Source organism: Ipomoea nil, unplaced genomic scaffold (genome assembly GCF_001879475.1).
Source record: "Ipomoea nil cultivar Tokyo-kokei standard unplaced genomic scaffold, Asagao_1.1 scaffold1031, whole genome shotgun sequence".
NCBI lineage: Eukaryota > Viridiplantae > Streptophyta > Magnoliopsida > Solanales > Convolvulaceae > Ipomoea > Ipomoea nil.
The window spans coordinates 389,233-502,467 of NW_017617459.1; the positions used below are offsets into that span (position 1 = coordinate 389,233).

The window sequence follows — 113,235 nt, forward strand, 5'->3', positions numbered from 1 at the left end:
TTGTTATTGTAATTAATTACAATCACAACCAGAAGAAGGGCGGCGAGTATGAAGAACATGAGGGAAAATATTATGAACAACATGAAAAACACGACGAGGAAGAAATGATGCTTGTTGTTGAGATGGAGTGGGTAACTCAATTGATGCCATTTCAACATATAATAATATAAAGAAACCCTTGATACTCGATCGTTGGGTGTTCCTTCCTTTTTATGGGCGAAATACTTGTTCACATTCCCTGACTTGACACATTTAATTTTGACATTTCATAAACATTGAAATGAAATGGAGTTCACACATTTAATGTGCTTCAGATTGTTTTATAAAGTGTGCGAAATACTAGTACTGCGTGCGTGAAATACGAATGCCTTAGATTTATCAATAAATACTTAATATAATAGATACGTTTTTTTATTACCAAATAAAAAAATGATGTTCGTTTTTTTAGTCGCTTAAAGCATTGAATGACCACTAAAAATACTGTCCGTTTCGCCAGCTACACATGCATAGTTAATAGTCTTGAATGACAATTCAATGTTGAAAGATTCCCTTTATGGGAAATAGATAAATTACTGACAACGATTAGTCTTGTCACCTACCTTGCCCATACGACTGGTAATTAAATAGTGACGGTGTTCAACAATTTTTAATGTGCTTTATTTCCCTCTGTAATATGCGCGATTAAACACTACAATGTGCGTGTTGATAATAATTTATAATGTGAGATGATATCAAAAACGTTAGATTTTCCAAGATTTCCTTTTTGAATGACCATTAAAGTGCTGTCCGTTTCCCCAACTACACATGCATAGTTAATAGTTTTGAATGACAATTCAATTTTGAAAAGATTTCCTTTATGGGAAATAGATAAATTGCTGACAACGATTAGTCTTGTCACCTGACCACGCAACCCCACCGTATGGGTGTGTGGTGGGGGAGGATTTATAGGGGTGAGGTGGTTAATTTGCCTATACATGACAATTTTATATCTAAATCGCCTTATGGCTTTAGGGTGCGGTGGATTCACGCTTAATGTGCGTGACCAAATACTTTAAAATGCGTTTGTTTTTTACTTAATATCGGCTCATGAATACAATAATATGCGTATAGTCTAATTATTCGTTGACGCACGCTGTATTATTTAGAAACGCACATAAGCAACTGAGTAAGCGCATATTAAAAGATGATCTATAACCACGAAAGTAAATGTCCCCCCTCCCCACCCACACCCCGTACCATGTTATTATTAGCCTATAAAAGGGAGGTAAGATGCTGCAATCGAACATCAAATTTTATTACCTGTTGTCTAATTGTCTAATACTCGTACTTGGTTTCTTTGCAATATATGGATAGAACAATGCCGTCAGGTGACTTTTTCACACCCACGCTGGATCCCTCATCTTTTCTTCATCTCCTTCTTATTCTTCAAAATCTTTATCCTGCTCATATTCCCCCTCTCTCTTGTTGTTTTCAACATAATTAATTACTAAAGCAACACATTCTAAACCTGAAACAACTGACCTGGACAAAGAAGCCCAGGTGACGGTTTTTGACCTTTGATGAAGTCTTAAACCGTTTCCAAATGCTTTGTCCTCGTCTGATGCAATTTCCAAATATCATAAAACCAATGGCAAGGAGGCATTTGGCTTGCTTTTTGCTTCTTGGTGCATGGTTTGATGATATTTGAAAATTGTGGCCTGTTCTGAAGGAATAAACCTGGGAACAGGCCGTCCGCCCTCCAACCTGTTTTAGCAACATAAGCCCCTAATCACCACTGCCTGAACGTGATTTTAAAAAAGAAGGCTTAGCTACAAAACATGTTTCTGTTGGTGTGTGAAGAAAAAGATGAAGACAGTGGCTATGAGATGAAGGACGACTGGAAATATGGTCATTATGAGGGAACCAGTGCACATTATTATTGTTATTGTTATTATTATTAATATTGTTGTTATTGTTATATCTTAGTATTTGCTTAAATAGGAATTTAAATTGAATTATCGGTGGTTTTGATTATGAAATGAATTCACACATTTGAATGCGTCATTATTCTACTTTATATGCGTCTTGATACTTTGACAAATTGAAAAGAAAACAATATGCCTGCATTTAATTGTTTATGTGCGTTAGATTATTCAATCAATGTCTTTTAACAAAATCATTAAAAAATTCAGTTACTTTCATTTATGTTCGTCCAATTATCTCAATCGTAAAATGTGCGCTTATGTATAACTTAATGACCGTATCCACATGGATTAACATGCGTAACGAATTTGCATGAATTTAGTCTCTAACATGAGCTACGGAATACTTTAATTTGCGTATATCTAATACTTAGTGTGCTTCGGATATTAGTGACATGTCCTAATTAACAACAAGCGGTCAAAACCAATTTGTTAATTAATACTCCGCCATTATTTATTCAAATAAAATAATTAAAGTCTTTAGACGGCGATTCTGTCCTTGACTGGGGGTGAAAATGTACAAATAGTTCTACCATTTGCAAAGTCACCACATCAGTCTATTAATCATATACCCAAAATACACAACCTTGGTTAACAACTAATAAGTAATAACAAATTAATAAAAAAAAAACAGAATATGCCTTTAGTATAGCCTTTATGTGCGTTAAATTCCATAATCAACAACTTTTAACAAGATCATTACAATGTGAATTTTGTTAATTTAAATTTATAAAATTCATCCAATTTTGTTAATTAAACGAGGATATACTGATTTGAATCAATAATATAATAATTTGTTTAATTGTATATATTATGTGTGTGTGCCTAGTTAATAAAGGTACACTGCGCGTGTCCAAATAGCTTAATGTGCGTGTCCATATGGATTACATGCGCAAGTACACACACCATTGCACGTGCGCGAGTACTTTAAAGAATGTGCGTGAATTTTATCTTTAAACGGCTAAAATTTTTTTATGTCTTTTAGGGGGATTCGATCCTAGGCAGAATCAATGTGTTCAAAAACTTCTACCATTTCGCCAGTGGGCTCATCCATTTATTCCTTGTATACCGAAATATATGTTACCTACCAACTGTTCACAAATCTAAAAGAAAACAATATGCCTGTATTTAGTTGTTTATGTGCGTTAGATTATTCATTCATTTCCTTTTAACAAAATCATTAAAAAATGAATTCCTTTCATTTAAATTCGTCCAATTATCTCAACCGTCGATTTGAATTCCGGTCATTTGAATTCAATTTCGTGCAATGACAACGGAAATTAACTAAAATACCACCCCGGGTATTAAAAAAAGAAAGAAAGAAAAGGAAACAAAATACGCAAACCTTTCTTCTTCACCACGACCAGTTAGAAAATCATTTTCAGAGCTTTTTACCTTTACCACCGCCATTTCCAGTTTGTTTCAGTGTTAGGCAGCTACCTTTTCAAGCTTTTAGTACTTCGACAGTGCTTAACTACCAACACCTTGCGTCGCGAACAGTTTTATTATCAACTCCTTTGAGTTACTAAAATCATATATGGCGTCTGAAGAACATGCAATCCACACGGCCGAATCCAGTGCCACCTTCTAGAAAAGGTAAATTTCATACATTCATTTCACATGAGCAGTTTACAGATTAATTTCACGCACGTTAGCTTTTGTATATATAATTTTAAGGTTTTAGTTTCTCACGCATTGTGATTTTAGTTGACAATCCCTAATAAATTCGAATTCACGAATATTATTTTGTTGTATGTATACTTCACATGGATTCATCTTAAAGGTTTATTTTGCCGCACATTGTTTACTATTTATACGCATATTCTATTTCTATGTTTTATAATTAACCCAAAAATTATGAAATTGTTGTACACATTTTGTTTTCATGCTTTAACGCACTCTAACTTGTAGACTGACGCACATAAATTATAAACTCACATACCTTCGACCAATGCACACACATTCTGCACTTAATCTCTTTTGCAGTTTAAAAGAGCAAAAGTTTGTATTTGTTTGCAAATATAGGTTCCAAACGCAAGAGGGAATGTAATATGCAGATTGTTGTAGCTGAAGTGGATGATGGGCATATTCAGTCTTCAAAAAAGACTCGATCCCGAAAGCCTAAATCCGATGACATTCTTGCAAAGTTTAAAGAAGTTCAGAACAAGGGGTCATCCTCAATGTTGGTTAAGGCCATTGCAAAATTTAGTCCACAACAACGATCTGCAGTTCAGGAGATGGGATTTGGAAGTCTTTTAAATCTGACAATCACAGAGTTCCCGAACCACCTATGCTTCTAGATTCTGAAACACTACGACGGGATGGCAGGCGAGCTGACACTACGTTCAAAAAAAACTTTGGACGTAACTGAAGATGATGTGGAAGCTGTTTTAGGCTTCCATAGAGGACCCCTTGAGATTAAATACAAGGGAGAGAGGATCTCCTCTACTAATGCATTGTTCAATGAGTGGAAGACTAACATTGTGGCAAAAAATTTGTCGTCTGTGAAGTATTTGGAGGTTGTTACAGCAATGCTTGCTTGCACTGATGGGGGGAAATGGTTCAGATTCCATTTTATTCTTCTCTTCAACTCCATGTACATTGAAAGTACAAAAAATGGGTATATTAAGCCACATATTCTAGAAATTGTGGACAATGTAGACAAAATTCCCCATTTCAATTGGTGCAGATTCCTCCTCCAAACCTTGAGTGTTGCAGCTGTCAATTGGCAGAAAAAATATACTGGATATTTTCCCAGTTGCATGTTGTTTATGCTTGTAAGTTTTGAGGCATATTGAATTTCTGTAAAATAAAAATAAAAAGAAGGCAAAATGTGGCAGTTATTGATGTTAATGATCTTTTCATTTGTATTCAGGTACATTATGTTGATAGGGTGATTCTCCGCTTCCACCGACCTGTCAAAAGGTCTATTTCGGCATTAGTAGGATGGAGAACTGCACTTCTAAAGGAACGGCAGAAGACTGAAGCAGAGGCTGGTGGTTTTGGACGTGAAAGAGTCGAGCCACGCAATCCAGAATATATACCAACCCAACCAGCTTCTCACATTCCTGCTGTTAATTCTCAGAGTCACCCTGAGATAGAGCATGTTACGATTGATGCTGAGGAGGTATGTTCGTTTTTTATTTTTTTTTAAACGCATATTATGTTATAATCATATGCACATTTAGTATTTTTATCACGCACGTTAGGATTTACTTTGACGCACACTAGTTGATAATCCTTTGCATATTACCACGGTTATATACATATTAGTTGAACGCACATTAACACAATACAGGACACACATTAAGGTCTGTTAGATGTAGTTAACATTGATACACATCATGTACTAATCATACAAACGTTCATTCCCCACACAGGAATATTGCACTGCATATGAACAGAGTTTAAAAAACTTCTGTGATGAGATGAACAATCTTATTCAATACAACAGCAGATCATCCTCCGTCATCCACAACAAAGATAGGGTGACGAATATGAAATCCCTTGCTCACAAAGCACTTGCTGCTGGAATTCCAGGGGTGGAATCGACTCTCTCCCAAGATGAAAGAAGTGCATTTAACCATGAAACATGTATTGCAATTGAACTTGCAATACAGAATAAACTAAAATATATTAAGGAATCTTGTGATATCCCTGCTTCTGACTCTGGAATTAGCCCCCTTCAAACAACCCCCATTCCAACACAACCACATATAAATACTCTGGATGATATTGCACATGTTGCCTCTCTCTACCTTACTTAAGAACAAAAAGACTACGTTTCAGAAGAGGACCATGAGGATTCAGATCAACTGCCAAAGTATGCTGAAAAAGAGGGTGAGCAGGTTGAGGCTGTTGCCAGAGAAGCTCTTGCAGACGTTATAGAACAAACTAGAGTTGAGCAGGTTGTGAGTGAGCAGGTTACGGCTGTTGCCAGAGAATCTAATGCAGGCGTTGAAGAACGAACTAGAGTTGATGAGGTTGAGAGTGAGCACCCGTTAATGCTGTTGCCAGTGAAGCTCTTGCAAACGTTGCACAACAAACTAGAGTTGAGGAGGTTGATAGTGAGCACATTAAGGCTGTTGCCAGTGAAGCTTGTGCAGACGTTGCAGAAAACACTAGACTTAAGGAGGTTGAGCAAGCTGAGCTTCCAAAACAAGTTTCACTGATAGACAGTGTTAGACATGCTGATGATGAGTGTGAGAAAACTATGACTGCTGGAAATGAAGAGCACCTAAGAGTCACACAAGACATTACAGTATACGACATAGAGCAAGGTGAGATCGAAATAAATCTTCAAGTGTTACCTGTTGATGCAAGGGGGAATGCGACAGATGCTGAGCATGCAGTATGTTTTTCAGAAGTTGAGAAACAACAACATGAAAGCATACCAGAGCCGTGTCCTAGTGTTCAAGCAGCTCATCTTTCTCTCGATGGAGTGTCTCCTAGTGTTCAAGCAGACATAGTCCTAGTAGCAGCATCTTCGAAGAAAGATGGAAAGGCTATACCAGAGCCTACTGAAGAGCATCAGCAGAAAGGACGGAGAACACGAAAACGGTCAGAATCATTTAAATCTCCGTTCTTTTTAAGACAAGTGCAACTCACATCAACAATCACTCCTGCTGAGAATGCATTTAAAGTTTGGATTTAAGAGGCAGATGAATCGAATTAGTAAGTGTTAGGAATATATTGTATGAGTTTTGATGAGCCAAATGTATTTTGTAGACCCCAATTTTATTTTATTTGAGTCAGTTCTGGTTCACAAAGTATAGTGCACCACTGCCATGAAGTCTACGTGAAAGCAGCTTTGAAGGAAGAATAAATGAAAGTGGGATCATAGCTTAAAACATTTATTAAGAATCAAGTCATCAAAGGTTGAGATGGATGAGATGGCAGAAGACTTATTGAAGCATGCTTGATGTGAGATGATCGAATCCAATGAAGTAGTGATATCAGGAAGTGATATCGGGTAGAACTATAACAGGAAGCGATTATCGGGTAGAACTATAACATGATAGTAAGATATTGACATCACAGTGTGGTACGGATTGTGAAACCCACGTGAAGAGATAAGACAAAAGAATTTAAGTCTTAAGATGTATCAATTGGTTACCTAGTTGAGATGGAAGAAACCTTGTAAAGCAAACCAAGTGATCCATAATTCAACTCCCACTCGAAGCAATTTTATGAACACATGATATGAAGATCATGATACTAGTCTAACATGATACTAGTTCATGATATAAGGTGGAACATGTTATACTATTGGGACATGACATCATCATGACAAAATAGTTAGACAGAAACATTCTTGATATACGAAGGAAATCTTTTTAATACTCAAGCAAGAATCAGTAGATAAATTATTTGATCAACTTGGCACATCAGATCAATAATTCAACAAAAGTCATGCCAGAGAAATTCAAATTTGAAGGCTACCCATTCCAAAGAAAAGCTTTGTCAGATTAAAGGAGAGCAACGACAAGATTACTTAAAATCTTCTGACAGACGGCGAAATGACTTTGCAGACCAAGTTGGCAAAATTATTTGATCAACTACAATTCAAATTGGACGATCAAGATCAAAAGTTGATCAACGGGCTAATAGCTTTCATTGGCTATAAAATGCCCAAGCAGACTTGAAGACAAACAGAGATTTAAAAACACTTGAACAACGAAGAAAATTATCCAATCAATCATCAAGTGATATATTGAGCAATACACGATTAAATTCAAGTCTGAGTGAGAGAAAAATTTTATCTCTATTGAAAATCTTCTACTGAGTGTAGAAAAGGGGTAGAGTAACTGGAGAGAGTGAAAAACCCAGTTGGAGTGTAGCTTTGTGCGTAGCACTCGGTTGTAAAGGGTAGAGTAACAAGGGGAGCTTGTGAAAACCCGGTGAGAGCGTAGCTTGGTGCGTAGTTCTCGTGGTGTAGGAGTACAGCTTGGTGCGAAGTACTCGGGAAGGCGGAGTAACAAGAGGAGCTTGCGAAAAACCTTGGTGGAGTGTAGCTTTGTGCGAAGCACTCGGAGAAGTGTCGCTGGGCACTTATTCACTATTGTATCTGGGTGATCGAAAAATAGTGAATTTCCTCCTTGGAGTGAAAGGAGAAGAGTGGACTAGGAGGATTACACGACCTCTGAACCACTATAAATCTCTCTCTCTATTTACTTACTGCTCATTTAATTTCGTGCATGCTTATATCATCTGTGAACTAACCCGTTACGATTTATCGCGTATCTTTATCTGTCTGGGTTTGATAGTTCCCTCGTTTGCATGCAAGTGAAATTTTACATACATCATCCTTAATCTATATCAAGTATTTCTAACGTGATGCATGTATAGAATCTCTCTTTGAGCACGACACAATTAAAGCATAACACTTTGCCGTTACATTTCCGCTGTGCACACTCTAAGTTGTTATACTTGTTTGTGCTTGTTACTTAGAGTTGGAGTTACCAAAGTGTTGTTTGCTAAAAAAGTTGAAAAAGTTAGAGATGTCTATTCACCCCCCCCCCCCTCTAGACTTCTCGCCACCCTTTCGGGACCAACAAGTGGTATCAGAGCAGTTGTCTATTTGAGTCATTTCTTGACTGCTAGGCAGATCTCGAAAACTTCAAGATGAAGAGAGATATGGTTCTTGCTCAAAATTTGCTTTTCTCACTTGATAAATTTGATGATTTGAAAATACGTATGCATGTGCACTTATCTGTTTTAAATGATGAAATGTGGGAAGTCATCACAAATGGTCCTATTTCGATCATGCAAGTTAACACCGCCGCCGCATTAACTCCAAATGCTCCACGATATATTCCAAAGCCAAAAATGGAGTAGACAAGCGAAGATAGAGGGCGAAATAACTTGGACAACATTGCCAAGGATATTTTGTTCAAAGCGGTCGATGACACCATATTTCCAAAGATTCGAAAGTGCACTACGGCAAAAGAAATATGGGATACTCTCATAAGTATCGGTGAAGGCGACGAACAAGAAAAGGACAACAAGCTAACCATCGCCATGAAAAAATTCGAAGATTTCAAAATGCTTTCTAACGAAAGTATTACCGATATGGAAACACTCATAGTCAAGATTCTTGGTGAAATAAGTGATCTTGGCAAAACCATCTCCCAGAAGGAAATATCATTCAAAGTCTTGCGTGGACTACCTTCTAATTGGGATATGAAAGTAACCGCGATGCGTGATCATAGAGATCTAAGAACTTTATCTACGGATAAACTCTTTAGTGATCTCAAGGCATATGAGTTCGAGATGAAGACACAAATTGAAGAAGAACGCGATGAACGAAAATCCACACTAATGGCCGAACAACCATCTACATCAAGGTCAGTAGGAAATAATGATTTTTTATCTGACGAACAATTCTCCTTATTTGTTAGGAAATTCAAAAAATTCATGCGAAAGAACAAGTTCAAGAATTCACCACAAGGAAGCTTGTTTAGAAGACCAAGAAAAGAACCGGTCGAAGATAACACAAATGTGTGTTATAATTGTAGAAAGCCTAGACACTTTATGGCAGAATGTCCACACCCCAAGGTAAGCAAAAATTCGGATGCTACTAACCCTTCGCAGGAAGAATACAAGTCGAAAGAAAAGAGATTAAAAAAGGATAAACGAATAGCTTTGATAAGTGATCCGCTAGAAGCAAGTGAATCCGAAGAATCATCCAGTGACGAGAGTGATTCATCACAAGAAGATACGGCGCTTCTATGTTTAGTCGGCAAGACACCCGAACATGAGGAATGTTTAATGGCGTGAGAAACCGACGAAGAGGTATCTTCTAGTTCCTTTGGTTCCTTTAGTTCCGTTGACACTTCTTTCGAGACTCAAGAATCATTTCAAAGTCTTATGGAAGATTGTCAAAAGGTCATGGCCACTCATACTCAAATCAAAGAGCGCAATAATACATTAATCCTTGAAAAGGAAGAAATGACACAAAAATTGCAAAATGCTCTAAATGAAATGAGTAACTTGAAAATCGAAAATATTCGACTTCAAGAAGAGTGCAAAGCTAGAGAGGTTAGAGAACATAACGTTTGGGAAGTTATCGCATCATTTACGCATTCATCCAAAATAATGGATAAAATGGTAAACATGCAAAAACCCGCTGGAGATAAAGCCGGACTAGGCTACGATCCATCATGTTCTAAAACCCCTCAAAAGTTGACTAATTCTACTACTACTTTAATTAATAAAGTTCCAGTGGTAAAATTTATAAAAAGTCAACACAGCACAATGAGACAAGGAGTTGGAAACAAAATCAATGCCCAGAAAATTGTTGCAAGGCCGAATCAACACAGTGATATCTTGGCAAGACAACAAAATTTTAAAAGGCAAAAATTTGTATCTCAAAGGAGAACCAACGAGTCTAGTGCAATAAAACCTCATAGGAATATGGGAAGATTTATGAGAATTGGGGCTGGGAGATTATATCCCTCAGAAGAAGATTGGTCGCTTGAAAACAAACCATGGACCAAGTCCAGATTTGCTCTATTTCATAGAATCAAGCAACTAACAGCTTCCCAACCCGCACCGAATCATTATTCGAAGGTGCGTTATAATTATAAAGTTTTTAATGGTTACAAATCACCTACTCTTGGATCAGTGGGATCTAGGTGGATTTGGATGCCAAAAATTACTAACACAAAAGGACCCAAACAAGTATGGGTACCTAAAAGAAATTAATCTTTTTTTGCAGGAAGTTTGGTATTTCGATAGCGGATGCTCTCGACACATGACCGACAATAAAGCTAGTCTAGTTGAGTTCAAAAGTAGTTTTCGGTCGAAACGATCGATATGGAATGACAAAAGGCACCGGCACAATTATAAAGAATGGCCTACGAATTGAAGATGTTTCATTTGTCGAAGGATTAAAATTGAATTTGTTTAGCACAAGCCAATTCTGCGACAAAGGCTACCTCGTAGAATTTTTCAAAGATAAATGTCAAGTCAAAGACGAATCTACGAAGGAAGTTGTACTAGCCGGATCGAGAAAGAAAAATATGTATGTTGTTGATTGGAGTACAACGAAAGACTCTGTGTGTTTGATGGTAAGCAATTCAAATGAAGCAAGTTGGGAATGGCACAGGAGGCTAAATCATCTAAATTTTAAAACCATCAATAAGCTTGCACAAAATAAGCTAGTCGATGGATTGCCCAACATTGCATTCAAAAAGGATCAAATATGCGATGCATGCCAGAAAGGAAAACAGATCAGAACATCATTCAAACCCAAAGCTCAAGAGTCAACATCAAGACCTCTAAGTCTACTGCACGTGGATTTATTTGGTCCAGTAGACCCAGTAAATATAAGTGGTAAGAAATACACTTTGGTTGTTGTTGATGATTTTTCCAGGTACACATGGACGTTATTCATAAAGAAAAAGAGTGAAGTTGAATCAAAGTTGCCGGAGCTGCTAAAGCAACTACAAGTCGAAAAAGATATGAAGATTGCAACAATTCGAACCGATCGAGGAACCGAATTTGTGAATGGCGTGATTCAATCCTATTGCAATTCACAAGGGATTCTACACCAACTATCTGCCGCATGAACGCCGCAACAAAATGGAGTAGCTGAAAGAAGAAACAGGACACTCAAAGAAGCTGGACGTGTCATGATATCAGCCGCCGATCTACCAAAGAGATTTTGGGCAGAAGCTATCAACACGACATGTTATACTCAAAATCGAAGTCTAATCCACAAGTCATATAACAAAACACCATACGAATTATGGAAAGGGAGGAAACCCAACCTCACCTATTTTCATACATTTGGGTGTAAATGTTTTGTACTTGTTAATAGAAAGTCTTATTTAAAGACTTTTGACGAACGTGCGAACGAAGAAATATTCTTGGGATATTCATCCACCAGCAAGGCGTACATAATATTCAACAAATCAACAATGATGGTAGAAGAATCAATTCATGTTGTGTTCGACGAAAGCAACAACAAAGAAATCAAAGATAAGGGAAGTAATTCTAAATTAAATTATTCTAACAATATTTTTGAGGAAAATATGTTGCAGGATTTCGAAGAAACAAATAACATGGGTACTCATCAATTTGAGTCAATGCCCACTGTGGCACGTGATGTACCAATCGTGACCACACCTGAAGTTGCACCCGAAATGGAAGAAATCCCAGTAGATGAACCCGAAGAAATACCCGTCAACAATTTACAACAAGATGAAATTCAACAAGTGGCACAACAAGTGGAATTTCAACAAGAAGGAAACTCTGAGAATCCAATGAGTTTTCAACCAAATCGAAAATGGCTAAGAAGTCACCCACATGACTTAGTCATTGGAAACCCGAGAGACGGAGTTAGAACATGATCATCTACAAGGGACCAACAAGATGCAATGTTCTCATGCTTTCTATCGCAATTGGAACCGAAAGAAATTGATGAAGCTCTAGCCGACCCAAGTTGGATAGATGCAATGCAAGAAGAATTAGATCAATTCAAGCGCAACGACGTATGGGAACTTGTTCCAAGACCAATGCACCAAAATGTAATCGACACCAAATGGGTCTTTAGGAACAAAGCAAACGAAGATGGCGTTATTGTTAGGAATAAAGCAAGACTAGTCGCAAAGGGGTATTCACAAGAAGAAGGCATAGATTTTGATGAGACATTTGCCCCCATCGCACGACTCGAAGCAATCCGGATATTCCTAGCATATGCAGCCTACACGAACTTCACAGTATATCAAATGGACGTAAAGAGCGCATTTCTTAATGGCTTACTTGAAGAAGAAATTTACGTAGAACAACCACCCGGATTTGAGGTAAAAGGCACTGGTGATCAAGTCTACAAACTCAAGAAGGCATTGTATGGGTTGAAACAAGCTCCGCGAGCTTGGTACGATACCTTGTTGATGTTCCTAATTGGTTGTGGATTCACCAAGGGCCTAGTCGATAAAACCCTTTTTAGAATTCAAGAAAATGGTCATATTTTATTAGTGCAAATTTATGTTGATGATATTATTTTTGGAAGTACTAATATTTCTTTGTGTGAGAAATTCTCTAAGCTTATGCAGAAAAGATTCGAAATGAGCATGATGGGAGAATTAAACTACTTTTTTGGGACTACAAGTCAAACAGCTCAAAGAAGGAATTTTCATGAATCAAGCCAAATATACAAAAGATCTTATAAAGAAATTTGGGCTAGATGGAAAATCCTCAGTCAAAATTCCCATGAGTACTTCTCAAAAATTAGACAAAGATGACGAAGGCAAAGACGTTGATCAAACGATGTATCGAGGAATAATTGGATCGCTGCTATATCTAACCGCAAGCAGACCAGACATATCTTACTCAGTTGGAGTATGTGCGAGATTTCAATCGAAGCCTAAAGAGAGTCATCTGATTGCAAAAAAGAAGACAATTCGATACTTAAAGGGAACAATCAATGTGGGATTATGGTATCCCAAAGAAGGTGATTTTACACTAACTGGTTATTCAGATGCAGATTTTGCAGGATATAAAATAGACCGGAAAAGTACCTCAGGGACATGCCAGTTCTTAGGGGGAAAATTGATCTCTTGGTTCAGCAAGAAACAAAACTCCATAGCTACGAGCACTGCCGAGGCCAAATATATTGCAGCTGGGAGTTGTTGTGCACAAATTTTGTGGATGAAGCAACAATTGTTGGACTATGGGATTAAATGCAAAAATGTTAGTATTTTATGTGATAATACTAGCGCAATTGCAATAACCCAAAATCCAGTGCTCCACTCGCGAACCAAACACATTGACGTCCGACATCACTTCATACGAGACCACGTCGAGAAGAAAGATTTGAAGATCGATCATGTTCCCTCATAAAATCAAATTGCCGATATCCTCACAAAACCTTTGTATGAATCTCGTTTTGCAACTCTAAGGCACGAAATGAGAATGATCGAAATGAGCTAAGTATTTCGAAACTATTAAATTCGAAAATGTGTGTACGTGTTTTGCATGAAATTGCATGAAATTTGTTACCTATGTGTTCTACGTGATTTAATTTAATTAATATGTTACAATTTATTTGTGTACATGTTAGTAATTTTATCTTACGAACTTAGGTACGTAGAAATTGGTTATTTGCTCTTAAAATGATATAAGGGATATAAAAGTTAGGGGGAATGCATCATAATAGTGGAGGGATTATATGATTTAGGGGGAATGTACTGATGCTAAGCTATGCTAAAGTTGATAACAGTGCATGCAAGTTGATTTGTCAGTCTGAATGATCATCAACTTTATTTTAATTTTCACCTGCTTAAGTCAATTTGATGTGATTCTTTTTAAAAATTAAGAAATGTATCTGGCATCAATTTTGGTCTTATCTGTTTAAATTAAATTTATTAATTGCTCAATTTTAATTCTCAGATTTATCAGATGTTGAAATTAAATTGTTAGCATGAATAGATTTATTGCACTAACAATTTTATGTCGAAGAAATTTTTGCTCCATGAACATCTACAGGTGGCAGCTAATTGAAGCTTAATTTTTGGCGCCATGTACCCACAAATGGAGTATTAAAATCTTAGTTGGCAAATTTAAATCAGTAAAAGTTTGAAGTTGCCCTCAACTGTTCTACAACCTCTCTCTATCCACTAAAGGGCAAGATGGTAATTTTGCTAGGCAATTTACTTTGTCTCCAACGAAGAGAGAAGAGGAAGAAAGAAGATCAACTTCTTCTCCCTAATTCTCACCGCCGGCCACATGCAAGAGAAGGAAGAAGCTTGAATATCTCCCAAATCTAACCAACCCATCCCAAATCTCCCACAAAAATCTCTTCTAAACACAAATACCCATTACCCACCCTCACCATTAACCTTGAAACCTCTCAAAACCAAAAACCCATTCCCTTCAACCCAAATTTCGGACTGCCGAAATCCCACCCGAAAAACCCACCTCAAATTTATCCCAATTTGTGTTCTATCAAGATGAAAGGAGCTCTCAATCAAATTGGAGCTGAAGGATCGAGGAAAATCACACGGGTGATTCGCGGGATGATCTTGGACATTGAAGATTACAACAAGTTCGTCCAAACCAAAGACTTGGGGGTAAAAATCTTAACCTCTCTTGAATCTAGTGGGTACGGATGTGACAAATTCGGTGAATGAAAATTTGGAGAATACTCAAGGCACAATTAATCTTACAACTTTGGAAATTGAAGAAAATATTGGTGATTTTAGGGAGCATGAAAGCCGAATGGATGCACAAGAGAATGTGTTGCAAATTGAAGTGTCACCTTTGCCTTTAAGTTGTGCCGAGCCGATTAATGTTGCCACTGCCGAACCAATGGACCCTACTCTTGATGAGCCCTTGTGTCTTGAGGATACACCATACGTGGAAGCACCTGAGCGGGTTGATTCGTCCATGCCGAGATATCCACATGAGTCACACAAGGAGGTACATTCTCATTCCATTGATATTAATGCTATAAAAGATAGTATCATTGGAGATGTACGTAGGGAAATTCAATAATTGAGAGGAGATGTCTTTCAAGAATTTGAGAAAGTCCACAATTAATTTGGTAATGTTGATACCAAATTAGGTGACTTTCACAAGGAAATTTATGAAAGGGCCGAATCCTTGTTACTTAGACAAGGATCAATGCAAGGCGATATGGCCACAATGCAAGAACATAATAGGTAAGTCTTGAAGATGTTCCTTGACTTAGGAAAGAAAGGAACGGATTGTGAATCGAGGCTACGATTGGTGGAAAATCAATTGAAAGCTCTTCTAGTCCAAATTGGCGTGAACAATGATCTTTTAATTGGAGTCCAAAAGAGCCAAGACAAAGCTTCGGCGAGTTTTCAAAGCTATATTGATGCTGCCGAAAAGGGGGAAAGAGCTAGAGGAGCCCCAAGCCATTTGGTAAATCATTTGATTGGACCGTCTTCACAACGGCCACTAGTTGAGCTTGTTCGACCTCTAGGAGCACCGAGAGGAGTCTCACCCACACCGAATGTTCAAAGCCGAGGAAGAGGAAGAGGGAGGATTATGGATTATCTTGTGACCGTGCAAAGTTCGGATTTTCCTAGTCAACAAGAATGCCCAAGGCCATCACCTTCAAGATCAATCTATAATGAGAACAAGATGAAGCTTGTACGTGAGTTGGAGACCTTTTTCGGACACTCAAGCAACGAGATGGTAAGATGGAAGATCATTTGAAGAATGCGTTGCTTGGTACCAAGCTGGAGTGTTGCGGGGTGACAATATTCAAGAAGCATATGGAAATTATGTAACCGAGCAAGTCTGTAACACCCCAAAATTTGACTTCCAAAACTTTCGTTAAATGACATTAGAATTCAAAACTTACTATAAATAGAATTACTAAAAATGATATTTATTATAAAATGCACTTCAGTTCAAGTCTTAAATAATTCGTAATTCAAATTCTAACACTTAGAGGGTGCTACCGCCACATTTAATCTATCAAGACTAGATGCAAGGCTAATCACAAACAATCTAATATTTCAATCACTAACTATTACATTTATTCCTTTCTTCTTCTAACGCGCTCTTTCACTTCAAGCTTTCATCAATTCCTGTTAAATATTTTTGAAACACATAACAAACAGTGGGGATTAGCAAAATATGCTAAGTAAGGGTTACTTTGCCCGGAAACAAAATTTAAAATGAAATAGGTACATTACTTTCAAAAATAACTTTTCTTTCAAAATCACTTACTAATCCTTCTTCATTTCATCAACAATCAATTACCACATCAAAATGTACCTTTAAATATTTAATTCTTTTTTTTTTTTTTTACGTACAAATAATCATTTTGGAAGAACATCACCACAACAATAATTAGCCACAAGGCTTAAAAACAGATATGTGCTTTTAAAATATTTGATTCGATTTCTCTTTTTTTTTTAGTAAATACAAGTTTTTATGAAAAATCACCAATCATATAAATGGGCAGGAAATCCCATATCCGGTAACATAAATGGGCATAAGATCCCATAGCCAATATAAATGGGCATAAAATCCCATAGCAAATATAAATGGGTATCAAATCCCATAGCCAATATAAATGGGCATCAAATCCCATAGCCAAAATAAATGGGTATACAATCCCATAGCAAATATAAATGGGTATAAAATCCCATAGCCAATATAAATGGGAATCAAATCCCATAGCCAAAATAAATGGGTATACAATCCCATAGCGAATATAAATGGGTATAAAATCGCCTAAGTGTGCCGGTAACACCCATTTTCTTTTGGTTAGTTAATGCTTCCGCTATAGTATTAATGAATTTTGAATTGAGAAAACGAGTTATTGTAAAGAAAATTTAGTAGTGAAAATTGGGGTGTTACAAAGTCACCGCACCATACCAACTCAAGGATGGAGAACAAGACTTCAAGAAGTTAAGGGCACAAGTGAATGCCTTAATTGGCAAGAGGTAAAAATTTGAAGCCTCATTTTTTTTGGTGTACATAATATTAGCTAGCTTGTTCGAATTATGCCTTTTTGGTACAAAATATAGAAATTGCTAGCATATGGTTTATCTCTTTATTTTTGTCTAGTATGTTTACTTAATTGCTTTAAAGTCTCAAGATTTTAATTGGACTTAGTAATTGCATGTGAAGCGTATAATTGAGAAAATAAAATTGAAAGGGGGAAGAAAAATTAAAAGATAAAAATTAATACGCAACCCCGCGTCTTAATCTCAATATACGTTTAGGATCGTCCAAAATTAAAATCTCTAGGTCTTAAATGTGTTAAACTCGTCAAATGGCTAGTCGCAATAAAATTGGACAAAAAGATTATTTTTCAAAATTTGACATAGCCAAATGATTTGGGTATAAGTTTCGGCATCATCAAAAAGGGGGAAATTGTTAGGAATATATTGTATGAGTTTTGATGAGCCAAATGTATTTTGTAGACCCCAATTTTATTTTATTTGAGTCAGTTCTGGTTCACAAAGTATAGTGCACCACTGCCATGAAGTCTACGTGAAAGCAGCTTTGAAGGAAGAATAAATGAAAGCGGGATCATAGCTTAACACATTTATTAAGCATTAAGTTATCAAAGGTTGAGATGGATGAGATGTCAATAAGACTTATTGAAGAATGCTTGATGTGAGATGATCCATAGTTCAAATCCCATTGGAAGTATTTTTGGTGTAAAGTAAAATGCTATCATGAAGTAGCGATATCGGGAAGTAATATCACAAAGAAGATATCAGGAAGTGATATCGAGTAGAATTATCATGAAGAAACATTTTTATAACATGATAGTAAGATATATCGGATGATGACGTCACTACTATCGGATGATGACATCACAGTGTGGTATGGATTGTGAAACCCACGTGAAGAGATAAGACAAAAGAATTTAATTCTTGAGATGTATCAATTGGTTACCTAGTTGAGATGGAAGAATCCTTGCAAAGCAAATTAAATGATCCATAGTCTGATTCCGACCTAAAGCAATTTTATGAACACATGGTATGAAGATCATAATACTAGTCTAACATGATACTAGTTCATGATATAAGGTGGAACATATTATACTATTGGGACATGACATCATCAAAGGAGCTATGACATCATCATGACAAAATAGTTAGACAGAAACATTCTTATGAAGCTCTGTTTCTGCGAAGGAAGTCTAAGGAGAAGAAGAAGCTGATATACGAAGGAAATCTTTTTAATACTCAAGCAAGAATCAGCAGATAAATTATTTGATCAACTTGGCACATCAGATCAATAATTCAACAAAAGTTATGTTAGAGAAATTCAAATTTGAAGGCTACCCATTCCAAAGAAAAGCTTTGTCAGATTAAAGGAGAGCAACGACAAGATTACTCAAAATCTTCTGACATACGGCGAAATGACTTTGCAGACCAAGTTGGCAAAATTATTTGATCAACTACAATTCAAATTGGACGATCAAGATCGAAAGTTGATCAACGGGCAAATAGCTTTCATTGGCTATAAAATGCCCAAGCAGACTTGAAGACAAACAGAGATTTAAAAACACTTGAACAACGAAGAAAATTATCCAATCAATCATCAAGTGATATATTGAGCAATACACGATTAAATTCAAGTCTGAGTGAGAGAAAAATTTTATCTCTATTGAAAATCTTCTACTGAGTGTAGAAAAGGGGTAGAGTAACTGGAGAGAGTGAAAAACCCAGTTGGAGTGTAGCTTTGTGCGTAGCACTCGGTTGTAAAGGGTAGAGTAACAAGGGGAGCTTGTGAAAACCCGGTGAGAGCGTAGCTTGGTGCGTAGTTCTTGTGGTGTAGGAGTACAGCTTGATGCGAAGTACTCGGGAAGGCGGAGTAACAAGAGGAGCTTGCGAAAAACCTTGGTGGAGTGTAGCTTTGTGCGAAGCACTCGGAGAAGTGTCGCTGGGCACTTATTCACTATTGTATCTGGGTGATCGAAGAATAGTGAATTTCCTCCTTGGAGTGAAAGGAGAAGAGTGGACTTGGAGGATTACACCACCTCTGAACCACTATAAATCCCTCTCTCTATTTACTTACTGCTCATTTAATTTCGTGCATGCTTATATCATCTGTGAACTAACCCGTTACAATTTATCGCGTATCTTTATCTGTCTGGGTTTGATAGTTCCCTCGTTTGCATGCAAGTGAAATTTTACATACATCATCCTTAATCTATATCAAGTATTTCTAACGTGATGCATGTATAGAATCTCTCTTTGAGCACGACACAATTAAAGCATAACACTTTGCCGTTACATTTCCGCTGTGCAAACTCTAAGTTGTTATACTTGTTTATGCTTGTTACTTAGAGTTGAAGTTACCAAAGTGTTGCTTGCTAAAGAAGTTGAAAAAGTTAGAGAAGTCTATTCACCCCACCCCCCCCCCCTCTAGACTTCTCGCCACCCTTTCGGGACCAACAGTAAGTTATACCTAAAATCCCTATTTTGGTTTTTGTTAATTGAACCTGCTAATATCTTAATTTTTTTTTTTTTTGGTTTTTTCTAATCTTTATATTAAATATTTTTATCTGCATATTTGTAGCTTTCAAGAAGTGTTTAAGAATGATGATAAACTCCTATTCTTGGCGAATTTGAGATCATTGCTAAAGCATGAGCATGTCGAATCTGCAGTGTTGGACACTTGGAGTCTATTTCTCAATTACCTGGAGTATAACTGCAGTTCTAAAGATTCGGTTAAGAGATTCTTTTTTACAACAAATCCAGTGGTAAGTTATTCTTTGAACCAGTTATAGTTTCATGCACATTTAATAACATATTGAAACATATATATGATCGAAACTGTAATTATAAACTTTTTCATTTAGAAATGCACACGATACCATATGGTTTCACACACTTTAATTCAAAAAAAACAAAAAAGATAACATCACTTATTAATGAAATGTATAATTAATATCTAAAATTCATGATTTTATAGACACATTGTATTGTGAATGCACCAACACAAGAGGGCACTGATGAATTCTACCGTAAGTTTGAAGAAGATGTTGATACCGAGCTTGACGTTTATGACCATCCTTTGAAACGACGATTGGTACATTATATTCCAAATTCTTTACATAAGATTTGTATTTATTATTTCTCTGTGCTAACACATTTAAAACAAATTCCAACTTGCAGTTCTTTTTTTCCAGTCATCCAATTTGATCACATATATGTAATATGCATTGATATGATACCTGGGTATACACGGGTTGATATACTTGACAATTCCTTCGTCTGTGGTACTGACACAAACAAATATGGCAATCTACCCCGTACATTGGTAAGTATTGACTCACACATTTTAAGACATTATACAAACTTTAACATTTTATTATAATTTTTTTTTAAAATAATTTTCTGTTTTATTGCAGCAAGACTATTTTGCGCGATATTTGCAAAGGAAGATGATGTACACTACTGCATAAACACTTAAAAAAGTTCTAACATTAAGACTGGATATGAAATGTAGAGATCAAAAAAACAAGGATGGTTGTGGTGTATTTACAATGCGCCACATGGAAACATACATGGGCACTGGATCGTCTGATTGGGACTGTGGCATCAAGAAAGGAAAGAAAAAAGATCTTGAACATCTCAGGATCAAGTACATTGCAGCGATTTTAAATGCTGAAAATAACGAATTGTCCATTCAGAACAACAAAAATGCTGGTCTTGTAAACAAATAGCCCACTTAGTATTAGTTTATGTAATTAGCAAACATTAATATATTTTTGTTATATAAAAACCTTTTGTTACATTAAGCAAATTAAGTTATATTTTGACGCACAGTACAACTTGCGTGAGTGCATATCTTAATGTGTGTTCATTTGCATACTAAAAATATCATGGAAAATAATAATTATTAAAAACAAAAACAAAAACTCAAATAAATTAATGTGCGTTCATATTCACCATTATGTGCGAGTTACTAAAATACAACGTGCGGGACCTCAGGTCTTGATTTGCGTTCGTTTGAGAACCAATTAACAAACCATTTCTCTAATATCTCTTTAATATGCGTCTCATATCTCTTTAATATGCGTCTCATGTTTCTTTACTGTGCGTTTCATATCTCTTTAATGTGCGTTCGTCCGACTAATACTTCAGTGTGCTTTTGTGTTCATTTATTTCGCGCATTGAACTTAAAATATCACTGTTCTTTCATTTCAAACAAATTTCGCGCACTCCGGTTCTAAGACAACTGAATTAATACTCCACAAATAAAAACAGAAATCGTCCTACCTTCACGTTGTTCAGTTTCCAAAAGCATTTTTCAAAAATTTTACCGATTACAGTCGTCGTTCTTCATTCCAGGCTTTTTTTTAACAACACCGCAGACATGGCGTCGCCGGGAAATGCTCCATAGTCTCAAAAATCTACTCAACTATCAACTACTGTACAAGGTAAATTCGACCCCCTATTTATTCCAATAATATCGTTTATTGATTAATTTCTCGCACAGTATGATTTGCATGTTTATTTCAGAATTATACAAAATAAGGTCTAAATGCAAAAACAATGTCATACTAGTTCACGCACACTATGAGTTAAATTACTGCAATATATATACATATATATACTCATTGACGCACACTGGTATCTAACTGTACAAACATCTTATTCTTGCGAATTGATTTTCAAATTGATACATTAAGTTTTAATTAAACACACACCTTAAGTAATGCTTGTATGCAATTTACTTTACGTCTTAACGCACATTAAGTAATAATATAACGCATAAACTGTACTCACCTAACGCACATTAAATTTCAAACTCACTGAATAAGTTATAGTTACATGCATATACTGTACTATCCTAACGCACATTAACTTGCAAAACTCTCATATCTTTATGTTTCATGAATTATGTTGTTTTCCTTGTGCAAACTATATTCAACTTAATGCAGATTGATTATGCATTTAACCATTCTTGCATTTTGCAATCAATTTATATATATTTTTTATTCATTTATTAAATTTTTTAAAAAAAAAAACAATAGGTAAAAAACGCAAAAGCCAACAGAAATTAGATATGGTTATTGCTACATCATCTGGGGGGGGGGGGGGGGGGGGGCTGTACAGGTTGGAAAACAAAGACAGAGATCAAAAAATAGAAACCATGGAATTTATGACGGTGTGCCTAAAGTTAAGAACAGGGGATCATCAGCTAGGTTGATTTATGCAATCAAAGATTTTAGCCCTGAACAACGAGCTGCAGTCAAGGATATTGGTTTTGGGAGTATCCTTAGCCTACAGATTACAGAATTCCCAATATGGCTGAGCTACTGGATACTCCAAAATTATGATCCAATGGATGGTACCTTGACATTGCACTCTGGTTTTAAGCTTGACGTGACAGAAGATGATGTTGAATCTGCCTTAGGCTTCCCAAGGGGACCATTTGAAATTGCATATGAGAAAGACAGGTTATCTCCTACTCTCCCACTGTTCTTGGATTGGAAAGCCAAAATTCAACTAAAAATCCCAACCTCAGTGTTGTATGGTGAGGTTATTAAAGCAATGATGGACTCCACTAATGGGGGAGAATGGTTCAAGATCCACTTCATGGTCATACTAAGCTCTATGTACATTGATGGCCCTAAAAGTGGATATGTTGGTCAACGCATCTTGGAGGCGTTGAATGATGTCACCAAAATCCATGATTTCAATTGGTGTCGCTTCCTATTGCAGAGATTGAATACTGCAGTACTTGCTTGGCAACCGAACCCAACTGGTTATTTCCCTGGGTCCCTCCTGTTCATGCTTGTAAGTCTTAAATATGTATTTGTTCTATTTAAAATACAAAACATAGTAAGTTATGTTGCTAACATTTGTCATTTGTATTTAGGTACATTATGTTGATCGTGTTCTGTTACAATTCCATAGACCTATTAAAAGAGCTATTCCAGCTTTAATAGGATGGACAACTAAACATTTAAAAGACCGAGAGTTGGAAGAGTTTAAGTCTGGGGCTTTTGGACGAGGCCGAATTCATAGACGTAATCCCCAGTTTGTGCCCACTCAAACAGATTCAGAAGAATTCGATTGTAATGATCAACCAGAAATGGAAGTATTGACATGTAGTAATCAACGAGCATTGCCACCTTTTCCTACTGTCATAGGTCAAAAACAGACTGAAGTCCAACATGTGCCACTCGAAGGAGTGAAGGTGTGTTCTTCATTCTATGATGTTTTTGTTTATTTTTATTCAAACTACTTTCACTTATATTACTGTATAATTGTAAAGCACATTATGTTTTACCATCACACACACAATAATTCATGTGCATGCAAGTTAAAGATTCTATTCCACGCACATTATGTCATAATCGTAAGCACATTAATTCTTACAACAGGAATTCTGCACTGGTTATGCACAGTCTCTGCAAAGGTTTTCTGATGAGATGGTAAACCTGATTGACTACTCAAAAAATTCACCAGCCATGTTTCAAAATAATGAGAAAGTAAAAAACCTGCATTCAATGGCTATAAAGACACTCAGTCCTGTTGTTCAAGGCATGCAATCATGTCTCTCCCAAGAAGAGCGAGAAACATTTAGTAGTCAAGACTCCTTTTGGGGCGATCCACAAACATATATTGCAATTGACCTTGCAATACAAAAAAGGAAAGAGTATTTGGAAGAACAGCTGTTTGAATTTCCAAGTTTCAACCTTTTAAAAACACCAATACCAAGCCCCACTTACAGCAATGCCGATAGTGCTACAGTGACCCCCGTTGTCAATTTCAATCCAAAGGAAGCACAGACAGCAACAAGTATTTCAGATGAGGTTTTAAATATTGTTGCTTGCTACGTTGTTGATGATCTTCAGCAGACTACTTTGAATAGGGAACAATAATGACAAGGTTAAGTCTCATGACGAAGATCACCATGCTGACAGTACTCTTGCCACAGAATTTGAAACACGTAAGATTCAAAATACAAACAAGACAAGTGTTAACGAAGCTGCAAAGGAAACAACAACACCTGCTGAGGGGAGACTACAGAGACACTGTGTGGAAAGCAAAATGATATATGCAATGGACTCTCCATGCTTTACAATGAAACTGAACTTTACTGCACCACACACTCCTAATGAAATCATGCTCAACAACTGGGTTTATACCGTCAATTATACAAATAGGTAAGTTACAGTTGAAATTCGTATGTATGAAATGAGTTTCATAACATGTTAGTGTTTCCCGTGTGCTATAAGATGTTAATAATGTGTGTGAGTCTTATACTTAATGTGCCTGAGATTTCTGATTAATATGCGTTTGTGTAATTCTTAATGTGCGTTTTTTTAATGCCTAATGTGCATGAGATTTATGCTTAATGTGCGTCAGTGTCTACTTAGCGCGGGTTGTTGTGTGAGTTGTTAAAACTTTAAATTGCATGATTTGTGTGTTTAATGTGGGTGACTTTTGTGATTAAGGTGTGTGAGTCCTGTTCCTAAGATGTGTGAGTCTTATACTTAATGTGCCTGAGATTTCTGATTAATGTGCGTTTGTGTAATGTTTAATGTGCATTTGTGTAATGCCTAGTGTGCGTGAGTTTTATACATAATGTGCGTCAGTGTCTACTTAGTGCAAGTTTTTGTGTGAAATGTTAAAACTTTAAATTGAATGATTTGTGTGCTTAATGTGCGTGAGTTTTCTGCTTAATGTCTGTGAGTCTTGTTCCTAAGATGTGTGAGTTTTGTTCTTAATTTACTTGATTGTTTATTTAATGTAAATTGTTGTTAAAACTTAAGGTACATGTATTTTTGTAGAAAGACACACCTATATTAATTGGTAAATTAAATTCTACATACTTACATTACATTTGAATTTATAACTTCTCCGAACTAACATGAACAAAATGCAGTTCTTTTTCCCAGTCATTGCAACTGATCAAATATATGTCATATGCATTAATTTGGATGTTTATCACACATCCATACATATACTTGACAACTCTTCTGCTAATGGTGCTGGTATTGCCAAATATGGTGATATATCATTTCTTTTGGTGAGTACTAAGTCACACATTTTAAAACATTTTATGAAGTGTAGTTTTTTCTGATTTTAATGCTTTTCTATTTATCTACAGAAAGACTACTTTGTGAGATATTTGAACCAAAGGGATTCATACAGTGCTGCAAACAGATTTAAAAAGATTACATCTGAGTGAATGCTAATGCAATGGAGTGATACCGAGAAGAAAGACGATTGTGGTGTATTTACAATGTGCATCATGCAAACATACATGGGAGATATAGTGACTGGTTTTCAAAGTGACAGCAGTAAAAATAAACAATCAGATCTTGCAGACCTCAGGGTCAAATACATAACATCAATTTTAACTGCTGAATTCAATGAACTGTCTCGAAAAAATATGGAAAAGGCTGGTATTAAAGACGAAAAATAGTGAATATTTTTTAGTGTTAAAGGTTTTATTACATTACAGTAGTTCAGCATTTTGATATAAACTCCTTTGGTTTTCAAACACATTAATATATATTTTCACGCAACTTATATGTGGCATGGACGCATATTAAAAATCACCTTATTAATTAATACAGTTGATAATCATAATATGCGTCCACTTAGCATTGAATGTGCTTTTTAAAAAATTTAATGTGCGTTCATTTTCGTCATAAATAAGTATTTGAAATAAAATAAATAAAAAAAAAATAAACATGAAAAATCTTAACATGTTTATAAACCAACGTTAATATGTGTTGATATTCGGTATTAAAAATTACATTACAACTTGCGTAAGTTCATATCTTACTGTGCGTTCATTTGCATACTAAAATAACATGGAAAATAATAATTATTAAAAACAAATAATAAAAAAAAAAGAATACAAATTCAAATAAATTAATGTGCATTCAAATTCACCATTAAATGCGAGTTATTAAAGTACAACATGCGGGACCTCAAATCTTGATGTGCGTTCGGTTGAGTACTAATTAAGATAAATCATTTCTCTCATAACTCTTTAATATGCGTCTCATATCTCGTTAATATGCGTGTCGGATCTCTTTAATATGCGTCTCATATATGTTTAATATGCGCCTCATATATCTTTAATGAGCGTCGGTCCGTCTAACACTTACTATGCGTGCACGTAATACACAGTTTGCTTCAAAAATATAACTTAGCATGCTCCATTTTCATAACCAAATAAACTAGATCAGTTTTCTGAGATGAAAAAGAACAAATGTAGATCCACGACAAATAAATACTATATAGTGACAGAGAATGGAAAAAGATTTGGAAACAACAACAATCGACACTGCAATGCTAAACGACCGAGAGAAGATATACAACTGAACGATTCTTTGAAAAACAAAAACAAAGTCGACGGCAATGTGAACGACGATAGAGAACAGCGATGAAAGTTAATTTATTCAAAATTACTAATTTGTCACTCAGTACGCGAATACAAGAAAAATATGCGAATTTAGATCTTTGAGATCAACGGTGAAGATATTTTAACTCATTATAAACGAACGGCAGCCTTACAACCGCACATCCGCACCAAATAGTGCCAAGCGCACCAGAACCCGAACATATATATATATATATATATATATATATATATATATATATATATATATATATTGAATCCGGTGCAGCCCCCTAGTTAAATGAGCCCGTGAGCTTTAATCTTGTTCGTTGGTTTTAATAATTCAATGGTGCGGATGGTGTCAAATTAATAGTCTTCTGTCTGATTTTATTATTAAGTTAGGGGTAGTTTTGTCTTTGTTGCCGCGTCTCTTTATGTCAAAGTCCTTAATTCGCGGGCTTTGTGCCCTGTCAATAGTTAATGTAGACGTCTATCTGCAGTCTCTCTCTTTGCAGCCGTTTCAAATTCTAGCTTCATTGTTTGTCTCTCCGGACGCGAACGACTCTTCTCGGTGCTTCAGGTTAGAGTGTTTGAGTTTGCGGCGGTTGTATCGGTGGTGATCATGGCAGTGTCGAGTTCGAGGAGATCTAAGCGGCTTAGGGGGTCTGCGCCTGATCCCATTCCAGGTTATTAGTTTTTTTTTGCAATTTTTTTTTATTTGATCGGGTTTTTTTTTTTAAAAGTCTGGCCGCTTATCTTCTGTTTTGCTGGGTGTGGGGGATGTCGGTCATTGATTAGGGTTTTGTGTAGGGTTCCGGGTTGGGGGTTAGGGTTGCCCGTTTTTTTTTCTTTGTTATTTTCTGATGTGGGCGTGGTGTTTTTCTGATTTGGATATTGTATCTTGTTATTCTGTTGGTGTTTTTTCTGCCGATATGGGAGGTGGTGGAGTTGGGGATGAGGGCCGATGATCTGTATGGTTAATGGAGGTAGTGGGTGTGTGATTTGTTGGGGTTTCAGTCCACCCATCAATAATGGTTTATGGTTTATTTTGTTGTCTGTGGTGGTGATTTATGGTGGTGCTGGTGCCCGGAATTTTGATCCTCATGGCTGGGGGGGGGTGGGGGTTGCGGTGCTGAGTTATGTATATAAACCGTGAGATTTATTTATTTATTTATTTTTATGTTCTTGTTGGCAGTTTTGGTTTGTTATTTGGTGTTGGATGGTGTGTGCAAATTACTGGGCGATGTGTGCATTATTGTGCAATAATATTTGTAATGTACTGGAAATATTGTTTGGGTATTTGTTGGTATTACTGTGTATATCTTCTTCTTTTTTTCCCAATTTTGCTATGTGCGTAGGGGGTTAGAGGTGAATGCAGTATAGTATACCGTTGTTGTAGCTTTATTTACTATGGGTTTGTGCGTACATAGTCTGTGATTAGTGTATTTTTTTTTGTGGGGGGTAGGGGGTTGGTGGTCATGCTAATGGTGTTGTAACTGGTATGTGTGTGTTTTGTTTCATATTGGGTTTTTTTTTTTTTTATTATGCTGAGGTTAGATTTTTGCCGGTAAAATAGTTCAAGTTGTTTTTTCAAGTATGCTATGTGCGTAGGGGTTAGGTGGTGAATGCAGTACAATGTAAACATAGTGTAGCTTTAATTAGTATGGGTTGGTGCGTAATGGGGCTCGGTTTGTGTTTGTTTCGTAATGGTTTTTTTTTTTTTTTTTTTTTTTTTTTTTTTTTTTTTTGCAATGAGGTTGGATTTTTGCTGGTAATGTAGCTTGCTGTTTTTTATTTTATTTTATTTTATATTTTTTTTACAAGTATGCTATGTGCGTATGGGGTAGGAGGTTAATGCATTATAGTATTTGTAATGTACTGGAAATATTATTTGGATATTTGTTGGTATTACTGTGTATATCTTTTTTTTTTTTCCAATTTCGCTATGTGCGTAGGGGGTTAGAGGTGAATGCAATATAGTATAACCTTGTTGTAGCTTTATTTACTATGCATTTGTGTGTACATAGTCTGTGATTAGTACATATTTTTTTTGTGGGGGGTAGGGGGTTGGTGGTCATGCTAATGGTGTTGTAACTGGTCTATGTGTGTTTTTTTTCGTATTGGGTTTTTTTTTTATTATGATGATGTTAGATTTTTGCCGGTAAAATAGTTCAAGTTGTTTTTTCAAGTATGCTATGTGCGTAGGGGTTAGGCAGTGAATGCAGTACAGTGTAAACATAGTGTAGCTTTAATTAGTATGGGTTGGTGCGTAATGGGGCTCGGTTTGTGTTTGTTTCGTAATGGGGTTTTTTTTTTTTTTTTCAATGAGGTTGGATTTTTGCTGGTAATGTAGCTTTCTTTTTTTTTTTTTTTTTTTTTTTTTTTTTTTTTTTTTTTTTTTTTTTTTTTTTTTACAAGTATGCTATGTGCGTATGGGGTAGGAGGTTAATGCATTATAGTATTTGTAATGTACTGGAAATATTGTTTGGGTATTTGTTGGTATTACAGTGTATATCTTTTTTTTTTTTCCCAATTTCGCTATGTGCGTAGGGGGTTAGAGGTGAATGCAATATAGTATACCCTTGTTATAGCTTTATTTACTATGCGTTTGTGCATACATAGTCTGTGATTAGTGCATATTTTTTTGTGGGGGGTAGGGGGTTGGTGGTCATGCTAATGGTGTTGTAACTGGTCTATGTGTGTTGTAATTGGTCTAGCGGATCCCCTTGCCTCCATCACAAGGGCCCAGTGCCGAAAATTTATGTGGAAGAATATCTTCATGAGATTTGGGTTACCCCAGCAAGTCTTATCCGACAACGAAAAGCAGTTTGACAACCAGGATTTTGCTCATTTCTGCGCTTATTATGGGGTGGAGCACATCAAGGCAGCCGTGGCGTACCCCCAAGCCAACGGTCAGGTAGAGAACGCCAATCGTACCATCCTCGGCGGAATTAAGAAGAGAGTCGAAGCGACAGGGTCATCCTGGTACGAGGAATTGCCGTCCATACTATGGGCCTACAGAACAACCCCCCGAAAGGCAACGGGAGAAACCCCTTTCGCCCTCACATACGGGTGCGAAGCACGGATACAAGTAGAAGTGACAACCCCGCAAGTAGAAGCACGCGATTCCAACCTCGCCGGAACGATGAGGACTTGCGGGTTGAACTAAATTTCCTACAGGAAAGGAGGGATGAAGCCGGACGAAATATTACTATCTATCAACAAGCGATAAAATGCTACCACGACGCAAGGACATGCCCCCGCAGTTTTCAGGTCGGCGACCTAGTCCTACGACGACGGGAAGCCAGCAAACCGCTTCAGGGAGGCAAGCTGGCAAAAAAACTAGGAGGGGCCATAGGAAGTGACGAAATTGGTGCACAAAAACACTTAAAACTCAAAACAATGCAGGGCAGGACTGTGGGCCGCGTATGGAACGCCCATCATTTGCGGAGGTTCTTTCAGTAAATAGAGTAGCTCTCGAGGAATGACAAATAACGCGACTCCCATGGCATTACCGTGGCATGTTTCCCCGTAAGTGATTAATATTTCCCTTGTAGACGACATTGTGTCGCATGTTAATAATATTCGTGATTTTCACACATTGCATTGAGTATTACAGACATCAAACGGATGGGGCATGTGGGTTATCGCAACCCACATGCGCGGACTTGCCCCCGGCAAGCCGCATGGAGTTGGCGGATGGGGCATGTGGGTTATCGCAACCCACATGCGCGGACTTGCCCCCGGCAAGCCGCCTGGCATTAGCAGATGGAGGATGCAGGTTATCGCAACTCACATGCGCGGACTTGCCCCCGGCAAGTTGCATGAAAATAAAAATAAAAATAAAATAAAATACAATAAAATAAAATAAAAATTAATAAATAAATAAATAAATAAAATAGCACTAAATAGATGATCAAGGTTGGCGAAATATCCAAAAAAAAAAAAAAAGATCTATGCCTAAATCTATGGGGCTGCAGAGGCGGCATCCGAGCTAGAAAATCATGAGCCTGAATTGATAGTGAGATGGAGATCAGAGGGGTCTACGCTCCCGATAATACCATATCCGGCCACAGGTTCCGAGGGAGCTTCAACAGACGACGTCACACCGAGTTGGGCCGCTTCGGGAGTCATAAGCACATCCCCGCCGGCAGGTGTCGTAGAAGAAGGCGTAGCCTAAGCTCGAGTAGGTCGAAGAGGAAGGACATCTGGCAGTTTCCACCCTTCAATACTGAAGAAGTGAACCGGCGCTCCAGCTTCTCGTAAAGCTTGTCTTGCATATCTCGTTGCCCCATGTAAAACGCCGCATTGCATTCCGGCACCAACCTGGTCTAACCTTCTAGCGTTTCGCGCAACCACACCTCCGCTACAGGCCCCATGGCCACCCTGCCTCCGAGGGTAGTTGCCCATTCTTGGAGGACATGTACAAGCGGAGGGCCCGTATAATCCTGGTACTCTTGCACAGACTGCCACCCTAGCATGGCCTCGACCATACCTTCGCTAGAACGATCCGAATGCCCCAACCACCAGCGGATCAGCCCGGGCATATGCGTGCACGAATATTCACTTGGAGCACGGGCGAAATCTTCAGTCCTTTGCCAGTCTTCCACGGCACCTTCAAGGGCCTTGTCATGATCTTGTTGCTGTTTTTTATGCTCCTCCAGCAAAGTTTTGTGTTCCCCCTGAAGGGCCTGGTGCTCCTCCCCCAGAGTTTTGTGCTTTTCCTGGAGGACCTGGTGCTCCTTCCCGAAGGTTTTATGTTCCTCCTGGAGGGCCTGGTGCTCCTCCCCCAAAATCCTATGATCCTCCTGAAGGGCCTGTTGCTTATCTCCCAATGCCCGGTACTCTTGCTGCAGGGTTTGGTGCGCCTCCTTCAGGGTTTTTAATTCTCTCATGATGCGCCTACGAGCATCCTCTTCTTCCCGGAGAGTATGCTCTAAACCCCGTTGCGTCTTCTCCAACTCGGTATACTCTCGAGAGGCCTCCTGCAGGCGCTGGTGAAGCCCGATGGATTGCATAACCATCTGCACAAAATAGGGAGACACCAGGTACACACAATAAAAAAAAGGGGGGTGGGGGAGGGACCACTTACGTTCATGGAATCTCCAACTTGGCAGGAACTCAAGGTTTCCATCGGACTACTATCAATCCAGAAGCGCCGATGGGCCGGTACCATATCTCGCACTCCACGAAGAATAAAGTCCACATGCTCAGGATCATAGGGACGAAGACGAGGGCTGCCCGGACCAGTCAAAATCTGAGCAGCCAGAGGATCCCGAGCATCATACTCACCGGTAGGGCTTGGCGTAGCTTGCGGTACGGCCAAAGAAGGCCCACGAGAAGGGGAGTCCACAGCATGGAAAGGAGTGACTGGGGAGAACTGGGCAGGCGAAAACTGTATGTTGGAATCCACCCCGTCCATGATAGGGTCATCCATAAGCCCAACCGATGATGCCCCGTCATCATCATCCTCAGCATCATCACCAGAAGTGGCCTCGGAACTAGGAGCCCGCTGTCGTTTACGAGTCTGGTAGGCCTTGAGCATTTGGGGAGTACTCTCCACAGGAGCTAGGAACATCGAATATAACCATCAGTGCAATAAAAAAAAAACAGATATATACATATACGTACAAAAAAAAAGACAGTATATACATATACATACAAAACAAAGATATATATATATATATATATATATATATATATATATATATATATATATATATATATATATATATATATATATATATATATATATATATATACGTACCTAGAGGCGGACCGGTACTAAGTTGGTGGAGTCGAGAGGGCTCATGGTACCTACAGTGGTCATGGGGACCATCGGCGCACAGTCGCGCCCTGTCATCATCCAGACCTGAATAGCCGGGAGGCGTATAGAGAGGAGGGCGCTGCACCCACACGTTACTAAAACCCAGCTTAGAATCATCAGTGGGATAACGAAGGTATACAAACTTCTCCTTCCAATTTTTTGGGAGAGAGGGCAGGGAGGTCACGAAGGGGTGATTAGAGACGGGCTGAAGGTGGAGGAAAGACGACCCACTTTGGCTCACGTTGAAAACATGTAAAAGTAAAGACAGGGAAGGTGCTACCTGAAAACAGTCGCACCCTGTCATCATCCAGACCTGAATAGCCGGGAGGCGTATAGAGAGGAGGGCGCTGCACCCACACGTTACTAAAACCCAGCCTAGAATCATCAGTGGGATAACGAAGGTATACAAACTTCTCCTTCCAATTTTTTGGGAGAGAGGGCAGGGAGGTCACGAAGGGGTGATTAAAGACGGGCTGGAGGTAGAGGAAAGACGACCCACTTTGGCTCACGTTGAAAACATGTAAAAGTAAAGACAGGGAAGGTGCTACCTGGATTTCTCGGCACCGGGTGATAAAACAGGTGATAAAGCGATAACCGTTCGGAGTCATTTGACAGGGCGCTATCCCATGGCACTCAAGGAACGTCCGAATAAGCGGATGGGGAGGAAATTGAAAGCCTGCCTGGACTGAGTGATAATGAACGGCCACCTTATCAGCCGATGGGGGGTCTGTCATGGTCCGGTCCTCCCTGGGCACGGTAATCTCAACGTTTGGGCCCAGCCATCCGTCCAAACAATCAAGTTCGGCCTTAGAGATTTTAGCACGTATGCCGCGGGGAGTAGAAGGATCAAGATGGCGGACGGGAATACCGGCAGTAGGAGGAGCACGAGGCGTCATGTGCTACATAGGGAGCGACCTCTGAGCAGGACGAGAAGATGGATTAGAGAGGGCTGGAGAGCTGGCGGCGGTGATTGGCGAACGGGTGATACCAAAGACCCCCAAGCCCCGGTTAGGGGGCAAAGTGGTTGCAAGACCGGGGACAGGAGCGACGGGGTGATTAGTAGGAGATGGCGGCGCTGATTGGGGGGAGCTCATGGTTTGAATAGCACGGGGGCCGAGGCCGGGTCTAGAGCGGTAAGCAATTTGGGTGAGGGGAGCTGGTTCTAGCAGAAGATTAGATGATGTGGAGGTGACACGGGAAAAAGTTAGCTTTAATAAGGGGGATGGGAGTAGTTGAGATTGTTGACTCAAAGATTTTGTCAAAGTTATGTGCAAAAAGGATTCCAGTTCTATGAAGAAATATCAGTCATAAAAGGAATAGATATTGAAGAATACTAGTCCTAAGAGGAATTGTTATTGAAGATTTTCTAGTTCTAGTGTGATTAGGAATAACATTATTATTCACAAATCTATTAGAAGTAGCTACTATAAATAGGGGTTGTCCTTTATCGCAGAGATTAAGCATTTAACATTAATCTTGTGAGGTACGAGAGTCTTTGAGAATAGGATACTAAATTCCCCTAGAAAGTAGTACATGTGTTTAGGTTTCAATAGTTTGGTAGGAAAGATCATTCTATTGTGTAATCTCAGGTTCCAAACAGTGTACTTTAAATATTGAGCTTTTAGTGGATTTAGGCAAGTTCTCAAATTGAGAAGTGCCTCGCAGATTAGGGTTGTTTGCCCGAACTGCGTTACAGATCATTTGTGTTACAACTTACGTTTCAACATCACTGTGTGTGTCGATCCTTAAAATTCTACAATTGGTATCAGAGCAAGCTGTTAAAATTACTAGAAGGATCCTACACCATCCAAAGGAACGACACAATGGATTTTCCAAGAGAAGGTTTATCGAATAGCAGACCACCAGATCTAGATAGTGCAAACTATTCCTATTGGAAGACTAGAATGAGAGTTTACATCATATCCCAAGGTGAGAGAGTGCGGAGAGCAGTAGAAGAAGGCTGGGAACCACCTACTAATGAAAAAGGAGAAAAGAAACTAAAAAAGGAATGGTCTGAGGATGAAATCAGAGAAGCTAACTACAATTCAAAAGCCATGAACTCTATATATGGGGCAGTGAGTGAAGAAACTTTTAAATTGATTTCTAACACTGAAATTGCCAAAACAGCGTGGGAAATTTTATGCAATCATCACGAAGGCAACACCATTGTCAAACAATCAAAAATACAGATGATTCAAACACAATTCGAAACTCTAAAGATGGAAGAAGACGAAAACATCACACAATTCAATGCAAAAATCCTAGATATAGCTGGAGCTGCATACAATCTAGGAGAACCTTTTCCCGAACCAAAATTGGTTAAAAAGGTACTCAGATCACTACCTGAAAGATTTCTCATGAAAGTCACAGCCATTCAGGAAAGCACAAATCTGGACACATACAAACTAAGTGACCTAATGGGAAATCTCCAGACATACGAACTGGAGATGCTTCAAAGAAAACCAAATGCTTCATACAAAAGTTTGGCTTTTCAATCCAAGCAAAGTGCAGATTCAGATGAGGAAAGCATGGAAGAGTCTATTGTCTTGCTCACCAAGAAGTTCAACAAATTCAGAAATAAAAACAAGAACTTCTCAAATAACAATCTCAAATAACAATGGAAACAACAGAAGTTCGCAGTCACGCACATTCGAAAACACAAAAAAAAAAAAAGGAAAAACCTCAAAATACCGAGGGGATACAGTGCTTCGAATGCAAAGGGTACGGACATATCCAATCAGAATGTCCAACGTACTTGAAAAGGAAGAATAAAACCTATGTCACAAAACTTAGTGACGATTCCGATAGTGAAGATGAAAATTTCAACATTGTTGCTTTCACTACAAGGCACGAAGAAGAAAATACATCTCAAGAGGACACACAAGAGCTATTCGAAGCATACACACTGCTGCAATCAAAATGGCACGAACTCATCAGAGTTAATACAGAACTCATGCAAAAGAATCGTGACTTACAAATTGAAAAAGAGAGAATTCCGGGAACATTTGGAAACAAAGGAAGAACTAAAAAGATTCCAGAAAAAGGAAGAGGAATTAACAAGGAAAATACAGTCCCTTGAAGAAAATCTGCAGAAAACAGAAAACACTTACAACAGACATACAGAAAACCCAGAGATGTCACAACATCACTTTCAACAACGAAGGAGAATCAGATGCTATTACTGCCACAGATTGGGACATATAAAGGCATATTGCTTCAAAATACAAAATGATCTCTATTATAGACAAAACAACAGAGATTGGGCAGTACAAAGCAAAAAAAAAAACAGTAAGAAAATCTGGGTAAGAAAAGATCAGAATATTGCCTACACCTCAAAAACTAGGAAAGAACATAACATATGGTATTTTTACAGCGGGTGTTCAAGGCATATGACTGGAAATCCAGAAAACCTGGAAAACATTCAGTATAAGAATGAAGGACATGTTACCTTTGGAGATGGAGGAAAAGGCCAGATCATTGCAAGCGGCATCTTGAATGTCCATGGGCTGCCTAGGTTGCCAAAAGTCCTCCTAGTACAAAGTCTAAAAGCAAATCTAATCAACATAATTCAGCTTTGTGAAGACAAACTCAAAGTAGAATTCTATAAAGACAATTGCATTGTGTTTAATCAGAATCACAAGTGTGTCATGAGGGAAAAAAGGTCCGCAAACAAATGCTATACATGGGATGATGACCTATCTGGTTTACAGACAACTATCAAGCAAAAACAATCACGGCACCAACATATGGGACACATAAATTCTCATGACATCAAAGGGGACCAAGGAATATTCCTAGATTATTCAGATTATTCATCAACAGTAGGTCTTTCAGTGTAGACAGTACAATGGAATCCATGAATGAGGTTATTGATGACACAATTTCAACAATAACCACTAATGATGACGAAAGTCCCAGAGTTGTTAAAACAACTGTTCCAACACCTCTGGCTACTGTCACACAGGAACACATAACAGAAACAGAATCTGAAAAGGCAAAGGAGACAGAAATCAAAAGGGAACAGGAAAAAGTACATTCAACTGGGATCTTGAAAATTCAGAAAAATCATCCTTTAAAAAACATCATAGGGGATCTCAATCGAGGAATCAAAACTAGAGGAAAGAAACGAGATTACCTCAAAATGACCAAAGAAGACTATTGTTTCACCTCCAAGTTTGAACCAAAGAATATTGATGAAGCACTAAGAGATGAATTTTGGATAGAAGCCATGCAAAACGAACTACAACAGTTTGAAATTAACAAAGTCTGGGTGTTAGTATCTAAACCCAAAGATGCTAATATTATTAGAACAAAATGGTTAAGTGTTAACAAAACACTACTTGTTAAGCACTATGGTCAGGACATTATAATAGCACAGATCTATGATGATGACAGAGTATTCGAATCAAACGTGGTTGGTCAGCTAAATTATCTCCTAGGTCGACAAATCAAACAACAACTCAATGGAAAATTAAGGTCTGAAATTGGTTTGTGTAATTTGTGAAAGAAATAGGGAGATTGGGCCATATTTACAATGACTAATCAAGAAAAGGCCCAAAATCAAGAAAATAGTTCTTCGGCTCAGCCAAATAGTGAAAGGCAGAATAAAATAAAAAATAATAATACTACAGGGAACGTGGCCCTTTTTTGTTCCAGAAGCTACCTTCCTCCCATCATTTCATCTTCTAATCTCAACTCCAGTCAATAACAATGGTGAAAACACAAAATCAGTTCAAATCAAAATTACCTCGTAGGAGAACCTCAACTCAGCATGTTGGCACTTGGGTTTTCTCAAACCCAGTACAAATTGATGACCGACGACCCATCAACGATCGCCATGGACCCTACTTTGATTTCTCAGGTTCGGTTTTGAGATGTTCAACAGAACAGAGACGCCTCACCAGGTAATCCGAATCTCCCTTTAATAGTCTCTGAAGAAACGCCCAATTGTATGCCACTCACGGTTGATTTGGGAGATAACCGTATTGTTGACCCGAATGGTCTCGTGGGTCAATCAGTGTTTGCCCTAAACCATGGAGAGGCAACCGATCCTCCTTCATCTGATTTTTTTTGAGCAATACCTCCATAAATTATTTGAGGAGGAGAAAGATGCAGAAGAGACAGAGGTTCAGGAACATGCGGAACCACAAAACCGCGAATCTGAAGAAAATTTTCGGATCAGCTCCTTGGACTATGAACATCTTATAGCCGGGGTTGATGAACCCACCATTCCAACTCTCAATTCAGACAAGGATCAAAGGAAAGGGAGGAGAATCGATCCTTTAAAAGGGATTGATCCTAAGGCTAAAAGACCAAATGAAGAAGAGACAAGTTAGGTTCCGAAAAAATCAAGTGAAAACTCTGGGTATGAAAAGTCAAGAACACGTGCCAATATTCAAAGAAAAAGGAAGAAAACTCTCAGCATAAAAGGGGGAGAGAAAAAGGTTCAACAGTCGCAGAAAAATTTTAGCAAAAGGGGGAGAGAAAAGGAACTCAAATTTTTTTGCTCTCCTTGTGAAACTTGAACAGATGACATTTTCTGATTCTTCTTATAGCTATCAAGAAAACAAGAAAAAGAAAAGAAGCCAGTGTGCTCTTTGTTTATGTAACTTGAATAGATGATATTCTATGTTCATTTCGCTCATAAACAGTGATGAAGTCACAAACAGAGATTCAAGACAACACTCATTAGATGACAGAGATACATGGAATCAGCTAAGGGGGAGATGAGTCAAAAGCCAAGCCTTTTATGGAATCAAGGATTTTGCCAAAAATTTGACAAAGGGGGAGAGTGTTGACTCAAAGATTTTGTCAAAGTTATGTGCAAAAAGGATTCCAGTTCTATGAAGAAATATCAGTCATAAAAGGAATAGATATTGAAGAATACTAGTCCTAAGAGGAATTGTTATTGAAGATTTTCTAGTTCTAGAGTGATTAGGAATAGCATTATTATTCACAAATCTATTAGAAGTAGCTACTATAAATAGGGGTTGTCCTTTATCACAGAGATTAAGCATTCAACATTAATCTTGTGAGGTACGAGAGTCTTTGAGACTAGGATACTAAATTCCCCTAGAAAGTAGTACATGTGTTTAGGTTTCAATAGTTTGGTAGGAAAGATCATTCTATTGTGTAATCTCAGGTTCCAAGCAGTGTACTTTAAATATTGAGCTTTTAGTGGATTTAGGCAAGTTCACAAATTGATAAGTGCCTCGCAGATTAGGGTTGTTTGCCCGAACTGCGTTACAGATCGTTTGTGTTACAACTTACGTTTCAACATACTGTGTGTGTCGATCCTTAAAATTCTACAGAGATTTTATGGGGGAAACATTTATCTAATTTGAGTGGAGAAAGGACTGAGTAAAAATCCTACTTCCACTCCAGTTAGGTATCAAGATACCTAAATGGAGTGGGGGACTTGTGATGGGGATATTGGAGGTGGGCCATAGACGCAGAGGGCCTACGTTATTGGGCCGATAGGGGGAGGCAAGGAGATTGGGCAGGAAGTCAGGAGGGGCCGCCGGACGAGGGCGCCGGCCGGGGCGCTGGCCCCGGCCGGGGGTCGTGACCCCAGCGCGGCCCTAGCACCCCGGCGCGCATGGGTGGCCATAGCCGGCCCCAGGCGGGGGCCGGCGCTGGTGGCGGGACAAAGGCGCCGACCGGGGCGTTGGCCCCGGCCGGGGGTCGTGACCCCAGCGCGGCTGGAGCGCGGCCCAGCATAGCCCTAGCGCCCCGGCGCGCTGCGGTGGCTATAGCCGGCCCCGGGCGGGGGCCGGCGCTGGTGGCCGGACAAGGGCGCTGGCCACGGCACACCCAGCGCGCGGCCCAACGCGGCCGCGGCGCTATGGTGCGCCGGGGTGTCGGGCGGCACCCGCACGCAGGGGTGGCGGGCAGATGCGCCGAGCATGGTGGGTCGGGGGTGGTGTGAGCAAGGTGGCGATGGCGAGGGAAACCTGGAAGGATGGAGAACGTGACGTAGAGGGCGACAAACAAGCGGAGTGGGGAGTGGCAACGTGGGACACGTGGACGTCAAAAGGGGATAGGGGCCTACTATAAATAGGGGCCCTGGATCTGTGGCTATGGGGCAACTCAGACAGAACAGGCACTACGGTAAAGTGGTCTTGATCTCATACTCTCAATTCAGTCATCTGTTAAATTTTATCTTTTCCGTTAATTTCTATTAGTTCACCGTTAACTTATTCATTGATTTCAATAAGAAAGGTCTTAGGTTTGAACCCCATCCCAATCAAAGTTATCATAATTAGTACTCTATTTTACTCTTATTAAATTAAAATAATAATTTAGTAGCTACAACAAAAAATAATACATATACATTTCTTTAATTTAGAATTATGTGTCTACAATGTCTTTATTCAAAAAAAAAATTATTCATTATCAATAAATTAAATAAGAGAAATAATTAATTTCATTAGTTATATTGTATTTATTTTTCTCCAATATAAAAATTCTTTACATTCAAATTTATCAATTGATTATATTTGCTACATTGTCCCTACAATGTCTTTAATAAAAAAAATTATTCATTATCAATAAATTAATTAAGAGAAATAATTTTATTAGTTATATTGTCTTTATATTTCTCCAATGTAAAAATTCTTTACATTCAAATTCATCAATTGATTATATTCACTACATTGTCTATTATCTTTTTATGTGCACTATTTTAATTAAATATCAAAGTTATAATACAAAATAATGCTATATATTTATTTACCAAGTATTTTATTAATACCATGAAAAAATTAAAAAAAATATAATTAATAAAGCCAATCATATTAACTACTTGAGGGATTTGTTGACAAAGAGAGTATACAAATCACACAACAAATTGAAGTGAGAACTATATTACAATGTCCTTGTTTGACAATCAGCAGTTAACGGTTAGCGTTAGCGGATTATATTAGCGAATTTGACCAGCGAATTATATCAACGGTTGGTAAAAAGATATTTGAAAAAAGTTGTTTAGATTAACATGTAAAATGACCTAAGGGTATACATATATTTAATAATAATAATAATGATAATAATAATAATAATAATAATAATAATTGTTTTTAAAAAATAAAAAATAAAATTAAGCCAATCATATTAACTACTTTGGGATTTATTGACAAAAAGAGTATTCAAATCACACAACAAATTGAAGTGGGAAACTATCTCACAATGTCATTGTTTGGCAATTAGCAGTTAGCTCTTCAATATTAGTATATATTTAATATTTTATGCCCTAATTTTTATTTTCTCTCCCTTATGTCCCTATTTGATTTCAACCATACCTATATAATTATTTTATTGACAATTATAATCAATCTTGACTATATTATCTTGCATTTATAAATTTAGAATTGCCTATTTAAATACGCAAATTTAACATTCAATTATCTATGCACGAACAATTTCAATATAATCTTGCATTAATATACTTTAAAGTACTTATTAAAAAAAAAAATATTTTGCATTATCCCAACCGCCCAATCTGCATAAAAAATTAGTAATAAAATATAGAGATAAGACTCAAATAGACCCTTGAACTATTAATGAAAGTGCAATTAGCACCCTCAACTACAAAAAGCTTCAATTAGGCACTTCAACTTGTTAAAAAATTGCAATTAGATCTTTTTATAGGTTATCATCAAGTAATATGTTAAAATTAAGTGACTTGGCATCCACATATATCCTAAATGCTGACATGTAATATATTTAAATAATTAATTTTTTTTAATTATTGGAATCAAGCTGCCATGGCAGCGTTATGCTCCGAGCTATCTCCTCCGGCTCAGTCCTGCCCTCCATTACTATGCTGAACTTATTACTTGATGGTAACCTATAAAAAGATCTAATTGCAATTTTTTAACAAATTGAAGTGTCTAATTGAAGCTTTTTGTAGTTGAGGGAGCTAATTGTACTTTCATTAATAGTTCAAGGGTCTATTTGACCCTTATCCCTAAAATATAAAAGTAGTTAACGCGGTGCAGTCGGTTAATTGGATGATCTTCGATTCTTCAACTTATTACATTTCCAATTATTACGTATTTCATGAAAAAAAAAATGATATTTTACCCATATAAATTTCCATTCCCTAATATTTTCTTTCCATTATATAATTTATATTCATTATTGTGTGGTATAAATCAACTGATCTTGATCTGAAATACTTTTAATTAAATATTAAACAAGCCAAATATATATATATATACACACACACACACATAAGCATGTGTATTTATATGTATTATGGAGTATATATTTCTATTTATTTATTTTTCAACTCCTATTAATTACCAAACAAATTATATATTTATATGAAATTTTTCATATACATTTCTATAGAGCTCGAGCTTTGAATATTTAGTGAGATTTTAAGTGTATGAGTTTTTTGGTAGAGTTCGTGGATGAAGAGGTATATATGTAATATGTTGTCTTTGACCAAGGCCATTGATAGGTAAAGAGAATGTAGTGTGTACGATAATATAATCATGCCTCTTTATATAGTAATATAATTGAGCATGAGAGTTAAAGACTTGTGGTCCACTGATACCAAGTTACTCTTCTATGTGGGAGATTGTGGGTTCGAACATTGTAAAAGAGTCAGTCGTACTCAAAAAATATAAGAATTGAGAGGGACTCTTTAGTTACATAATAATTACTATTTAATACCTTCATTTATTTTATAAATGTCTTAATTAACCTCCAATGCTACTTTAACTAGTTTTCTTTTTCTTTTTTTTTTTTTAAGGTACTACTTTAACTAGTTAACTACTCCATATGTCTCCTTGCCTGGCCTCCATGGGTTAGGTGTTACAAGGCCTTCATGTCACCGAGTCTGTTGGGTCTATGTTGTCAATAGGTGTTTTGTAAAAGTGTTGGCAATAACTAAATCCGCGTTATTTTCATACAAAAATAAGGAATAAGGGTCAAATAGGTCATTTAACTGCATACCAAAGTGCAATTAGGCCATCGAACTTAAAAACAATGCAATTGAGTCCCTGAACAACACAAAATCATGCAATTAGGTCCAAAATGACATGTTTTACCTGAAAGACCGGTTATTGATTTTAACCAATTTTAAATAAAAATTAATTAAAAAGAAAACCCTTACCGTCTTCGTCTCCAATGGCCGCAGATGAAATAGAGACAATTCCGGCCACCCTCCGGCCATGGAGACGAAGGTCTTCGTCTCTATAGAGGGAGGCGAAGGTTCCGGGTTTTTTTTTTTTATTATTTTTTGAATTGGTAACCGGTCTTTTAGGTAAAACAGGTCATTTTAGACCCGATTGCATGATTTTGTGTTATTCAGGGAGCCAATTGCATTGTTTTTGAATTCGATGGCCTAATTGCACTATGGTGTGCAGTTAAGTGTCCTATTTGACCCTTATTCCTAAAAGTAATGATAGTTTACTTACCCGATCACCCCTTACAAGACAAAAATAATTTTTTAAGTATCATACAATATTTATACTCTTTATTTATACTCCGTACATAACAATTAACATGGATGCATGCATAAGCTGCAGAAACATGTATGTAGGTGTGTTAATTACATTCAAACTCATGATCTATACCATGATTTATTAATATAGCATGCATGATGCATGCATGTATGACAACTTATTTCAATAAATTCTCAGATTTCACATACATAGGGATAGGGTTACAGATAAGTTGGATCAGTATGGGATCTGGCCAATATAATTCCCCGGAGGAGAATAGTTGCAGATAACAAAGTGTCCGGCACCGTTGGTGCACTCAACCCTAGCGCATCCCAGCTTCACCGACTTCCTCCAAACCACCTGCGTGTAGTGCCCGCACGACTCCCCCGCCGGCGCGTTGCAAGAATTGGTGGCGTAGTCATAGTACTTCTGCTCGGCAACCCACATGTCCACCGCCGATTTCCCCGTCAAGGGGCCGCCACCCGCGGCTATGTTTTCGCCGAAGCCGTACGTGAAGCTTCCGGAGTGGGTGAGGCTGCAGTCGGCGGACCGAATGTTGGCGTAGTTCTGAGCGTACGCTTCCGCCGCCGCATCCCACACCATGGGCCCCACGCCCACGGCGGCGCGAGCGGCGTTGTGGGCGTCCAGGAAGTCTTGTGGTGAGTTCTGAGCATTACAACACAGAGCCATCGAAAACACAAGCATGCATGCAATGGAAACTGGAATTTTCAAAAACCCCATTTTTGTTTTTTAAATCTTTCTCTGAATTGAATGATATGAAGGAATTACCGATATAAAACTATAAAAGAGATGAAGCGATGAAGTATGGCATCAAGGGTTAAGGGTATATATAGGACTATAGCAGCCTAAAATGTCATTATTATTATAGTTCTTGTTGTGTGGTTGTTACAGTATTATATAATTTGTAGTAACAAGTTGGACATCTATCGTGTAATCACAAACTTTTCAAACCTCTTGGGTTTTTAAAAGTTAGTTTCCCTCGTTTTATTTCTGTGGATGGAATGTTCAAACGGTATTCAACAATTCACTTTTATTTTTTTGACCAAGGTTTTTCTTGATTAGTTACTTAGAACCAAGACAAATCATATTTGTCCAAGGAACTCGAGGTGTATCACTGATATCTATAATTACGCCAATTTAAACTTTCATCATCTTATCAACATCTCATGAATTTGAAAAATTCTTTTATGCCCTGAAATGGGTGGGCCGTAGATCAATTATAGTAACAAAAGATTACGAGTTCGATTTTTGTCAACACTTTTTCAATTGAACTTGTTACACAAAATTCTTAATACAATTTATCACTTCTATATCATTTTTGGACTATTTGTACGTGGTTACGGATTTCGTATGCCATCCAAAAAAAAAATCTCTTTTATCGTGATTTTCATAGAAGGATTTGTAGGCGTTGAGATAGTCCCATGATTTTTCATAAACCTCCCAAATGGGTAGAGTACAATTATCATACCAGAAGATCACATCAATATTCTTTCGGTCAAACTTAGCGCACATGATTTTTTTAGTATGGTTTTCCTCTCTATGTGATTTAATTTGTAAGCTATTACACTGAAACAGACAAGAATTTAGTCTACGCATATACTCGAATAGTGAAGGTGAATTTCTCTTGTGTGACAAAAAAAAAAAAAAAAAAAAAAAAAAAAAAAAAAAAAAAAAAAAAAAAAGATCTATTTTTACAATTAGTTGTGATAAAAGCAAGCCTATAAATCAATTTACACGCATCCCGGCCCGCATGTGATAAAATTACTTTTTGTATGACACATTAATGCATAATCCATATTAGTAAATAAATTAACAAATTTTTAAAAAAAAATTATAACACCTATATAACATATCAAGAATAAGTTAATTGTTTGGGGTAAGAATAATTTAATTGTACTAGTTGCGTAGTTGGTTTCTCACGTCACTATAAATTTTTATTTTTATTTTTAAAAGTAACAAGAGATGAAAAAGATTTATTCCATGCATACCATTCAGTGGTGGCTATGAATTTCTATTGTCACCCAAAAAAGCATAACAAATGTAAATTTTATATACCAAATAATAAATTATCAAACCATAAGATTATATAAAAAACTCTTTAATTTACCCGAAAGCTCGCATCCGCTATCGAAATGTGCTCAATGAAGGCAGCCTTGTGACCTTAGTTGACCAATGACTACAAGGACCTAATTAACTCAGACCGAAAAAAAGCCAATAAGTTCCCACAAAGATTTAAAACGCGATCACAAAAATGTTGGATTATATATATTTACGCATCAAATTTGATCTTAGCTTTGTGCCATCTTCAACTATATTGATCATTGACTTGGATGGTGCATGCATTGCAATCAACACACAACAACAACAATACAACTAACCTCTCTGTCATCATAGTTTTAACAATTCCCAGTTGCATATCTGCCTATGTTAGCAAGATTTGCAAGTCAAATATATACAACTCAAATTTTATTTACATGTTTTTTCACACAAAATATAGACACTATGGACCGGGGCCATTTAATTTGGTTCTAATATATGGATAGCTCCGATTATAAAAATATAATAGTGGAAAGAAAGGATAAACTTTAAACAAAAAACATAAGTCAATAACGGCCAAATTATTAATTTTTAGTTTGTTGTCTTAAAATATACATCAAGTGATCATTTAATTTGATTCTCTTATTAGTAAGAATATTACCATGTCATTTAGATTTTATTAACTTAATACTAATGATCATGCTAAAAAACTCAACAGGGTAGCTCAAGTGGCAAATGAGCTCTTTTTGTGGGGGAGAATTTTGAGATAACCCGGATTCGATTTCCACAAGTGACGATTCCCTCTGGACCAGCTTTTGTGCCTCTACGAGCTAGCTAACCGGGTGAACCCGAAACCGTTAAATGGACAGAGAAAGAACCGGACCATATTGTGGTTTACATAAAAAAAATGATCATGCCAAAACAGGGGTGCAAAAAATAAACAACCAATGAGAAACAATGTAATATAAAGATATATAACATGATAAACAAAGAATAAATGTAATAGAATTAAATCTTGAAATCTAGGTATGAATACTTTGAATACAAGCTTCAATAATATATGTTAAAAGAAAGCTAAATTTAAGTCTATTTTAATTAGAAAATAAGTAAAGAAAGGTTCAACATTGACTAGAGACATTCAAAAGAGGCCCAAACCTGCCAAAAAAACAATGCTTCAATTTGTGCTTAAATATTTAAGACAAAGTACAAAGCAACAATCACAAGAACAATCATGCAAACCACCATTCATAATTAAAGGCCGATGGAGATATTGGAAATTGTCCAAAAATAAGAATCGGGATTCAAGATAGGCGACCCATGCAGTTCAAGAAGGCGATATATAAAAAAGTCTCGAAAATTAAGGTAGAACAGCTTGATGAATGGTCGTTCTATGTCCAATATAATTCAAACTTTCTAGCAAAAGATCAACTGTGGGGAGACAATTAGAATAGGCTTGCCAAAAGAAGTTTTTAATTCTCGCAGGTAGCCATAAATTCCACATTGAGCTCCAATCTTCCTCTATATTAGCCTCTCCAAAGGGTTATTTGGTTCTGACGCGCACAAAGTTTTATACATAATTATGTGAACTCATTTGATTATTTATAATAGAGTACAGTTAACCAATTCATAAATGTCCAATAATAAATAAAATAAGTTGTGATTTGTGAAGCCACAATATCGAGTGACTACATACACTCCCAAATTATACTCCTTGAGGTGGCAAATCAGGATTGATTATTTTCATCATGTGGTTAATCTACAGAAAAGTGTCTACATGAAGAGCATGTGGGAGGGAGTAAAAGTTGGGAGTATAAAATGAGAGTACACCAAGTATTTTCCCACAATATCACATGCAAACATGTTTGTAAATAATGAACTAAAATTTTCTTTTTAGACTTATATTAACTCTAGTTTTTTTTTTTTCTCAATATTAAAAATAGATGTCCAATATTAATATCTAATGTTCAAATTATTTGTTTGCTCCTATATATTTTCTATTGACTTGACCACTCACACTTCATGTAGAGACGTAGTGTTTTTATTTTTCTTTTATTTGTGTATATTTGCTATGTTTTGTTGGAAAAAATAGAGTAAAAGACATTTTTGGTCCTAGACTTATAATGGCACGGACAATTTTAGTCCTTTATAAAAAAATCAGACAATTTTTGGACACACTTATTGTGACGAGGACAATTTTAGTCCTCCGTCAATATTTATGTTAGATGACCGTTTGAGAGGAAGGTATTTGCGTCATTTTATGTTATCTTCTTCTTGCGTGAATGCCTGCCAAACCAAAGAATAGTTCCATCAAAGCAGAAACTGTAAAGTAGAACACAACCTGGCTACTAAATGATGACTTTAATCACTTGGAAACTTTGCCAACGTTCAACATCAAGTAAATCAAAGATTTAAGAGCACATATATAAGGATGCCTCAACAACATGGAATTAATCTAGTAGTGTGGAAATCTGCTTTCACCAAATCAACCCTAACAAAGACAATAAAAATCAAGGAATTGAAAAAAAAAAAAAAACTATAATTTAACAGAATCACACTACAAAGCCATTCCATTCACAACCCAAAATCCCATCCCACAATCAACAGGAAGGGGAGTTTCTGTTTACTGATTTAGGTGCTGGGCCAGGGGGCGAGTTCGACTCGGATGAGTGGATGGAGAGTTTGATTGGCGGTGGGGATTTCACAGGGAGTTCCAAGCTCTGGCAGAGTAGCACGACAGTTCTCCGATCGAGCGTATTAGGTTAATCGCAATCAGAGTGGCGGAGAGGGAGAAGACATAAGCATATTAGGTTAACCGATCGATCGAGCATATGATCACACAGCCAGCCGATTGCCTCTCTCCACCCTTCTCACCCCTTCCTCTGGATGACCAACTCTGTGACGGCCGCCGCTACCACCACTCTCGTCCCGCCTCCTCTACCCAAAAAACTTGGCGAAGAAAATAGGATTGAGTTTGGGGAAGAAATCTAATCGTAACAAACATAACTAGATTGGAAGAAAATTAGGGTGATTTTGTTGAATTGACAGAAATACCCCTTATTTGACGGTCAACTAACGAAAATGTAGATAGAGGACTAAAATTGTCTTCGTCACAATAAGAGTGTCTACAAATTGTCTGATTTTTTTTTATAGAGGACCAAAATTGTCCGTGCCACTATAAGTCTAGGACCAAAAATGTCTTTTACTCGAAAAAATAGCTTAAAATGGCATGTTAAGTAGCTATTTTGTGGTACAATTATCAGTGGGATCCACTTCTGATTTGGGTCGGGTCAAAGTGGATTCGGGTTCTTCGTAGTGAGACAAAGAGATTGATATATTGTACGCTCAAAACGGATAATGGGTGAATGAGATATTGATTCTCAAAGTAGACCCATTTGAGTTGGAAAATGAAGGGAAAAAGTGAGCTTTTGTCCCACATTGGTTTGGAAAGAGGATTTGACCCCCCTTTTATACAAGAGCTCTTTTGGAGCTTATAGAATTGTATAGCATAAAGGCTCTCTCGCGCGGGGGAAATCAAATTCCAACTATAAACAAGATTGAAAAGGCAAGTTTTATCTTGGGAAGCCTAGGTCACTTGTATATTATAAGGTCATTTGGGAGGTGGCAAATAAGGTACACCAAACACTAGCCAAATTCTCCATCTTTCCTTCCCTTATTTTTTCCAGAAAATAATAATCTGATTTTTATTCGATTATTATTTGTTTTTCTACCAACGGATCTAACATGTTTTCCATAGACAGATGGCGATTGACATGATATGAAAAACCTGCATAATCAAGAAAGTAAATTACAGATTGGAGTAATTTGCATGTTAGAAATAAGTTTTGATAAATTGGGATAGTTATGCATGCTAAAATTATTGGAACTATGATTTAAAACTCTTTTAACACCTACATGTTTTTGTTACACTCGAACTTTTAATCTTGTAAGTGCATATTGTTATAAATAATATATTTAGTGTGGTCATTATTAGTATTGATTATGTAACGGTTAGGAGATTAATAATGATTATATTATGTCTTTCATTACACTTGTATATTATATATGTGTGTTGTGGTTGTATGGATATACTGGTGAGCTGTCATAGGCTCCCAAATTAAAACCTTACAAACGTAGTAGCGGGAGTAAGGATCGATCCCACGAGGAGTAACCAGTTTAACTTTTGTGCTCAAATTAAAGGTAGGGGGGTTTAGAGTATATCGAGAATAAAGATAAAATAAAAGAGAATTTAAATAAACAAGAAATTTAATTGAACGAATAGAGCAATGAAAATAATATATCGAAAACACTTATAATAGGAGACCTTGGTTAGTAAAGATCCACCACCGGAATTCAACACTGATTATTGATTAATAAAGTAATTAATATGCAATTGAATATTTGTTGTGAAATTATTTCGTTTCTGTTTTTCCTTAGTTGTAGGTAAATAAAGCACAAGCGGTTTAATTACCCCTAACTACTAAATAATCTAAGACAAGCGCTATAGATTTAATTTAATAGCAGCAATAGGAACTAGGAAAATCGACAAACTAAATAACACAAGCACAAGCGGTTGCATTTAATTTAGGAAAATATTCTACCCGAGACCAATTATCACTAAGCCGTCAATAATTAACCTCAGTTGCTACTGAATATTAGAATAATTTGTAGCACAACATTATCTAATATAGCAAATAATTATATCAATTATATAACTAGTAGGCCTCCCTAGCAATTAAATGATACAACTATTCAAATAATTTAGAAGAATATTTAATACTCAAATGCATAAAAATATATATAATAAAAATAAATAAATAACCTTACAGCGTAATGAACTCCGGGGCTTCAATTCACTAAACCAAACTAGAAATTAGCCGCGAATGGACATTGATAACAACTTTAAAGAATATTCGAGAGGGGAAGAATGAACATTTTACAATAGGAAACTCCTACTATTTATAGCATTCTAAAAATAGGCCAAACTATTCTATACCACACGTTCCCTATTTTTGTGCCTCACTACCAAGTCTAGCTGCTTGGTCTTGCCATGATTGGCGCACCACATTTGACCTGCACAAAACAACATCTAAAGATTAGATTTATAATATATATATATATATATATATATATATATATATATATATATATATATATATATAATATTATATATATATTATATTATATTATATATTACTTTTAGTAGGACGCAATATATATAGATTAGTATGTAATCTTATATATATTAAATATTATATATATATATATATATATATATATATATATATATATATATATATATATATATATATCTAGTACTATATTTTGCTCATTAATTGTTAAACTCTAAAAATAACTAATTGTTAAATAATATGAAATAATTAATACGAAAATATTATAAAAATGTACCTAAAATATGAGTGTAAAATGTGCATATCAAATCCCCCCACACTAAAACATTTGCTTGTCCTCAAGCAAAAATATTATTCGCGATGTAAATTAAAATGAAATTCCAAAAATTCATAACACTTCATGAACAACAATCTGAAGCACCCTGCAATTAATAAGTTAGCATCCCTGTCTGAAAATTGAGAAAACTAAATAAGTAAGCCCTCACAGGAATATCACTCATCACTCAAGTGTTTGATGGGTATAAATTTCACTCAAGTTCATTCCTATAAAATTGATCTACCATAGGCTTGCATATCTTCTCAATCACCACTACAAGAGTCATGCATGACACAAATCATAAGGACTTTTCACAGGTTGTAATGGGGCTAGGGTCAAGGTAGGGAATTTTAGGAAATTAGCTTAAACAAAAGCTTCAAACTAGAGGAGCAAATAAATACAAGTAATCCAACACCCTCAATTTCCAATCAAAAACACATCCCATTGAGGTACAGAATGCTTCCTCAGTATTACCAGAATTTCCCCTTACTTCATTTATTTAGAAGTAACTTCAACTCAAAATCAATTGCTGATTCTTTTTCATTTTCTCATAAATTTTCAGCAATATTTTTCTTTTTCAAACGTATATTCTCCATTTTTCCATTTCATTTTTTTTTTCAATTTTCCATACCTTTTTTTTTTAAATGATGAACTGCCTTCATTTTCTCTTAGAAGACCAACGACAAATTGGAAATAAAGGTACAACCCGCCTCACTTTCAAAACAAATTAATAAGAGTAGGTGATCTCCCACACACTTATCCTTCACAAACTCACGTAGGTTACAAGAATAATCCATAATTTGCTCCACTAGTTATTCAGCTGGGTGAATGTATTATTTTTAGATATAAAAGGCTTGTAATGTGGTTCAAAATAAAGAAAAGAATGGCCATAAAGCTCAAAGTGGGTTAACGAAGGAAAATAAATCATGGGACAAACCGGTTATTTGGCTAGTGAGGCTCAAAATCAAATAATGGCCTTAATCACACTTGAATCATGCATGGTCTAATTAGCTTTAAAAGAGAATCAAGGCAAGTTCTAGAGAAACAAAATTATGGAAGAAATCGCACAATAGAAAGAAAATGAGACCGAAGTGTCAGTCAATGGCTCAAAACACTCACATGTTTATTGCTTACTTAATATAGCCACTACATATCAAACAAGAAATACTAACAAACTAATCACAACTAGCCAAATTATTTATTCAATCATGTCCTGAATTCCAAGAAAGAAAAATATTGTAATTTTTCAAAATAATACTTATTTAGCATAAAATACTAAGAAAATATTTGTGAAAATATTTGAAAATTTTTGACATATGCAAACAAATAATAAAACTAAATTCCCTCCCCCACACTTATTATCAACATTGTCCCAAATGTTGAATAAAAAAACACAGAAAAAGGGTTATTGAATGAGAATATGGAATAAAAGAAAAAAAAATGGAACAAACACACCTTAGGTTGCTTCCCAAGCAGCGCCTTTGTTTATCGTCGTTGGCTCGACTTATGATATTTCTTTAAATTTCCATCGTCTTTTTGAGTACCTTCGATGATTATGAGTATTCAAAGAAATAGTCCCGTCTTGCAAATTAGTACTCAAAGATGATTTATTATGTTTTTCTTCTTTTTCATTCGAAGCAATTTCATCAAATGTAACAAAGTTCAAAGAATCAACAAAATTTGCAAAATTATCATCACTAGGAGATTTCATGGTATCATAAATATTAAAAGTCACAAGTTTACCATTAGACTCCATTGTAAGTATACCACTATGAATATCGATTTTAGTTTTTGCAGTTTTTAAGAATGGTCTTCCTAACAAAATATGAGAAATTTTATTATCATTTTCTATATCCAGTACATAAAAATCAGCAGGAAAAACCAAGTTATTAACTTCAACAAGCAAATCCTCAATCACACCCCTAGGATATGTAGTAGATCCATCAGCCAATTGAATTACTATACTAGATTTACTCAGGGGTCCAAGATTTAACGAATTATAAACAGAATATGGCATGACATTAATAGAAGCTCCTAAATCTAACATAGCATTTTCAAATTTCACCCCACTTATCATGCATGGAATAGTAAACATACCTGGATCTTTGCACTTTTCAGGAAGATTGCCTTGACTAGCCATAGAGACATTCTCTTGCACTTTCACTTCTTCAACTCCTTTATTTGGTTTCTTTTTCAAAGTGCATAACTCTTTAAGAAAGTTTTCATAGCGAGGTACCTTTTTCATAGAATCTAAAAATGGTTTATTAGCCTCACATTCACGAAATGTCTCATATAAATCATTATTTGAGTTTCCTCTTATTGGTTCTAAAAGAGCTTGAGGGAATGGGGGTACTGGTTCATAATCAGAAAAATAAGAAAGCATACCTTGGGACGTCTCTTTATTATTGACAATGATACTTGCACATACTCCCTTGTTTATATCGACGTTCTTTTCCAGCGACATACTTCTCACAGTAATTGCACTTACATTCTCTTTAGGATTAACGATCGTTTGAGAGGGTGATTTGCCAGAACTCTGTGCTTCCAACCGACTTACCGTAGTTGCTAGTTGGCCAACTTGCCTTTCTAAGTTTTGAATACTAGCCTTTGTTTCTTGAATACTAGCCCTTGTCTCCTGTTGGAATAGTTGTGTTTCTTGTTGAAACTGCAAAGTGTTAGTAGCAAGAGATTTAACAATATCTTCTAGATTCATACCTGAGCTAGAGCTTTGGACTAGTTGTTGGCTGGAAGGAAATTGTTGTCTATACTGTTGAAAGTTGGAACGATTCTGAACAAACTGGTTCCCTTGTGAGTTCCCATAGCTAAGGTTTGGGTGATCCCTCCAACCAGGATTATATGTATTGGAGAACGGATCATACTTACCTTGAGGTTGTCCAGGAAAATCTCCAGCCATGTTAACTTGTTCAATAGGTTCTTCTCGAAGAGTTGGACAGGCATCAGTTTGATGCCCAACTACCGAGCAAATTCCACATGCTTTTACAGTTTGCATATTGCATACAGCTAATTTACGAACAAGAGTAGTTAAACCAGAAATTTGTTGTTCAAGAGAAGAAATATTTACTTCATTCACTTTCTTAGACGGTTGGACTATTCTATTGCCAAACTGTTGAGAATTTGCAGCCATGTTCGCAATTAGAGTTCTTGCAGCGTCCGGTGTCTTGTCAACTAAGGCACCACCGCTTGCGGCATCAATCATGCTTCTATCCATTGGAAAAAGCCCTTCATAAAAGTACTGGATGAGTAGTTGATCACTGGTTTGATGATGTGGGCAACTTGCACAAAGCTTCTTGAAACGCTCCCAATATTCATATAATGGTTCTCCATTGTTTTGCCTTATACCATAGATTTCCTTTCTAATGTTGGCAGCCCTTGAAGCTGGGAAATATTTTTCAAGAAATGATGTCTTTAAGTTATTCCATGTGGTGATGCTTCCGGAAGGTAAATAATATAGCCAATCCTTCGCTGAATCTTTCAAAGAAAATGGGAAGGCTCTTAACTTGATTTGTTCTTCAGTAACCCCTGTGGGTTTCATACTTGAACACACCACATGGAATTCCTTCAAGTGCTTGTGAGGGTCTTCACCTGCAAGTCCATGAAAAGAAGGCAAAAGATGAATTAATCCAGATTTAAGTTCAAATTGCACATTAGCATCTAGAGCAGGGAAAGTGATGCATAAAGGTTGCTGATCTAAATTTGGAGCTCCAAGCTCTTTTAAGGTCTGATTTTGAGCCATGGATTCCTCTTCTAAATCAGAATGGGCGGAAGGTTGGGGATCGGTAGAATCGGTAGCCAGATCACTAAACTCCAATTTTCTCAAAGCTTGTTTCTTCCACCTGCGTATAGTTCTTTCAATTTCCGGATAGTACGGCAAGAGTTCTTGATTAGCAGATCGAGTTATACGCATAAACCGTTAAAGATAGTGCAACAATTATGTAAAAGTAACAAAAGAAAAGAAAATTATTATTTTTATTTTCGTTTGGGACAAATTGAAAAACAAATAAACAAATAACAAAATAAATAATTAAATAAATAAACAAACACAAAATAAGCTAGAAAATCTCCCCGGCAACGGCGTCAAAATTTGGTGAGCTGTCGTAGGCTCCCAAATTAAAACCTTTCAAACGTAGTAGCGGGAGTAAGGATCGATCCCACGAGGAGTAACTAGTTTAACTTTTGTGCTCAAATTAAAGGTAGGGGGTTTGGAGTATATCGAGAATAAAGATAAAATAAAAGAGAATTTAAATAAACAAGAAATTTAATTGAACGAATAGAGCAATGAAAATAATATATCGAAAACACTTATAATAGGAGACCTTGGTTAGTAAAGATCCACCACCGGAATTCAACACTGATCATTGATTAATAAAGTAATTAATATGCAATTGAATATTTGTCGTGAAATTATTTCGTTTCTGTTTTCCCTTAGTTGTAGGTAAATAAAGCACAAGCGGTTTAATTACCCCTAACTACTAAATAATCTAAGACAAGCGCTATAGATTTAATTTAATAGCAGCAATAGGAACTAGGAAAACCGACAAACTAAATAACACAAGCACAAGCGGTTGCATTTAATTTAGGAAAATATTCTACCCGAGACCAATTATCACTAAGCCGTCAATAATTAACCTCAGTTGCTACTGAATATTAGAATAATTTGTAGCACAACATTATCTAATATAGCAAATAATTATATCAATTATATAACTAGTAGGCCTCCCTAGCAATTAAATGATACAACTATTCAAATAATTTAGAAGAATATTTAATACTCAAATGCATAAAAATATATATAATAAAAATAAATAAATAACCTTACAGCGTAATGAACTCCGGGGCTTCAATTCACTAAACCAAACTAGAAATTAGCCGCGAATGGACATTGATAACAACTTTAAAGAATATTCGAGAGGGGAAGAATGAACATTTTACAATAGGAAACTCCTACTATTTATAGCATTCTAAAAATAGGCCAAACTATTCTATACCACACGTTCCCTATTTTTGTGCCTCACTACCAAGTCTAGCTGCTTGGTCTTGCCATGATTGGCGCACCACATTTGACCTGCACAAAACAACATCTAAAGATTAGATTTATAATATATATATATATATATATATATATATATATATATATATATAATGCAGTACGTATTGTATATATACTATTATTATGCATCCTAGCTATATATTATATATTATATATATATTATATTATATTATATATTACTTTTAGTAGGACGCAATATATATAGATTAGTATGTAATCTTATATATATTAAATATTATATTATATTATATATATATATATATATATATATATATATATATATATATATATATATATATCTAGTACTATATTTTGCTCATTAATTGTTAAACTCTAAAAATAACTAATTGTTAAATAATATGAAATAATTAATATGAAAATATTATAAAAATATACCTAAAATATGAGTGTAAAATGTGCATATCATATACAGATAAATGAATAAGATGATTCTCTTGTCTTGTCTCTTACTTTCTCTTTTGCAATTCCTTTGATCAATGTTTGAGCTAATTAATAGGTTACAACACATATAATTCTTTACTACTAATTATAACTTTTGGCGTAAACATTTAGTATAGCATAAAATTTATATTTTCTATTTATAGATGAGGTGCATATATGCCGGCAAAAGCAATACAAGTGGGTGCGTTAAATTTAAACTCATGATCTATAACATGATTGATTATTTATTAATTAATAACATGCAGATACATGCATGCAATGTGTGACTGCATGAGGATACATAATATGTATTGTGTTATTTGTGTATAAGTTTAGTAGGGGCTCTGGCCAGCATAATTGCCCGGAGGAGAATAGTTGCAGAAACCCCATTTTTTTCCTTCTCTGAATAATGGAATTGCTGATACAAATGAAATGAAGTATATATGGCTTCAAGGGGGTATATATAGAAGCAAAGAATTATTATTATTATTAATGTTGAAACTTTTGTTCTCAACCTTCTACTTTTTCCTCCAATTGAGGTTACATTGATATTTATCAATTTTGTTACCAATAGACTATTTATCACTAATATGGCAATTTAGAAACTTTTTTTTTGAATGTTACTAGTCCTATTACATTGTAGTACCTATTCATATACTTTCTCAACCTACTGAAACACAAAGAACCAATAACGCCTCCACTGAGGCTCGAACTCATAACCTTTCAAATGGAAGTCCAACCCGGATACCATTAGACCACATAGTCTTGGTTGACAATGTGTAAACTAAATGGTATCCGGGTTGACAATTTAGAAACTAAATGTGTAAGCTCTAATAATTTGGTACTAAATATCTATTTCTCCATAATTACATAATTAACGTGGTGTTTGATTGGGGACTTTTGTATTCTACGGTCAAATTTAATACACATTATCATGTTTGATGGTGACTTTTGTTACTCTTCTCAAACTTATATTTAAACATTAGAATAAAAAATTAGAACTTTAATATATATGCACATATAAGTATGTGCATTTATATGTATTTAATTTGGGGGTGTTGTAATGTTGTTGTGTTGTTTGTGTGCCTGTTGGCCATTAGCTCCTAATCGGTGAATTGTAGGATTGGATCAATATAGATAAACGCATAATGTACAAGACAAAGAGAAGTAGAACAAGAGACAAGGAGAGTCATTCCATTGCACACACCAATTCAATACAATGTTACAACAAGCATATATAATCTACAAAAGAATAATGACAATACTAATGATGACCGTTATAACAGTTATGTATTGAATGCCCATAATGTCCACCATAATAATATATTTATAACACTCCCCCTTGGACATTATTTATCAACGACCTTGCCTCATTAAAAACTTGCTAGAAAAACCCAGTGGGAAAAACCTAGACAAGAAAAGAGTACAAGGTCTATGGATATTATACATTTGAATACCTTCATGCTCGTTAAAAACTTCACTAGGAAAATCACGTGGGAAAAACCTATTTGAAGAAAAGAGTACATGATATTTGTAAACTCATATATTGTTCTGATTGCCTCGTTAAAAACCTTAACTTAAGAAAACCTCGTGGGAAAAATTTAGTTAAGGGGAAAAGGAGCACAACCATAAGCCTTCAAGGCATAATCTTCAGGATATTTGGGATTTGTTTATTTAAGTATTTATGTACAACTCCCCCATTAATATATCATACTCATACCTCGTTAAAAAACCACATGGCATGCATATGCTGCAAAAAGTATAACTATTAGTCTTTTTAAGACCCAATCTACATGATTGACTCGAGTGAATGTACTTCCTATCTCCCCCTGAAGATAACAATCTTCAAATTCTATATTACCTGTAAAATCATTGTTTCTAAAGGGTGTAGAGAAGGGATATGGTACAATCTTCAGGATTGTCATTAGAATTTATCATATTTTCTCATGATCATCTGGACCAATAAAATTATTTATAGTTTATATTTTGTTGCTCCCCCTAAATATACTAATTTTTCTTTACCTACACGTATCAATCTTATGGATATTTTTTTTGTAGGTATACATTTGCTAACTTGTCACTGGAGCAAACCTTCTGAACAAATATTTTATCACTCTTCTGAGTTCATGTGGATCAAGGTATTTGATGTCATGAAAAACTATATACATTTTTATCTGTAACAAGTATGATGCCTTCATGCCAAAAAGCATCAATACGAGTATTTGTACCTTGATTTACTATTCGTTATCTTATCTCATAATTTAACCTCATCAAGCTCTTTATATATTTCATTGATGTTTACACCATAAATATTGACTGAGATAATAAATAAGTCCATTATCAACTCTTTATTGAGCACATAATGGTACATATTATTCCTTCTATATGAGGATAATAACCCCATTCGCAACTCTCTAAAAAGTAAATAATGGCACTTAAATAAATCCTCATTTCGTAAATTATAAATCCATTAGGGATTTTTCAAGATAAACTAGATGATATATTTAGGATATTTTCAAGAGGAAACAATATTTAAGTTTCCCAATCACATATAACATTACTTTGTTCTTGGGGAGAAAATACCTTTAGTCAATTTATTGACTATAAGAAAGATCATAGTTAGTAACTTACTAACTTTTATACTTTTTTTTATTTTTGTGATTTTCATTCATCACATTTTGAGAAAATCCATCAAGGATTTTAAATATAATAACAAGTTACCCATATAAATATATGATAACTATAACTATTAGCTACATATCTAATTTATTTACTGCTAGTTTTATTGAATAGCGGAATATAAAGCCATGACTAATATTGGGTCTCTGCGAAAACCCTCCACTCGCCTTTTATTAGCGAATTCTGATTTGTAGGCCTTAATTGCTCTTTTCTATGAAAACAATTAGCACGCTGCAGGCGTTATACTACTATTTTCATTTCTGGATCCAGATTTAAGTATTTATGAGCAATAGAGGCAAAATACGTTATCGACAACTGTAACCGCTTTGTAAATATCTTTTATACACATGGCAATTTTGTATCAACCAAATATATGGCATTTCCCAAGAATATTTGAATTTGGTTGTTCCGCTTCCCCAATATTTTAGTTATTTGGTGCACCTACAATTTTACTGGGGGTTTTCGCCTTCTAGACGAATATCTTCAGGATAAAATTTCTATATTTCTGGAGTGACGAAATTTCTATACTAGATCTAGTTTTGTAAATTCTTAAACCAATATATGCTCCTGGCATAATGGTAGAGATGTTTAGTCCTAGCTGGGGACTTCAACTCTTAAAATATTTTCTATGGACTTAGTCACTCCTTGGGATTTCTAGCAGCTTATTTGTTTAGTGTCTGAATTTCTGATTCTATAAAACTAGTACATGGGTTTGAAGATTTTTCATCGCATGAACTTTTCTCGACATTTAATCCATTAGGAACTTCAAATCTCCCCCTAATGTCGAGAAAAAGGTCTTATTATGCAACCAGCATTGCTATTGATTTCTCATGATGGGCTATAGGTAGAAGGGTTGCATACGAAAAAAATTGAACGCAGATAGGGAAATGCATCATGTACTAGCGTTTGTGATATGTAGTGGATCATCATATTGATTTTTCAATTTTGAAGGTCCCCAAAAAGACATATTTCCTCCAAAGTTGCTTAACTTGCCTTCCGAACAAACCTCTATTAAATCAGAGAGCTTTGGTTTAGTAGAGATTCAGCTAACACCAAAGTTATCCATCCTTATATACCTAAAAGGAGGGTGGTGTGGAAAAGAAGACAAGGTCTTGGCAAGCAAATTCATGCCAGAGACTTAAAGTTTAGATGTGACGCAGGTTTGCGTATAGTTGATTTAGAATCAGGCATTTGATTTAAAATTTTGAAAGATCGAGGTAAGGAAGTCTAATTGCGATTTTAGAAAGGACCATTGAATATGTGCTAGTCAAATTTATCCTTCGGGGACTTCTATAAGGCATAAGGGTCCTTTTTAGAAATATATTCATTGTTCAAGTCATGGATCAAATGTTGGCGAGAGAAAAAAAATTTGGGCTTTTAACTTTCAAAGGCCTCATCGCATGTGGACTTCTGAATAATTGCTCCCGTTGAGACCAAGCTTGATAATAACATTTTCATTAACTGGATTTCGTTTAAAGAAAATACATACTAAGCCTGGCTAAGCTCGAGGGTCCAATTCCGAAGCATATAGTCCGCATAATTAAAAACTATTTATGCTTAAAAGGACAACATATGCATTTGAAATCATATTGAACAAATAAATTTCACAATAATAGCAATTTAATCTATGGACATATTCAAGAATAAAATTCAAATAATAATTTGAATAATAATGTAATCACAACTCTTGAATAAAACAGGTCCAAATGTCATAAAAAAATTTTTAAAGGAAGCCCATAATCCTTTTAATAAGATCTGATTTTAAGCCCAAAAAAACCAATGACCCATTTATAATATTTCGATCTGGGCTAAAAGGTCCAAATCCGGGTCCAATTAATAGAGCTAGGGTAAATCCTTCTACTCAAAAGTCAAAACCATCGTGGGTGATTTCCCATTTATTCGGGTACATAAATTTCAAATAATAATTTGAGAATTTGATTTGCTCATTAATAGGAGATTGATGAAAACAATACTAAAAAAATGCATAATCGACGCACGCAATTCCCATCGTCGATCGCCCTTCCGCCTTCGTCAAACGCAGCGCAACCGCACACAATCGACGGAGCAGATCCGGCGTCGACGTCAACGTTCTTCCCCTCCGGAATACAACCGTCGACCGCACCAGGCAGAAAAAAATAGGGGTGGATCGAAGGAAAAAGAAGAAAAGGAACACAGGTTCCGATTTTTGTTTTTCATAATCCAGTTGAAAACATAGGATAATATTTTTTAAAAAAATCCTTGTTTTGTGGAATCAAAAGATTATCAATATCGAATTTTTGTTATATAATCTGAAAAATATTTCGTAAAATTTTCGTCTAAGGCCAAAAAGTTAACAGCTTGACCTATTGCTTTCTCAGGAAAAAAAACTTATTTTTCAGAAAATTTTTTGTGTATATTTCGAATTTTCTCAGACACAATAATTTCATAATGTGTAAATTATGTACTGAAAGCATACGGAAAGAATTTATATAACAGCTTGCAGGTACCAACATTCAAAAATTTACCAATACAAATTGCATGTATATTTCTGAGAATAGTAAAGCATATAGATTCCATATCAACAGGATTCCATCATGTAAATATGCAATACGACAATTTTAACGAATATGAATGTTAATTTAGAAAATAAACATACCGTTCACCTAAAGAGCATGCTGATAACGTGTTGTAATGTTGTTGTGTTGTTTGTGTGCCTGTTGGCCATTAGCTCCTAATCGGTGAATTGTAGGATTGGATCAATACATAATGTACAAGACAAAGAGAAGTAGAACAAGAGACAAGGAGAGTCATTCCATTGCACACACCAATTCAATACAATGTTACAACAAGCATATATAATCTACAAAAGAATAATGACAATACTAATGATGACCGTTATAACAGTTATGTATTGAATGCCCATAATGTCCACCATAATAATATATTTATAACAGGGGTATATATTTCTATTTATTTATTTATTTATTTTTCAATTCCTATTTATTACAAAACAAACAAACTATATATTTACCAAAATCCATTACAATTCATAATAAGTATTTGTTTCCAATTGTCATTCCTATTTAAACCAAACAATATAATTCCTATTTTCTCTTTGGACAAAGTTGTCCAGTAGTATTCAAAAATATCTGTGTAAGTATCAGTTGTAGGAATTTCAATCACGTCCATTAATTAATTTCTATCGAAACCTTAGTGAAACTATATATTAAATTAAATATGAACTATGATCTGAATTTTGATCAGAAGATAATTTGGTCGTTTTCCAAATATCTTTCCCTATTTTTCTCCCATAAACAATATTTGGCGACCAAGTTGCCGAGGGTGAGATTCAAGTCAAAGAAAATTCTACGAATCTTATAAGCTATAACTAATAACGAATGCGTAATTTTATTTCTTTATAATTCAAACACATAATATGTTATGAAACTAATAGTTAAATCAAATGCTCACCAAACACACTACGCTAAAAGTTATAGCTAATAAGGAATGTATAACTTTGTTTCATTATATTTGCATAACAGTCGACAACAGGATACAACAGGATTCAACTCTCTAAGTCAGTGCACAATTGATGAAAAAAAAGCTAAGGGCATCCTATTACAATTAGCTAGCTAGGTAGCTATATGTTAATTGTCTTTTGTTACTCTATTTTACAAGCATACATGCATGTTCTGCTCTCGAGAGTTGTCCAGTGGTCACCAAGCTTTCCAACCAATCTTGGAAAATCTGAAGATGATAAGGCTTTTCGAGACTGTTAATTAATCAGTCATGTCTTGTTTTATATATATATATATATATATATATATATATATTATATATATACATACATATATATATATATACATACATACATATATATATATATATATATATATATATATACAGGGCTGCAAAAATCGCACCTAGGCGCTCCCTTGCAGCCTAGGGGGCGCCTAACGTGTTTTGCAACATTGTATATATATATATATATATATATATATATATATATATATATATATATATATATATATATAGGGACGCACTCAGGTGCGAATAAGTGCCCAGGAAGGAAATGCGAACGAATCAGCGCGCGACACGTGTCCAGATCTAATAACTTAAAAAAAATGCGGTGGTATTTTCGTAAATAATTGAACATCGAAGTGCAAGTAAAATCTCTTATAAGTGCACCTATTTTCACCTATAAGTGCATGTAATTTTGCCTTGTTAGCATTCACTTTCCGCAACCATTCATGCACCTGGGTGTCCTTATAACTATATGTGCAACTATTTATAACTATTGGTGCAACTACTTATAACTATAGGTGCAACTACTTTCACCTATGAGTGCATGTAATTTTGCCTTGTTAACATTCATTGATCTGAGTTCAGCGGGTAGTAATACTCCTGAAAACCACTCGCAAACATTCATACACCTAGATGCAACTACTTATACCTATGTGTGCAACTACTTAGAACTATTAGTGCAACTACTTAGAACTATAAGTGCAACTAAGTATTGACGCTCAATGTAAATTTGTACTTGCACCTATAATACATTTTACATGCACTTGTAATACATTTTACTTGCACTTCGATGTTCAATTATTTACGAAAATGTCACCGCGTTTTTTAAAAAAATCAGTGTTTCTCATCCATTAGATCTGGACACGTGGACGAACAGAATCCATTCCTATTTCGCGCCTGGGCGAGCCGTTCGCACCCGAGTGCAAGTATATATATATATATATATATATATATATATATATATATATATATATATATATATATATATATATATATATATATATATATATATATATATAGGGAAGGGATCAGGTGCATTTGTGGCTTCCCGTGCGGATGTGCGGTGGATTAATGTGCGTGAGGTTTATACTTAATGTGCGTGAGATTTTTACTCAATGTGTCTGAGATTTGTACTTAATGTGCGTCATGTTAATATGCGTGAGTTTTGTACTTAATGTGCCTGAATATTGTGTTTAATGTGCGTGAGATTTGTGCTTAATGTGCCTGAGTATTTCAGAATTACGAGCTCAGAAGGAAGCAGAACAGAAACTCACGCACATTAACGCCCAAGCTTCTTGTTACTTCTTCCTTCAATTTGGCCATGAATTTTGGATTATCAGCTACCTTCAGTGCAGTTGAATGTTTATATAAATGGCGCACGCACAGTAAAATTTGCACAGCAGCTAAGTGTGTATTTCTGTTGTATTATTCCCATAATTCTTAATCACAATAGCCCCCCTCCGCATCATCATTATCAAGGAGGGGGCAAATGGCTACTGGGGATGGGGAAGAAGTTGACATCAATATTTTCTGTTGCATTTTACACATTCACGCACATTAAGTACAAATCTCAGACAGATTAAGCGCAACACTCACACACATTGAGTACAAATCTCACGCACATTAATCCACCGCACATCCACACGGGAACCTTTCACTATATATATATATATATATATATATATATATATAACCAATTAACCATATACATTGACGCATTGTCTTTCTTGCAAGACTTGCTCGATCTAGTCAATGTTAGTGTCCAAATAACATTTGCATTTTTTTTATTTATTTTTAGCTTAGCTTCAGCATGTGTCGAGCGTGTTCATTTATATATACTTTAATTTATATAGCCAAAAGGCAGAATGATTCATTATATTTGTAGAATACAAACAAATAAGAAGAAAATAGAGAATTGATTATGTATTGTCTCTTGTGTCTAAATCTCAATACAAGCACTCTATTTATAGTGCCAACAAGATGATAAAAAATGAATACAAATGAAAAAACAAAGAGACACATGGAAAATTCAAGAGACACATGAGAAACCCAAGAGACATATAGAAAACCCAAAAGACACATGATTATTAATATAGATGATTAATATCATCAAATATCTCAACAATATTCAACGTAAATAGTCAATCAAGATTTATCAAAAGTCATTAAAGAATAGTACACATTGGTTTAAATATAGGACGATTTGTATACAATAATAAAATGGACATAAAGAATTTAATTTTTACATGGAAATGACCGTAAAGGTGAAAATACAAACATTTTCAAGAGTGTCATGTCAAATTCATTATATTTTGAGAAATTGTACACGTACATTTTAGAGTTCAAAGTTTGGATTATATTTCATGAGATTTTATGAGTGTGGATTTTTTAGTAGAGTTCTTGAATGAAGATGTCCATCTTCGTCTTTGAGTTGAGTATATTCATTTATAGTGAAATCTCATAGGGTAGATGATAACTTTGCCTTAATGGGTGCTTATCAACACAATGATTTGGAAGATTCTCAACATACATCTGCCCGCCCCGGGAAGTGATGAGGCTTATCTTAACGACTTGGTGCATGCCACATGTTCTTGCAGAGTGAGGGAGACAAGCTAGTGTCTTTCTCCCCCGGAGTTTCCCTCCTCCCTTTCTAATCTATATCTATATCTATATATATATAAAAGTAAAATCCTCCTAGCCAAGTTTTCCCCCCAAAACTTAGAGGCATTTTTGTAATATCAAATATTTAGACAAATATGGCATTTCAATAATATTAAAGATTTTACCTTTCTTGAGATCTCTTACCATTTTATAATTTCAATACTAAACCCTTTTGATCTCATCCATTGTGTATAAATACACCTTATATGACCATACACAACCCCAACTAAGGTTAATTATTTCATTGATTTTTGCTAATCATCCTGTGATCTTCCACAGTTGAGGTTGATACGTGATTTGCACGGGTGATGTTTTCATTCTTAGTTTCTTTTATTTTTTCTTCTTTTTGGGTTTTGTTCTGTTTTTATTTTTTTGTATTTTCTGATTTTTAAACAACAAAAGTGGTTCGTAAAAAAAATGTTGATATATTCTTTTTTTTTGGTCTATTTTTGTGGAGAAGATACGGATCTAGAAAGATTGATCGGGAAGCAATAGACTTCTAATCATCCTGTAATCTTCCACAGTTGAGGTTGATACGTGATTTGCATTGGTGAGGTTTTCATCATCTTAGTTTCTTTTATTTTTTCTTCTTTTTGGGTTTTGTTTTGTTTTGTTTTTTTTTTTTTTTTTGTATTTTATGGTTTTTAAACAACAAAAGTGGTTCATAAGAAAAAATGTTGATATATATATTTTTTGTTTGTCTATTTTTGTGGAGAAGATACGGATCTAGAAAGATTGATCGGGAAGCAATAGAGTTCCTTGCTCATCAAGATGATAAAGTTTTGTGATCGAGGGACGAATTATGTGTATATGTAAATAGATATAGACTTACAGAGGGAAGCATACTAAGAATACAATAAAAACCAAAATGAAATTAAAAGCATTTTTTAGTTGTCAATAGATCAAAGCGTTGGACTTTGTTTCAATTCAATTTCTCCGTCTTTAAAGTGTACATTTTTGTAATAAGAGAGTAGTTTGTCTCTCCCTTCAAGACGTTTTTCTTGCCATTAAAATTTTTTATTAAGAAAAAAAATGATTAAGTACTGTGGTTTTTTTTAATAGAGTATTATTTTGATTTTATTCTTCATCTGACATTCCCCCCAATGTAAAATCACTTTACTAATGTAAAATAATGTTATTGACTTACCATATTTGCTTCGATATGCTAAGCCATTTAAAATTTAATACGGAGTAAAATTTATAATTCTAATACTTCCGTAATAATATTGAATAAATATTAATCATATGTTTAGATTTAATAATATATTATACTAAAAGAATTATATATTAATTTAATATAATGATGGTTAATACGGATAAACCATATACAAGCAATATTGTACCTTAAGAATATTATACCTTAATTATAAAAGTTCTACCTAATAATTTTAGTATTAAATGTCATACAATAATTACCATAAACAATGTTTAATAATTGTAAACAATGTTTAATAATTGCCAAATTCTATTATGCAATAAAAATTACTATTATAAAATCTTGTGTAATGTGGACACATTATTTTTAATTATTTAGATTTAATAATATTATATCTTTTGTATAAAAATTCAAATAATACTTTTAGTACTATTGAAAATTGATTGACTAACAATTATTTTAATTATTAAGGTAATTAATAGATATTTTGATTTAAAAAGTTTTCAAATATATGAATTATACATAGTAGCATGGAATCAATTAGTAAGATAATTATATTAGGTAATCTAATAACATTCAAAAAAAAAAGGTAATCTAATAAATAATTTACTTTTTAAATTATATACCCTCTTTAATAAATTATACTTACCTTAATAATTAATTATTAATATTATTACCTAATAATTATATATTGTTACCTTTTTGGTGTAATTATTATGGTAATTTATATACATATATATTTTTATACTTAATGTATAATATTATTGACATGACATAAATTATACTTACCTTAATATATAATTAATTTTTAATATAATTACCTTATTTTTATTAAAGGTGATTATTTTGATAATTTTTCTTTCATTATTTTGTGTGATTATTATGGTAATGTATTTAAATTTTGGAAGAGATTATTACAAATATTATAATTAATATAAGTAATATAATTAATGAAATTATTATGGTAATTGCCACAATATTTGGTAATTATAATTAATATATTTAAAGAAATTGAGAAATATAAGATTTCTTCCCTAGAAATATTTGTAACAATTTCATTAAATTACAATTAATAAAATATGAAATATAATTAAAGAAATGAAATTATTAAATTAACAAAACATGAATATTTATAATCATACATACAATTATGCACTATAATAATCATGCAAAATTTAAATGCAACTTTTTAAATTTTTAAATGTAATTTTTTAATTATAAATCTATCAATATAAATGATAGTTAATGAAATTATATTATAGAACTTTTCTATATACATATTAATAAATATTATGTGTATATACAATGAATTATACAATCATATAAGGAAATGCGTCGGATTAGAGTTTAAATTTATTCATACAAAATTTAGAATTTACATTTTTTTTATAAAATTAATCAAATGTTAATGTTAATAATAATAAGAAGAATTTTAAAATCAGAATTATAAATTAAGTATTAGGGTAATAATTAATCTATATATATATATATATATATATATATATATATATATATATATATATATATATATATTATTATTATTATTATTATTATTATTATATAAAAACAAAATCATCCCTTTTCAAAAAAAAAAAAAAAACAACAACAAAATCATCCTATTTCATTTTCCCGCCCAAACTTTTGTAGTAAAGCTTATTTGGTAAGTAAATGTCAAATGGAAATTAAATAAAATCTATTAATTGGTTATATTACATAATTGGTAACATTATGTATGGTATTATATTCTATAATATAATTGATAATATTATTGTTCAAGTATAATAAAAATCCTATGTAATAATGTAATAATGTAATAATAATAAAATAAAATTAAAATTAAAATAATAACAATAACAATAACATAACAATAATAATAATAATAACAACAACAACAAATGTAATAATCCAAACAAAACTATATACAAAATAAATTTAAAATTAAAAAAAAAATAGGAAGAAGACAATGGTGGCTCCCCTTTGTAAATGATGTGGGATCATTTTGATTCCACATTGAAAATGTTTGGAAAGATGAGCTCTTAAACTCCTCTATATAAGAGGGGCATTTACAAACATATAATTGCTTGCCCATCAATATGGGCAAGTATTGAGAAGTCCAAAGACTTCTTCTTTTTTTTTTTTTTTAATAATTTTAGTACTATACTACTATTAACCTGACAAATTATGTTGTGGATATGTGTCCACCTTGCAATGTAGACACATTTCAAAAATTGTTCATAATTATTAATATATAGTTCAAAAATTATGAGCATATAGTTCTATAATTATGAACATAGTGTTGTGAACATAATTATGAACATATAGTTATGTAATTATGAATATAGAGATTCAATAATTGTGAATATGAAGTTAAAAATTATGCATATATATCTTTATAATTATGAACATATAGTTCAGTAACTATGAACATAGAGTTCTGTAATTATAAATATAGAGTTAAATACGTACTTATGAATATGAAGTTCAAAAATTATGAATATATAGCTTTATAATAATGAACATATAGTTTAGTAATTATAAACATAGAACTGTGTCCACCTTGCGGTTCCACAACATAACTATTCGATTGACCCTGTAACATGTAAACTTTCTCAACTTATTGAAGCCCTACGTATCAAAAGGCTCTTATTTAAGAAACCTTATCTTAATGGCTTCTTATTTTAGTTTTTTTTTTTTAATTTATTAGGGGGTTTGAGAAAGATTAACCCAAAATGTATATGAGTTGTTTTAATTTTTAGCAGTTTGGAGCAAATTGCTAAGTTATTAAATAATATTTTTGGTGTTTTGATTAAATATAAAATGTTAAACAGACGAATTTGATAAAATTTTGACGAATTTGCCAAATAATCAAATTACAACAACAACAACAACAACAATAATAATAATAATAATAATAATAATAATAATAATAGTAATTCAAAAAAAAAACTATATACAAAATAAAATTAAAATTAACCAAAAAAAAAAACAAAAAAAAAAAAAAACAAAGGCGAGCCACCGGCTCCCTTTGTAAATGATGTGGGATCATTTTGATCCCACATTTACAATGTTTGAAAAGAGAGAGCTCCTCTATATAAGAGGAGCAATGAGACTCTTATAAACATTTTTTTTTTTTTTTTTTGAAACCTAGACTCTTATAAACATAATTGGGGTTGTGGAAGATTAACCCAAAATGTATGTGTTGTATTAGTTTTTATCAGTTTGGAGCAAATTATATAATATATTTTGGGGTTTTGATTAAAGTTAAAATGTTAAAATGACGAATTTATTATAATTTTGGCGAATTTATCAATAATCAAATTACAAATAATAATAATAATAATAATAATAATAATAATAATAATAATAATAATAATAATAATAATAATAATAATAATAATAATAATAATAATAATAATAATAATAATAATAATAATAATAATAATAATAATAATAATCCAAACAAAACGATATACAAAATAAAATTAAATTTAAAATTAAAAATAATAAGAAGAAGACAAAAGGGAGCCACGGGCTCCATTTGTAAATAATGCTGGATCATTTTGATCCCACATTGAAAATGTTTGGAAAGATGAGCTCTTGAGCTCCTCTATATAAGAGGAGCAATGCTCCTCTTACAAACATAATTGTTTGACATCAATGTGGGCAAGTATTGAGAAGTCCAAATGCTCATATTTTATTATAGAGATAGAGATGGAGAAGATAATGATATGCCTCTGATTAGAGTTTATATTTATTCATACAAAATTTAGAATTTACATTTTTATTGATTTTTAAGTACAATTCTCTTAATTATTATTATTCATATTTTTAGAATTATAATATATATGAAATACCATTTGGAATAAATCAATTTAATTTTATAAATTTTTTCTATAAATTTATCTAAATATGTACATGATTAGAGATTATATTAACCATACAATATTTAAAATTTAATTTTGTATGTTATGAAAATAGGTACTTGACCAAATATATAATAATCCAACTATATTATTATATTGTACATTTTAACATCTTTTTATTTTTTTTATTTTAATTTTAAATTCATAACAACAAAAAATTTTCCCGGTAAAACACTATATTTTACAAAATACAATTTGATAAATATCATAAATTAATTAGTACAATATTATTTATGTTTATAATAATTAAGGAAAAAAAGTAATTCAAATATGGGAACCAATGATTTGAAAATGAAATTAATATATAGTTACAAATAAATATAGCATGATTACAATTAATTTAATTAGTTTTAATTACCTTAATGATATGACTTTTCTTTATCAGTTTTTTTATGGAGACTAAGGGAGTGTTTGAGTTGGTGATTTTTTTTTTTAAATACTTACTAATAAAAAATAATTTTAAAATATTTTTTTAATCCCTCATAACATGTGTAAATCTTATATTTTTTTAAAAAATACAATTTGATAAATATCATAAATTAATTAGTACAATATTATTTCTATTTATAAATTATAATAATTAAAAACATATTGAAATATGTGAACCAATGATTTCAAAATGAAATTAATATACAGTTACAAATAAATATAGCATGATTAGATTTACTTTAATTAGTTTTAATTTCCTTAATGAAATGACTTTTCTTTATCAATTTTTTATGGGAGGCTAAGGAAGTGTTTGGATTAGTGCAAAATATTTTAAAATAAAATTCATACTAATAAAAATAATTTAAAATATTTTTTAACCCCTCATAACATGTGTAAATGTTATATTTTTTTTAAAAAAATACAATTTGATAAATATCATAATTTTTGTTTATAATAGTTAAAGAAAAAATAATAATTCAAATATGTGAACCAAATATTTCAAAATAAACTTAATATAGAGTTACAAATAAATGTAGCATGATTAGATTTATTTTAATTAGTTTTAATTTTCTTAATGAAATGACTTTTCTTTATCCGTTTTTGATGGGAGGCTAAGGGAGTGTTTGGATTGCTGGAAAATATTTTAAAATAAAAATGCACACTAATAAAAAATAATTTAAAATATTTTTTAATCCCTCATAACATGTGTAAATGTTTTTTTTTTTAAATACAATTTGATAAATATCATAATTTTTGTTTATAATAGTTGAAAAAAAAAATAAATAATTCAAAGATGTTAACCACTGATTTCAAAATGAAATTAATATACAGTTACAAATAAATATAGCATGATTAGATTTACTTTAATTAGTTTTAATTTTCTTAATGAAATAACTTTTATTTTTTATTTTTTTATTATAGACTAATGGAGTGTTTGGGTTGCTGAAAAATATTTTAAAAATAAAATTACTTACTAATAAAAATAATTCTAAAATATTTTTTAATCCCTAAACATGAGAAAATTTTATATTTAAAAAAAAAATACAACTTGCTAAATATCATAAATTAATTATTGCAATATCATTTATGTTTACAACGAGAATAATTAAAGAAAAAATAAATAAATCAAATATGTGAACCAATGATCATAAATAAATTAATTATTGCAATATCATTTATGCTTTGGCCTGGAGATTTAAAGTTGCTCACCTTTGGTTAATAAGGATGGATGTGTCCCTTCCACTCAACCACAAGCTCCAGGTTCTTAGTGAAATGACTTTAATAAAAGTAAAATCCTCATTTACAACATTTCAGCCCAAATTAACATGAATATTAATTAATTAGTAAAAAAATAATAAAGCTTAATTGGTAACAAAATTTTATATAAAAATTAACTAATATATAATGAATTGTTACCACAGATTAAAGTCAATATGTACATAAAAATAGAAAATGGTTACCAAATTATGAGAATAATTAAATTATTATAAGTGTGAAAATAATGGATACAAATTCTGCGTAACAAATGAGAAAATTTGTTTGAAATTTGCGTAATTTTATAAAGAAATAATAATTTATTAATTATTATTTACTTTATACTATTAATAAAAGTAAAATTCACATCTTCAACATTTCCGCCCACATTAATGTGAATATTAATTAATTGATAAAAAAAAATTAATAAAGCTTAATTGGTAACAAAATTTTATATGAAAATTAACCAATATCTAATGAATTTTTATCACAAATTAAAGTCAACTTAAAAAAGAAAAATGATTATCAAATTCTAAGAATAATTAAACCATTATAATTGTAAGAATAACATAAACAAATTCTGCGTAATAAATGAGAAAATCCATTTGAAATTTTATGTAATTTTATAAGGAAATAATAATTTATTAATTATTATTGACACCAATCTATATTTATACTATTAATAAAAGTAAAATCTTCAATTAAAATGTCTTTCACCCTTCTGATACGAGATTGCCCTTCAAGTTCTAACGAAAACAACTCATGTTGATGCTCGCATATGCCACGACTATCAACAAAAGTCAGGGTCAAACACTAACTCACGTTGAGTTATTACTGAAAAAATCAGTCTTTAATCACGGTTAATTGTATGTGACTTTTTCCCGAGTCACCCATCCTGATGGTTTGGAGATTTAACTCTAGACGAGGATGGATAAAATTGTGTTACTACTACCAATGTTGTCTACAAAGAGATTTTCAATAATGTATAATTCAAGTCATTGATATTATGGTTTTTTATATATAAAGATGACAAAATTGCTATATATCTACATAGAAAATATATCTTCCGTATAAATAATTTCTATAACTGAATTGCTAGACAACGAGCTAATTAGCCCAATTAATACAAATTCTAAACACTGATATATAAAATCTCTAAAGTTGCAGCACCGAATGCGTATATCTACACGTTAGCTATTAATTGGGCAATTATTTACTCAAATTCAAGCATTGATAACATTAGAAAACATAATCGGTGCAACTCAATTCTTCAATTATATTATATAATATTCGATGTTATAATTTATACAATTGTATATCGATCTAAACATTTATAAAATATTATAACAAATTCATTCCGTGCAACACACGGGCGCAAATACTAGTAAAAAAATAATAATAATGTAGAGTGTATATATGGTAACCTAATCATGCCTCTTTAATACTCCGTAGTATAGTTGATAATTTGAGTATTAATTATGGTATAATTAATATTATTAAAGTAAGATTTTTAGATATGATAAATTAATAAATATTGTTATAGTAACATTTAATGAAAATTTAAATAAAATCCAACCTTTTTTTTTTGTAACATAAGGAGGGAATAACCCGGAATGATGCTAATGAGTGGTCGTATTAAATAAAATCCAACTTATTTCTTATATATAATGTTTACATACATTATTAACATAGAATAATATAAGAAAATATATTGTATATGCATGTGCATGGTAATAATAATAACAAATGATAACATAAGTTATAACTATATATGCCAATAGTGGAAAGAAAGGATGAACAACTTTAAACAAAAAACATATGCCAATAACAGCCAAATTATTAATTTTTAGTTTGTTGTCTTAAAATATACATCAAGTGATCATTTAATTTGATTCTTATATTAGTAAGATTACCATGTCATTTAGATTTTATTAACTTAATATTAATCATCATGCCAAAACAGGAGTGCAAAAACAATTCAATAGCTCAATAATGGGATAATTGGGAGCATGAAATTGGGATGTAGAGTTGGGTTAAAAATGTAGGACGACCAACAATGATATAAAAGATATCTAAGTGATATATAACTAATTAAGGCCGTGTTTGGTAAAATAGTTAGCCTATAGGTTAATTTTGACTTATTTGACCACTATTAGTTATTTAACTTGGTTTAAAAATTAATATAAGTGTTTGGTTAATTAGCTTTTTTTACTTCAAAATATTAAAATTCAAAAAGCTACACAAAACAACTTTTTCAATTAGCTTTTTGAGAAAAGAAATTATACCAAACAGCAATCAGCTAACAGCTAATTTACCAAACACCTTTCTACAATCAGTTAACGTTATCAACTAGTTATACCCTCTAATTAACCCAATCAGCTAACAGCCATTTATCAACATGACCTAAATTAATTTTTGTTGAGATTGCACTTTTGTGGCTCTCCTTAAAAAAATATTATAAAATTGAACTTCGGTGATTGGATATTAATTTATAGAGAAAGTATATAGAACGAACTCCGGTAATTTTTTAAATTCAATAAGGCCTTTCAGTCATCACTTCAGTTCAAGACTTATATACATACGGACGGTGTAATGAAGACCCCGTAGTGATTTATACTGGGAATTCCCTCGCGTACAATTCGATCTTGACCCTCCGATCGAGCTAAACCGCACCGAACAATCTCAAAAATAATGGTTCACGGGATTGAACCCGACGTGAATCGAACACGCAACCTTATGATCTGAAGTCAGACGCGCTACCATTGCGCCACGGATCCTTGTTGAACTTGCATAGGAAAATATTCTAAAATGACATTCTGTTATTGCGAGAATTTGGGTGATTATCTGGAGTACAAACAAGTAGTTTTGCTAAACCATGAATGCAAATGAGCTTTATCACTATTCTCGATCTCTTCTTCTCTTTGTGTTTAGACACCTTATTCTTCTGCAACAACATAATGTCATCATCGTCTTCAACTCCATCACTGGACTTCTGCAAAACCATGCATATATAAGAAAGAAAGAATAGGACTCCTTTATCTTCTGTTCATACCCAACCAACTCATGCTCGCTTCTAAAACCCTATTCTTTCTTTCCTATCATTTTTCTCATCTTTTTCATTCATCACTTCATAATCATCTTTCATATTTATTAAGACTTATATACATACGGTGTAATGGAGACGATCCGTAGTGATGATTTATACTATTATTAATACTCCATAATTACACAATAATCACTATTTAATACACTCATTTAATTTAGCAATAAGATGAAATGGTTAAAGTACTTGCGAGATCCCTGTACTATAGCGTTTTGTTCAATTTAGTCCTTATACGTTTATTTTGTTTAATTTATTAGTCCCTGTACTTTCAAAAGTGGTGCAATTAAGAACAACAGTTAATTAGGATGTCAATATTATCGTTAACTTAGGTTACGTGGCGCCGATGATATTTATATTCCTACTCATATATTACTTTATAAATATTTAAAATTTATTAATTTTACCACTAATATATTAAATTAGTATGTCCAAAATAAATAATTACGACCATGTTCGTAATGAGATTTGGACAATTGTCCTTAGTTTTATCACTTTTTAAAGTATAGGGACTAAATTGAATAGAAAAAATGTACAAGGACTAAATTGAACAAAACACTATAGTACATGGACTTTATAGGTACTTTGATAGGATCAAATAGACCATTCAACTATAAGACAAAGTGTAATTAGTCCCATAAATTAACAAAAGCTCTCATCTCTTTATTTGTATGCAATTAAGTCTATAACTTTTTAAATTTGTGTAATTAGCTCAATTTGTAGGTAACCAATAATCATAAGGTACTTAGCACGTAAAATTGATTTGTTTAAAAAAATTACAAAAAAATAAAAATAAAGATAAATTAAAAATTACAAAAAAATAAAAAGATAAATTGGCTGGGTGGCCCTCTTTTCCATCCAACTGTCATGGCCGGCTTCTACGCCCAACTAGCATTGTGTACGCGCGATGCACGAAAATTCATGTCCAATATTAAAACATTGATAAATTCAAATAATTAAAAAATTATAAATTGAATGATATATATACAAATAATATATGTATTTTGTACACACATATATAATTTATCATTCATAGAAATTTAATTAAAATATAATTATGTATTAAATTAATATATAATGATTTTAATAAAATGATAATTAAAAATAGGAAAAAGATATGATAGATATAAGTGTATGGTAATAATGATGTGTTATTAAAGTTAGAATTAAAACTAACGGTGTTATAACGGTGTAAGGATAGTCTGCCTAATAACATTAGAATGTACAACATTTAAAGTAAAATGTACACATTTATTTGCATACAAAAAGAGGGACATAAATCAAGGATATAACTTTCATTGAGGCTTATTATGTTTTTAGATATATATATATATATATATATATATATATATATATATATATATATATATATATATATATATATATATATATATATATATATATATATATATATATATATATATATATATAGAGAGAGAGAGAGAGAGAGAGAGAGTTGCACTCGGGTGCGAACGGCTCGCCCAGGCGCGAAATAGGAATGGATTCTGTTCGTCCACGTGTCCAGATCTAATGGATGAGAAACACTGATTTTTTTTAAAAACGCGGTGGCATTTTCGTAAATAATTGAACATCGAAGTGCAAGTAAAATGTATTACAAGTGCATGTAAAATGTATTATAGGTGCAAGTAAAAATTTACACTGAGCATCAATACTTAGTTGCACTTATAATTCTAAGTAGTTGCACACATAGGTATAAGTAGTTGCATCTAGGTGTATGAATGTTTGCGAGTGGTTTTCAGGAGTATTACTACCCGCTGAACTCAGATCAATGAATGTTAACAAGACAAAATTACATGCACTTATAGGTGAAAGTAGGTGCACATATAGTTATAAGTAGTTGCACCTATAGTTATAAGCACACCCAGGTGCATGAATGGTTGCGGAAAGTGAATGCTAACAAGGCAAAATTATATGCACTTATAGGTGAAAATAGGTGCACTTATAAGAGATTTTACTTGCACTTCGATGTTCAATTATTTACGAAAATGCCACCATATTTTTTTTAAGTTATTAGATCTGGACACGTGTCACGCGCTGATTCGTTCGCATTTTCTTCCTGGACACTTATTCGCACCTGAGTGCATCCCTACATATATATATATATATATATATATATATATATATATATATATATATATATATATATATATATAAAAGTTTAGTAGGGGATCTGGCCAATATAATTGAACTTAGCTCATCATCTTTTCATATTAAAATAATGATAATCTATTCACTCGACCACCGCTTTCAAAACAAAAATAATTTTTTAAGTATCACACAACATTTATACTTTTTATTTATACATAACAATTAACATGGATGCATACATAAGCTGCAAAAACATGTACGTATACGTAGGTGTGTTACATTCAAACTCATGATAATATAGACCATGATTTATTAATATAGCATGCATGTATGAATACTTATTCAATATATATATAAAAGTTTAGTAGGGGATCTGGCCAATATAATTGCCCGGAGGAGAATAGTTGCAGATAACAAAGTGTCCGGCACCGTTGGTGCACTTAACCCTAGCGCATCCCAACTTCACCGACTTCCTCCAAACCACCTGCGTGTAGTGCCCGCACGACTCCCCCGCCGGCGCGTTGCAAGAATTGGTGGCGTAGTCATAGTACTTCTGCTCGGCAACCCACATGTCCACCGCCGACTTCCCCGTCAAGGGGCCGCCACCCGCGGCTAAGTTTTCGCCGAAGCCGTACGTGAAGCTTCCGGAGTGGGTGAGGCTGCAGTCTGCGGACCGAATGTTGGCGTAGTTCTGAGCGTACGCTTCCGCCGCCGCATCCCACACCATGGGCCCCACGCCCACGGCGGCGCGAGCGGCGTTGTGGGCGTCCAGGAAGTCTTGTGGTGAGTTCTGAGCATTACAACATAGAGCCATCGAAAACACAAGCATGCATGCAATGAAAGCTGGAATTTTCAAAAACCCCATTTTTGTTTTTTAAATCTTTCTATGAATTGAATGATATGAAGGAATTACCGATATAAAACTATAAAAGAGATGAAGCGATGAAGTATGGCATCAAGGGTTAAGGGTATATATAGGACTATAGCAGCCTAAAATGTCATTATTATTATAGTTCTTGTTGTATGGTTGTTACAGTATTATATAATTTGTAGTAACAAGTTGGATATCGTTTAATCTGTGGATGGAGTGTTCAAACGGTATTCAAAAATTCTCTTTTAATTTTTTGACCAGTGTTTTTCTTGATTAGTTAATTAGAATCAAGACTAATCATATTTGTCCAAGAAACTCTAGGCTTACCAGATCTATAATTAAGCAAATTTAAACTTTTATCATCTTATCAACATCTCATGAATTCAAAAAATTCTCTTTTATACCCCGAAATGCCTGTGTGAGACTATGAGAGTGGGTTGATTCTAGTAATGAAAGGTCACGAGTTTGATTTTTGTCAACACTTTTTCGATCGAGCTCGTTACATGAATTCTTAATACAATTTATCTCTTCTATATAATTTGCAGGCTATTTGTGGTTGCGGATTTCATATGCCATCTAACAAAATCTCTTTTATCATGATTTTCAATTTTTCATAGAAGGATTTGTAGGCGTTGAGGTAGTCTTGCAATTTTTCATAAACCTCCCAAATGGCTAGAGCATAATTATATATCATACTAGAAGATCACAAATTCGATACAATTTTTTATCAATATTCTCTCGGTCAAATGACTCAAGGCTAGCGCACATAATTTTTTTAGTGTGATTTTCCTCTCCTATATGAAAATTTGCAAGCTATTACACTAAAACTTATCAAGATTTAGTCTACTCATATACTCAAATAGTAAATGTGGATTTCTCTAATGACAAAAAAAAACAAAAACAAAAAACAAAAAACAAAAAACAAAAAAAAAAAAAAAACAAAAAAACAAAAAACAAAAAACAAAAAAAAAAAAAAAAAACAAAAACAAAAAAACAAAAAACAAAAAAAAAAAGCAAGATATAATTTAGCAACTAGTTGTACAAATTTCATTCAAGGCCATAAATCAATTTAAACGCATCCCGCATGTGATAAAATTACTTTTTGTATGACACATTATATTAATGCATGATCGATATTAGTATATAAATTAACAAATAAAAAAAAAATATATATATATATATATAACATATCAAGAATAAGGTAACTAGCTAGTTGGTTTTTCTTGTCACTAAAACAAAAGTAATAACACATGAGAAAGAATTATTTCGTGCATATCCTCCGATGGTGGATGGCTATAAATTTCTATTGTCACCTAAAAGAGCATAACGAATGTAAATTGTATATACCAAATAATAAATTATAAATCCAGAAGATTATATTAAAAACTATTTGATTTACATGAAAGTCCGCAACTGCTATCGATTATGTGCTCTAATGAAGACAGCCTTATAACATTAGTTGACCAATGACCACGAGGAGCTAAATAACTCAAAGCGAAAAAATGGCGATAGATTTCCACAAGAAGATTAAAAACTCGATCACAAAAATGTTGGATTGTATATATAATTATATATCTATATTCATCAAATTTGGTCTTGGTGCCATCTTCAACTATATTGATCATTGACTTGGATGGTGCATGCATTGCAATCAACACACAACAACAATGCAACTAACCTCTCTGCATGTCATCAACTCATCATAGCTTTAACAATTCCCAGTTGCATATCTGCCTATGTTAGCAAGATTTGCAAGTCAAATATATACAACTCAATTTTTATATACATTTTTTTTTTTTTGGAAGAAGGGGAAGGGGGATTGAACCCCAGGACCAGGCTAGTGCCCAGTTCTCATAACTCTGTTGAAACTCACAGCATCCATTCTGTCATTCTCAAGGCTATCAAGATTAAAACTCAGGGGTCTTTCGAATTCAATTCAATCACAGATCCTCTTTACTGCAGCCTTGGCCAAGGCATCAGCCATAGTATTCTTCTCCCAAGGGACATCATATTTCCGAGGTATGTTATATAAATGTTACGTTTTTCACACAAAATATAGACACTATGGGTTGGGGGCCATTTAATTTGGTTCTAATATAGGGATAGCTTGGATTATAAAAATATAACACTGTAAAGAAAGGATAAACTTTAAACAAAAAACATAAGTAGTCAATAACAACTAAATTATTAATTTTCAGTTTGTTGTCTTAAAATATACATCAAGTGATCATTTAATTTGATTCTTATTTTAGTAAGATTACCATGTCATTTAGATTTTATTAACTTAATATTAATGATCATGCGAAAACAGGGGTGCAAAAACAATTCAATAGCTCAAGGAATGGGTGTATGGACTGTGGAGATATTGGAAACTGTTGATCGACAATCTGTTTCAAACTCTACAAAATCAGCATTTCTTTCTTTAAGCCAGCTTAATGCCTCCCAGGTTGCCATAGCTTCCGCCTCATTCCTTCCAGCGCGGGTTGCCATTTCCTCCTCTCCACGGCACGGCACACTCCGCCCAGGTAATCCCAACCCAAAATCAAATCATAATTGTTGCTGGGAGAGAGCATAATTATTTCCCAAAACCAAATTAATCACAATTGTTGAATGTGATTATTTCAATTCACACCTTCACGTTTCTAGCGTACCACAGTCTCCAGCATATGACAACAAGGTTGCAATGTATAGCAAAAGCTCTTGATATCCAATCTGTAAAAGAGTGATAGCCCCCAAACTAAAACTAAAACTAAAGGGACTTCCAAAATCAAATTCCACCAAGCTCTAGCAATATCACTGTACTATCAACAAGAATATGCAAAATATATTCATCTGCATTCAAACACATAACCAATTCATTTGATTATTTATAATAGAGTTAACCAATTCATAAGTGTCCAATAAATAAAATAAGTTGTGATTTGTGAAGCCACACCCCAGGACGGACCCAGCATGGGGGCAGTGGGGGCTATTTATAATAGAGTTAACTAATTCATAAGTGTCCAATAAATAAAATAGGTTGTGATTTGTGAAGCCACACAAGGGCGGAACCAGCATGGGAGTAGCTGCCCCCCTCACCCAGTGCCGTCCCTGGCCAGGGCATACGCACAGGGCCCCCAAATCATCTAAAAGAATATGTATATATTACGGATTTAGTACACACATTTCATAGTTTTGTTGCTGTTTGGGGGCACTTCTATAAAAAAAAAAAAAAAAAAAAAAAAAAGAGTATATATTTGTGTTTTATATATTAAATTATTAGTGTTGGTATAACTTATGTATAAATAAATTAAGACGGTCTAAAATTTTACAAAGTTTACATCCCTAATTCTTAAAGACTTGATTTATGTATAGAGTTATAGTCTTATAACTTAAGGAATTGAGGTGTGCCTATTTGAATATTGTAAAAATTATTATATGTAAAGAGTAAAAATTACTCATATTCCAATTATATTGCATATACGCATGATTTAATTTGTATTCACAACGGAGGAATTCCGTCTCAGTAATCATTAATTTGAACTGCGTTGTTTGTGCATTTGACATCCTCAATTTTTTTTATAGATTATTATATATTTTGGTACAATATAATATATCTTTATTTGACTATAGTATATTTTTGTTACTTAAAATAATATCAGTTAGTCATTCTCTTCCTTCTATTTTTTGTTTAGACTTTTCCTAATATAAATTTTTTTTGAAAGTTCCTAATATAATTTTTAAGTAATCAATTTCAATACTAATATACAAATCTTATAATTTCAAATAAATATATACTTTCAAATATTAGAATTGTTTATAATTTCATCATTAATTTTATTATTTAAATATTTAATAAAAAAAATTATCCATGTATCGCACAGGTAATTTACTAGTTTACAATTATACAAAAAGGGGTCCATGTTAAATTTTCGCACAGGACCCAATCTTCTTAGGAACGGCCCTGCCCTCACCCACCCCCACCCCCACTGCACCCCATATATAACGCTTGTATAGTTGTATGTTATAGTTGTATGTATATATGTATATATAGTACAAGTTTTAGTATAAGTATAATAAAATAGATAAAAATTAACAAAAGAAGACTAGATAAGGTAGTAATGCATGTGCTATCTTTCTAAGAAGCTAGGGTTTGAATCTTTCCTCACTGTGTGTAGATTTACTCCTTGCGAAGTGTGTGCATGTTAAATTTTTTATGATTTTTAAATACTTCGTATTAATTAATTGTGAGATTTACACATATATATAACTTTCTTTTATATTAATAATGAGATGTGTTTATAATGTATTTATGACTATACTTTTGATTGCTACTAGCTCTATTACAATGTAGCATCTGTTCATATACTTTCTCAACCTACTGAAACACAAAGAGCCAATAACACCTCCACTGAGGCTCAAATTTACAATCTTCCAAACGGAAGTCCAAACTCAGGTACCATTAGACCACATAGTCCTAGTTATGACTATACTTTTAAGTGTTTTATTAATAATGAGATGTGTTTATAATGTATTTATGACTATACTTTTGATTGCTACTAGCTCTATTACAATGTAGCATCTGTTCATATACTTTCTCAACCTACTGAAACACAAAGAGCCAATAACACCTCCACTGAGGCTCGAATTTACAATCTTCCAAACGGAAGTCCAAACTTAGGTACCATTAGACCACATAGTCCTAGTTATGACTATACTTTTAAGTGTTTTATTTTTTATCAAACTATCTCTTTTGTTTTAATGCGTTTCGCTCTCACTGAAGCCACAGTAACGTAACGTACACATGCAAACTTGTTTGTAAATAATAATGAAATAAAATTTTCTTCTTATATTAACACTAGTTTTTTCTATTTCCAATGTGAAAAATAGATGGAAAACCAGCATACTCAAGACAGTAAATTACAGATTGGAGTAATAATCTTTGATAAATTTGGATAATTATGCATGCTAAAATTATTCGAAGTATGATTCTAACCTCTTCAACACCTATATGCCTGCCTTTTGATAGGTCGGACTTTTAATCTTGCAGGTGCATAATTATTGATTACTTTGATATTTATTATTGAGCAAAGACGGGTGAAGCTAAGGGTCATCAAGTCCATCAGATGACTAATGATTGTTAGACGGAGCCTTGAAGGGTCTAGTCCAACACTTTTAACCTCTCGAAAATGTGGCGGTATATGAAAATAAAATAGTGTATATCTTTACTACTAACTATAACTTTTGGTGTAAACATTTAGTATAGCATAAAATTTATACTTTCCAATTATAGATGAGGTGCATATATGCCGGTAGAAGCAATACATAGGTCAGTGCATTAAATTTAAACTCATGATCTATAACATGATTGATTATTTATTAATTTCCAGTAGAGGTATGAATATTGACACTCTGTGTCCTATTTGTCATGCATGTCCAGAATCATTAAATCATCTTTTTTTGGAATGTTCTCAAGTTACTGGTGCATGGGGTGGTATCTTGGATTCTACGGATCTGCATGCTGACTTGAGTTTTGAAGCTTGGCTTTCGAAACTTTTTAAGCAATCTGATCATAATAAATTGTTGCGTTGCATTGCCACTTGTTGGTGTATTTGGAAGAGAAGAAATGAATGGGTTTGGAGTAGAAAGATGTGGCCAGTAGAGGAAATTATTCGAATGGCTACAAGCTGCTTTATTGAATGGCAAACCCAATTAACTACAGGATCACATGGATTGGGACATATCCACAACACCCAAACTCGGAATGTGCCTGAATCTTCACATGTGGCAGAAAACATCCCTCCTTCGACATTGGTGGTTGAAGTTGATGCTGCTCTCCCGCAAGGTGGCACCGATGGGTTTTATGGCATTGTATGTCGAAATAGCAATGGTGGTTTTGTTGCTGCGAGGAGCGGTCCAATTCGTTGCCTCAATGATCCCCATCTTGCGGAGGCCTTTGCCGTTAAAGAAGCTCTTTCCTGGACTCTTGAACATGGCTGGCGCAACATTGTGCTCAAATCAGATTGTCAGATGGTGTGTAAGTTTTTCGAAAATGAATCACGGGACTATTCTTATACAGGTTGCGTTCTCAAGTATTGCCGGTCTCTAAAAAGACACTTTGAATCAGTGTCTATTCATTATGTTAATCGATCAGTGAATAAACTTGCTCATATGTTGGCTAGAGCTGCTAGTTCTCATACTGATCATTTTAATTGGTTTTCTACTATTCCTTCTTGTATTGAACACTTAATCTCTTGATTTTAATGATATCCTTTCCTTTCAAAAAAAAAAAAAAAAAAATAACATGCATGCAATTTTGTGTGACTACATGTTATTATAATTTCATGGGGATACATAATATGTATATGAGTAAGTTTAGTAGGGGCTCTCGCCAACACAATTGCCCCGAGGAGAATAGTTGCAGGTGACAAAGTATCCGGCACCGTTGGTGCACCGAACCCTAGCGCAGCCCACCTTCACGGAGTTCCTCCAAACCACCTGCGTGTAGTTCAGGCACGACTTCCCCGCCGGCGCTTGGCAGGAGTTGGTGGGGTGATTATAGTACTGCTTCTCGTTAACCCACATCCCCACCGGCCACCGCTGCCTTCCCCGTCAAGGAGGAGTAGTAGCCACCGCCCGCGGCTATGTTTTCGCCGTACTGCTGGCTGCCGGAGTGGATGAGTCTGCAGTCGCTGGACCTCTGGTAAGCGTAGCTTTGAGCATACGCTGCCAACTGCGTGTCCCACGTTATGGGCTGCTGGATGCCCACGGCGGCGCGAGCGGCGTTGTGGGCGTCGAGGTAGTCTTGTGGTTAGTTCTGGGCGTTGCAACACACAGCCATCTCAAAGACAAGCATGCATACAATGAAAACTGAAACTTTGAGAAACCCCATTTTTTCCTTCTCTGTGTAATGGAATTACTGATATGATATAAAAGAGATGAAGCGATGAAGTATATATTGTTCCAATAATCCAAGTCTATAAATAGTCTAACTATACTCAATATTAGTATACGAGAGATCTGACCTCGTATGAGCGGAAGCAATAACGGTGTTGATCTCCAGCCACAGTTGAGTTGATGTTCCTGTTGTGTTGCCTCTTAACAGTTAGTCATGTTTTGCCTCACGTGGTGTATTGGTGTCTACTGGGCAGTGTGAGTACCGTAACTGAATGTACTATCTAATCCATAAACTTGTATCTCATCAATGCAGGTTTATATTAAGCAACTAAGGCTAACAACTTCTAGTTATTATTCAGTCTAACCAGACCACTTAATAAGCCTAGTCAACTTGCACCACTTAATTAAGGCCCTAATATATAATATATAATATATATTATCAAGGGAAAATCTTACATTCTCCCACTTGGCCGGTGCAAGTACTAACACAACCTTCGTCGAAGAATAAAACCCCACGAATCATAGTGACATGTCCTCTATTTAATCAGAGTAGTATCCATTATGGTCACATGCATTTTAATTCTCCAACTTAGGTCCTTTATGAACAAACCCAATGTTTATTCTTTATACCTTAAGGGATGTTTCTCAAAATAATATATGTGCACAACTGAAAAGAGAAACCATCCAAATTGTACAAAGAGTATACTGCATGATCTCTAAAACTTTAGAAGCATGCCTTAAGTAGAGATCTCTTAATGTTAGCATAATGCTAACTATATTCTATGACTTCTTTATAAGTTAACTTTAAGCACTACCTCTAACAGTTAAGAGCTTGGAGTTGACACGTCTGTCACTTCCACTCATCAAAAATAGCCGAAAGATAGTCAAGTCATAGAAGCATTCCAATAACTTAGACAATAAACAAAGGTCTAAGTCCATAAATTTGGAATCTTAATCATACACCATAACTTCCCAAATAACTTCAATGTTCACTTTAAACGAACTAAACATAACGAGTCTTACTTATATGTCTCACAAAATTGTTTTGAGCCTTACAAATCAAAATGACCCAGGATCAATTTTAAAGAAACTAAAGACTCTATTAATCACTGAAGAATTTATTAAATGACAGTGCACCACAAGTCGTTAAATGTTTTTGTTCTAATAAATTCTTAATATTGTTACAACATTTTCATAAATATGTTGCACAACCAAATGCTCAATAATTTGAACTTATGAATTTATATGAACAAATACAAAATTAATAATTGTGGAATCTTTTGGACTTATTGTTCGACATACAATTCAATTTTAGATGTATGAAGACAATTAAATCCATAAACTTTAGTGGAGTATCTCAATGATCTATCTTTTTCTAAATGATCACTCCCACTAATTAAGATATTCTTCAGCGAAATTAATAAAGTGAACTTAATAATATACATACTCATAATTGATTTGACCAATTAACAAATGAAGACATAATTCCCCACCATTTGTTGGACATACTAAATAATCAATTGGTTCCAATTAAAGTCCAACTAAATAATGAAGATATAATTCCCCACCATAGTTGGACATACTAAAAAAGCAAAATACATCTTCCAAAACCAAGTTAGAATTTGGCTCAAAGATACATTTTATTATTAATGGAACCCAAAAGATGTATGTCAAATCACGTAACTTACTACGGTTAGTCCGAAGAACCGAGCAAGATTCGTGGATCAATTAATAAAAGTTGCAAAATTTTGGGAAGTGACTGAATACATGTTTTGCCAATGCAAACCATGAAACTTAGAATTATAATTGGCTAAATTTATAAATTTAAGAAATTGTGATAAAATTATCATCTAATGAGTTGAGGGATTTATTGACATAAAACTTGCATGTGGGCTAAAGTTTTAATTCTATTAAATCCAATTAAGAAACCCTTATGATAATATTTTTCACAACTGCTAAAGAGCCAAAAGAATCTAGTGACATAAAACTTGTCTATGGGCTAAAGTTTTACTCAATTAGATCCAACTGAAATATTTTATTTATGATGAAATCATTATCAAATGAGTTGAAGAATCAAGTGACATAAAACTTGCCTGTAAACTAAAGTTTTATTCAATAAGATTCATTACAACCATTATGATAAAAATAAACTTAAGAGATCATGTTCCTTTTCTTAATCTCTGTGGGCAAATTAAGAAATATGATCTAAAGTTTACATCATAAAACTAAACTTCATGATAGAATTGGAAATTATTTACAAATAATAACCATAAAATAAATAAATTGATTTATTTCTATCATCACTGATAAACTATTCAACTACATTTCGATACATAATTGCCTGTGGGCTAAATTATGACCATAGTCTAGTATTTCATCCTAATTAATTATACAAATATAACGAAATTGCCTGTGCGCTAAATTCCATCATATTACATACAATTAATCACAAAAGATATGTCCAAAACTTTATGTGATCAAAATAAACCGCTTAATATATAATTTTAACTGATTAAGGATGTTGTGGCTACTCCAAACCAAATTAAAATTATAAGATCACTAGACAATTATCAATTCATTGCCTAAACTTTATGTGATTGAAACTTAACAATCTTAGGTAGCTGAATATGCTGTAGCATTTCCTTAATTAACCAAGATTGAAAACTCAAGATATTTCAGTAAATTAAAGATGCTTTGGCTATTCTTTAATGAACCGAAATAAAATCACATTGGCAAGAAATACTTAAAAATTGTATGAAACAGATTATATCAAATTGTGATGGGAAGAAATAAATATACTCCCAGGAAAGGTGGTTAGAGACTAAGTCTTATTGAAAACCAATTCCTTAGAGTATCAATTTAAGAAGACTAGTGGCACACGATGTTCTTAAGTCATGACCATTAAAACTAGTATGCCTCACCGATTCATATATACTTAATGTATAACTGTTTGGGGGTATGAACCTAAAACTGTAGGGTATACACCAGTAAACTGTATGGTTCACCTATGATTAAAGCTTAAATGGTGAACGAAATTAACGGCTTAAACATGCTAAAGTTCAGACACTACCGCAACTAAAGTTTATGCATAAGTCCAACTTAATAAGGAACTAATATAATTCCATCATAAATTTATGCATTAAAGGCGTAATAAAATTGCATAATTTAAAACATAATATTATGCTTAGGACAAATATGCATAAAATTAAACATTAAACTCATATATTTCAAATAAATTACATAACTTAAAGCAATTTACAATGCAATATGAGATTTCAAAGTATAAACTTAATATTCAAACACCAATGAGTCCAAACTAAAAGAGACCCAACATTTTGAATAATAATGTACTGGATATATACTTTAATTTTTTTTTTAAACTGTAAGCCCATAGTAAAATGTTTTAATGCATAAAGATCAAATGTATGAGAAATAACTAAATTTACAAATTCAAACAAGAGTTAATTCCACCGGAGGTCCCTTGTCTTTGGTTGCAATTCCAAATTTCGTCCCAGACTATCGTTTTTGCCATTTTACATCCCAGACTATCATTTTTTGGACACTTTTAGTCCTTCTCATGATTTTTTCTATTTTTAGAAAGAGCATTTTTGTCTCTTCATATTTTTCTTTTGTTATTTTTCTGGTTTCAACGAGTTTAATTGGTTTAGGACTTTACTAAAAATTGGTTGAAAAATATGGTTACTAAAAATCAGAGGTTACCTAAAGTTCTAAACCAATTAAACTGGCTGAAATTGGAAAAATAACAGAAGAAAAATATGAAGAGACAAAAATGCCCTTACTAAAACAAGAAAGCAATCATGAGAATGACTAAAAGTGTCCAAAAAATAATAGTCTGAGATTTAAAGTGGCAAAAAGATAGTATGGGACTAAATTTGGAATTGCCACCAAAGACAAGGGATCTCCAGTAGAATTAACTCGATCTTCAAACAATATCAAACCAAAAAGATATGCTATCATTTGTAAATCAAATTCTCATAAACCCTAATTGCATAATTAAACTTAATATTATGCACCTAATGTGATCGAATGCATAAAACAATCTAGAGAATATGAACCAACTAAAGAATATGAATTTACACCAAATATTAATTTATTCATACTTAACCAAATATGGACAATCAGAATTAAAATCATAATTCAAATAACTAAATGAACTATGGAATAAATGGCAATAGTTATTGCCTAGAAAATATGTTTTTCCAAGATTACTAAATTGATTCAAAATCACTCTCCATAACCCAGTTGATAAAATTATTATTATTAATGAAAAAATTGCAAATAATCAAAATAGCAATAAATAGCCATAATAATATTATCACATTAAGTAGGAGACTAAATATGGAAAAACAATGGTTAAAACCGCTAAAATTTATAAACGTTTTTGGATAAAATTTTGAAAACTTAATAAAATTTGAAGTCCGAAAAATCTTAATGTCAAGAAAATTATTTTATGACTGGAATATTGTCACATAAATTTATTTGGAAACAGTTTAAGATACATATCTGAATACCATAACAATATTAGTGTTATCATTAATTAATTATTAATAGCAATAAGTAACATTATAATCACTATTAACATTAGTAATGACAAATTAAAGTATGGTAATGCACTTTAATGTTTCCATTTTTCTAAAGATAAAATATGTGACTAGTCCAAATTAGCGGTTAACTGTAATTGTAGCACTAATTATCAATAATAACCCTAGAAGATAATTAATGGCTAACCTTAATAATGCAAACCGCATCTCCCCATTGCGCTAACAACGATGATGATCCACAAGAGAATAAAAACTCCAAAACTCTCACATCTTCACTGTCGGTGTCAGTAGCCTCGATGCAGCGTCCAATGGTACATTTAAAAATTTATTGGTAGGACTTAATTACCAACATTAATAGTCATGTAAAATGAAGTGGTAATCATGCCAATGTACCAAATATAGCAGATTACCATGAAATAATAATTATTATGAAAGGTAATAAATGAGATTATCCCTTAAACTTAATAACAGTAATTAATAATGCCAATTAATAATAAATACAATAAAGGCAAAAATTGTAATTAAAGAATGCCAAATACTAATCTTAATTTACCACATAATAATTAACCATGACTATTATAATACTTAGGGAGATTGAAGTTAAGGTAATAACCAAATTAATTATACAGACAATATACCAACTATATTGCTTTTGACATAAAATTAAAGACTTAATATTATTATTAAGGCCCTGGAAAACTATTGATAGATTAAAAATTAATCAACTTAAATAATAGTTTGTAATTCTTAATGGCCAAAATAACAATTAAGTCTTTAAATCCTTAATATAATGTCTCAAAACAGGCCAAGACAATGATTATAGCACTTAATCACTCAAATTAGGCTCACAAACTTCAATGGCCTAAGTGAATTATAACATGAACGATAAATGATCTAGTACTGAAATAGCCCAAAACTTAATATTATTACCAACGATGAATACCAAAATATGGTAGTTAGTAATAATTAAAACTTAATAAACATGTTATAAGGAGCCATAATTATTATTAAAATATCAATCAAAATGGTGGGACATACTTTAATGACCCGCTTGTTTAAAATAGGTTCTAAAGTCTCAGAGACACATAAGACTAAAATGTGCTCAAAATTAATAGAAAACCAAAACAAGCTACCTTAATAGGTCATAATGCATAAAATTGGCCTAGTCAACTTGCACCACTTAATTAAGGTCCTAATATATAATATATAATATATAATATATAATATATAATATATAATATATAATATATATTATCAAGGGAAAATCTTACACATCCAACACTTCAAATCCATTCAATACTCCAAATCCATCCAACACTCCAAATTATCCATTCAATACTCGAAATCCATCCAACACTCCAAATTATCCATTCAATACTCCAAATTATCAATTCCATCCCTTACTCTCATCTGATTGCCGAAATTTGGATTTAGGGTGTGTTTGGTTAACATATGGGAATCGGAATCGCAATGGGTATCAAATACTTGGTAATGGTAATGGGTTTTGGTGAAAGTATTTAACATGTTTGGTAGTATGGTGGAATGAAAATGGTTACTAATAATAGTAGTGCTTGAGAATGAACAAGGGAATGCAACCCTTATTTTATTTGGGTACGAGTTTTTCAATTGATGGGGTATTCGAAACTCATAATAGTGTTCTAAAAACTTATCAACCAAACAATAACAATCACTTTCATACTCATTCCTATAAGCAAAACCCATCAACCAAACACACCCTTAATCTTCTTCATATTCTTCTTTTTTATATATTGACTTATTTATTTTTTATCAAAGACTCATGGATTAGGCAAATTATTGCATGGACCATGTTCCACACAATTGTGTGGACCATGAATATCAGGTACATTTTTAATATATTAAAAATATATTATTTTTGTACTGAAGGTACATTATTTTTGTACTGAAGATACATTATATAAAATAATGCACCCTTAGTATATTAAAAATGTACTTTCAAAAAATGTACCTTACGTACATAAATAATGTACCATTAATATATTAAAAATATACTTTTTATTTATGGTCCACACAATTGTGTGGACCATGGTCCATGCAATAATGATTGCATTGATTAAACCCCAACCTTCGTGAGGAATTTAACCCACATTATTCACCAGGGTCAAATTATGTTGTGCATCCGTGTGCACCATGTATGGTGCGTCCCACTTAAAAAAATCTAGTTTCGATTCCCAGCAACAACATTATATTGTTCATTCATTCTAGATTTTTAGTTCATTCATTCTGGATTTTTAGTTATGAAATTATGGATGTGTAGTTTTACAATTCTGGATTTATAGTTATGAAGTTATGGATGTGTAATTATGCATGGTGTAGTTATGTAATTCTGGATTTATAGTTATGAAGTTATGGATGTATAGTTATGCAATTCTGGATATATAGGTATGAAGTTATGTATGTGTAGTTATGAAGTTATGGATGTGTAGTCATGCAATTCTGGATTTATAGTTATGAAGTTATGGATGTGTAGTTATGCAATTTTGGATGTATAGTTATGAAGTTATAGATGTGTAGTTATGCATGCAATTCTGGATTTATAGTTATGAAGTTATGAATGTATAGTTATGCAATTCTGGACGTATAGTTATGAACTTATGGATGTGTAGTTATGCAATTCTGGATGTATAATTATGAAGTTATGGATTTTTTTTAAGTCGACGTTAAAACAACGTCTTTTTGCATCTGTGCGCACCATGCATGGTGCACAGCATAACGCTCCTTCACCAGGCCATGCCAAATCCGCAAAACATTAATTTAATGAGTAATTAATTAAACAAATTGGCTAAGTATTAGGCCGGGAAAAGGAAAACGGAATTCATTCTTCCAAAAGGTTGAACCCCAACTCGACAGAGCATTTGGGAGGATGTAAATCATGGTAACTCAACTGAACATGAACCTCAGAAGCTAGACCTTTGCTCACTGCGCACAAGGAACCCCCCTCACTTTGAGAGGTAGCTCCCACACTGCCGCTGGTGAGACTCGATCCAAAAAACAATAGTCTGCGATGTTAAATGGAAAAATCGATAGTCTAGGACTAAATTTGGAATTGCCACCAAAGACAAGGGACCTCTGGTGGAATTAACCCTTACTACTAACTATAACTTTTGGCATAATAAAATGTGTTTGATCTAACAAATGATATATTGGAGCTAGGTTACGAATTTCTAACCTTAAAAAAAAAAACAATTTCTAACCTTTAATAGCATAAATTTTATACTTTCTATTTATAGATGAGGTGCATATATGCCGGTAGAAGCAATACATAGGTCAGTGCGTTAAATTTAAACTCATGATCTATAACATGATTGATTATTTATTAAGTAATAACATGCAGATACATGCATACATGAAATGTGTGACTGCATGGTTATTATAATTATACTAGTAGTCCACCCGTGCGTTGCACGGTATGAAAATAAATAAAGAAATTTATAAATAGTTAAATTATATATATATATATATATATATATATATATATATATATATATATATATATATATATATATATATACACACACACACACACACAGACATGTATATAGTTACACATAATTGTACATATACGATTGCAAAAATAGTAAATAATTACTAAGATCACCAAAATATCATGCAATTTATAACAAAGATTTAATAATATGTAGTTGTTATAAATTATTAAACACTTCTTTGTACACAACATTTATCGTTGAAGAAGCACACTTTCCATCTTCATTGCAAATGAGTAAATTAAGCCCTCTTGGTGAACTGACTCTAGACAATGCAACATATAGTTGGCCATGTACAAAAACAGGTTTTCTCAGAAGTAGGCCAACAGTAGAAAGTGTTTGTCCTTGACTTTTATTTATTGTCATTGCATAGGATAGCATAAGCGGGAACTGCCTCCTTTGAAATTTGAAGGGCAATTTACTGTCAGATGGTGTTAGGGACAGACGCTGGATCAGAACTTTAGAGCCTGCTGCATTCCCAAATAAGAGCTTTGCTTCAACAACGTGGTCTGCTAATCTTGTAATAATTAATCATGTACCATTACACAACCCAGCTGAAGGGTCAATATTTCGCAACATAGCAGGAGACCCAATCTTCAATGTTAAGCAATGGTTTGGTAACCCAAAACATTTTAGCCCGTTCAATAACTCCGGAGTGTGTAACCCAGCCACAACATCAGAGATACTCTCGGTGGGGCAGACTGAATTAGAACTAAATAGGTCCTACACTCGGCAATATTCAAGTTGGTCATATACGCATTAACTTCGTCTACAACTTCAAGAGTTGGTGCCAAAATTGCTCGACCAATTCAATAATCAGCGTCATGTTGTTGTTCTCGAAACATAGGAAATGTACTTTCCACAATTCCTTGGATGGATCACCATTTGTATGCAACAAATTCTCATGTGGAATGGGAACCTCTACGTCACCATCATTTGGTCCACCAGCTTCATCATCACCGATTGAAGCAATCCAATTAGCAAAAGTAGATAACTCTTGCCTTAAATCATCAGTACCAACACTCTGCAATCTCAAATTCTGTGTCAATCTCAAAACCGTACAATGAGCCCACAAATACGAAAAATTAATAGCAGCACCAACAATATCCTGTCTACCACCCCTTGGTATCACTGACAATATTTGGCGAAAATCACCTCCTAGTACAATAGTCTTCCCTCCAAATGGTAAATTAGGACACAATGGATTTGTAAATCGTAACAAATCCCGCATCGTTCTATCTAATGCTTCAAAACAGTGTTTATGCATCATAGGAGCTTCATCCCAAATAATTAAACTACATTTGATGATCAGTTCAGCTAAATCACTCCCTTGGGATATATTACACGTGGAATCCTCATTCACAATAATCGGTAGTGCAAATCGTGAATGCGCAGTGCGCCCTCCAGTCATTAATAATGATGCAATACCACTGGATGTCACATTTAGAACTATCTTGCGTTGTGATCGAAGTGCAGCCGACAAAGTGCGCCACACAACCAAATGTTAGAAATATGGTGTTTTGAACTACTAAATGTTAGAAATATGCAAATCAATACATGTATTATACATGTAATCTAACATTGATAGCGGAAGCATATGATCGAGCATCTCCAGCCATAGTTGCCATCTCTATAACATTGCTTCAAGAATCGTAAGGAACTCTGGTGTTTTGTCTACCACTTGGTCTCCTGTTCAACTAGATGGTGTAGTCACAAAATCACAGGAGCAGTGGGAGGACCATACATATATATAACCTACGTGCCATCATTATAGGTTAAGTAATGGAAACCGTTACTTCAGTTTCAAACCACAACATTATGGCCATAAATGACCTATTAACTTGCACCACTTAATGGTGACATAATGGAAAATGTTACATTGAGAAGTCAAAAGGTTCTTATTTAAGAAACCTTAGCTTTGTGTTCTTATTTTAGTATATTTATTTATTATTTATTATTTATTTATTATTAGTAGGGTTAGGGAAAGATTAACCCAAAATGTATGTGTTGTTTTAGTTTTTAGGGAGCAAATTAGAGTTATTAAATAATATTTTTGATATTTTGATTAAAGACAAATTGTTAAAATGACGAATTTATTAAAATTTTGGTGAATTTGTTAATAATAATAATAATAATAATAATAATAATAATAATAATAATAATAATAATAATAATAATAATAATAATAATAATAATAATAATAATAATAATAATAATTCAAACAAAACGATGCACAAAATAAAATTAAATTTTTTTTTAAAAAAAAAGACAAAAGTTTTGAAAGAGGGGTTCGCTCCTCTATATAAGAGGAGCAATGCTCCTCTTACAAACATAATTGCTTGCCCATCAATGTGGGCAAGTATTGAGAAGTCCAAAGATTTTTTATTTTTTATTTTTTTGAGAAGTAAAGGAAAATTAAAAATGGAAAGAAAATATTTCAATAATAATATTTTGCATCATCAAATAGTAAAAGCATATTTTAAAAAATAGTAAAGGTAAATTAAAAATGGAACAAAAATATTTTATTAATAATATTCTAATGGTGGCGTTTAGGTAATACATCGCACGGCTGATATTTTTAGTTTCAAAAGTTAATGTTAAGTTGTTGTTTCTATAGAGTTTATGAACTTAATGTTTATTAATGTAAGCTCATGCAGCTATAAATAGTGTACAAAGGAGGAAAGTTAAAGAAATAGTTACAACAACTAATTTAACCTACAGAGCTAATCAACAGGAGCTAAAATAGAGAGATAAATAATGTGAGCCTCATATGTTCTTAATACGCCCCCGCAAGATGGAGGACTCATCGGAGACTCCAATCTTAGACCGAAAGAGAAGAAACGTGGAGCGACCCAAGGGTTTAGTAAGGAAGTCAGCAAGCTGATCCTTTGAAGGGATGTGCTGAACCACCAGCGAACCATTAGCAACCAAGTCACGAACAAAGAAGTAATCGAGTGCCAGATGCTTCATACGTGAATGGAACACTGGGTTCTTGCACACATATGTTGCGCTAAGATTGTCGCAGATTGGAGTAGACAAAGGGGATAATTTGTGCAGCCGGGGGAACGTTCTCAACCTGTGTAGACAAAGGGGATGATTTGAACACAATATTGTGTGATTCAGAACCACGTAAAGCAGATGGTGAGTTGGTAGATGCTTCCTGCAAATCTTTATAAGGAAATACATGAGACACAAACCTAACATGCCTAGATATATAAATGCGATTGGAACTGGGATCCAGATATCTATAACCCGATTGAGTGTTGGAGTAGCCAAGAAAGACACATGGACGCGACTTCGGTTGTAGCTTTTTGGTGTTATAAGGGCGCAACCATGGGAAACATAAACAGCCAAAAGGTTGTAACTTACTATAGTTAGGCGACTGATGAAACATGATGTCAACTGGAGACTGATTACCCAAGATAGGTGTGGGGAGCCGATTGATGAGATAGACGGCTGCCTGAAAAGCGTAGGTCCAGAACGAAGACGGCAAGGATGCGGAGTGAAGGAGGGCCATACCGGTTTCAACCACATGCCTGTGTCGTCGCTCTGCGACACCATTATGCTCAGGAGTGTGTGGTGGGGTGGTGAAATGAGAGATACCATGGGTGTTCAGGAATGGTATAAGTTTTACAAATTCTCCCCCATTATCTGAGTAAATAGAGACAATAGGAAAACTAAAATATTTTTCCACTAATTTTTTGAACTGAGTAAATACTGTAAAGACATCTGACTTACGTTTCATGGGGTACAACCAAATGTATTTCGAAAAGTGGTCAACAAATATTACATAATAGTAAAACTCATCAATAGACTTTCCCGTAGGTCCCCATACATCAGTATAGACTAACTGTAGAGGTTTAGTGCTAACTAGAGTACTTTTGGCAAAAGGCAGCTTATGGCTTTTATGAATATTGCAGGAAGAGCAGTAGAATTTTCGCAGAGATAACATAGAAACTGGAACATTACAGCGTTGCAACACCTTATTGGACAGATGGCCAAGCTGTTGGTGCCACTGAGACAAAGAGGACAACTGCGTAGTGTGTACTGTTGGGTGAGACGCAACAGGTCCATAGTAGACACCATTATTGTTCACTCCCTTCAGTAGCGTAGTCCCGGTTTGAAGATCCTTAACAAGAAAATGGGAACCAAAAAATTCCACATACACACGATTAGTCTTGCACAATTGGGATATAGAAACCAAGTTAGTGTGTAACTGAGGAACATGCAAGATATTTTCTAGGGTAAGGACAGAGGATGGAGTAGGGATAACAGACTGGCCAATATGTGAAATATGTAGGGAATTACCGTCACCCAGGCGGACCTCATCAAGTCCATTGTACTTAGAGATTGACTGCAGTGACTCGAGACTAGAAGTGGTGTGATGCGATCCACCGCTGTCAAACATCCAGGGTGGAGATACTTGCGCAGACTCGGCTGTAGGTGGCATCTGGGTGGTGAGGACGTTATGCTCTTTCAGGAACCTAGCCATCTTGCGGCAAACTTTCGTCTCATGTCCTGCAAAGTTACAAAACTTGCATATAACAGTGGGCAGATTAGTGTCACCTTGTTGCCAAGTCGATCTGTTGGCTCTGTAATTGTTAGTATTGGTACGGGCATTGCGACCAATATTATGCTCCAATACAGATTTGAATTAGTAATACCAATATTATAAATAGGTCGAGTTCAGTTATATGGAGTACTTCATATCCAATACAACTTCTTTATATAGTTTTTACCTAGAATACAAACAGTGACTATGCTCCAATCCGACTAGATTCACCACAGTGTCACTTTTTCTCTGGGAACCCAAGTTCCAGAAACTGCACCACCACAGCCAGCTGATTCCACCCATCCGACTAGATTCACCAAACTTGAGTTTCTCACTTTTGATGGCAAAAGCGACCCTTTTATTTGGCTTTATCGCAGTGAGTTGTTCTTTGAAAAATCGCCACATTCTGATCAGGAGAAGGTTACCACTGCAGCATATTATATGTTCGATAGTGCCCAACTATGGTACAAACGTCGCTTGCAAGATGGTCAACAATTTTCTTGGATCCAATTCAAAGCTGCATGCACCCTCCGCTTCGGACCACCCCGGAGCATCAACCCGTTAGGAGAGCTGGCAAACCTCAAACAACAGGGTCGGGCTGTCGATGACTTCATTGATGATTTTCAGCTCTTGCTCGCACGGGCTGACAATGTCTTGTACTCCCAGCAGGTAAACTTATTCACTGCCGGCTTGGATGAGATCCTACGCATTGATGTTGAACGACTGAGACCTGATAAATTGATGAAGCCATTAATATTGCACGAGATTATGCTCATAAAGGCACCCTGCATCGTCCTACTCCCTCCCGGAGGCCTTTCCCACCACAAACTCCACCGAGCAGCGCCATTACGGTACACCAACAGCCACTGGGGCAGAATACCACACAGTCTTGACCGCTGCGACCGAAGAAGCTTTCCCCGGCTGAGATGCTGGAACGGCAAAAACTGGGCCTTTGCTACAACTGTGATGAAAAATGGATTAAGGGCCATCGTTGCAAGCGCCACTTATATATGCTGGGAATTATTGAGGATGAGGAAGATGACGTGGATAATTTTCTGGAGGACTTGGAACTAGAAATCTCTCTCCACGCTATCACCGGCATAAACCATTCCCAAACAATGCAGATTCGTTTGATGGTTGCTGGTTCACCGATCATTGCCTTGGTTGATTCTGGGAGCACTGATAATTTCATCAATATCGCCACTGCCCACCGGCTTCATTTGCCTATCACCCTCGCACTGGTTTGCATGTTGTTGTAGCTAATGGCGAACGCATGCCTAGCTCCGGAATCTGCCAGAACATGTTTTTACAGTATGATTCCATCTCCTTCATTGAAAACTTTTTTGTCATCCCTTTAGCAGGAGTGGAGTTGGTATTGGGGGTCAAATGGTTGCGCACATTGGGCCCTATTTGGTGGAATTTTGAAACAATGCAAATGCACTTTACGTGGCAGGGGACCGATGTGGTGCTTTCTGGGATTTCAGGTTCTGGTCACTCGTCTTTGCACCTCCTTCACCAGCCCCTCACTGAAACAGTAGCAATGGATTCACTCCTTGACCACTTTGCATAAGTTTTCGGCACCCCTCAGTGTCTCCCGCCCTCTCGCAGTTGTGACCATAGGATTGTACAGGTGCAGGGAACTAATCCCGTGGTTGTCCGACCATATAGATATCCTCACCTTCAAAAAGATGAAATTGAGCGACAGTGCAGTGACATGCTCCATTCGGGGATCATTCGACCAAGCAGATCTCCGTTTTCTTCTCCGGTCCTCTTAGTCCGGAAACAGGACCTCTCTTGGCGCTTTTGTGTGGATTATCGAGCGCTTAACGCGAACACCATCAAGGACAAGTTCCCAATACCCACCATTGATGAATTGTTGGATTAGCTCCACGGTTCAAAAGTGTTCTCCAAATTGGATTTGCATTCCGGCTACCATTAGGTTCGTATGCACCCGGAGGACATTGCTAAGACAGCTTTTCAAACACATCATGGCCACTTCGAGTTTCTCGTAATGCCATTCGGCCTCTCTAACGCGCCATCCACTTTCCAAGGACTTATGAATGAGGTATTCGGACCTTATTTGCGTAAACTTGTGCTCGTAATTTTTTATGACATCTTAATCTATAGCGCGACATGGGTTGAGCACATTCAACACCTCCGCCTAGTACTGCAGTTGTTACAAGACAACACGTTATACCTCAAACGTCCTAAATGCATTTTTGGAGATCACCAAGTTAGTTACCTTGGACATGTGATCATTGACAATGGCGTTGCTGCAGATCCTAGAAAAATTCAGGTTGTTCTAGATTGGCCTACTCCGTCCACACTCACTGCCTTGCGGGCTTTCTTGGGCTTGGCTGGATTTTACCGACGATTTGTAAAAGATTATGGGGTTATTGCTGCGCCCCTGACCAACCTCCTACGCAAGCATTCCTTCAACTGGGACAATGATGCAGACGCTGCATTCGTTACTCTTAAAAGGGCTTTGTCTTCAGCTCCGGTTCTTTGCCTCCCTAACTTTGCAATAATTTTTGTAGTAGAATGTGATGCCTCCGGGGTGGGCATAGGCGCTGTTCTGCACCAAGACGGGCACCCTATCGCTTATTTCAGCCGCAAGTTGGCTGATCGGCACCTGAAATTACTAGCCTATGAGAGGGAACTCATTGGCTTGTCTCAGGCTGTCCGCCATTGGCGCCACTATCTGTGGGGGAGGGAGTTCGTCATCAAAACGGACCATTATAGCTTGAAATACCTGCTGCAACAACGACTCACTACCTCCCCGCAACAGCATTGGATGAGCAAACTTCTCGGATTTGATTTCAAGGTGGAATATAAGCTGGGGAGGCTTAATGTCATGGCAGATGCCCTCTCGCGGCGGGACGAAGAGCCTAGCACTCTGTTTGCCATCTCGTGCCCATGTACCTCCCTTTTACAGGACATTCGGGATGAGCTCGCACAAACTCCCAAAGGGCGTGCATGGTAGCCCGCGCAGCAGCTGACTCTACCAGTGTTTGGACTGTTCGTGATGGTCTTCTGTTTAAAGGAACTAAACTGGTTTTGATTCCATCTTCTAAGTTTATTCCAGTTGTGCTATCCGAAATTCATGGCTCCACTCATGAGGGTGTTCAGAAGACGATCCATCACATCCGGAGGGAATTTTATTGGCCTAAGCTTGCTGATTCTGTGAGGGAATTCATTGCCCAGTGCACCATCTGTCAGCAACACAAGTGGGAGAACACACACCCCTCTGGGTTGCTACAGCCGCTCCCTATTCCGGAGCAGATTTGGTCAGAGGTTTCCATGGATTTCATCGTTGGTCTGCCGAAGGTCCAGGGGAAGTCAGTGATCCTAGTGGTTGTTGATCGTTTGTCTAAATACGCTCACTTCTTCCCGTTGGCTCACCCGTATACAGCATCTTCTGTAGCATCCATCTTCTACGCCAATATTGTTAAATTGCATGGAATTTCAGAGAGTATAGTTAGTGACCGTGACCCATCATTCACAAGCTTGTTTTGGAAAGAACTTTTTCAGCTCTGTCGCACAACGCTGTCCTTTTCATCTGCGTATCACCTGCAATCTAATGGCCAAACGGAGGTGGTAAATCGCACAATCGAGATGTACTTGTGGTGTCTTGTGACCAGTTATCTAAATCGTTGGGTGGACACTCTTCCGTGGGCAGAGTATTGCTATAATACTTCATTTCACTCTACCCTCAAGACTACTCCATTTCAGATGGTCTATGGTCGCGCTCCTCCTCGCCTAATCCCTTTCGAACCAGGAACGACGAAAGTGGCTACTGTGGATGACCTCCTGCAGATGCGAGACGAGATTTTGACCCATGCGCGTCATCACCTTCAAGAGGCTCAGGTTCGTATGCGAGAGCAATATGATAAGCATCACAAGGAGGTAAACTTTGAGCCTAATCAATGGGTTTGGATTCGTCTCCAACACTACAGGCAGCATTCTCTTGCCCGTAGGAAATTCCATAAGCTGTCTCCAAGATGGTACGGGCCCTATAAAATTTTACAACGCATTGGTCCTGTGGCATACAAAGTAGAACTGCCTGAGAATTGCAGAATTCATAATGTCTTTCATGTCTCTAAACTGAAGGCTTTCGTGGGTGATCCTCCTTCGCAGCTTCCGACCTTGCTACTAATCACGGATGGTCGACTAGTCCTCCAACCTCAGAGGGTTCTGCGCTCTAGGCTCAATCGTGGTTCACCGGAGATTTTAGTTGTTTGGAAGGGTATTTCAGCAGATGACGCCACTTGGGAGCAACTGCATGACTTTAAGCTCCAGTTTCCTTCTTTCAAGCTTGAGGACAAGCTTGTTGTCCAAGAGGGGAGTAATGATGCGTTCTTTGGAAAGGCATATCAGCGCCGGATTCAAAATCGCATGGAAGATATGTAGGCAGCAAACTAAGGGAACAAATCAATATGATCTTTTTATTTCCTTTGTTAAGTGAGTTTATTTTAGGAAGACAATATTCTGCCTTCCTTTTGAATTATGTACTAGCTTTGCTTAGTTTGCTATAAGTACCAGACTCTTAGAGAGTGAATAAATCAAGCATTGAAGTTTAAGAAATTAAGGAGCCGGAAACTCCAGAAACTCCTTATATCTTTACATTATATTCCCAACCCCCTACTCTGCAACTTTCATTCTTCCTTCCATACACCATAACCAAGTCTGCCTCTTCACAAACCCCAGCTTCTCCCCCATTGACGAGAGCTTTTTGCCGAGAACATAACACGAGATCTCTCCATTGAAAACAACTTCTGCCATTAAAGTCCGTTTGGTTCGTACATACCAAGTGGCAGAGAGGAGGGGCAGGGATTCCATCAAATCCAAAGAGTGTATATTTCACGATGAACAGGTGTTTTCTTAGTGTACATAGCTGAAAAATACAAATGAGAAACATTAGCTGTAAAACAAGGTTGATGAACATGAGAATCAATTTGTGTAAAACTGGTATTTTTCTCAGTTTTTTTTTGGTTATTTATTTGTTTTCAATCTTTTTCTATTTATTGGACCTAACATTGTAAATAAAAAAAAAAAAAAAAAAAAAAAAAAAAAAAAAAAAAAGAGAAATAATATTCGTAAAATTGCTATTTTTACTAGCTTTTTCTCTGTATATTTTTCTTTTTTGTTAATACTTTATTTGCAATCTTTTTTATTTTTTTTATTCACTGAGAACCTAACAGTCTATATAGAACAAAAAATACAAATGAGAAACATTATGTGTAAAACAAGACTAATGAACATGAGAATCAATGTGTAAATAACTAAATACAAGACTGATGAACAAAAAATACAATGAGAATGAAACACTGTGTAAAAATGCTATTTTTAATAGCTTTTCCTATGCTGATTTATATTTTGTTTCTGTTAATAATTTGTTTTCAAACTTTTTTATAGTAGAGGAACCTAACATTGTACATACAAAATAAAAAAATAAAAAAATACGAGAAACAATATGTGTAAAAATGCTATTTTTACCAGCTTTATTTGTGCTCATTTATATTTTTTGTTATTGTGAATAATTTGTTTTCAATATTTTTTCTATTCAGGGAACTTACCTACATGCTCATATATCTAAGGAGCATGTTGGTAAGTACCTTAAGGTCTTCAAAGAGGGAAAAGTTTATGCTATTAAGAATTTCTTGGTGATAACTGATTTTTTTAGTTATAAGACCAACACTCATCGTTTTATGTTGAAGTTTAATTATTCTACTTTGGTAAAAGAATACAAGAATGATGAATTTCCTAGACATATGTATTGTCTGAAATCTTTTTCAGATTTGAAACCCATTCTGATAATAAGGAGCTGGCGATTATTGGATCCCATGCGAAGATTGCTGACATCGAAGGCTATCTTGACTGGTCTTATCTTTCTTGCAAGTCAAAAGGTTGTAATAAAAAACTTGTCCCCAAGAGTGGGCTATATTCATGTGACAAGTGTAGCATAATTTGGGCTAAAAGGGTTTGGAGGTATAGGTTGAAAGTTAAGGTGGTAGATATTAATGGAAATGCCTTTGGGACAGGAATGTGTTTATGGGATGAGAGCTGTAGAATTGAAAGCCTTATACCCAATAGAGGTGGCCACGGGCCGGTTCAAGATCGAACCAACCCTGAATTGGCCCGGAAAAAAGTGGGCATGGACCTTACTGGGCTTGAGTCGGGCTTAGCTCGAATCGGAACCTCCTTGTTAAGGGTCGATTCAGGTCCTTTTAAAAAAATTCGAGGCCCAGCATGGAATCGGCCCATGGCCCAGGCATGAGCCCAGCCTAGGCCCGGGCAAACATAGCCATGGCAGCAAAGCATGCCAGCTTTGGTTCCATGGCTAAATGCCTAAAATTCTAAAAAAAAAAAATAGTAATTTTGATTGTGGCAGCTAGACTTATTACTTACTACTCATCCCTGCAACGTGAAACGGCCAAATATATTTCGTTGTTGCATGTAGCCTCTGTCGGAGGCTAGACTAGGCTTGGCCTCCGGTAGATGCTACTCCTGTTCTCGCCTCTCAACCAGTGCAACGGATAAATATTTTTGTTTTTCTTCTTTTTATTTACCATTTTATCCTATAAATACTCTTATCCAATTTATTTTTATCACACAAAAATTCTTAACCCGACACTTTCTTACTTCTACTCACAACAATTCTCCATAAATTAAAAGCAAACCCAATTTACAAGTCTTTTATAAATTTTTAATTTATCATCTAACATAATTTAGTGAGTAAAAATCAAATGAACTTTATAAACTATACTACATTTTATAATATTTATAAGTTATCAAATAATATTAAGTCAATAAGTCTTATATAAAGTTTTAATAGTACAAGATTACAAGTTCAAATGTATTTAACGTCATTTATAAATTTTAATTTAGTAAAAAATCATGTTAATTTCAAATTTTGAGATTAATAACAAAAATATTAATTTTAGAAAAGTGTGACTGTGTGTAATGTGTATATATACATTAATTATTATTAATGTATCAAGAGGTTGTAGTAGTTTAATTGGAAAAAACTTAAATTGGTAATTAGGATTTTGACTAAGAGGTTAAGTGTTCAAAACTCATTTCAAACTAAAATATATCAATTTATATATTTAAAACAAAGACCCGACTAGGCCCGGCACCCGGCACGAGACCGGCCCTAAATACTATGGGCCGGTCCCGAGCTGTGCTGGCTGAGGACCGGGCCCGGACTTTGGCCAACTCTAATACCCAATGGTAAATACATTTCATAGTGTTATTGGAAAAACTTTATATTTTATTACTAATATAACTCCCTACTAACTCTTGATATATATTTAGGAAAATGGGAAGATATCTAAGGAGTTAAAAGGCTTTGGTTGGTTTATCATTTGTCTTTAAAATTGCTGCTAGAAAGGAACAGTTTGACAACCTATTCAATGCAGCAGTTTGACAACCTATTCAATGCTTTTCCCTGTTCTCAAACTTGAGTAGGATAGTGCATTACTTGCAATACATTGTCCAGAATTACCTGACTCCCAAAGCAAAGATTTGAGTTCAAAAATTTTATAACCAGAAGATGACATTGACAATGATGATGTTAGGTTCTTAACTAAATAAAAACTTTTTCCTTTTGCAGAAACTTATTATAATTGACCAAAAAAACTAAAGTTTTATATTCAATTTAAGGGTTCTTTCTTGATGATGAGGACGAGACTGAAAGTCCTGTTACTACTATCAATTCAGTGAAGGAAGTGAGTGGTGATGACAGTGGTACAGTCAAGAGGTGTCTCTTGGATGAATTATCATTCACACAGAGATAAAAAAAATTAAAAAATAAAAAATAAAAAATAAAAAAAATAAACTACTGGCTTTGAAACTGGAAAAGGTCACATGTAACATTGAGTAGTGTAATTTTTGAAACAATATTTTGGTCATGGTGGCATTTGAACGTAACAAGGTTCTGTGTTGTGGTTTTGCCCTGTGTGGCAACTGAAACAATATTTTGGGTCCTATTTGTAATTTTAACAATATGCTGGCGGGTGGTTGTGCTCTAAGTGGCTGCTGAAACTATATTTTGGATGATGTTTTTGCCATTGTGGCAATTATGTTAAACTTTTGTATGTTGATTTCTGTGTGAAATATTTATATTATCTATGTTGCAGTTTTCTTTATTCTTTTCTTCAGGTACCTTTTTGCAGAATGGGGAGATGCAATGGACTATGTACAGATTGAAGGCACATTATGAATATACATGATGTTGGCAGATTGTAGATATGAATATTATTGCTAGACACTCTATATCTACTGCTACTTATTAAATGTTCACTAGAATATAGATAACTAATACTTAGAATAAGAGTTTGTACCGTAGTGAATGTTGTAATACATTCGAGTTGGATTTCTTGAATGCAATGACATATTGGATCTTCTACTTTTTTCACAGCTTTGAACTTTGTTTAGACCTGCAAATGTTTAATTGTTATTTTCATTAAGTCCAAACTATATGTTATAATAAAACAAGTATTATAACTTATGAACTTATGAAATTTGAAACTAAATAGAACCTGGCTGTAAAATTGAAGGGCATCCCCATTTGCCTTGGGAATGGCAAGAAATGTCTACCAGAATTCAAATAAAATTTGTACCTGCAAATTAATATCCAAATTCCAAGTCAAACCAATTATAATAGCACAATGAGTATAACTCATGTATTTTATAAAAAATAAAAAATAAAAAAAAAATTAGTAGCTGTGAAATAAAAACTGTTAAGAGACTTGGTAAATTGATGTTACCTTGGTGTAAATTTTGACATTCAATTAACCTGTTGATTGACAAGGAAAATCTATTAGTATTTAAAAAAGTTAAATCTTACAAATGAAAATCAGAAATCCAGTGACTTAAACCAATTATAATATACAAATTATAATAAGTAATTGATTGGATCAAGTTATGCACTAAGGCATTCAACTATAACATATGATAAAAAATATTTTTAAAACTTGGTAGGCTGTTAAATAGCAAATTGTTATCAACTTAAAATTGATCAAATTTAATGAATATAACTCATTAAAAAGATAAAAACAAAAAAAAAAAAAACAAAAAAAAAACAAAAAAAAAAACCATTTTTTAACAGCCAAACGAGTATAAAAAATAAAATAAAATAAAATTACAGTATTATATCTCAATATATAAATTTTTCAGGATATGATTTTAAACAATACAATTTAGACTTGACTTAAAATACATAAGTACTAAACAATTTTGCTTCAATATGAGATATACAAGTTCAAACTGATAGACAAAACATTTTAAATACTTATATGCAATGTTTAATGACTGGGACTATCATTACTTAGTAAAAAACTCTTCAACTATATTATAGCTCAATATATAAAAAATTCAGGATATGGTCTTCAACTATATTTACCTGATTATTGAAAATAATTAATGAACAGATATACTTCAATATGATCTATACAAGTTAAAACTTATACGACATGTATTTTAAAGACTGTGATGCAATGTTTAATACACCAATAATCATTTGATTAGGATGCTCAAAATAGTTCAGTAGGGCTTTGGAGGTCATGATTGGAGAGAAGAAGTTCTATGTGTATCATTGTGAAGGAGAGAAAAGTTACAAGCAGGCAGCTAACCAACCTAACACATACATATAGAGAAGGAAAAACAAAAAACGGTTATAACTAACCTTAGAACTAAAAAGACTAAAAAGCCCCTAAGTTCTAAGATATAAGCTGCAAGATAGCTGAGCACTCAAAGCCGTATGGACGGTATGGAGGCTTGATTATGGAGCTGCATCATGCTTCATCACCCCCCCCATAAGTTGGAGCATGGAGATCTTGCATGCCCAACTTAGATTGACACTCATCAAACAAAGGTTTAGATAATCCTTTTGTAAATCCACTTGCCAACTGTTTTGTAGAAGGAACTGCCAAAAGTTTGATTAGTCCTTCTTGAACCTTCTGTCTCACAACATGACAATCGATTTCGATGTGCTTAGTGCGCTCATGGAAAACATGATTCTCTCCTATGGCAACTGCTGACTTGTTGTCACAATATAGGATAGCAGGTGCAGTAGTATTCATGTGTAAGTCCTCCAATAAGTAAGAAAGCCATTGAATTTCACAAGTTGTGGCAGCCAAAGCCCTGTATTCTGCCTCAGAAGGGGATCTTGACACAGTGGCTTGCTTCTTAGTCCTCCAAGAGATAAGAGAATTGCCAAGAAAAATACAATATCCAGTGATGGATTTTCTGGACTCTGTACAGGTACCCCAGTCAGAGTCTTAGAAACCTTGTAGTTTGATAGGAGAGTTTGCATGGTAGACAAGGCCTCTTCCAGGAGATCCTTTGAGGAACCTTAACACCCTGTGAGCTGCCATGAGGTGTATGTTCCTAGGCTTATCCACAAACTGGCTCAATTGTTGGACAGCATATGATATGTCAGGTCTGGTATTAGTCAAGTATAAGAGTTTCCCAACAAGTCTTCTGTATATCTCCGGGTCATCAAGAAGTATTCCATCAGTGCTGTTTAATCTTTGGCCTGTGTTAAAGGGTGTCTTGGCAGGTTTGGCATCCAAGAAGCCATACTCCTTTAGAATCTCCAAAGTGTATTTTCTTTGGCAGAGATTAATGCCACTGGGACTTCTAAAACTTTCAATCCCCAAAAAATAGTTCAACTGGCCAAGATCTTTGATCCTGAAAGATGTGTCCAGAAACTGCTTTATCCTTTTGATTTGGGCAGAATCTGTTCCAGCTATCAAAATGTCATCCACATACACAAGGAGTGCAGTGAATGAATTTCCTGAAATCTTGGTGAATAATGAAGGATCAGCAGTAGATTGATGGAAACCATTGTCTAACAGAGCATGTGTGAGCTTGGCATTCCATTGCCTACTTGCCTGTTTAAGTCCATATAAGGACCTCAACAACCTGCACACTTGATTAGGTTTATCACTTTTGAAACCTGGTGGAAGGACCATGTAGACTTCCTCCTTTAAATCTCCATGTAAAAAGGCATTATTAATGTCAAGTTGTTGAACTTCCCATCCCTTAGCAATTGCCACAACCAAAAAAGTTCTTATTGTGGTCATTCTTGCCACAGGAGAGAAAGTTTCAGTGTAGTCTACTCCCATCTGTTGAGTATATCCCCTAGCCACTAACCTGGCTTTGTACCTTTCCACTGAACCATCAGCCCTATGTTTAACTTTGTAGATCCATCTGCAACCAATTGGTGATTTTCCAACAGGCAGCTCTGTTAGATCCCAAGTGTTGTTTTGGACAAAAGCTTCTATTTCAGCTTGCATAGCTTTCCTCTAATCCTCACTCTTGACTGCTTCATTGTAGGATTGAGGTTCATGAGTGGATGTAATGGCAGAAACACACAACTTGTGGCTGGCAGAGAGATTGTCATCAGAGATAAACCTGTGAATTGAGTGAGGTGAGGTATTTCTGTTCAAGTCATCTGTTACCATAAAATGGCAATAATAATCATGTAACTTGGGGGGCATGGTCTTTGTTCTTGTTGACCTTCTAACCTGTTGTTGACTTGGTGAATGAGATTCACTTTGAGAAACTTCATCAGGCTGTGATTCAGCTGTATCTGCTGAGATGTGATCAACAACCACATCACTGGATATTTCATTCCCCAAATGATCATTAGGGATCATGTCTTCATCAAAAGTATCATTGACATTTCTATCATTTGTGTTGGATTGACTGTCTAGACTAATTCTAGGATCACTATCAAAATCTGTGGAATCCCATGATTTGTAATTTACCTCAGTAGAGATGGGAACCAAGGGTAATGAAGGATTGAATCTTTCATTTGTGACTTCTGGATCAATTCCCCTGAAAGGATAGGCATATTCATGGAACTTGACATCCCTAGAAACAAAAACACTTTCATCAGCTAAGTCATATAATAGATAACCTTTTATATGTGCTGGAAATCCCAGAAAGATACACTTTCTTGCCCTTGGCTGAAATTTGGTCCTTCCTTGTGATATGGTGGCCCCAAAGCATAGACAGCCAAAAGATCTAAGCTGATTGTAGTCCACTTCTTTGTCAGTCATCAATTCAAAAGGAGTTTTTCCTTCAATAACATCAGTTGGAAGTCTGTTTATGATATATGCTGCATGTAACACACAATGGCCCCAAAAACTAGTAGGTAAACCTGACTGAAATTTCAAGGCTCTAGCTATGTTCAAAATGTGTTGTTGTTTCCTTTCTGCTACTCCATTCTGTTGAGGGGTATACACACAAGATTTCTGATGGATAATTCCCTTTTCATTGAGAAAATTAGTCATTGCAAATTCAGTTCCATTGTCTGTTCTAATGGCCTTAACCTTGCCAGAGAATTGAGTATGAGCATAATTGCAAAAGTTTTGAAAAATGGCCTTGACCTCTGATTTGTTTCTCATCAAGTGCAACCAAGTGAATCTACTAAAATCATCAACAAGGGTTAAGAAGTAATGTTCCCCTTTGAGGGATGCAACAGCAAATGGACCCCAAACATCCATGTGCAACAATTCAAAACATTTTTGAGCTCTAGATGTGCTGACAGGGAAAACAGTTCTCTTATCTTTAGCAAAATGACAAGCATCACATATGAAATCAGCATTCTTAGATAGGGACACAGTTTTTATTCCATTCAAAGATGAAATTTTATTGATGGGATAGTGACCTAGTCTATTGTGTCATATATCAACAGTCAAGCTATTACATTGTAGGCTGGAACTCTTATCATAGAGCTGATTGTTCTTCTTGACAGGTGGATTAGTTATCAAATAGAGTCCTTCCTTTTTCCTTAGCAAAACCATCCATTGTTCCAAGAGGGCCGTGGATGGTACAATAATCAGCTTCCATGATGATCTTGTAACCTGACTGTTTGGTTAATTTACTGGCAGACACAATGTTGAAAGCAAAAGATGGTATGCACAAAACATTTTGAAGAAGCATATGCTTGTCAAGTCTTACAGTCCCTATGTGTGTGACCTTAGCTGTTTCCCCATTTGGCATTTTAACAGATATTCCACATATTTTATGACTGATTTCAAAAAATTCTAGGGAGCATGAGATGTGATCTGTAGCACCTGAATCTAATATCCACATAGAAGAAGAATTCTGGACAGTATTGATATAAAAAATACCTTCATTGTGATCTTTTGCAGGGCTTTTAAAATCTGTCCTAAGTCCAGAACCAGCCAGTGTCACAGCAGCATTAGTTGATGTCTGACTTCCTTTGCTTTGGTTCTGCAATAGACACAACAACTTTTGGAACTGATCATTAGATAAACTTGTATCCCCAACCTGATTCACAGAGGTATTTGTAAACTGCTGTGTCTCTTGAGTCATCTTATTCTTGTTCTTGTATCCTGGGATCCACCCTGGTGGATAACCATTCTTTTTATAACACTTCTCAATGGTATGGCCAAGCATGCCACAAAAGGTGCACTTAGGGACATTTTTGCCTCCATTGCTATTGAACTTCTTCTTATTATTTGAGTTTGATTATTCTGAACAGCATTAGCTTGAATGAGATCAGTGGCTTTCTGATTAATAGTGCCTCTGATCTTCCTTTCCAATTTCAAAGTCATGTTTAGAACCCTCCCTATGTCAGGCATAGGATCCAGATTTGATAGGTTCATAGTCCTCATTCAAACCTTCTAGGAACCTAATTATGTGATCATCTTCCCTTTCTTTTTGCATCCTCTCCATGAGAGTACAGGAGCATCTAGGCATACATTCACACAAAAGCAAAGGTCTCAAGGCATTCAGGTGATACATTCACACAGATGCAAAGGTCTCAACTTGCATCCTCATTAACAGACATATTTCCCTGCACATTTCTGTATATTTCATTTTGCACTTCTGATATCTTATGTGGATCAGAATGAGTGTACCTTTTGCTAAGAGCATTCCAAATGTCCGAAGCCTTGTCGAAGTATATCACAATCTCTGCTATCGTAGGGCTAACAGATCTCAAAATCCAGGAGCACACAATCCGATTGCATCTCCTCCAAGCTGCACACCTCAGATCGTTCTCAGCAGGACTCGGAATAGCTCCATTGACGAAGTCGAACTTGTTTTTGACTTCCAGGGCTATCTTCATGGCTCGACTCCATGATGAGTAATTGATCTCGGTCAGAACAGGTGAAACAAGGACAAGGTTGGGATTCTCTGTTATGTGTAGATAGTAGGGATCGTCGAACTCATCACTGCGTTGATTCACCGGGCTCTGGTTCGATGAAGCAGCTGCATGTTCTGCACGATCTCTGTTCTCGATTACATTTTCTGCCATTGCTACGGCGGCATAGCTTCTACGGAGCTCTGATACCATGATCAGGATGCTCAAAATAGTTCAGTAGGGTTTTGGAGGTCATGATTGGAGAGAAGAAGTTCTGTGTGTATCATTGTGAAGGAGAGAAAAGTTACAAGCAGGCAGCTAACCAACCTAACACATACATATAGAGAAGGAAAAACAAAAAACGGTTATAACTAACCTTAGAACTAAAAAGACTAAAAAGCCCCTAAGTTCTAAGATATAAGCTGCAAGATAGCTGAGCACTCAAAGCTGTATGGACGGTATGGAGGCTTGATTATGGAGCTGCATCATGCTTCATCATCATTACTTAGGAAAAAACTCTTCAATATGCAAAATAAATAAATAAACTCTTCACTTCCAGTGACGACACACTGATAAAGCACACGCATATTGATCCAACTACAATTCAAAGGCCAACTTTTCCCCTATTTAAATACATTCTATTCTTCTCAAACAAATATAAACACTCTATAACACATGTAGAGTAGAGCAGTACAAATTGATTCTCACATTGCAGTATTATGAAGAAACTTACAAAATCATCATTATAGGCAACAAAAGAAAACAATATTCAGGAAATAAAGGTAAAATCGCAAACTAATCTGCAATGTGTTTATTTCAGCTTTTGTATTCTCCTCAAAGCTTGCTTATGTCTCATTCACTGATCTGCTATTCAAACATTTGTAACCAAGTTCATCCTCGCACAAAAAAGTTTAAAAAAAAATATAATATTAGTAATTTTAGTAAAAATTAGAAGTATAATATACTTTTTTTGATAGAAATCCCTAAAGTAGACTAAACAAATATTAGGAATTTTAGCTGTAATAGAGGAATAGGAGAATAAAGTTCAAATAAAACTTCTCTATTGTTACAAAAGTAAAGAGATGATTTTTGAATATGGCGTCTTATACTGTCTTATAGAAAAGAAAATACAAAGCCCTATAAATAGATGCTAGAAGACTACGAATAGGAAAAAGTTTCCATGTGCCTACCTACCTAAATCCTTAAGACTGCCTAATCTAGAGAGATTCCCTATATCAAAATATATTCCATACCACTCCCCTCAAGTTGGAACATACTGATAACTAAATAACGAACTAACTCAAATCCATTTAGGACACTCCTTTGAAACGAAAGCTTTGAATGCCACCAATCCCTACTGACAGTTGGGTGAACTCAACATAGACCGAACAAGCTCGGGATTGGACACTCTCCCTGCAACAGAAGCTTAGACGCCACCAATACCACGACAAACACCGGGTGAACTCGACGTGGACCGAACAAGCTTGGAATTGGAACCTCCCCCTGAACCAGAAGCTTGGACGCCACCAATACCGCAACTCCGAGTGAACACAAT

General features: G+C 34.6%; 4 protein-coding genes, 1 long non-coding RNA gene, 1 other non-coding gene and 1 pseudogene across 8 annotated transcripts; 1 reads left to right on the forward strand and 6 right to left on the reverse strand.

Annotated features, from left to right (window-relative positions):
• Nucleotides 1-30,713: 30,713 nt before the first annotated feature.
• Nucleotides 30,714-38,596, reverse strand: LOC109180680 (protein Daple-like). 3 transcript variants are annotated; one of them, XM_019330363.1, is made up of 4 exons: nt 37,361-38,596; nt 36,749-36,853; nt 36,062-36,155; nt 30,714-32,354 (listed from the first exon to the last, which is right to left on the reverse strand). In XM_019330363.1, the coding sequence occupies exon 4, from the start codon at nt 31,808-31,810 to the stop codon at nt 31,118-31,120; it is 693 nt and encodes a 230-aa protein (XP_019185908.1). In that variant the 5' UTR covers nt 31,811-32,354; nt 36,062-36,155; nt 36,749-36,853; nt 37,361-38,596; the 3' UTR covers nt 30,714-31,117. The 3 variants fall into 3 exon arrangements, with proteins under 3 accessions (XP_019185908.1, XP_019185910.1, XP_019185911.1); XM_019330365.1 differs by lacking the exon at nt 36,749-36,853; XM_019330366.1 differs by lacking the exons at nt 36,062-36,155; nt 36,749-36,853; nt 37,361-38,596 and adding an exon at nt 32,554-32,597.
• Nucleotides 38,597-43,110: 4,514 nt separating this feature from the next.
• Nucleotides 43,111-60,991, reverse strand: LOC109180664 (pathogenesis-related leaf protein 4-like). Its single transcript, XM_019330352.1, has 2 exons — nt 60,979-60,991; nt 43,111-43,804 (listed from the first exon to the last, which is right to left on the reverse strand). Coding segments are annotated over exons 1-2 (504 nt in total). The 5' UTR covers nt 60,980-60,991; the 3' UTR covers nt 43,111-43,301.
• On the forward strand, nt 43,722-51,859 carry LOC109180666. The gene is made up of 3 exons (XR_002054093.1): nt 43,722-43,809; nt 46,885-46,888; nt 51,848-51,859. It is a non-coding gene; the product is annotated as an uncharacterized LOC109180666 (long non-coding RNA).
• A 13,675-nt stretch (nt 60,992-74,666) lies between the features above and the next one.
• Nucleotides 74,667-74,738, reverse strand: TRNASTOP-UCA. Its single transcript has one exon. It is a non-coding gene; the product is annotated as a tRNA-Sec (tRNA).
• A 2,758-nt stretch (nt 74,739-77,496) lies between these two features.
• Nucleotides 77,497-78,038, reverse strand: LOC109180665 (pathogenesis-related leaf protein 4-like). The gene has a single exon (XM_019330353.1). The coding sequence runs from the start codon at nt 78,033-78,035 to the stop codon at nt 77,532-77,534; it is 504 nt and encodes a 167-aa protein (XP_019185898.1). The 5' UTR covers nt 78,036-78,038; the 3' UTR covers nt 77,497-77,531.
• Nucleotides 78,039-84,357: 6,319 nt separating this feature from the next.
• LOC109180677 lies at nt 84,358-84,965 on the reverse strand (annotated as a pseudogene).
• An 8,807-nt stretch (nt 84,966-93,772) lies between these two features.
• LOC109180675 lies at nt 93,773-94,234 on the reverse strand. Its single transcript, XM_019330362.1, has one exon. It carries the CDS (start codon nt 94,232-94,234, stop codon nt 93,773-93,775), a length of 462 nt encoding a protein of 153 aa, XP_019185907.1.
• Nucleotides 94,235-113,235: the final 19,001 nt, after the last annotated feature.

Bases quoted from the DNA above. Each gene is read 5' to 3' on its own strand.
- LOC109180680 (XM_019330365.1), bottom strand. From the start codon at position 31,810: ATGGTTATGCAATCCATCGGGCTTCACCAGCGCCTGCAGGAGGCCTCT.
- LOC109180665 (XM_019330353.1), bottom strand. From the start codon at position 78,035: ATGGGGTTTTTGAAAATTCCAGCTTTCATTGCATGCATGCTTGTGTTT.
- LOC109180675 (XM_019330362.1), bottom strand. From the start codon at position 94,234: ATGCGGGATTTGTTACGATTTACAAATCCATTGTGTCCTAATTTACCA.